The sequence below is a fragment of the Metopolophium dirhodum genome, chromosome 2 (assembly GCF_019925205.1).
Source record: "Metopolophium dirhodum isolate CAU chromosome 2, ASM1992520v1, whole genome shotgun sequence".
Taxonomy (NCBI): domain Eukaryota; kingdom Metazoa; phylum Arthropoda; class Insecta; order Hemiptera; family Aphididae; genus Metopolophium; species Metopolophium dirhodum.
The window spans coordinates 32,147,515-32,257,845 of record NC_083561.1 but is presented as its reverse complement, the minus strand read 5'-3'; the positions used below and the strand labels follow the sequence as shown (position 1 = coordinate 32,257,845).

The following is a 110,331-nucleotide window of genomic DNA, read 5'->3' as shown; positions in this document are numbered from 1 at the left end:
TGCTCAGAATCAACAAGTCATGATTTCACTATCTACGATGAGAATTTTGTTTATTACGTAAATGTCCAAACGTTTTAAGACAAGTTAACCTAACAGTACCACTTGAAACTTGATGGTTAATATATTAATATCAGATGAATTAAACTATTGCATAGTATTTAAACAATTGTTTAACAATAAAAGAATAATATAAATAAAATACAAACTATAAGTTTAGCACTAATCACTTTTGGACAACGGTTCTATGCTGTGGCACATAAAGTTTTATCAAGTGGGTAATAAACTTATAAAAACGTCAACACATTTCAAAATCAATCAAGAATACTTCAATATTTAGCAATACGATTTATCGTTTATACAAGTTTTAAATAACTGGGGAAATCGGTTTGCTGAATAGTTTGTTTTCGAGTGTACCTCTTCATTGAATATGTTACTATAATGGATGTGCTAGATTTGAATCCAATGATAAATAATACTACACACGAACAACTATTCAGAGCAAAGATAGTGTAAGATATTGTAAATATATTGCATTTTATTTCTATTTCTATTAGATTAGAGTTATATATTTTGAACCATTTTTGCCAAAAACATTGCATATAATACATTAAATTAAAATATTATATAATATTATTTTACTTATTACTCAGTCAGTACTATACTACCGCTTACCGTAGAATAGTGTGAAAAGGTGCATGGTATAAATAGGTAGCTTAAAATTAAATATGTTATATATAGAAAATAATTATATAATATCCGTAAAAGAAAAAAATTACCTACGACTGCTAATTTTTGAACCTTAACAAAATAAGTAAAATTGTTCATGGAAAGGGACTCGTTGTTTTGTTAAAATATTTAATTTCGTCAAAATTAGAAGTTCAAATGCAATTTCACTACTCCAAAAGCTGACGGCAAGTATAAAAAAAAACAAAGTACATTTTTGTAAAATCTGTAATACTTACATTTTGCGCTTTGCTGAGAATCGAATCACCAATAAAATAGCAATTAAAACAATAAAACATGTCTGTAGCCGATATTACTTAAGTAATAAGGTTTATAAGTAAGCTAATTTTATAAGTCACGACTTGGCATTTTTAATGTATTATTGAATAAATATATTAATATAAAAAAAAAATGTAAACCAATATTGTAACAATAATGTCCAGCCAATGTTTTCGAATCAATAAAAATAGTTTTTGTGAAAAATAATTTAATTTAATTGTTTAAACATTTTTACGGTAAACAATTGACAAAACTAATTTGAATAAACTCTATTTGTAGAAATGCCAACACTAATTAATATTTAAAAATAATAGCATACTTGAATAAAGCAGAAAAACAGTAAAAAAAAAATACAAAAGACAAACGTATGGCTTTACAATTTTAAATTACTTCATTATTGCAATACAATTATTTAAATCACAATAAAATTGAATTTTTTTTTGTGTATTGTAGTTATTCATTTTTGAAAAATCAATAAACGTCGTAAGCAATTTATTTTGTTTGATTTTTGTTAATAATTAAAACATTTTAGATTGTTATCATTTTAATAAAGTAATGGTTAAACTCTATCCAATTTTCAACACATTAAAATATTAAAATATACACATTTGATTCATAAAACTGTTATGACATTTTTATTTTCCATACACTTCTAGGTATAAAATTAAATCTACATACACTTACCAAGGATTCAAGGTCAAAAAATTAGTTATAAATTAAAACGTATTATTTATTATTAAGGTTAGTTAACCTATTTTTGGAATTAATATATTAAATGGTTTTAAATTTTACTTCACTTAATCTTTTCAATATTATAATATAAACTTCACGAATTAGAAAAATAATATTAATTAGCCTTGCTTTGCACATACACACATTAAACACATACATACAAACAAATTTTAAACGTTTAAATCAGTTGAATGTTTACTCCGTTTATATTTACGCTTGAAGCAATGTATTAATTTATAAATCTATAAAAATAACAATGCAAATATGTACATTAAATGATATTATCCTTATAATCTAGAATTGTGTAATTATTATTGACATATATGTAAAGAACACGTATTCGTATGTTCTTATAAGTAGGAAATAATATCAACTTGCACTCTTACAACCTGGCGGACTACGAAACGTGATGTTGTCATGTCAAGCGTGTGAAATACTGAAACACAAACATCTATAATATTTTTAGCAAACATTGGCGTCTATCAATGTCTAAATAAATTATCAATCGAATACTTATACGAAATAATATGTATTATACATGGTACATTGGTACCTAAATATTAAAAATTATTATCTATTAAATATAAGCGTATATTAAAATTCCAATTTTTTTTTTTTGTGTAGATATAGTTTACCGATTGTTATATGGATAGTTAATTAAATCACCATATTATAATCCTAAAAACAATGTATTATATACAGCTTGGTGATTCAATTCTTTTATAAGGTACACATACATCATAATGGTACAATATAATATCTGTTATCCAATTCCATTGTATACATAATAGTACATTATATTATTGTATCAGTTATAATACTGTTCTTATGTCCACAACATCTACCGAATAAATAAATTAGTTGATTGGTGTTGTATAGGTACTTTGAAATGTACATCTGATTTGATTAATTAATTATTTAATTTAATGGGATTTGTGTTTTGTTCATAATGATAATTTTATTTACTATTGACTTAGTAACGAAAATAACTTATATTGTATTGAAATAATTTTGTGAATTTAGGTAGGTAGGTACAACCACTGTTACTTTATATTACAGGGTTTGAAACGGAAAATATTTTTTTCTATTTCGATTTCGGTTTCGGTTACCGATATCTATTTTTTCCGATTTCAATTTCGGTTTTGATTACCGGTATTAATTTTTTTTTAATTTCGTTTTGGATTTTAGTTTTTAACGGTTTTAACTGGTTTTTAAAATTGGTATCCAATATCGGTTTCAAGCCCTGCTTTATAATACGATAACACTTGACATTCTCTAGAATTATACGAAATGTATTAAATAATATATTTAATTATACCATATGGTGGCAATAATGAACTTAAATCTTTCGTTTATTTTAGTTAAAATATATTATTCTATTTCAGTATATTATATCACACTAAGAAGTTATAATTATTATTAATGATTAACAGTCTCATTAATTTTGGTACGATAATATAATTTTCGATAAAAAATTAAACACTCAAATTTACTTTGTTCTTGCGTTTTGAGTTTTACGCTCTTCGGGTAATTTTTCCATCGTTTAAATGTACACAACAACTCACCAATATATCTTGTGTCTTCGGACACCTATACCAAATAATCGATCACTAAATGCTTGACTAAAACGTAAATGAAGTATTGATTTACGTTTTATGTAAATAATTAAAAATTATAGTGACCTAGCTTTTGACGAACCATTATTATTTCACCGTGCTAGACGCTGAAAGTCCATAATATAAAGCCTATTATATTTTGCCTCTGCCAAATGTGAACTTGAAATAGTAATGTCATCAATCAAATAACGTAAATCAAAAATAACTGAATACGTTTACTTGCAAAATCTATTGCTTTTTGATTTTATTTATTGTAAAATAATATTATGTTGTTAAATAATATAATTATAATTTAACGATTTCTCTTTAATATTCGTAGGTAAGGGAGAGTTGGGCAGATTTAAATGAAATTTACATTTTATTTTTTTATTTTTTATTTTTTGACAAATTTTATATTTGATAATTACAATCTGTAGTCTAGATGGTTGTGAATTATATTTGACTCATAACAACCTTATATATTAAATAACCATTTTAATTTTTAACTATAAAGTTAGGTATATTTTTATTCAAATGTACATAGGGTACATTCGAACGTGCAGGGGGTAGATTTGAATATGTGTCTTATATAATTAAAGGGCCACATTTGAATGTTGAACATAAATAAATATTAAATTAAATTAAACTTTTTATTTATTTTAATAACAAAAATAGCTCAATATAATATAATAACAATTGTTTACAATTATGTTTAGATGTTTTCTTGTCAACTTTTTTTTTATTGTGAAAATTTAGTTATTTTGGTTTTCTTATAGATAAATTCACATCTTATGACATAAACCCAGTAAACTAGTCTACTCCAACCATAAGATAGGTATTTCAAGAAGAAGAAACCTATATTACAACCTATTATCTACCCTATTAATGAAGATTCAAATCTACCTCATGTCAAAATAGTCAATAATAATCGTATTATAAATTTTAATAATTATAAATAATGTATGTACATTAAATATATTACTAGGCAAAAATATTTTGAATAGGTATATTTAATTTTAAACTAATGATTTGGAATTTTAGTTTCCAAAATATTCTTATGGAAACAACTGTTTTTTTTTTTTTTTTTAATAAGCTGGAAAATCACATTATCATTTTTGTTTATTACAAAATTGTTCAAAAATGCCTGATAATCACATATGGTATACAAAACATTGTCACCAACTTAGATTATTATTTTTATTAATGTAAATAATCTTTAACAAATTATATTAGACAAATTCAAATGTACCCCTCATTCAAATCTGCTCCACTCACCCCTACTCACTATAGTTATTCCACAAGAAGTTTTGTTTTTTAAATAAAATTACATTGATATTTTAAAAAAGGCAGATTATTTTTGAATGTTTCATATCAGTTGAAAAACACAATATTATATAGTCAACCCATATTAAATATTATTTTAGTTTCTGAGTGGAGTGATGAATGTATTGATTTTACAATTAAGTGATTATTTTTTATTGTCTATTATGTATACATGTTAAGTAGTAGAGGTAATGATTCCATTTTCAAGAATGAGAGTTATTTCTGATGGAAAATATTATCTAGTTGGTACTTTAACTAAGAGGTCAAAATTGAAAATTCCCAGTAAAAGAGAAGGGAAAAACAAGAAAAAATTTTAAGAAAAATGGGAATATTGTGTTTCTTTAATGTTGATAAAAAATTTTTCTCTTGGTCAAACACGTTAAAAATGTTATACAAGATTTGTCATATGTTAAGCATATGCCAATTAAAATATATCTAAAAAAATAGACACAATATTTTTTTTAAGAGTTAAACTTAGAATTTTGATTATAATCGTCAACATTGCGATTATTTGCTAATTATTTTTTAGTTGAAATTTAAAAAAAGTTCATTCTATATATAAGATTTTAAAATGTAATACAATATACCTTAAACAAAAAAAAAGTTTAGCGTTAAGACAAATAATTTTTTATAATCCTTTGAAGTTAAGATTTTTACGTAATTGGATATCCACCAATCAGCAATCATCCACTGAATCGTATATCAACGATTTCCTCATTTTGTTGTAATTCAAAAACAAATAACTCTATATACTTGATATTTTTACGACATTTTTATTTTATCATTTGCTATACATGATAACGTTTTCAAAATATTTTAACTCTTTTTTGAGTTAGTTATAGACTTTTTAAATTTTAAATTTGTTTCAGTTTTTTTTTTTAACTATTGTTACAATTCTTTCGTTGGATCGTAAAACTTGAAAATGTTGAAAGGTTCCTCATAAGTTGTTCTAAAATTAATCCTAAAATATTCAGTATACATAAGCAAGTTTTTTTTAACCATTTAAAATTAAAATTAAGATTAAACATAAAATAACGATTTTAGTTATTTGTTTTTAATTAAAAAATATGTATTAATAAAATATAGGGGTGACAGACCATTTTTGCTCGAAATCGGTTTTCAAATACAATAATTTAAAATCATTGAATTCTGCAAATTTTACACATAAATTACAGTGATCCAAAATTACCACAGTACAGCGGAGCGGTACCCACTTGCCAATTTTTTTCCCCCTCGTATTATTGATATTTTAATCTTCACATTATCTCACTAAATATAAATTTATCGTCTGTTGTTTTTGACATGACCATGATAATATCACCCTTTCAACTGGGAAGTCTATCGTCAATTTACGCCCAATAGTTCAGAAATTGTAATTATTAGCTATCAAGATACCAAGTACACAAGTGATTATAGCCTTATAATGACCTTGTAGTAATATTATTGAATTTCTACTTAGAAATGCTTTATTTAAAATATTTGTAAAAACTAAAGTACGTGTAAATTGACGACATTTGTAATTAATAAATGCGTCAAAACTATCATTGGGCTTAAAAAAATAACTTGAACTCAAATATTTAAAAACAATCACATTAATACATTTGCGTGTTTTTTATTATCCTATATTCATAAATACGTCACAGGCGTGACACGTACAAGTCCTTAATTGACACGCAATACACACTTCAACGAATTAAGTTTTTGATTAATTATAGATTAATTATGCACCTATATACTTACGACATAGACAATGTTGTGTTAGTTTGGTTCCTCCTTATAAACTACATACCATTACGATACAACGTTTACCTATCATAGTACTTATACCTTATAATATTATAAATTACACGAGTGAAATAATATTATGTATTATACATAATAGGTAGGTAGGTAGATTGTGTTATTCTTGTTTATAGTTTTACCTCTTGCCTATGAATAACACAAGATAATAAATAAATAAATATAATGTACGCACACGTATTACATAATCATTGCGTAACAGAGTAAATAATGAGTCCCAGAAAAATGACCAAGGAAAATAGAAGTAAATACTTGGAAAAAATGTCAGGAAAAGAAAAATCACATTGCTTAACTATATAGATACTAATTAGTTGAATCGATTTTTGGTAGTTTTACGAGTGGTGATAATATAATATAATATTTTAGAATCTATATTGATGGATGTACCTACGATTATTCAGCTTAGAAACACTGATATACCATTCGTTTCTATCGGAATTTTATTGTTGGTGGTTTTGACAACTGTATAAAGGCCGTTCTTACAATGTCCGGTAAAGTGTCGGTTAACGCTAATCGACTGATAACAGATTTTATCACTGGCAGAATTCGGCCGGTTAAATGTCGGTAGTCGTTTAACTTTAACCGGACTTTGTAAGAACGGCCCTAAGTTTTTTAAATTTGGTACGAGCTATCATAGTCTACGGACGAATATTTTCTACTATTATTGGATTACTTATGAAGGTGTAGTACTGAAGGTTTCCCATTCTACATTTTCAATAATATTTCTAAGTAAAATACTGTACACGTCAAATCTACAAAAGATATTTTATTTTTCAGTTTTAATTTCAATACGTCTTAAAGTCTTAAATGCATTTTTGTTTTTGTATTACAATAATTAATTTAAAGAGCAATAAAAAAAAAAAAAATCAATATAAATGTTTACTTTTATATCGTTAATCATAACAATTTTAAATAACATTTTATAGAAGAAGTCGAATAATACGAAACATAAAATACACCTAACCAATTTATATAACTTAAAGTAGGAACTATGTGAGCGTAGAACGAGAGATTTGAAAATAAATGTGTCTATAGTGTAATTATTTAGATCTCAATAGAGGACCCTCTCCCTTCTTACACCATAGGTAATGACATAGTTTTGCTACAACTGCAACTCTATCAGTACCTGCTATATATATGTTTTCTAAACTTTAGCTTAGTAATTAATTTAGATTGAATAAGTTATATTAAATTAAAAATACGTCTCATATATAACCTAACCATCTCAATATTTACTCAAGCGTGCCCTCGGGATAAAATCCCACCTGGGGCAAGATAAAAATTACTTATAGTCTAATATTACCTATAGTTATAGCAACATTGATATTAAAGTACATGCAGTTAAAAATTCTCAGGAGCGGCATGGCCTCCTTGCCCCCCCCCTGGGGGTGCCATTGCATTCACTCTATATAATTATCTTCACGTCTTTTATTATCCTCTACCACTTTTTCATTGGCTTACCTCTCCCGACATCCTACTACACATGATTATTATATATTATATTCTAACTGTTTCATTATATCATTTCTTCATTAACACACCAAAGACATAATTTCTATTCCCTCGTAGTAAATCCGTACTCAATAGAATTTAAGTACAATACCTATATTTTTAAGACATTTATTTGCATTTACTATTGAATTTGATAATAACAAAACTGTTAAAGATAATAATATGATTCACTGTTATGTAAAATTGTTAATTCGTTATTTTTCCTTATTATAATATTATCTATATAACGTATCACATAATATTATGTTGTTATTGTATATATACAAATACTACAATAGTATTTTAAATCGCCAACTAGTTTCTTTGCATTTATTGACTTGAATTATGCAATAAAAAACTTAAAGTAACTCGATAACAATATATTTTTTTTTGCCGTAACTCTTGATGGACATAAGTTATGCCATATGGTCAAATATGTGAAGTACCTAGGTGTCTAATTTATTTAGTGATGAGATTAAGTTAGCAATAATTATTGTTCTGTTATTGTTATTTAGCGTCATCTGATAATATTACTAGACAAGTCTTGTTTACCGTAGATTAGAATATTACTGAATTATAATAGAACAATTAACCGTAATCAATGATCATACAATTTGAAATTTTATATAGATAATAATTACTATAATTCTATAAACAATGTGTGCAGTGCACAATCAATGTATTATACACGTATTTTTCAACCCTTATCTTAAGTATATGCGTAACATTTTAGTCCAAATTATTTATAAAAAGGTGGGCAAGTGAGTACCGCTCTGCTATACAGTTAGTGTCGAGTGGGTGACGGATGTAATGAATGTATTAAATTTGAGTTCAATGATAAATCATTGCATACAGTCCTGAGCAATAACGGTCTGTTAGCCTACATTATTAAATATAGTTTATGATATTAATTTTATAAATGTAATTTATTTTACCGTTAGAATACTGTGGTTCAATACATTTTTGGAGAAACATTGAATTTAAAAATATAGTTGTGCATATTAAATATAACAATAATAATTATACTTTAAAGTGTCAAGTGCACATGAAGAGTATTTTTAAATTACAACAAAATAACTGAAAATGTTATTCTTAATTCAAATATCTAATCTCGTCCAAATTTTTGTTTTTTGCATATTACTCCATATTTAATGGTTATTACATATGTGTGCATATTTTTACAAAATTCAAATTGTATGGCATATTGACGCGAACATTTTCAAAAAAAAGTATAGAATAATACTTAATCAAGTAAAAAATTCAAAAATAACTCTTTTAAGCACTAAATAGTCATTTAAATAAAGATAAATTCACTAAATCGATACTAATTATTTTAATTTCATATAAACTAACAAACTAATAATAGATAATTATCAAATAAAAATTGTGAATTTTTTACAGTAATATAGAGTTTAAAATTCTTGTTTTCTTTCATATTTGTTGCACATTTTTACGATTTTGACTGCATAATTTATGGAGTATTTCGATACTTTTTAGCACATACAGATCCGCGTTCTACTTATAAGAAAACTTGTGTTCAATTTTCAAATGTTAGACATAAAGAAACATTTTTATAAATTTCTAACTCACAATAGTTTTTATGTATTTCTTGAATTTTGTCGAAATTCTAACTTTAATAGTGTATTGTATTGTATTGTATTGTATATTGTTGTTTATTTCTTCGAAAAGATAACTGAACAGGTTCGTGAGGGGTTCCATAAATTCATAATTTACAATTATATGTTAAATAAATTGAAAAAAAAACTAAAAAATCGAAAATTCCTCATGCTTATAATTTGCTCAAAAAAATCAAAATGTTTTAAAAATATTATAATGTTTGGAAAATGATCATACTAACATTTTGTGAAAATTCAAAGTATTTACACGATGGTTCATTTTTGAGTTTTACCGAAAAAACAAAATCAAAAAGTATTTTCTTCATTTTTATTTAATTTTTCCTTATTCTTTTGAAAACTTCTAAGAATTGTTGTGCACTGCATTCAGCATCTTTCTTCTATTCAAACTATTATTCTTGAAATTCGTTTTGAAGTGTATTTAAATATATTATATGGATTTGCATCAAATAAGAGAAATTAATATAATTAATTTTGAAAAAAATTATTTCTTCACCAATAAAATATTATAAATAATATAAGAAATGATATGGCGTTAAATAAACATTTAATACATGCTATAAAAAGATGAACAATCAAAAAAAAAATGTGCTTAGAGCTTATCACTTAAGTATACTAATTAATCGATAACATACATTTCAGGTTTGAGTTTAAAGGTTAACAAACAACTATATTTGCTAATTAAAATCAAAAATATATTATTAATAATCTTATGGTAAAAAATTAACATACATATTATGCTTATGCCCTAGATTGTATATACATCTACATTTAAGTACAATCAACAATTAAAGTTATTGCATATAAGTTATAATATTATTACTAAAATAAATTCATCATTTGCAAATGATCATCAGTATTAACTGATACTGCAAATTGCAATATAACAATCATCACCACAACACGTGATAGTTATAAATTAGCTTATAATATGAAACACTGCATAAGTATTATAGGTATAAGTTACCTGTAAAAATTAACTAATTTAATGGCAATAAAACAATATTTCTCAATTATAGATAATTATAATTGATAACATTATAGTATAATGTTAAAAACATACACTAAACGCCAAAAAATAAAGTAAAATAACAGTTTTTTCAGTAAATCAACAATGATAATAATAATATCATAATACTAGCTGAATATCCCGGCTTCGCCCGTGTACAATATTTGTTATGCCAAATCCTGTACGGTATATACTCTATATATGTGTATCTCAGTTTTAGTAATCTAGCTTTGTGAAATAATTTTACCTAGATGAGTTGTGGTTGAGGATTGCACTTAGCACTTGATATATATTTTTAAAGTGATTTTTACTACTTACTATATACATTTTTCCGACATCTTTAAAAACAATCTCTGACATTTTTGCCAAATTCAATTGAGTAGTTTTTGAGTATATAAGGTAAACACATGGATATTTATGAACAGTCATCTTAGTTTCTGTCATTTCAGTATATTTATTAAGATGCTCACAATATGCATAGCTTTTTCCACACTAAGTTTTACACACTGTAATTTCCCTTGACCACCATATTATTATAAAAAAGATTTAAGGGTTTTATTTGCATAATATTGCATGATTCTAGCTACTAAAAGGGTGGTCAAATTGAAGGACTCACTGCAACAATAAGGCAAGACCACTTTTACCAATCGTTCAGAAGAAAATCCCTTATCTCATTTACCCCTAATGGCGGGAAATAATTCAGTTTGAGAAATCTTTGGAAATAATAAAGCGATTTTTCTGATTTTTCCACAGATATATAAACATACAAATGTATATATCTGTGGATTTTTCTATGAAAAGTATTTCTTCCATGGAAAAACTAATTTTTGATAAAAATAGACTTGCCTTGTTGTTGCAGTGAGTCCTTTAATTATTAATTAGACAAATAAAAAATAAAAAAAGTATACTATTTTCGGAAACAGTGGTAACTCCCACACAATACAAGCAATTGTTTTGTAACTATCTTATGAATTTCACGGACCCCTAAATGTGTATTACAATATTATATATTTTATATTTATCTATTTATTTAGAATTAAAACAATAATCTATTTATACATAATAATTCTTATATGATAAGTATTTTAAACTACTGTTGATACCTGATATCTTTAAGCAACGCTGGTGGAAGCAGGGAGTAAGTAATAACTAAATACATTGTAAACACTTACAAAATATAAAGAGATATTTTTTTATATTTATACATTGCTATTATTATTTTATTTTTCAATTAGTAATAAAGCATATTAAATAGTTATTTTTGTTAGAATATTCAATTTTGTTAACATTTGAACTTGAGATACCTATAAATAGTTGGTTTTTTTTATTTTTGATGAGTTGATATGTATAAGGGATAAAAGGAAAACCTATGAAGAAAACCTATATCCCAGCGTTATATTTTAAAGTTTTTCTTACTCACAAAAAAAATTGTATCATATTATAACATAAATCAAAAATATTCTAAAAAAGTTGAAAATTTCAAAATGCTAGTGAGTACTTTCTGTATATTTCTTTGTCATAAACTAGTGTTACGTACATATTTCGGTTTTTCCTTTTAGATTCTGAGTGAACGGTGAATGTATTGATTTTACAATGATGTGTGTTTTGTGTCTGTTATCACGGTTTGCTTTGGGGGATTAAACTGCTTCGATTTTCTTCAACAGTATCTTGTTCGATGGGAAAGTGAATCTAGTTGGTGCATTTGGGAGGTCAAAATTAAAATTAAAATTCCCAAAAGTTTTCAAAAGCGACGGGAAAAACATCATAAAACTAAAGAAAAATGGGAATTTTTACGCAAAATAGTTTTTCCACAAAATTAGTCTTTATTTCAATGAATGTCAATAAAACTTTATTTGTTGGCGAAAAAAGCTTGAAAATTTAATACAAGACTCCTGTTACAATGACATTTGAAAAATATTAAAAATCCTTAGTCACAGTTTTTTTTTATAAGCATTTCAAGTTCAAATATTGACAAAATACGGAAAATCACGAAAATTAGCAAATTATTTTGAATTGGGAATTCATAAAATTTTTTCTTTTTAAATTTCAGATTTAATCCAATATCTACAAGCAAATCAAATTAAATTTTTATGAACGTTTGATTTTGCGTTTGAATTTTTTGATAGTTATTTTGTAGTTAAAAATGTATAAAATGTTCAACTTTTATAGCTAAGGATTGAAAATTTAAAACAAGGTTCCACGTAAATAGTTTATATATAAATTACTTTATTCACAATAATATCATCAAATATCCACTTATGGTTCAAAATAGTACCTAGACCAGCGTCCCCAACCTTTTTCCCTCACGGCACATTAGTCATAATCATTTTTAGCCATGACACTACACTCGCACACTTGACACTGGCTTATACTGTATGTGTTTCATATATATATAATATATATTTTTAATATTTGGATATTAGGCTTTATAATATTAATACCAAAAAAGTAGCATATCAATAAATTACTAGCAAATAATTTAAAATGGTATGTTTATTTAGGCTAAGAAAACTCATGTAAAATAATATTTTAATTTATTACAAATATTAAATTAAATATAAATATTAAATAGATTGATATGGAAAAATAGAGATATTACATTACGATTATGTTACAATTATATTATAAAAATCCAGTCATAGTGAGAAATTTAGGTCTCGTTTTACTTCAATATATTTAAACTTACTATTGAAATTTTACGTAAGCGTTTATTAATAATCATAACATTTCACGGCACATATGTGGATGCCTCACGGCACACCAATGTGGCACGGCATGCCAGTTGGGAAACGTTGACCTAGACTGTTGTTTTTGTAGATGATCAACATCATTTTTAAAGTGTTTAAACTAAATAATAATCATTAATGACATTTTGATATTATATAATATTATAATACATCATAAATGCAGTATTATTTAATATTATTATGTATCTAAGCTGTATTCCACACAAGCCTCAGCATATTAAAGTCACGGGACTTAATAAAAAAAAAAATGGGCATTCAAGATTATAATTAATATTGACAATGTATAGAGAAAATGAAATATTCATTACTGCCTTAACACAAACACAATGTGTTTACCAGTTGGATTCAAAATACTAATTTATGATTATTGGAAATTGATAAATCATATCAATACACAACGTCTTCGTTCATTAACCAAGTGGCTGTTGATATTTATACTTAATACTATTCAGTTAAGGAGTAGTTGGTTAGCTATTCTCAGTACATGGACCGGTCTTGACTGGTATAAATAACTGAATTAAGTGTTCCAAGTTGTATTTTGCAGGTCCAAGAAACTTAAAACTGCGTTCATAAAATAATAATTATATTATGATATCATAATAGAGGTGCATTGGGACAGTTATCATGATACAACGTTTCAAGGTAATGAAATGGAGCCATGGAAGACCCAATATTTACTAATGATGTGGGAAGCGTGTGCTTTGAGTAAATTAAGTTATCTACTTCTGAAATCCTAGGCGTGAACTACAGATTAATAAATTGTATGCTATAATATTATTATGATAGGTGACGTCAGAAATATATCGAAATATCAAAATAGGTATCATATAGCTTAATAAACGAGGAATTATCGTATATTCTTATTAAATTTATTTTTTTTAAATAATAACATAATTTTGGTTGTATTTTAACATAATAATATACTTAATAATAAACTAGAAAATTTAGTACGTTTTATTAATAGCAAAAAAAAAATGTACAAGATTAGATCACAAGAATGGTTATTTAAAAAAAATTAATTATAATATTAGTACTGTTAATTGTAGGTAAGTTAACTTTTGTATGAAACACTACCATAAGTCCGATTGATTTTTATAATACATAATATAGTTACAGAATATATGCCACAGTTATAATATTATATTTCAAAATGTATTAGTTATTATTATAGAATAGATTACCCTTTCCGACCGATCATTTGGAAGGTATAATATGAGACTATAAAAAGGTCATACACTTGTACTGGTCTCCTTTCAGCCTTTGGATTCATTTAACCTACCTCAAATGACTTACACACTAGCTGTGTGTTACTACGTAATTTTGGGTATAATATACGCACATTCACGAATATATATTTGTTTTATACTTTTATAGATGTGTTTCTATTTTATTTTATAAAATGTTTACTATAGATTAAAAAGATTTTTCCCTTTTCACTAACTATTCAAGTTATAATGTTCATTTTAAAATTTTCTAAATGTATATTAACTCTGTTAACAATCAAAAGTATATCGAAAACAACACAAAATCCATAATTTTTCGAACTTTGTATCATTTTATATTGCTAATAAAGATTAATGATATGTCTATGGGGCATGATGTATATAAAATGATTATGTTATAATCAGTGTTTAAGAGTTAAAGCTTTTTTTGGCTTGACTTGAAATCCAAAAAAGTGCTAAGGACGTTTATATACGATATAAGGACGCTCCTATACCATGTTGTTACGATTACTATGAAAATTTAAAATTCTTTTTTTCTGCTTTCTTTTGTTTGATTTTGAGATGACACAGAAATAAGCTAGTATGTATTTACATTAAAAATAAGTTGACTATATATTCTATTAAATAATACTAAATAGTAATGCTGTAGGTACCGTCTTTGCTTATTTTTTCTATTCTATTTCTTTGGTCATGACTGGACATGGATCAACACAATATTATTCTAATAACAATGCTGCAGGAAAAACAATAACTATTATAAACTATTCTAGCCATGCTGATGGTTTTGAGCAATATCGTCGATGGTGATCAACGCGAGATAACGTATAATTGTCGATTTTTGGTCACACTGTTCTTCGTGTTTGTGTTTGTGTACCTATTAATTTAATTTAGAAATTAATAATGGGAGACGATAAGTTATTCACTAGTTTTAAAAAGTTACAAAATCAAGAATATTTAGGGGAAGAACAAATTTTTTTTATTAGTTTGATATGGGAAAATGAAGTAAAATGTTTGAAATTGTTTTTAAGTGCTTTTTAGCGCTTATATATTGATGATTTTAGGTACGTTAATTTCCAAAACGCTGGTCATATAAATGTTATTATATTATACATTAGTACAATAAATAAATATACTATGCATGCAATTACAAAAAATAATGCATCTAAATAATAGAGTTTATCTCCAATTAAGAAATTACAATATAGGTGTATAAATGTATAATTCTTGTTCGTATAGGAACTTGCGTACGGGTGATTTTTTCCCCCATAAGAACTCATGAAATATATTTTCCCGCTAAGCTGTTATGTTTCGTATGAGAATTTACCAAACTCCGGAACCCGACTACAGTGTAATCTACCCAGCAGACTTACATAGTTAAATTAAGGTACAACACGAGTCACGAGGTCGGAACTTAGACGTCACAATCGTGGAAGATGATAGATTGTTACGGTAAGATGCCTTTACCAAAATAGTAAGTTATATTATCTTTATTCTCGTGGGATTAAAGGTTTTGTGCATAATATTATTTATTATTATTCATTAATCTTTATTAAACATTGTAAATTGTACGTCTAGTTGCGTATTAGTCGTTGTGCGGGGTGACTTTTTTATAAAATTCATTTTTATGTACTGAATACTTAGTTGCATATTAAATGCCTTGTGGGATGTCATTTTTATACTAACTTTTGATAGTCAAGAAATTAAATTAGTATTATTATTGCTGTAAGTATTATGTGGATCCCACGGGGATTTTACACAACTGTAATAAGCTTTCCCTTCTCATCTGGCGGTGCCTTATGTACTAGCAGAGTGAAAAGAGCAAGAAACATATGGAGAAGAAAGAAAACATATTCTACTATTCGTGTATAAGTAATATACAGAATAAACCGTCATTCTTACTCCTCAGAGTCTTTCGACAAACCAAAGGACGGTCAGTGGTAGCCCTTATACACCGCAGTCATCACTCATCAGAGTCAACAGTAGACAGTATTCCTAAGCACATCAAGTGCTAGCCGCTAAACGCCCAAACCACTGGGACAAGACGCTGCCAGCAAGTGCGTGAGCATGTAACCAAAGGAGAACGAGGACATGATTTCGGGATTCTGAGCCCTCCCGTCCCAATAAAATCATTTCTTGTACTGGGCTTCAGCGATGGTGGTTACTGGTTAGGTTAAACTTTGACTGGCTTCGTGATGACGACTTTGTCATCAGGCGATTATAGTCGTGTGAACGGTGGACTTCAAACCACGACCACAGACCTATGTCGTGAGAATCCAGACATAAGCGCTTCATAAACGCCATCGTCCTAATAAGAAAGGGGGCCGAACAAAATATAACACCTAGTTTCGTGCCTTAAACCCTCCCAGTTATTTATTTATAATAATAGTAAAAATAATAAATTATTTAACGCTGCGAAGATAAATAATACAGACTACAGTGAATACAGAATATTAAAATTTTTAAAATTTTTTTATTTTTTTCAAGATATTTACAATCTGTTCAAAGGACAATAATAAAATTTGATAAAAAAATAAATAACATGAGTAGTATGACGGAAGAAGCCACCCAATGATGGCACTACCTATTTTGAGTATTTAGTTAAGAGGATTTATGCGGCGGTCACCATAAACAGCTGGCTACGGATGCACCGTTGGAATGAAATTTTTGAGGTTAATCGCCATGAGCACCGTAGAAGATGGGTATGGGCACACTGTAACGTCGTTTGCGCGTGATAATTTTATTTTGCATTATAAGCGCTCAAATGGTTAGATTTGAGTATACCTATAAAGTATAAATTATAATAATAATGTAATGATACATGTGTACCTGTTTTGCCTATCTACTACGCCGTGTCACCAAAATATTACAATATTATTATTGAAACAAAACTGAAAAAAACGTAAGTCATTAGATGATGCCGCAACTACCGGGGGTGCTGGGGGTACAGGGAACTCCTGGACCCCCATTGAATCATAACAACATACCGGGTGCCTCACCATTTGGTTATAAGTTATAACTTAATATACATTTTTTTCCGAATTATTATGTTTACTGCAATCTAATATAAAATATTGAATACAACATCTCGTTTGAATGAAAAATAAATATAACCGTTATTTTTAGGCCATAGAAGCATTAACTATTATTCAGTTAAGCTGTAAGTAATAAATAGCTATAATAAATTTAAAAAATTAGAAATTATAACTTGTTTATTTTTATTTAAAAATAGGTTTTTGTTAATATTAAGACAGATTTTATTCTGTGATATCCTGTATTATAACCTTGTATGCTTATCGTGACCTGCAAGCCAAAATCAACATGACAACCTAGTAATAAGTTGTCTAATAAAATTAGATACATTTCTTGCATATAGTAATATGCTTAAGTACAACGCTATTAATATTTTACTACATATGCTAATTTTTTGTAAAAAAATATGAAAACAAATTGAACGGGTAGTGCCAGGTAAGCCGTACGTGGAAAAGATACCTTTAAATTTTAATATATTTCTTAAAAAGATAAAAAAAACATCATAATATAATAAACAAGGGAATAAAATAGGTTTATAGTATTGTACGTAAAGTTATATCGCGAATGATTGTTGAAAAAATTTAGCATGCTACTATTGCTACTAGATATTTTCTTCTGCAAAGAAAATTGAGAAACCATAGATAAGTTATTGAAGGTTGTAAAGCCAAAAAGGTGGGCTTTTATTTAAAAGTTAATAATAACAATAATTGTAAAATTCTTATTAAAATACTTCATAATCAAACAACAATATAAAAAAGCCGGATAATATCGGATAATATATAACATTTCAACGAATCAGAAACAAATGGGCTCTCAGTCTTTTAAAACTAAAATACACCAACGAAACAATAAAAGATCAACTTTATGAAATAATAATTGAGTAAGTATAGACGTATAGTATAAACTAATAAATTAATATTAGTAATATATTAATCGACTATATTTTGTATTATTACAGAAAATAACCATTCATTTACAAGAAGTCAGTCATCCAATCATTCGGATTTATTATCAATATACCTAAACCATTTCATACATTTGTAGACGTATCATAATTTAGAATTCATTATCCACAGGACAATATAAATGACATTATAACTTTATAACTTTTAAGTAACAATTGTGGAATTTTAAACTAAAGTAAATATGAATATTATACAAAATATATAATTACAAAATACAAATACGTTAAGTTTAATGATCACTAATTAGTAAATACTCGTGTATTTATATGCATAATTTTAAGGTTTAGTTCATATCATTAAAATTAATACCTAGTTAACAAAACTATATTTACAACAATACAAGTTAAATAAGTTCGTAGTACAGTTTATAATTATATAACATTCAAGAAACTAAAATCAATTTTATATCCATCTCTAATCACTGAAATAAATATCGATTATTTCTTATATTGTGTCATAAATTGTATTGCTACCTTTATCGTTTTTCCACGTGTTAATTCAAGCGAACATAATATGGTAATAATCAATTTTACACATTGTAACTTATAGATTGTTAAAATTATAAATAAAATATTATGCACCAACAGTTATAATTTTAACATGCATAATATAAATATAATATATATTATGTACTATGGAAAAATAAACAGTATTTACAATGGCCATAAAAAGTTGATTGGCTAAAATTAAAGCAAAGTCAGAAAACCTATTGATAGAAAATCGAATGATCCATTATATTAATTGATCGGAATAAAATTGGTTTAAAAGCTAGGCTATTTAGTATAAAATTAAAAATACTATGTTGTACATTTAATTATTATTTTAGACATAATTATAGTTAAGTTTTAAGGTAGTAACTAATACTATTGTGAATATGGGAGTTATTTTGAAATTCTATTATTTTTTATGATACCTACTATTATCGTTAGGTATTGTTATTTATTATTATAATAGTTGGTGAAACTATTTATATAGTAGCTAGCCAAATAAGTTGAAAATTCTATTTATTACCAAAATGTATTATTCTTGATAATCATTATTAGTTATTACCTACAAAGTCCGATGAAAATTAATTCATAGACTTGCTAAAATAATATTCTTTTATTTGATATCAATAGTCAATACATAATAAATATATAACCATAGATATAGTTTGCCTACTTGAGTCGCTTAAACTTTGAAGTAGGTAGGTAAATATTTTAGTATTAGTGATATTTTTATTTTTTAACTTGGAAGTTTTAATTGTTATATTAATAAACTTTATTTTTACCCAAAACTCCGTCTTAAACAAATCTATAATGGATATTTTCCCATTGCCATTCACTGGTAGATTTTGGGTTGGTTGTAACTATTTAGATAGTTTAAATACGATTTTTGCAAAATGCCTGTCGGTAAACTGTTTTGTAAAGAATGAATAATTACATGTAATATTACGAGGTTTACTGTGTACTAGTGTTTTGTACTTTTGTGTAATTTGAAGCGTTCGACATTTGCACAGGATATGTAATTTTGGGTGTCTATTGATATTCTATCGGTGTAAAAATGACGATAAGAAAACATTTATATTCTGACTCTCGAAAGAAAAATAATATGTGTCATTTTTGTCTTGGAATTAACATAAATAATTCATATTATTGTTAGGTATCGCGAATCATAATGTCTAGTTGTTGTCGTCGTTGCGAACATTGAGCGTCACCTAAACTATTGGTAAAAATATTCCGTTCATTTTTTTTTTAACATGAAATTATGTGCGCTAATTTTGCACCCATCGTCACATTGACGGAACCGAATAATCTAATATTTTGTTCACATCTAGCGTTAATAATATTGTATATTAAGTAGCATCAGCGGTATTTTCAGGGGAGCCCGCTTGAAAGACGAAAATCAATGTTAACTAACTATATTGTCCGTGGCAATTTTTCCCGAATACCTATACAATGCAATTTCATTTTACTTGAAACAACTTTAGGTTGTTTTTATGATAAACATTATTGACAGAACGGACATTCAAAAATAAATAATACTTTAAGTTTTCACTAAATATTTTTTATTTGCATTTTAAAGCATTGATTTAATATTCAAAATATTTTGACTAGTATTGTGGTATTTAATTTTTTGACTTTTTACGATTTATGTTTAAAAAAATATTTATTTTAAATAAAAAAGCTTGATGGTATAATACAAGGTTCTTCATAAATCACAAATTTATCAATTTATCACATTCCAGTACAAAAATATCAAAAATACAGTAACATATATATTTTTTTTATAAGTGTTTTAAGTTCAAATTTCAAATTTCTATGAAATTCAATAAAATCACTCAAATTCCCAAATTAATTTTTAGTTTAGAATACCTACAATTTTAACACTTAATGGAAGGTTTATTTACTTTTTTTTAGTGGAAATAAAAAAATAATAATTATAAGTGACTGAAGTACAAATGTTGACAACATTGGGTATTCAAAATATGTATAAAACGATTTATCCAATAACCAACGGTATTTATTAGTGTTCTAAAAATATTTACCATAGAAAAGTTAAACAATCTTATAAAATTTGAATTGTCATTTTATATGCACAAAAAAATTTCTAAAATATTTAGACTAATTTTAGTTATTTATAGACTTGGGAAATTTTATGAAAAAATGTATGCTCTGTGAAAAAAGTCTGTTAATTAAAACATTATTTTTTATAAGTTTTTTTAACAGAAATTTAAAAATATTCAAAATACATTATATTAGAGGTACATAATTTTTTTTAAAAGTGTTATAAGTTTAAATTTGTCAAAATCATAATAGTTTGTAAACTTTGTAAGTTCATAATATGAATATTTACAATATTCATAATAGTCCATATTATGTTGACAAAATTGGACTTATTAGCAAAACGTAATGATTTTAGTTATTTTGTTGTAAGTCATAAAACATTATTCGCAGTCCGTACATTTTCACCATTATGTAGGTTAATTGATATTTACAAATTTACAATAGGTACATAGAGCAATTTTAAAAATGTTGAGATTAATTTTAAGCTATTTATAAGACGAATCTATTCACACCATTCTACGGTATATTGAGTCATTTGTTAATAATGCCTATTATTATTATATTAAATAATATTATACTTTATAATACTATTATTAATTATTAATTATTATATAATATTATACACGATTTGTGTTTGGAAAAGATCCCTTAATGATTCATAACGAATACAGTCTGTCAGCCTATATATTACTATGATTATATGTTATATTATTACAACCTAACCGTCCAGCGTTTCCTGTGTGAATAGGGGGCCCGTTTAACTAACAGCTGACCATGAGTACCGGTAGTGACAATGGCGTTTGAATTATATTTGACCTGCCTGCTTTATTGTATGTCAAGAAAGTGTAAAGTCAAAAGCCATTTAATATAGTGTCTAACTTGATAGTCATTAGTTCATTACCTATGTAAATGGATACCTGAACAAGCTGGATACTGTACCCCAGCGCTTGTCCGGTGTTTAGTTGAAAGTCGAAAAGGGTCGAAAGATGTACCGTCGTTTGTACGGTGCATTTTAGTTTGTAATTAAGTACCTATAGGGCGATAGTCCTATTCGATGTCAGTCAACACTGATTAACTTTGTTTTGAGCGCATTTCCCTTGGCGATTTTACTGTGTCGGATGATATCAATCAAATGATCAATGTCACATACAATGCCCCTGGGGATGTTGACCGTGGGCAATACACCTGAGCAGCCAATCCGTGAAGTCCTTGTCGTTACCTGCACGTGCATGTTTCACGTCAGTTCAAACTTCTCCGTGTTCCTCCACAGAAAGTTTTGTTTGATTAACGCCATGACAATGTCGTTTCTTGCCCGACCTTTCGGACAAAAAGCAATATTTGCCTAAAGTCACTGGGGAAGAATACTGGTTTGTAAATAAACGGCGATTGCGAACCCATGACGTCCTTGAGATAACACCGGGAGCTGTGGTCTCGGCGTGCCATAGGTGATTCGTCCCTATACAGTGTATAAAATGTTCTTTGTCACAAAACGACCATTGCCATCTGCGGGCATGCTGACTGCAAAAGGATTTAGAGCATTTCTTGCTTAGTTGAGTGCCAGAACGCAACGTAGCTCTACTAGTGTACGACAACAGATGTAAACCAACCCGGTCGAACGCTTTACCCTGGGATTTGTTGATGGTCATCACGAACGATAACCGTGCCGGAAATTGAAGCCCCCACTTCATTTCGAAAGGCAGATCGTCCTCATTGCCAAAAGTGACCGGGATCGCAGGTATGACGATGTCGTTAGCGTGCATCGTCACTACCTAACAATATCTTCACTGCAGTTGCACGACCACCAGCCTCCTGCCGTTAGGAATCTAGATTCCTTAGCAACATGACCATCATGGTGCCCACCTGTATTGAAAATGCATACACATGAAGTCCATTGTCAGATGGTTAGCACTTCGTTTAGGTCGACGACCGTCAATGTGTCTAAGGCGTAGTCGTAGTGGTCCTTTTTACATACATAAAGCGTTGGAGCACTTGGCGATTGACAAATTTGGGACAGTGAATTTTTTTTCATTTGAAAGGTGGCTGTGGAAATCAATTTTTTTTTTGTAAATACACTTTAATATTCATACGATATAAAAGAGTAATTATTATATTATTAATAGGACAAATAGGAATTATTAAAATACTTTTAAAATACCTGTGGTCAAATTTAATATTCTATCACGATACAAAAAATGTATTATAATATTATTGTAACGATTTATGTTTCGTATTTTACAAGTATACAACTATTCTAAAAAACAATAACATTTATCGTTAGGTACATGTTAACAAAAAATCTAGAAAATACCTATGTTTCTGCGTTTTATCTTAACGTGGTGATTAGAGGTTATTAAAAGTGTGGAATTGCACCAGCAGATATGTATTACTATTACTCGATATTAGAGATGCGAGTTCAGTAAATTATATAAATACTACTAAGTACATTTTTTTTACCGTTCTTAAAACCCAGTATCCTCTCATTTTAAATGTTTCTACTAGCGTGATAACTAATAACTTTTACTTAATATGTACTATTTAGTCTAGGAGACTATATAGTATATTTACACATTCGTTAAAGGTTACCAATAAAACATTTTAAGCATAGATAAAGGAAAAAAAGGAAAAAAAACATTCATAATAATATGTTTCTACTAACACTAGATTAAATACAAGATTTTAAAAGATAAGAAATTTAACGTATTATAATACATAGTACTTACCTACTTTAATCGAAAATTTGAGGAAAAAATATACTTAAATTATTTTTACAAATTTATAAAAAAAACTACGGATACATTTTACATTTCTAATCACTAATCATCACCACATTACATAGAGATTAGAGGTCCTATTATTATAGTAGTCATGTAATTATTGAACTAGATATAAATGAATATACGGTCACTTTGAACTCTCCCAAATTTTATTTCCGTACAGTGCATCAGTGTCAGTAGTGCCAGCAGTGATTTAATAAATCTAACACTTATATAATATACCTAGTTATATTCATACAAACGCGATGTTCACACATTACAACGTGACATACACAATCTTTGTTTATTGAAGAATATAATACGAATTAATAGTTGTATATAGACGTTGTAATAGTGGAAAGAAGACTTTCCTCAAATTAGATTGTATCAACCGGCGGTATTTTACGTGCGTTGCTAACAATTGTTCAAAAGAAAATAATATATAATTTCAATCTGCAATGCGATCGACATGACAACAGCAATTTTCTGTGAAATCCATATCTTATAGCGTACATAGTACCTAGTAGTTATAATTAAAAATTATTCCAAATGAAATGAATACAATTATGTTAATTTGTTAACGCTTGCTTCGTATCTCGGGTGTGTTTGTTATATAGTTATACAGTGTACAACTGTATTGTTTCGTTGATAAAACTAAAAATTATAATAACAATACAACTATTGACACTTTCGAATTTCGACAACAATACAATGCAATATGATAATATATTATTGTACTGTTGTCTGTTATAAATTCACTAATAATACAAGTAGGTACGTCATAAAAATAAATGTTTCTGGCAAAATACCTGCGGCAGACCATCCGCAACTAATAGTGCTAAAATAAACTCTCATAAATCCCATTACACCCCTCGCCATCGCCACCTCCATCATTACTAACTCTCACTGTATACAATTATACTAAGGATTAATTCTGACAGCCTCGTATATGTTATAGATATAATATTATATTATAGTGCAGCACGCAACGGTTTATAATATATTTTCTGAAAACCTTCTTTGGGTCCCGCCACATCATGCGTTTTAGCAGGTCCGGGTAAACCGGATGCGTTTAGACCGGATGATTTTGCCTATGTCACATCTATGCGTTTTTGTTCTTAAAAACGTTCCCGCCACTGCATTCCAAGTTCCAAACGCCACCACTAGTCCCCAAATTCGTCAAAAACCTACGACCAATAATTTCATTACATTCAACATCCCTACGCTCTCTGAGTTAGACCTAGATTACTTACGTAATTTATGCAGAATTATTTTATTATATTACTTTATCAGTTATAACGTTATAGGTACGAGTATAATTTTTTAATAGGTACCTAATTAAAGTGTGTCAAAATAATTACATTTTTTTATTTATTTTTTGAACATTACATAAGTAAGTATACTTGTATTTTATAAATGTATTAAATCGTAGTTATATAATATTTTATTATTAATTAGTTCATATTAAATACATTTAAATATAGATTAAATGAATCGTCAAAATACTAAAGTTGTTGCTGTAGCTGAAGCATTAGGCTTATTAGATCCACCAAAAGCAAAACGAAGGTATTGGGTACACCCACTAAATGCGGATCGTGAGAAAATAGGCCAGTTTACGACATTTTTTGAAAATATTAGACAATATCCTGATAAATTCTTCGAGTATTACCGTATGTCGATTTCAAGTTTTGATGAGTTGCTAAAAACTCTACGGCCACATATAACGAAAAATACCACAGAATTTCGTAATCCGATATCTGCTGAGGAACGTCTATCAATTACTTTAAGGTAAGTTTATTTTTTTATATTACGTATAAAAGTTAAGATCTTCAACGTGATATATATTATATATGACTATTAATAATTAATAAGTTATCACTAATCACCTATAAGTAGTTATCAAAAATTAAAAATAATTATTTTTATTTTTTAACATAATTTCCGTATTAGGTTATGAAAATACAAAGACAAACAGTATATTAGGTATAAGAAAAAAAATGTAATACTTTATTTTTATTCAAAGATCAAATAATATTTAACAGTATGGTATAAATAACATTAAAACATAACAATCTTCGTTATTTAATTAAAAAATATAAAAAAAATGAAACAATTTCATGTTCTTACAAAATTAAAAATTACATACTTTTTAATGTCATTAATACATTATAAACACCATATAATATTTTACTGTAAGTATAACAAACCTTGTTACTTTAATATTTATAAAAAAAATTAAAAAAGGTCATGTTTGAATTTAAAATTTAAATGACGCACCTTATTGCAATAAGTATAATTTAAACTTTAATTATGTATCATACTATTAAAATTTTTCAAACAAATCTCCACTAGTAGTAGGTTGTTGGGACTGATCAGATATATAAGTATATGAGCTTTTAGGATATGGTGTGGGATGTTGAGCATTTGGATTGAAATCAGATGAATATATTGGCAAGGGTTGTGGTATAAGATTATGATTTTGATTGTTCCCCAGGCCGGGATTGAACGAAGGACATACATTTGAATATTGAGTTGGGATAGGGACATTCTGACTAGTGTTTTGATTAATGTTAAAATATGGCGGAGTTGATTGTAGTTGATTAGATCCTAATGATACGTTCCTAAAATATTGTAGAGTCATAAGACGAAAATCTGTTTTTTGATTATAGTTTAGTCTTTTATAATCGGGTAATAAGGAATATAAAAATGCCTTATCAGGATCAGAGGTTACATCATCTTCAGAAGTAGCTAAATTGCTTAGTAACTCTTTTTGAAATGGTGTCATCTTTTGTACCTTGGAATTATTTTGTTTTTTACTTTTTGGAGTTGAATATGTGTCGAATTGAGGTGGCATAATTTCATTATCTAAAACCAGCTCGTAGGATGAATCTTCTCCACCGGTATTTTCTCCTTCTTCTTGTACACTTTCATTGAAATTACCTGTCGTCCTATGAGCAAATAAATAATAATTCATCTAGTTGCCATTACTAGTGATGTACATTTTCATGAATATTTTTTGTTATGAACTAGATTTTATAATTTCTGATATTAATTTCATATCAGATAAAACTAACTACTCTGCAGAGGCGTAACCGGAAATATTTATAAAAAAAATAGTATGTACAAAATGTATCACAGTGCAGTGGTCTGGTCTTGGGGAATACATTTTTTAGTAATTTTTAACAAAAACTGTGATTTTTTGGACTCAAATTCAAAAAATTATTTTTGGATTTCAGCGTATTTTTAAAAATCTAAAATTGTCGAGTTTAGATTGCATTATGAATATGTTTGTAATAAATATCTTTATTAATATAATTACCTTCTTTTTTTAATTATGTGCTGCAAGAACGTCAGTGATTCTGCGTATACATAATTTTTTCTTTTAGCACTATCACCACTTTTACCCTGATTCATAAATTTTGAATAGTGGTCTCTAATATGTCTCCATTTAGCTTTCAGATCGGTCACTATAATAATATTAATTTATAATATTATAAAATATAAATAATTAATCAAATCAGTATAAAACTGGATATTTCCGTGAAACCTTGTTTAAAATTTACAATCCTTCGAAAAAATGTTGAACATTTTATAAATTTTTAACTACAAAATAATTATTAAATTTTAAATTTGATTAATTTTGTCAAAATTCTAAGTCTAAATGCTTATAAAAAAAATTGTGCCTATGTATTTTAATATTTTTCAATTGCTATTGTAAAAATATATCAGGAGTGTTGTATTACATTTGCACGCTTGTTGACCCAACAAAAAAAATTTTATTGATATTAATTATAGAATAAAAAACTAAAAATGACCGTCAATAGCTCAAAATAAGTCAAAATATTTTTAAAAATGTTATGTTGTATAGAATATGCTAATAAAAACACTCAATAAAAATGCCATGTATCAACAGAGTAAAACCAAAAACCAAAATTAATTTTTTTGAAAACCGTTTTTTCTAATTTTTTTTCTCCTCATGCTTTTGAAAACTACTGGGAATTTTTAATTTCGACTGTATGTACCAACAAGATTCACTATCCCATCGGAAAAGATACTAAAGTTGAAAATATCGAATCATTATTTCGACATCTTATCGTGTACAAAGACACAAAAAATAAAATTAAAAAAACAAACACATTGTAAAATCAATACGTTCATTGTTACGCTCAGGATGTAAAAACTAAAAAAAAATTATTCATCAAAATGTATTTATTAATTATGTATTTTTTGTTTATTAGATATTTATCAACTGGTACGTGCTTCGCTGCATTAAAATTTGATTTTTGTGTGGGAAGAAGTACGATTGGAGTGATCGTAAAAGACACTTGTAAAGTGATATGGTCAACTTTAAATTCAAAAGAGATGCCTAAACCGACTAAAGAAGATTGGGTGGAAATATCAAATATATTTTATACTAAAACAAATTTTCCAAATTGTCTAGGAGCAATAGACGGAAAACATATAAGGTGTAGAAATCCTAACAACTCCGGTTCGTTCTACTTTAATTATAAGAAGTATTTCTCTATCGTTTTGATGGCAATAGTTGATGCAAATTTGAATTTCGTTGTAATCGATGTGGGTTCATATGGTCGTGAAGGGGACTCCAATGTGTTCAAGGAGTGTGCATTTGGTAAACAATTATATGAAGGTAAATTGAACATACCAGAACCAGTTACTTTACCAAATACAAGTACCAATCCACAACCGTATGTGTTTATTGGAGATGAAGCGTTTGCTTTACATTCAAATTTACTTAGACCGTACCCTGGACGTAACCTTACTGATTCTCGAAGAGTGTTCAACTACCGATTATCCAGAGCAAGGCGCACAGTCGAATGTGCCTTTGGAGTCCTCGCGAATAAATGGCGTGTTTTACATACGGCTATCCAGGTGGAGCCAGATTTTACGGACGACATTATAAAAGCATGTTGCATACTGCACAACTTCGTTCGTAAAAGAGATGGTATAAATTATGAAGATTCTGAAACGCACAACTTAGAAGATATTGAAGCTCGTGGAACAGGGACTCGTTCGCATGGAATTGAAGTGAGGGATTACTTTGCCAACTACTTTATGGGCCCAGGAGCAGTAGATTTTCAATACGACATGATTTGATTTTTAAATAAAAATATAAGTTCTAGAATAAAATTATTTTTAAATTTAAAAATGTATTCAATAATTTAATTTATATCTACATGATATAATAATATAATAATTGTAAACAGTATAATAAATATAAAATATAACTTAGAATACTTACCTTTACTTTCTTTTGCATGTTCTTCAAGCTCACTCCAATCTTCAAACATGTACTCACCAATCGTGTTCCAACTTTTTTGTCTTATATGCTTATCCATATAATCTTTGGATCCAATTTTCCATATGGAAGGGTTATTTTGTACACATGATATAAATTTATCGGTATCAAAAACCATTTTTCAAAATATAAATATTTAAAAAATATGTCTAGGTAAAATATTCAAAAAACGCAGCGGCCAAAACGCACAGTGTGGCATACACGATTTAAAATAATGTGTTTTGATGACTTGTCCTGTCGATTCGTTTCCCGCCCGACCGCAACATGATGCGGTCGGTCAGCGGCAGGAATCGACCGGTCCCGACAAAACGCTCTAATATAGCACCTATGATTAGAAACTATGCAAGTTGTTGTTCCGGTCGACCGGATGCGTTTTACCCGGACCCGCCAAAACGCATGGTGTGGCGGGACCCTTTGTAACCATTCGTCTATGTTTGATGAAATACTATATCATATAATCTATAAATATTGTATCACAAACATCAAACACTTACAGGCTACACTGCTACAGCCTTACTCTTTTCATTAAATTGCCACAAAATCCTCTTCCATTCGAAATAAACTCAACTAAGACAAATACTGAAGTACTAGACTTCTTTCAAACTGTAGAATTGAATAAAATATGTTCAGATCCATTCTTTACAAATGCAAACATAATTGCAAAGCCTAACATAAATTTATATTTACAATATCTTAATTAACTATTTTTATTTATGATTCATATTCATTGATTAATCAGAATATTATGCTTGAACACGAAAGTTATACAACTCATTACATAATAACTAAGGCCTAGATGTGGAAGACTTTCGCATCTTATTTTGTAACATCCTAGACTATACTTTCCTAGCTTAAAATGTGTGTTCAATAACATAAAAATTTATATTTTTCAAGTTTTTGAGTTTTTTTGAGTTTCAGGTCATTTTTGAGACTTTTAAGATAATTTTTTTAAGTTTAAAAGCATTTTTTTTTATTTACATTATAAAGAGTTATTTTTTTTGTCATTATTATAGTATGTTTAAATTTTCCACAAAAGGCTCCTAGGTTATTGTTTCAATAGTCGATGAAAAAAATTAAAAATCCAGTCACAATTTTTTTTATAAACATTTAAAGTTCAAATATTGATAAAATACGTAAAAATTATGTAAATTTACAAATTATTTTGAGTTAGAAATTCATAAAAAATTTTCTTTTTAAATCTAAGATTTGAAAATGTAATAAATTTGTCTACCTTAATCAAAAAAAAAATGTCTACAAGAAAGTCAAATTAAATTTTTTTGAGCGTTTGAAATTCATATTTTTACAACATTTGATATTCACTCGATTTCTCATGTAACGATTTTCTTATTTTGTTGTAATTCAAAAACTAATGTCTGTAGATACTTGAAAATTTCACTGAATGTTTATATTAGCATTTTCTATACACCATAAAATTTTGACTCTTTTTGAGCTGTTTACGGACATTGTCAGTTTTCAATTTATTTAGTTTTTTTTTTCTATAAATATTAATTAAATTTTATTTGTTGGGTAAAAAGTGTGAAAGTGTAATGAAAGGCCCCTTATATATTGTTACAATAGGAGCGGAAAAATATTAAAAATACATAGTGTTAATTTTTTTTACAAGCAATTATAGTTCAAATGTTCACAAAATGCATCAAATTCAAAATTTAATAATTATTTTGTAGTTAAAAATTCATAAAATGTTCAACTTTTATAGCTAAAGATTGAAAATTTAAAACAAGACTCCACGTAAATAGGTTATATATAAATTACTTTATTCACAATAATATCATCAAATATACTTGGTAATATCATAGGCTGATTGACCGTTTTCGCTCAGAATCGTTTTTCTTATACAATGATATTATATCATTGAATTCAAATTTAACACTATCCATTACAGTGACCCACTTGTCACCTACTATACAGCAGAGCGACATCCACTTTCCTATCTTTTTAATAAATGTTTTCTAGATTAAAACAACATTTTGAAATTAATAATATAATTGTTGAAACCAATTTCCTTGTTTTTTCTTTGAGGCCTCAATCTGGGTAAAAAACGCGAGATCTAGTGCCCGGGCATTGCTGCCTCTCTAAAGTTGGCCCTGAATATGTTTTACTATCATTATTGTTTTTTTTTTATTTGCTTCTAGGTTGGGTCCTCGAGTGTACCTTTTATTATATTTGTTGAAATCTTAGTATTAAATAATACTTTATGATAATTTAGATTAAGAATTTTTTTTATAGTTAATGCCCATTTTACATTTTGTACGTGTAACATAGGTAATAATAATATAATGATATATAAATATAATTTACAAATTACAAACCCGCAATATTTAAACAAAATCAAACCTCTGCATAATACGTAAATTAATACCTACCTTTAAAATATATAGGTGCAACAAACCTTTACGTTGTAGGAAATAAGGAGTATCGATAAATCGATTGTCTTGGAATGTAATTCGCTGATCGTTTGAAAACATAATTTATCTAATTATCTTTGGCCATAATATCGACGGGTACTCAACACGAATGTTATAACACCCGAATGATCTAAAAATTCGTAGAATAAATGTGTATACAGTGTACATTCATACAAGCAAATGACTAACAACTAGGAAGAAATAACGCGTACTCAACATAATAATAATATAATATATTCTGGCAAGTCACAAGACTACAGCTATCCATATTATTTTGATATTTCATTTGCCTTCGCCCTTCACATATAATAATATTATAGTCAATATCATTGTCGATGAAAAATAAAAAAATGTCTGATATATGATTGAATGTAACGACGGTAAAAATTCGATAACAATAGTAAATTGTTAAAAAACTATAAATAAGTTATTTTTTCAAATAAGAAATGTGTAAGACTGTAAGAGAATACTTTTTAACCTTATACATTTTTATAAAAAGGGTCTCTACCACAAAGAGTATTCTAGTATTCATAATTCAACTATTTTGTACATGATGTGTATTGTACATGTACCAACATTTGCCATATTTTGTATAATAAGTTTAATAAAAATATGTAGATATTATAAATTATCAATAATTTATTGAAAAGGAGAAGAAATAAAAAGTTATAGGATAAGAATTAATGATTATTCAATTTACTATGTTCAATTTACTGTGTTCTATAGTCATATATATTATAATATTGTAATTAAATCGTTATTTTTACCTGTTCTTTTTTAGTTTTAGTATTTTTCTAAGTATTTATATTATAATATTAATCGTTTTTAGTAAATAGTAATTACTAATTATTATATAACTATTTCAAGAACTCATAATCATCTCCAATACAAGCATTAGCTTAATGAAGGTGTACAGACAATTATTTATTGATGTATATAATTATTATAATCTTGTATTAACTGTTTGTTTTCAAAATAAATATCAATCAGTCTATATATCTATCATATATTTTATCATAAGGGTTTGTAATGTTTGCCACTTAGTCCCCCCCCCCCCCCCCAACACGATAATAGACAATAATTAATAAACACCTAATAATATATTATAGTAGATTTGATTATTTTTACGTGAAGTAGTAAATGTTTAAAAGCTAAATAGCTATATCAATACTTAAATTATACTCGTATAATGGCTTATAACATTTTTGTTAGTTTACAATTGTATGTATAGATTAAAATATTTTATAATTATACATGTTAAAAATAATTATGTAGTTCGCAGTAACGCTATTCAGTATAGGTATTTTTTTTAAATGTAGTTGTTGTCGTACAATTAAAAACTGTAAGAATAATACTTTATTGAAAATTGTGTTTGGTTTGTGTTATTAAACGTAAATGTAATTTATGCAATTGTCATGTGGCATAATGATGCTTCGTACAGCACATTTTATAATAACGGTAAACAATACAGATGTCTTAGTTCGTTAAATTTGTATTTTAATTTTTAATCTCGCCGAAAACTACTAAGGACCTTTAACATCACGTACCTCACACAACGGAACTGGATTTATAATACCATTAACAACTTAACAGATTAAATACGATATCAAAATGTAAACAATAATAATTATTGTATTATTGAAAATGCGTGTTTAATTGTAATGAAATGTCGTTAACGACACGTTAACAGCTTGCTATCACTACAGCGGTCGTAATGGAACACAACAATTTTATTACAATTTACAGTTTATGTGTTTATTTATTTTTCACCTATGCCTAGGTTATACCATTGATTATAAATACTGAGTATTTAAAATCAATAGTTATACCTATCTATTTATTAATATAGTTATTTTTAGTAAAATTTTATAATATAATATGATACAGCTAAAGCTAAAATTACTAATTGTAATTTGAAATGCTTTCTTCGTGTTTATGTTTTACAAATCTGATGTCATTTTTATAAACTACTTAGGTATGATATTATGATGTAATTAGTTATACATAATAATATTATTATTAAAACGTCGTATTATTATTACAACGTCATTATCTATATTATGCTCACAGAATATATGCAAATAATTAATGAAATCTCTCAAAATGATAAAGATGATAATATTATATTTTGCATTATGGACTTTGCACCCTGCAATGGTAAAGCATTAAACAGCATAATGAAGTTAAATTACTCATGTTCGTTGATATTTAGCAGTTTTTGGCAAACAGGATTGAAAATATTTTAATAAAACGTTAATGCACTACGCGCGGTCTACGCCATACCCACACTACTCTTGTAAGACCCATCAATAATATTATCAGAGACTCTTCTGATTAAACCATCCAAACATATAAATGGTAAAAAAATGTTTATTGGTTCATTATTATAATGGCTCGACATAATAGTGTTGTACAATTATAATTTATAATTTTCAACGTCAATCAGCAAAGTACCTTAAAATATAGCTTGAAAAGCGTTTTCCAGGGTGCATTGCCTCGGCTACTCGGGTGGTTGTTACGTACTGCGTTTACATAATATACTACCTACCAATGCAAAATAATAAAAAGGTAAAATTATGTGTGTTGTTTTAACTTATATACACGCATAACTCTGCATTATATATTATTAGGTCATAAATGCGCAATAATCATAATCCTATTATTTATTTATAAATACAAAATAAATTGCTCGGCCGTTCGTTATAATATTAGTAAATAAATTACAGTCTTTGAAATGTAATACTTTTTTCTTAAAAATATTATTTTTTGATATTAAACTACTGACGATTGAAATATTGCTCTTTAATACAATACGATTATACAATTTCGTGTGTTTTGCTATGTGAAGTTAAGAAACGTTTCTCTTACGAAATATATTCATAGTTCAGTTTAATTTTAAATGTACAATTGAAATGCTATTACAATCAGTATACTATATTGGGTGGGAGGTAAATATAAGAAGATAAGTATAGTAAATAGATAACATAACGTAACTACGTGATGTAACTTTTAATTTCGGTTGTTTCTTTATGGTAGAGTAGGTATCTGGTATATACCATACTTATTCAGAAAACGTAGAAACAAAACGGAAATAATAAAACCGCACATAGATAACCGTGATTAAAACTCTTCTAAAAGTATATTTAGTTACGTAGAATATTATAGAATTATATTATGACGTATATACCTAGCTTATATTCTGCTGTATGAACTAGGATTAATATTAATACAGAGAAGAACAAGTGGTTCATTGTGAAAATAAATTAAATAAAACAAATTATAAGAAATTAAATCCTTAGCATGTCACATGTGTGATATACGATAGCAATACAATATTTAGGTATAGCTTATTACAATGAACGAGTAAATATTTTTTAGCTGTGATACTTTTGAAACATTTTTATATATAAATTAAAAATATATTTGTGTCGATTGATAAATCTTTCTCTGGAAAAAATATTTTTGATGAAGATAAAATGTAATTAACTTAAATAAAAACTAAACATTAAATATGTACTTAAGTAACGCATAAAGACCGAATACAGTATACTGTACACAATACACCATTTTTAGCTAATGGCGTTTATCAGGTATCTGACATTATATAATATTATAAAGTAATTATTGCAATTGCAAATAATCGTAAGTAACATAATTATATAGTAGATACTAACCTATTGAATTCACGTCGTAAATCACGAGTAACGCGTTCGATCATTGAAAGCTACAAAAAGCATTTCATAATGAAACGTCGAAAATATGGCTTTTACGTTATTATAAAGATTGTATGAGATCGAAATGAATCATTATATAATATATATTATATATTTATAATAGTTGATAAATGAACTATTAAATCAGCAATAGGGGACTTACCTACAATAATAAATTAATGACAAACGCGTGCAAGCCCAAACTCTTAATTCATTGCTTAATTCATTGCTTAGAACATTGCTACCTATACATAAAAAATACCTTCGACAAAATGTCAAATATAAAACTATTTATTGACTTAATGATGATAATTCATTGGTAATGCATATTGCAGTTACAGCTGTAATGTCATTAATCAAGCGGACACTTATAAATAAAATGCTCATACTTCAGACAGTGAAGTGTCGACATTTAATCAGAGATAATATAATAATAGTGAACTAGCCGGTATCTATTAGCATTATAAGTTATAACATTAGTCAGAGTTCATAATCACATAATATAATGATTCTAGAATTCTACACGTATAAATTGAATCAATTACTTTAACATTATATTGGCGATGTTTGTGATATTATATAAGTAGTCATCAAATATAATTAATCAACAATTTTATTTCCCGGTTAATTGAAAAGTATTAAAATAATTTTATGCCGACTTTATAATAATAGGTACCTATGTCGTTTGATATTATTGATTATAATTTAATTTTAATGCTCCTACCTACCTGATATATTATATATTTTGATAACTATAGCCACATAGGTATCATTAAATTTTGATTACGTATTAGAATTTCGAATGTATAATTTACAAAATAGAAAAATGTGTTAACTTCATAGACTACGTCCTATATTATAATCTAGGTATATTATTTTTATGAAATGTAAAGGTTTTTTTTGCATTAGGTAATCCTGCAAATTTAGTAGGTAATCTCTAACAATATTTAATATTTTAATAATATATAATAAATATAAATCATTTTTAATAACAACTTTTATAAATAACTTACAATTTCAAAATCTGTCTAAACAACTATTGATATTTGAGCTTTTTTCACAGAATAATAAACAGTGTATATTGAGCGTGACGTGATAGTGAAATCTAAATCCAAGTCCGTCTGTCTTCTGTCTAAGATTATAAGCTTCTTTTTAACTTTATATTTTTTTGTTTAAATATATGATCTAAGTGCCAAGCTATGTACCTAGTATTTAGTTATCCCATACATCTCTATAACAGGGCTTAAGTAATTTTTAAATGCAATTTCTAATTCAAAATAGGTTCGAACAAAACCGTCTCTGTAATTATGTTTGATAGTTATTATTGTATTATAAGTTTTTATAACTTATAACACTACAGATATATTTTGCTTACAATTTAAATCGTTTGTAGCCTTGTAAGTAATATTATATATACGTATTTTGTACTTATATAATGAAAACAGTTTCAATTTTCCGAAAGTTTAATTATTTTTTGAACACCATATTTCATGTCAAGTCACTTGATCCATGTCACACATAGATATCTTATCAAATATATGTTTATAATTAATATAATTTTCTGTTTAATAAGTCCCTTGTTCTACGGAGGGAAAGAAGAGACCAAGAGTTTCCATTATTAAACTAGTTAGCAAACAAGGGGTTTACTTATACTTCATTAAAGCTGATATCACTTCGGGACAACCTTGACGGAATACGAAGAGCTTTGCTAGATGCTCTATAAAACAATGACTTACTTATACTTTAAACTATTATAATGATTATTTATTTAATAACTATTGACCACGACTCGAGAGAACATGCATTAATAAAACAAATCTATTTTGTAGATACGAGAGTACCACTTGAAACAATATAGTTTGTATTTCTGGATGATAGTTTTACACTTTATATAGGTAGTATAAAACAGGTGCAATTGCCAGTATGAATTTATTATTTGAATAATTAAACAATGACAAATAAACATTAAAAATTAAAAATTAAAAGAATTCATTAGGCTCCTCTCTTTTTGGGTGTATATTAACAATTCAAGCAATTATTTCTGTAACCTTAAGTAGATTTTAATGTTTCCTGAAATTATGCGCAATTGTAATTTATAATAATCCGAATAATTCAGGAACGTTTATTGTAATTGGTCGGTTGTCTGTTGAATACTTAAATCTTGATATGATATTTTGATTGTATCGTATAAACATAAATTTTATCGATAATCAAACAAGAAGAAAATCATTACATCTGTTAGTATAATTTAGTTTTATTTATTACTCCCGACAAATAAATATGTTCAGTTTCTTCCAGACGTCCAAACATTTTGCTTTTAAATGCCTATAATATTGATAAGTAACAACGAAATGTTTACGTTTCAGCCATGTTAGTGTATATAATGCACTTTTGAGTATGTCTAAATTTAACATATTGTTTTAATTTATTTGTTTAATTTTTCATTATTTTATTATCCTACCGTGCAAGAATAATGACGATTTTGTTTTTGGATATTTTGCTACAGTAGACAAATAAAAGTAAATATTTGCAATTGTCCTTATTCATTTTATCACATTTAATTGTATTTATTTAGTTCATACCGATTATCAACATAAAAGTGAAGGGAACATTTTATATTTGCAAATACGTGATAAACGTAAATATATATTTTTATACTAAAACACGAACACACACACACATAATCGTATAATATTAAAAGACATACTGTAAATATTTTAACGATTGAAAGTAAAAGGAACAAAAATACTCATACTTCGATGCAATATTGTTGATATCAATAAGACAAATACCAAATATTCATTTACGAATGTAGAAGACTATATTTTTATATCATTCACTACGATTATTATTTATGTCCAATATTATAGGTCAGACTATAGATTGAGAAAACAGACAATAATATATTATGATTAACATGATTATACTTGGTCACTACCCCGTAATGAATTCATTGACAATGGATTGCATGGTGTAATTTGTTGTTGTTTTTGTTTTGTTGTCATTGAAACAAAATAATAGAATTCAACTTTTTACTGTTCATAAAAGAAAGGAATATAAGATTATTTTATTGTATTCTTGTGACAAATGACATTAATGACACACATTTAGCTGCTTCTGAAATTCCAGTTGACTTTAACAAATAACAAAATAAAACAAATAAAACATAGTCTGTCAACAGCACAAATAAATAAATATATTATATCATGTTGTGCTAATTATTCAAGAATAAATACACGAAATTCAAAAAAAAAGAAACTTAAATTTAAAAACCACCATCTACATTTTAGGCAAAATAGGTGAACATTGTTTAAATAAGTAATTTCCTACCGATATAAAATACAAAGATAAATAATAGGTGAAATTTAAAGTAGACGCGTATGGTAATATTTTCTGAACTGCAATAAAATAAAATAACAAACGATTTGATAAAGGACATTTAGTTTTAAGAGATAAATAAAAATAATTTAAACAAATTAGAGAAGTCGCTTAGCTCTGGTAGGTGATGAGTGTACCTCGTCATTTAGTATAGGTATTAAGTAGTCCACTGAAATGGATGTGTTAAATTAAAATTAATAATGTTAAAACATTACATACGAAATACAATTTTGAGCGGAGACGCTCTATCAGCTTATAATACTACCTTGAAGTATATTTTAATATAATAATATGTTTCCATTGCTCTTAGCAATTTATTTTACCATACAGTAGCTGGTTGAGTTATTTATTTTTGCCGAATAAATCGCATTTATTGTGTTATTAATTATTTAAAATAGTATATAACTATATAATAATATCTTATTGTTATTAACTTTTGAGTATATTGACTTATCATAGAACGGTGTGGACAGGTTTATGGTATAAAATATATATTTAGCTTAAAATTAATCTAAATATTTTATATAGGTACTTAGTATAATGTTCGTAAAAGTTGTAAGTCTCCGCGAATATTAATTCAAATTTAATAATAATTAAATATGCCCACCGATAATATTATACTGTTCGCATAGCCATAAGCGAAACTCACGGGCAACGCCACGCGGGATGGCTAAAAATTAAAATATAATATGATTTTGCATTCATACCTATGCACAGAAAATTACACCCAAAAGGAGTTAATTAATCACAATTTTTTTTCCGGAAAATTCGGCTAGTTATTAAATATAATTACAACAAGATAATTAATAACGTTATTTTTCGTTTAAATATACAATTTTGTCTAATTTTGTACTTCTTATTATAGATAAATTTAAGTACCTATGGACTAGGTAGTATGAAATCAAGTTACTTGTTGTTGTAGCCTTTTAAAATATTCATATAATCTCACACAACGTCAAAAATAAATGAACCCTATACATTTTTCTTTTATAATACAATTTAATTTTACTGACCATAAACGGATCTTTGTACTTCAAACTACGCATTTACTACTTACACAATTTTATTTGATCAGGTTGTAAATTAAATTTGTTGATAATAATATTATTAAGTAAAAACTTTTATTGTTTTTAAGTTGTTTATAATATGCAACATCATAAAACATTTTCCTTATACTTAATCGTTTAATAGGTTGTATTCTTTTTATAGCTCCCATTACGTATTATGAATATTTTCATAAAACGTAAAGGTGTTTGTTATAGTGTTTGACTGTCCATATTACAAAATCTTGTCTTAAAGTTTTATTAAACAATACATTCATTTTGAGAATATATTCTTATAATAGTGATTTGCAACTTTGACCCTTAAAATTATAATATAATTTATAGAACTTGGTGGTCTAATGATATAAAGGGTCAAAGTCAACACTTCTGTGGGATGCAGTACTAAGCATCACTTGGTAAAACTTCACATCATATAACGAACTATTCACAAGATAATGCGAGTTGGGTGTATCTAACTGTATTAATTAGAAAAAATATATTAAAAAAATTATAATGTGCATTAAAAAATAGAACAGTTCGATTTTAAAATATTCTAATGATTCTGAGTGAAGTGATATATTATGTATCGGTTTAACCATTATGTGTGATTTGTTAGATTCTGAGCCGAGCGATGAACGTATTGGTTATACTATGAAATGAGTTTACTTTTTATAGAAGAAAAAATTCTTCAAACCGTCAATTTCATAAGAGGTTTTTTTATTTTTCTGTTCTTTAAATGTTGATAAGAAAAATTATAAGATTTGCGATCTTTACAGCAGCTTCAAGGCTTGACAATTTCACATCAAATTCATCATAAGTTTTTTTTATAGCAACCTTAAAATATTGAAAAAAAATAAATTATTAGGTAATCTTAAAGCGATTTTACCACGAACCTATATATTATATTCACACCATTTTATGGTACGGTTGACTTATAAGTTAATACGATTTGATTCAGAATAGTTATTATATTTATTATAATAAAATTTGTTTCTAAATTTACGTAAGTATAATCATTAAAATACCTATATATTCTGCAGTACTATAAATACGTTTAAATTGTGGACGAGCGTTACAAGGGATTGACGATTGTTTAAGTAATTATTTAAGTAGTGACATTATTATAATGCAGTAAATATAGTTTTGTTATGACTTATAAACGGATGATTGTAGAATGGTTTAATATACAATATTTTATTAGAGCGTTTAGCTTCATCAGCGGTTTTATTCACATTAACAAACTAGTAATTTTAAAATTATTATTTTTATAATTATATATAAAATAATACTTTGTTAGGGCACAATATAGCAGAGAACCTCTACAAAAAGTTATAAGCTATAAGCTTCTTTTTTTATTATTACACCTAATTGATTACCAAACTATATAAATAATAGCATATGAAAAGCTTGACCCCTGATGTCGAAGCTTATGTTTAATAATATTAATAATAACACTGTTAAAGCTAAGGATTTCCGTCATATTTATTACTATTATTACTATCATTATTATTATATGACTAACAGATTGTTTCATACAATTTTGATGTTTCAAAAATTATAGAAAATATTAACGTTGCATCACGTTTACATCAAGTGCGTCCCAATTCCCAATTGGTTGGGAAGAGGTTACTCCCTGGCTAGTCAATTTTCAAAATTAGTAAATTTTTTCTATGAAGTATAAAATAATAATGATTAAAATTTGATTAAATTCGATTGAGTTTAAAACCCTCCCTCAAACTATCAGTCTATAGGGACGTCCCTGCGTTACATATGTAATCAATAATCATTATCGAACTAACGCGATATGTGCATAATATATAAGACAGCGTACAATGTAGGTCCCTATAGGTTCCTATAATTATTGTTTAAAAAAAATTAATTTAATAATTTTAGTTTTAAGTTATTGATTTTAACGTACTAACATAATAATAATATGTAATAAACTGTATAATAGGTATTATAAAATCGACGTTTTTTCCTAAACATACGGTTTTACGAATAGTATACCTAATAATGATTCCAGCGCTCGTATTTTAGACACACGAAATATCCAGAACCTATACTGACAATAATAAATTTAAATACCTACACCATATTACATTGAATACATTTTTCCCTAGTCATTATTCGTTTTATTTTTAAATTTATTTTTTTTATAATTTCGTGAAAAATAGTCATAATTTTAAGTGTACCTACATAAAACTTTATTTTATTATTTCACTTATATAGTTAGGTATACCTACTAAATGTTTTATTTTTAATGTCAAATTGACGGAATGTAATTCCTTAAAACGTCTTAATAGTATAGAAAAGTTAGGTATATTGTATGTACGTAAGACAATAATGAACATTTAAAATTGTCAAACAATTATTAATGTTATTTAAGTGCAATAATGACTATTTAAAACAAAATAATATTACATAGGTATTCTTACAAGTGTTATTTAAATAAAAATTTAATATTTTTTGTATGTATTACTATTACGAATCGTAATACTAAGAATAATAGTAGGTAATCAATATAGACAAAAGCTACAAAAGCTATAAAAAAATGTATTAAGAGTAGAATGTATTTTAAATAATTTTTGTTGCTTTCAGTATAAATAATACTATATATATTAGGTATTATACATAAGATAATAGGTAATAGGTAGGTACTTATATCAATAAATTGAATATAAAAATCATAAAAAGACGAACTTTCACAACAATAATAATTAACTAATAAATATAACAAGGGGATGTGTGCCGTCGAATAAAGAACCTGTACAACGGTGGCGTGTACCTGTAGCTAACTTACCTGTACGCGCGAGGTGGCTGCAGTTGCTTCGCGTCGTCGCCGTAACGCAGTTGGTACACACTGCGCGGTCGCACTATCGCTGCACAGTTGGTAATTGGTTGTCCGGTGAAAAGCCGCCGTGCCAGCCGCGCGACTTCGTCGAAACCACCACAGAGTCAGTGCACCAATGGCTAACGGATAGACGTCGTTGTTTGTTGCCGATCGTTCTGAAAAATAATTCGAACAATAATAATTATTATCGCCGGTACGTCGTTTTTGTGATTATTGCTCATTAAAAATACACTTTGTTATTGTGACAATATTTTTAACACTCGGTGCGCGTTTTGTGGATTTCAAACGATATTGGTATTGTTATAATTTTTTCTCGGTCTCGTCAATTTGCTTAAGACAAAACGTCATGTAATCGAATACGGATTCCACGATAATAGTGATATCTTGCGGGTCTAGTGCCGTTCGGACAACCTTACTGTATCTATATAGGTATCGAAGATACGACGTCCTATAAAGGAATAATTCACTGACGTGATATTTTGGTGAGTACCCAACGGTCAATTTCCTTGCAGAATTATACGGTTTTCAAATTTTTTTTATTCCATCGCTAACTGTTCGCTTACTTATTTACATCAAAAACGCGATATGGATGAACCAAATCACCCGATGGTGAATTATTTCCACGTACCTAACACAATCGGCGTAGTTATGAATGCATGTTTAGGTAGGTATACATAATATTGTTAAAATATTATGCCGTTTCGGATGTGCTACGGGACGACTAAATAATAATAATATGATACTACCGCACCTCATGTGTATAAAAAATATTTTTAAAAAAACAGGTTCGTCTGGTGTTGTGTGTGTGTGGGGAAGAAGGGGGGGGGGAGCGTAACCACCGCTAGTCCACCCTACACCCGGTCAGGTGAATACAATGGGTTAGGTACATTCCGTTCGGGTTTTGGGGTTGTCTGTCTTGTGTGGATACTACTGACTCCTGCTTCTCTTCGCTACACCCTACCATGACTCAATAGAAACGTGTCTATGTTATTAAACTATTATAATAATATGTGGTTGTGTGTGTGTATTTGTATACCTAAGTGTAGGCATAACATTTGGTAGTGAGATTTTGATTTATTCCTTTTGCCGTATTGGATGTGCTGTTTCATATTATACAATATAGTGTAGGTTATCTTTCGTCGATTCTTTTAACATAGGTAATGCATGACTGACTGTCCAAACTACTGTTTTAAATGTATGTCTTTAAATGTCTGTAATATTAAGTATTATCGAGGTGGCGTAGCCAAGATTTTGTTGATAATTTGTTATATTATAGCCATATAGAGGGGAAGCTTAACTAGGATCCCTTATAAGTTTGGTGTGCTGATGCCGTTCAGTAGGAATTTTAGACTTTTGTAGCATTTTTAGACATAACAATTTTAAGACACACCATTGGTAATACGTTCATAAAACACTAAAAGTATTTTACATTTTACTGAAATTTTAGGGGAGGTTTGCAGTGCTCGGCCCTTCTGGCTACCCCGCCAGTATTGACATACATATTGTTATAATGTTATTATAATATTTTATTAGTATATGTAAAAGGTTGCCAATTTTTTTAAATGTATTCATTCAGTTGATATCATTCATTTCATTTTAGTTTAGTTTCAAGTTAAATCTTACATTTATTATCATTTTTATTTTTAATTTCCCAGTAGGTATAAATAACGTTTAATGAAACAATTATTATTGTTGTTTATATTTTTTTTTTTGTGACTAGATCTCTTATTTCTTTAAGTCAAGATGGATTTAACATGGATTTAATTAATCCTACGTCTACGTGTTTGGCAATAATGATACCCATAGCGGTACTTGACACATAGATCTTCTCCCGTGCACTTACATTTGAGGATTATACAAGTATCGTGTACTATGATAGATTAAAATACAACCAGCTATATTTTATTTTTTTGTTTCGGAAAGGGGTCACATAATTGTTTAACAAAACTACGAAAAATATCATATTAAACGAGTTTTTTTTTCACAATCGTATAAAATATTATTTTTTTTTCGAACAAAATAATGGTGAACATTATCCCATATTCGCAATCCGGTTAGTCAACTATGTTTTTTTTACGTTTCATTTATTTGCATTTTCACATTCTTTAAGTAAGTAAATAAATTATACAGTGAAATTATACAGTGAAATCAAAAGTCACCTACAAGGCTGAATTGTATACGTGTATAAGGTAAATGATGGTGGTTGCGGCTGCTTTTCGTTGAGAAATCTTACTCATCTCGTCTATCGTGTTAAAGATGTGTTATAATTGTATACATATAATAACATATATTGTCTATTGACTATGTAAACTGCATGTTTCCCGACGGTCCCTTAAAATGTTAAGCCATAACGCGTCTTCATATATAAAAATGTTAAATTAGCGGTAATCGTTGTTTCATAAAAGATGAATATTTTCATGAATATAATATGTCGCGTAGCCGGTACTTAAAATAATATACAGAACCGTCACGAAACGGCTCTAGTGTAATCAACGTTAAGAATTGGGTGTATTATTGGGTACTATTCGTATTATTTTTAGATCTTATCTATAGGATTTATCAATTAATATAAATTATATTATAAACATTTTTATTATATAATAATCGGAAGATTCAAAGACCATATCAATCGTAAGAAGAACCTCGTAGGTATTCGTTAATTTGTATTTACTCAAAAACATATTTTAAACATTAAACAATATTATACCTTGATAATAGTTACGACACATTAGAGTACGGTTCTATAAACTTAAAAAACGGGTTTTCGTGCACATTAAACACTCGACCTGTGTGGCTGTATTCGATAGAGCTTGTACTGTACCAGTGATCAGTGGGTCGAGTTGGTTTCTCGTAAGATTATATTATGTTTACATTTGCAGACAATCCAGTGAGTATGTATGACTGTAATAATTCAGTTGTTAATATTGTTATTACTTATTACGTAATGGCGTTCTATGATTACATCGTTTCTTTTTAAAGAAGACGAAGATGCAAACAAAACAATAATAATCCAGTAAAAATGCAAGTAAATGTTTGATCTATGGTTTCTTGAAGTAATAACCAGACCTTTTTTCAAGGTATAAAATATACTCTTAAGGCTAAAACTCAAATAATTAATTTTAAATTAAAAAAAAACGATGTTTATTCATAATAGGTAATACCTAATATGATTAAAGTATAATTTCAAGATAATTGGACATTTAAAAGTCAGTAAAATCTATCTTATTTTCAATGTCAAAAGTATTTTTTGTATTAAAGTGACTAAGGAATATTTGAAAATTATCTTTACAGTTTATATAGTATAAAACATTAGTTAATAACCATTAATATATTTTGTTTTATTAGGTATTAAAAATAACTCGTTCAATGTTATAAATACACGAATACCTCATACTGAGTAATATATGCAATGCATAAATATAATGTATATTTTTTTAAATTAAAACAGGTGCCTACTAGGTTGACATATCCCAAAAACTAAATATTTGGTACTTGCCGCAGTACTTCCCTACTTATTACAGTTAGGACGTCACACCCGCATATTATGTTGTCTTACAAAATTAAAAGATGATAATATTTTGGAGGGAAAGATGTTGAGTTTTTTTTTTAAAAAATTAAAATTTTGAAAAGTTAAAGATATTCTAAAAATGTTGAAATTTTTACTATTTCTAAACAATATAATGAACGTTATATTATGTATAATGGGAAAAACGCAACGACTTGCCATCAGACATATTATCACAATTCAATTTTAAAGTAGGTATTTTTACTCTAGAACCAAAATTGAGCGATTTATACTCAGACTGCGTAAACGCGTTTTGTTTATATCGTACGTGTGTAAGACGGAGACAACACATGCGGGTGGTACGTCCTCTTAGTATACAATTATTATTATTATAAAAAAAGTTAATTTAATGTCAAACATAGGTAAACAATGAAAGTTTTTAATAATGTTTTTACTCGTGTTTTTATCATTATTATAAGCTTTATTAGATAAAACATTGGTTATTTGATTAAAACATCTATTCTATAAAATTAACATAAAATCATAAAACTATTGGGTAAAATGCTTCCAAAATTTCGCAAATATTTACCTGAACAAAATGTATTATCTGACGAAAGTTCACAACTAATTTTCGCCTTATGTACAAGTGTCACAGTTTACCAATTCGCCAATTTATATTATTATATTTTCCATTATATTTGACGTAAGTAGTGGAGTGGTGGTCGAACAAATATCCATTACTATTAAAATTGACTTTATACCTAATATATACATAAAAAAATGGCCTTTAAAAGTTTAAAAAAGCTTTATCAATCAAAATCACTATCAAAACAGCTCAAAAAATGAAAGTATAATTTAAAGTTTAAAGTTTCTTTGATATATGTAAAACGAATTTTGTGCTGGGGAAGCAATTGCATGACATCGCATACACTAACTTCATAATACTGGGCATTAAGCGTCACGGTAATGTCTCAGAGAAGTTTCTGAGTCAAAATTATAAACTTCACATGTCTGAATGTGACTACTATGTAATATCTATGAAAACATATTTTGCACACAGGGAATGTTTTAAAGAACTCAGAATAAAATCTTTTTTGGCTTTACATTCACGTCTTAGTTATAACTTACTAATCTAACTGCTTGTGTTTAATGATTGGCGTTGGTTAAAGAAATAATTTTCTGAACTTACATAATTATATTATATCAGCGAGCAAAGATTAGTCAAACGGGATATTTTCACTACCTACGTTGCCTATTTAGTAAATATGATTGCAATTTTTGATTACTTGTCAGTATATAATATTATTTGTAATCGCTGATGATATATTCGGATCGCAAATCGCAATACGTATCGACACACTTGTTACACGTAATTTGAAACATGCAAAAAGGAATAAATACCTACGTATGCACGCGTATGGGTGTACGAAAAAAAAATATATATACTTGGCATACAATACCCAGTTGCACCATTCATGTACCCGGCGGGTTCGTACATTAATTAAATATAATAATAATTAACACAAAGTCGACGTATGCGACCTTGTTCTGATGATACAATTGCGTCGTGAGTATATTATAATATTGAGAGTAATAAAACCAGGAACTGATCTGGTAACTAAAGACCTGACGTCAATATTGTTTTCGAGTGTTCTAAGTCACATGCAAAATATAATCCAAGAACTGATTTTTGATTTTCATTTAGTTTTCTTGTATTGTTTGGTGGCAGGTAAATAAAAAAATAGTGAAGTCTATTTTGTGATTATAGGCATTATGAATTTAAAGTACTCACACAGGTGTTGGAAAATTATATCTTTGTTTATTTGTTTATAACCCTTATCAACAACAAAATACTATGTCGGGTATCAAGATTTAAGATTATATAACTGTTTTCGCACCTGTAATTTTAATAGTCTTTTTTATCTCGGTATGGTATACATTTATAGTAGATAATACTTGAGTATGACGTCACATTTTATTGAAGAAAACGACAACAAAGAGGCGACGTACAGCGGGGGCGGTGATTACCTATTATTACATCCATTTGAGAACACGGATGTTAACATTGCTGATCGTCTGATCATCTGACTTGTATGCAACATATAATGACAAGAAATTAAATTACAGTTTGCACTTAATGGTCTTATCATCATTCTATCAATCACGACCAGCTATTTCTTATTTTATTACACTTACATATTATATATTAAGTTACTGCAGAATTTAACCAACGTGTCCCTACAACTCTGCAGTATTAATTGTGAATTTGAAAATTTAAAGTTACATACGTTTTTTTTCAAAGTAATCATCTATACATTAATACAGGTTTCTCGTCATGTCGAACATATCATATCTGCTATTAATTCAAATTCACTGCGTATTTTATGAATATATACAGTTAAACTCTTATTGTTAAAACTGCTGGTTATAATAATAATATGTCAATGATTTTTTTGTAATTTTTTTTTTTAAATGAATCTAATGAAAATAATTAAACCTTTAATTAAGGACGTTTATTAACTTTGATCTTTATATGTTTTGTATAACAGCCAAATAGTAATGAAAAAATAGTGTTACGTATTATTTCTGCGTGTGTCTTCATTACTTTCATAATCAACTCATATAGTTAAGTTAATACAATAATGCGGTTTCATTGGACGTATAATATAATAAAATATGTAGGAAATACTACGCGGAGAAAGTTTTTCTTTTAGATTTTATCATGTTGATTTAATCGAATACAAAATAATGCATTCAAGGACTAGTGTCGAAAATTAACCGATGAAAAATAAATGTTTTAGTCTCTTACCATAATTTGGAAAACTTCCGTCAACATTGTACAACACTCAAAATAACAAAACATATTGCAAAAGAGAAAAATATCGTAATCATAACAATAAGACCAAAATATAATAAAATAGTTACAATAACCGATGACAAAAATATTTTAATGGAACGTGTCTACACTTATCTTTGGCTATGCTCCAATTTGACAACGATATCGTTTTTCGTCCGGTCACGATATCCATCTTCTACGATTCGCCTCGGGGTGCATTGACCATACGATCAAATGTATACATTATTTTAGGTGTATTTTTAAAAAAAAGATGTAAGGTCAAAATAAAATTTAAGATAAAAGTATTTCCGCCGCAGGGTGATTACTTTTAACTTATCATTTATCTACTATTATTAATACTTATTATTATTACATTTACATATTATTTTAATATGCTTACCTTTGTAAATTAAATTACAGATAAGTGGTACAATTTAAAATAAACGTTTAAAAACTATACATTTTTGTATATCCTACATTTTACACTCGTGTATTTATATAAGCGTTAATTATAAATCTAGCTAACATATTATATCATACAGATTTGTGAGATTGTTGTGGAAGGGGGGGGGGGTGGTAAAAATATTAATCAGTACCTAAATTTATTTTTTTGTCGAATGTTTTTTTGAATTTTTTTAGCATACATTTCGGAAAAACCATTCAAGTTTAAATGACTTAACATCATTTAAGATTTTTTTAATTACCATTACAAATATATATATTTTAATAAATAGTTCAACAAATATATATATATATCAATTATCTAATTTTAAAATGGTAAAAAATATTTTTTAATAACCAATTTTATTTCAACAAACAAAATTAATCAATGTTTTAATTTGAAAAATAATTAGTTATGAATGAAACAAAAACGGGAAATCTCCGTGAAAATCTTCGTTCACAATAATATCTAGTAATAATACTTGCATGTATTATATTATTTATGTAGGTAGTGTATAATATATTAATATACTATATAATATAGAATATGTACCTACAATACTAGAAAATATTATTTAAATACCTTTCACATTCTAAAAGAGCTCAAGGACCGTAATCACAATTCTATCGAAGATTCTATGATTGCTAATTTTGTTTGATGGAGATTGCTTGGAGCAAGTTCAATGTGTCTAAACGATTTATCACAATAATATATTAGATACATAAACATTAACAATTGAATTATTTCTAATATGTATTATAGGTATACGATAGTAGTATTATATATTATTATAGAAAAAAAGTTGTTATCCAACTATCAAATAATATTTTAAATATATTTTGTTGATACTCACAAATCCTAAATTTTTTTCAATAGATAGCCAAAAGTTTCTGTATTAAAATGTGTTATTTTAATTATTAAAAAAAAAAAATTAATGCAACAAATCACATCAACTTGGTGAATTTTCCTAAAATCAGAATAAAATGAAATCAAAACAAATTTCTTTTTTGTTATTATAAATATTAATGTAGCTATTAATAAATATAAACTAAGTAATTAATATTTATATAGCAAACTAAAAAATCACATCAACTTGGTGGAGGTATCCTGATAGTTGCTGTTCAGTGCAGCCATAAACAAAACTTTTATACGTAGGTACTTATAATGCATATTTTAAACTTAACTGTATTATAAGTTCCTATACCTTGTGTTATATGTAATACCATTGATTATAAATACTATAATAACTTATATATTATAACTTTATAATCAATGGTATTACTAATACAAATATAAATTATTAGGAAATAATATAGCGGTATCTATACCTTATTATTTTAAATAATGGGATAATATTATGTAGTAGAATTTTCAATAATTAAAACTTCTTTGACATTCAATTCATTGTAAATTCACAACTCTCGATGTATTTTGCTTCGACACCGTTTATAAAAGTATTTAACAATTATTTTTAATGTTATAATATATTATTATATTTAAATGATACCGGGACGAAATAGGTTTACTATAGTTTTTTGTGCATGCTATAATATTAAGCAATAATTATTACTAATTAGTAACCTACGCAATTAATTTATTATTTTTATTTTCAAAACTGCTCCATTACCGTGTATTTTATATGTGTATAGCAATAGTTTGAAAATGTCTTGGTGGATGAATAATATATACAAGATTACACTTATATGTTTTTATTTTTAATAATTTGTCAAGTGAAAGACCCATACGGCAATACGTTGGTCAACAATTTAATTTATAAAAAACCAATAATAATGTGAACCATGTAAACTTATATTATTATCACAAACATTCGGAAGATAATTGAAGTAATATAAATATTATATATGCAACATACATAATATACCTATACCACGCATAATATAATATTTGCAGACGAACCACGGTCACTGACCGACGTAAATACACTCCTAACCTAACCTGTACCGACTCGGGCATTTGGGTTAGAGTTTCGATAACAGTTGGGGCCATGTCGCAGCAGTGACAACCGGTTCCTTGCATAATATTATTATTCACGTCTTTCCTTAATGAGTAAATCGTTTATGTTTCTGAGCGCGTTCTTCCCACTTGTTGCGTATGTACTCTCTGTTTAACAGGGTACGCGAACATAATAATAAAATAATATAAGTATCGACATTTATTGGCGTTAAACCTACAGAAAATGAAATTATATTCCACCGGTCGACCGATATATTTTCCCATAAAACACTATCGGTAAAACGACGAGCGTGTGATATTAAAGATTGGCTGTGGCAGTGGCAGTGACAGTACGCATTCTAACTTATTACTCGAAATATTATACGTTTTTTCTATAATCGTGAATTCCGCGTCCGAAATCGTTGATAGCGTGATGCTTTGGCTTCGCACATGGAATAATTCTTAAACTGTTTTGAAGTCAGCAGATGGGTGAAATCGTTTTAACGGTACTTCGATTTCGTAATACTGCAAAAAAAAACTGTTAAATGTTTCTCTATAATAATCACAAACCTACATCAGAAAATATATCAGGTACCATCATCGATAGTGTCCTCGGCATAGGCGTTATGAAATTATATAGCCTATTATGTTTCTAGTAAACACAACGTATATTCAATAAATGTAACTAAAAATGTTTAAGTGGGGGGGGAGGTAAACAAAATCCAGGGAGCTATGGCCCCCTTAGACCCCCCCCCCCCCAATCTACGCCAATGGTCTTCGGTGAGACTTTTTATGATATTCTGATCAGGTGTCCAGGATATGTTAGAAATGAAACGGTCTGTGAGTGCTTAACACCACCCCATTCAAATGGCGGTGGTGGTATACCACCTGCACGAAAACGACGGTGGCGGTCGGATCGAGGACAATAATTATCGTACAGATGTGGCTATTGGCGCCCCCTAACTGTAATTAGGATGATATTGTCCGTGGATGTGTTTCAGTGTGAAATTCAATACGACGGCAAAATACGTATTATATACATGTATACTATATTATGTTTTAGGCGCTATGCGTTTTTTTCTTTATAAATATAAAAATGGAGGTCATGGCTATACGGCTCTTGCCGTGAGAAGAAGGCATACAGTAATATAAATTCATATAATAATAATGAAAATTAAATTCTGGCCGGCCGGCAGACACTGATCATAGGATCTCATAGCACGTCAAAACATTATTTGGTATCGGTGTAAACCTGCGGCTTGAATTCAATCATTTTAACATTTAAACTGTTGGCGGGCGAAACTACTTTTATCTGTTTGTGTGTGTGTGAATGTTTGCGCTTTTTTTTAAGCGATATCGTACACGCATTTCTGGTACCTACAGTTAACCGGGTCGACGCCAGTGAGTCTGACACATTTATTTGTATGTTTTACGATTATTATTATACGAACCGCGGCCGAAAATTATAAAGTAAAAGGATCTAATATACGCACCGGTTAAAGTAAGACATGTTCCGTATGTCACGGTGTGTACTTCAATTAAAAATTAACGCTTTCAAAACATTTCTGAACGACCGGTATAGCCGTATTCAGCTTAAGGTACCTAATATATAATGTTATATATTACACCGGTGCGTGTGTAATAACCGTGAATCCACCACTGCTGCTGCGTATAGGTATACTAGATGCGGTAGGTACAGCATTCGTACGAATACTGCAAAACGTTTACAAACTGTAAAGATTATGTCACGTGATGGTTCGCATATTTCTTCAAATTTTCACAAAAATCCTGTTGACTACGAGAAAATAAACAAATTGTAAATTATATAGTTCGTCAACCTCAAACGTGTTCGCTTTTAATAAAATTAAGTGTATATCCATAGTATTTTGTCTGGTATATGTTATATACCTAGATATTGCAACTTGGGTGTGTTATATGTCTTGTTTAGCTGAGTAGGTACTTAAATTGTTTGTGTTGGAAATAGAGGTATTGCTTATGAAAAATACACAAAATAATTGATAAACACACCCCGAGGGGTCGTAAAGGTAAAGTAATTTAACATTTCCGGCCTAAATGATGGCCTAAGTAATTAATTATTTTCAATATTGCGCCAGTTATCTTTGAAGTGTGTCTTGGTGTAATTTGTCGACTTACGTTGCATCTGATGTGCATATGTGTTGAATTAACGCGATTGAATCATGGATATTATACAAATTGGTTTCAAACAACCCATCGCATCGATGTTGCACTAGTGCAATAAGATATGTATTATTATTTATTAATACTGTCGTCGCAACGTGTTTTGTTTGTTGCACGATTTCGTTAGGCGGCGTGGTATCATCTATCGGGTTGCCACACACACTTTTGGTTAGAGTTCATGGTTGTTGATATACATTTTAAAACTACTGTTAATTTTTCACCCATTTTAATCATGCAAGGTCAAAATATTATGTAGGTATAGGTACAAAACGATTTCCAATTTTATCAATAAGAAACCCGTATTATGTAACGTTTTGGGTGACCCGCGACGGACCAGTTAAGAGATCTGCGAATAAAATATGATACGCACTAGGTGACCAGAATGTTTGTATAGTGTATGACGTGTGTGCTGCTCCCTATGACTTGTGTACTGTTAGTTGTTACAGCCTACAAGCTGCGTGTACCTTTAAACACGAGTATTTTTGCTTGTAATTTATTTTTGTCGTTATAAACACAGTCCTTGACACCATTCGTGTGTTTCGTTTCTTTGACTGAACCGGCCTGTAAACGTCCCAAGTACGAGTCCCTGATGCACCACTGCACTTTATTTAAATGAATACGACAAAAAAAAATGTATATAGTTTTAAAAAAAATAAAACAATCAAATACTTATCGATATTTTTAGATTTTAGTCTGACGTAAATTATAACGTCATATAAATCTGGAAAAATTGTTTTTTCTTTTTAAATTATTCCATTTTGTTTCACCTCGTGATGCTCTTACAAATAGACACACTTGATGGTTTTCAATATACACAAATACACAATATAATTTAGCCTTATTTATACATGGTTGGTTTTGTATGAATTAAAAAAATAAGAATTTAAAGTAACGATGTTCTATAATGGTATAATGGGGCTGCACGGTCTGCAAAGTAAATCAAATTGAAGATGCTCATATGAGTGTAACGGATTATTTTTCACTATTATGTACATCGTCTTACTGTCAGTTTTATTCCTGCCTTATCAGTTATCACTTTCATACATCATTTTTTTGTTCGTAATTTTTCTCATACTTAAAACTATTCATATATGCTTAAGCTAACATTCAGTAGGTAAATACATTTTACAAATTCTATGCGTATTTGCTTAGTTTGTAAAAAGAGTTGTAAGTAACAGTGTAATCCAAATACAGATATGTACATACTATACAGTATACACACAAATGTTTAACAAGAGATCCCTCCTCTCTATGTAATATTGTATATTAATTGCCTGCAGATACTCAATTTGTAGTGTATCTTATTGATAATTAAACAACCTTCATATTGCCTGATGTATACATTGTAATTTATTTTCGATTTGCGAGTCATTATAATAAATTATAGATATATTATTGTTATTAAAAATGTCATCATGTCTATATATTATATAGTTCATAATAGTCAACAAAAATCTCAAATTGCTTAAATCAAAATTTAAAAAAAAGTATTTTACAGTAAAATAAATGTAGGAAAAAGTTATATCTGAGCTTTCAAACCACTTAGGTATATAATCATTACGTAAGTTTTCCGAAATATAATTATATTTGATATCAAATATTGACAACTGCAACATTAAATTGTATTATATTAATAATGTAATTGTATATTTTACATGTATTGCATTGCAGTAAGTTGTAACTTGTCGTACATTTAATCTTTTAATAATTTGAACAAAGAATCGTTTCACCTAAACAATTTTACCTACCTATATTAAATGTTAATCATACGAAAATAAACTACAATGATAATCATTTTATAAATAAATAAATAAAAATAGGTATCTATACGACTCAATTTAATAACTTATTAGGTTTAGACTTTTAGAGTACAAAAAACATAACGTAATCGTTGCATTTATCAATATTCAGTGGATTTTGTGTGTGTCAATATTCTCGTTAATATTGATATAAGATAATATGCTGTTATATTATTTTATTGTATACAAGTGGCTATTTGTTGAATAATTTGTTCATAAATCATAAATAACATGTATACATCGTTTTTTTTTTAAAAGTAAAATATTTTTGAACATAATATAAAATTGTTTTTATATACTTATTTTGCTCAATTTCCATATTGGTATTAGTGGTTAATGACTGAATTATAGTTTTAGTTCTTAACGACCTTAATAACGATGTAACTATACCTATATAACAAAACTAATCTTGATATGTATTTGGTTTTGCGTTACAGGTCTGTAGATCTAATGCTTGTGCCACAATGAAGCACGAAAGTCAGCACCCTGAGCTCATTTCAAATGGAAAAGGAAAGCCTTTCAAAAAAAGCATCAGTTTAGGTGCCTTGGGTCTGGGAAAGCTGTGGCGAAGACGATCTGTGACCATAACCGAGTACGATCCATGTTACAAGGTCGTCTATCTGGGCAACGTCCTCACTGGCATAGCCAAAGGTATGTACCATATTATAATTATTATTATTATTTAAAAATGATTTGGGCTATACAATTTTGCCTTAACTGGATACCTACGTCATTTGACTATGCTGTAGGTATAAATTATGACTCCCACGTCCCATGTTTGTAAAGCAACTAGAACGTGTTCGACTATAGGTTGGATCGTAAACTCGTATCGAAAGCCCGAGGCGCACCAGTTAAATACGTCATATTTTGATTCTGAACCAAATATAAAAACCTTAATCATATAGGCTTACTCACATAATTTATTTTAATTAATAATATCAATTTTTTTCTTATTATTATTGTTATTATTTAATATTAAATTAAACAAACCAACCTTTTATATCAAAAATATCAAAAGTTGGATTTCAAATTTAAATCAATGAAGGTACACCGTAATTGTATATTTAATTGCATACCTACGTATTTTTTTTCCACTAACAATTCATCAGGTATATATATTTACTCATGTAGGTATGTTAAAAAAATATTTAGAAGTATTAATTAGTGGTGAAACAATTCCTAAAAATATACATTTATAATATGCACGTAAACAGCTATTACTGTCAAATTACTGATATTTTTCAATAATTGGAATTATAATGAATAAATAATTTTATATCATATTATCCTAACATAATATATTATAATAATTTATTATCTGACACTGAAGTTAAACATTACAAACTGTACATAATTACATTGGTATCTATACTGTGTTGATCGTTACGTTATGAAAACATATTCTTATAAATAATTCAGAAACGTATATTACCTACCAGAGTTAAAACACAATCATTTTGAAATTATTTATATAAAATAAAAACTATTAAAATATTTACATAATTTCATTTAACTCATTAATAAAAAGTATAAAGTAAAAACTATTCTTATTTGATTTAAATATAATTTGATTAACGTATCAACTTGTTAATGATTTTCTATAGGCAATAATAATGTACCTATATATCAAATTTAAATTCCAATAGAATTTCAATCTTAAAACTTAATTCTTGATTCCTTACGATAAATTTATTATAATTATTATATTTTAACGCATTGGCACATAACCACTTTGAAGTTGAACGTAAAATATTTTTTTTTATATAGGTACGAAATGAACTGTGCAAAATTTTATTATTTTTAAACCATAGAAAGATATACATTTATATAATAGAATTTTAAGACTTTCATTGTGGTAGAATTTTTGTCACTAGATACATAGATCTAAGTTTAAATCGTTGGTTTTTATTTTCATTTTATTAGGCAGGTACGTCGTACGTATTATGATTCTTTTCCATGTATACTGTATATTTACACCATTTTAAAAGTGTTATTCATTCCCATCACCTTCTCGTTGAGAAAAGATAAATATATAGGTAGGTACATACACATAACACATGGACGGACGCATACACGTAGTTTTGCCACAGTGACAGACACACCTTTGAAACCCTATCTGTATCTCACTCACTCCCAGGCCGAAGCTACGCCTATCAACCGTTTAGAAATATCTTCTAATGCATTCCATTGTGGAAATTTGCCACATTGTTCAGAACGACATTATAATATTATATGTATGTGATTATATTATAGTATTATGTATATGTAATAATATAATATAATATTGTATTGAATATTTCCGCGTGGACGTCACCGTTGATTCTTAATTGAAGCTTCACCCATCTCATGTGGCCGTGTAAAATAATAATAATTATTATATAATAGTAATAACAATAATAAATGTTTACCGTGTCTAATCTCGTAGTCTAGTCTCTGTGTAGTTGCTTCTTTTTATGTCGTGCTGTGGCGTTTCTCGTAATCTACTAATTTGTTCTGACCATCTGACATCTCCACGGCTATGTCACTGATGCTCTAGTGTACTTGTACTAACCACGAGTTTAAAAATAATCGTGTAGTTACGTAGAGTGCCTTGCCTACCGTCAAACACTGATCATATTATATATTATTTAAATTGGATAATATTATACACATATACCTACGTAATATATTATTATCACTATGCGGTATCAGTATAAATACAACGACAACGTTTTATTCATTATTTCACCGTAATAGTATTTTAATAATATTATTTCTGGTGAGTGGATGTACTATAATATAATGTACTACTGCAGAAATTTGTTTATCTTTTATTTAGAAAGACGGGAAAAATGGTTTTACATAGTAACATTATAGGTACATATAATATTTACCGATCAAAATTTATTTTCTCCTTTATTTTTGTCGCAATATAACTAATATACCTAATGCTGGATATTATTTTATGTTTATCGAAATCTTGTCGTTTTTATTTCTCCGATTGCAAATTTTACAATTTTCTACTCGACTACATTTATTATCAACTGTAATTCTTGGTATAAATATGTGTAAAAAACAAAAATTACTTACTATATCGATTATCGCTTATCATGTTTATTATATTAATATTTACTTAGTGTTTTTATCATTGCATGTTCATTAATGAATAACGATTCCACTTTTTTACTAACATTTGTTAAGTACCTACCTACCTAACACAAACTATACAATTAGTGCATATATAAATATATAAAATGATTATAATACATAGGTACATTTCATACAGTTAATAGCATTTTTAACGAATATTTTTGTTGTATTGCCTATATTGATATTACCTAGATATTTTTATAAGTAAATTTTAGTATTGAACAGTATGTATGTGCTTAATATATCCGCTTTATAATCATAAGTTATATTATAACAATATATTAACATGTAAACGTATGTTTGCTACAAAATTATACGAAAAATTAATTTTTACTTAATATAGATTTTGTCAATGTTTTTCCTAAATATTTCGTAGATTATATAATAAAAAGTTCCATGTACGTGTCATCAACTAAATCAAATGTAATATCGTAATAACATTCCGTGTACCTACTATTATAATATATATTATATCTTCATGTTTTTACGAGTCTCCTTGGTGCTTAGTCGTAGTTTATTGCATTGCAATATCGCTGAAGAGTGTTTGGTCGATAATAATAAAAACTATGTGAACTGGCGTGTATAAAGGTTGTTGATAAAAATATCATTCTCGTTTATGCTGTGGTCCGTGTCAACCATGTCAGAAGTTTGTTTGGATAAATTCACGGGGTTAAAATGCAATCATGCCATACTAAACATTATTTTGATGGTATTGGTATATTATGAAATACATTTTGGTATACAAATGTGTTATATAGTTACAATAATAATTGTAGGAAGTTGTGAAGATTAAATTAGTATTATAATCATAAAATATAGTTAAAGGTATAGAGAAAAAGTTTTTAAGAAAAACAAAAAATCATCTTTATTGCTTCTCTGTTCATCATATAGGTATACATGTATCATTTATAATCCATATACCTACAACCCTTACAATCCGTTTAACTATTTTTTAAACCTTATTTTATGTAAATAATAAATAAATACTTTATTTAATATGTGACATTCATTTGCTTTTATGGATTTTGAAAAAATCATGAAAAATAATGTTAAATATTATAATTTAATATTTATAAGATATTTATAAAAAAATAACATCGATAAGAGATAATCTATAAAATAATATCTCTTATTTATCCTTTGGCACCGCTATTGCCACCTATTGGAATGCATGTTATACCAACCACTTATTGAACAGATGCCGGATGGAGTATAGGATAGTATAATTATAAGACTATAATATACATAATGATATATTATATATATTATATTAGGACTATTTGCCAACTGGTTCGACGAGATATCCATGATGACAATCGTCGGACGTTATCTCTGTGTATAGTGAATAGTGACGGTATACATAATATATAGGTATATATATGGACGTTTAGTATATAAATGCTTTCAAAGTTGTGAATCACATCCCCGTTATGGATTTTTGCCACGAAAATTAATAAGATTTATAATAGTTAAGATTTTATAATAGAGATTTAATAAAATATATAAACAGCGGTAAACATGTACCATCTAATGTCTTGACACTTGATTTAGTAATAATCATGGCAAGAAAACATTTATTTTTAAGGACCTTGTGTGGATGGAGTGGAATGAAATTGTATCGCAGCAATAGAAACATAACCACTGATTTTACGGCATATTTAAATTTTAATTAAATCATTTTAAAAGTTTGTTACATTTGCAAAAGTCCATCACGGTTGTATTAAGACTATATTAACGTACGCTATAGGGGTTTTCTTATTTTCGTCGGTTGGGTAAATATAAAAATATTTAAGGATGTAAAATATATGCTCTTCTTATACTTCGAATTTATTATTTAATACTTATTTCTAAGTCATAATATATGCCCTATTATGTGCGGCTACTATAGAATTTGTTTTGTAAAAGGATTTAATATTTATATTTTATTATGTAGACGTATGAATTAGGTAAAGTACTGATAAAATATAGTAGCAGTCGTCTCGTCCAGGCGTACGCTGTTTAATATTGTTCAACATCTAAAATATAATTCAATAATACATCTCAAAATATATTATGAACAAATATAAAGTTGTACAAAAACCTATTTTAAGACTTTTTTAAGAATAAAAGTTCAATGTGTGGTTTAGATTCAATCTTGACAGATTTTTATTACAACGGTGCATGGTAGACTGCTTGTTTCGTGCACATTAAAATTTAATTTTTTTTTTTATTTTTTTTTGAAGTAATCTACAATCTATACATGTTCTTAGTATAATAAATAGGTTTGATGAGTGACGAGTAAGAATGATATGATAATAAGATAAGGGAATGTACCCTGCAGTGGTAACACCCTATTAAAATTTAATTTTGAAATATTATAATATACTATAAATAATATTATCTCTTAGTTTAAAATTAGATATTAATACTTTTGTTTTCTTTGATCAAAAAGTATTGTGAAAAACTGAAGTATTTATTAATTTATTTTCGTAGTTGTTAACATTACAATTTTTATAATAGAATTACGTATATTATTTTATTCCGAAAAAAATAGACGCAGACACGCTAACGACTTTAGATTGGCACTGTTTGCACACGTGATATGTTTAATTCTAAAGGGTTCTAAAGTAATTATTAATGAGTGTGACACTCGTCGTGGTTAACGCCTGTTGCGCTATAAAAGTGTTTCTCTGGCGGTAAAACAGAACAAAAAAAATCGACCTCGACGGCTCGACATCATTCGTTTGTGAAAAGACGTTGTCTGGACAATTTTAATAATTACAATTAATTTTTTGTTCTTCATTCCTTTGTGTTTATTTTTACATCCATACGGCTCGATTGTTTGTAGAAATGTTACACCATTTTTTTTAAAACTATTTGGTTGCAATTTAGTATATTTTCTGTATTAAATTATCAAATAGTTACCGTGTTATACTTCAGTGAATAGTATAAACTGAATTTATTAGTTAAATTTAAAGATTCATAAACGCGCTTTGAGAATGACTTTCAAATAAAAACTGATGGTTACTAGTGTTAGTACTCAATATAGTTGTTATTTTACTGTTTATTTTGTATTGCTATATTCCTGAGGATTTTAATTTTAATTTAACGTTTATTTAAACAACGTTTACATAGTACCTATGTTATTTTTGAGCAAAACGCACTACAATATTTGACATAAATGAAAATTATGTTAAAAAGTAAAAACATATATAACTACAAATTTATCTGAATGATCTATGCTTTCTTCCAAATGTTTGTTATCTATATCCTACCAATATGTTTTATGCCACCATTATAATATTTTTTAAATGTCAACATTGCCTTAGTTTGTGGACTTTTTAATTTCATGAATTATGATCAATATATTTGATTTTATATTTTAAAATATATTAATGTAATTACTACACTTTATAAATCGGTTCCTATTTATACATTATCTCAGGGTAACAGATGCGATTACTACTTATATGTTGCAGTGGTTAGCAGCGCCATTCGTCACTAACCACACCCTTCACTCTGATCTTAAAATACCATTTGTCTCTGAACTAGCCAAAACTCACTATAAACGTTTAAATAGCCGCCTAGCCCACCATAAGAATCCCTTAATCTCCGATCTATCATCTGCTTCTATCCCAGGTAACCCAATAAAAGACTTGATGACAGTGATGTCGTGACCTGCTAGCCTAACTATAAAGTCCTACTCATGTCGTAGTACCTCCGCTGGGAGGCATCTACTGTCTGTCTAATCTGCCTTTTTATTTGTATTTATTTTAACCTATAAACGATCAATTGCTCTTATTGTTCTTCTTTTTTGTAACAGATTGAATAAAAAACATATGAACCAAAAAAAAAATACTGTAATCAATAGCTATTATTAGAAATTTAAGGCTGATATTTTCGGGATCTAAGGCTGTACATTTTCATCGCATATAGACGCTCTTTATATTTTACAGATTTTTATTGAAATGCATTAATGCTTTTTTCACATGTTATTCCTTTTTATTTTTGATTGTTTTAGACATTTTTAATGATAAACATAAAATTGATCATTTTTTTAATTTTAATTCTGCTTTGCTGTGGATATATTTAATTAAGTACTTACTTTATAATTAACTATCATTTTTCTAATTTTCTTTTGCTAATCCTTATTAATTCCAATAAATATTAACAATCTTTCTAAATTATGTATGCACGGTGTACCAACTCATTTTTATTGTGTATGATTATATATTGTTATTACATAAAATAAAAAACTATCAATTATTAAACTTATTGATTTCCTTTATTAAAAGATTTGATAGATAGTTAGTTGAGAACACTTCTCAATTTTAAAACTCCTGTCTCATAGTATAATTAATGATTATCGCACCTATTATTTTGAATAAAAACGTATTGATAAAATATAAATTTAAAAACATTTTCTAAATAAAATAGAGTAATATGTCTTATACTGTAATGTATGATACTTTTTTTACTGTTGAATGAATACCAGTTCAATGTTAACTTCAATACTTTGACAGTTAAACCAAACCACAGATATTCCGTTATATTAACATTTTCAGTTTGGTTTTTTTCATTAGATTGATATTATTGTTGTAAATAATTGGTCGAGTAAGTTAAACTCTCAGAACAATTCGTTATTACTTATTATATTAAAATATTATTTTATAAACAAATATTACTGTAACATAATTTTATAAAAAAATGTTGTATATATTTTTATAAACTTTTAGCTTCTGTCGTTAGTAAACTATTATAACAATACAATTAGGTATCTATATGCATATAATATATATAGATATATATTTTCTATTGAACTTAAGCCCGGAAACTATGGCCATTAGCTAGATAATATTGATATAATATTAATATATATATATTATATATATTATTCTATTATATATAGTGTTTGCTAAATACATGCAAGTAGACAATTATTTTAAACCAATTCCTACGCAATAGTATTTTTATGAACGGTTTTATATTTGATTTTATTATAAATTAAATGAATTAATTCCTAATTTATATTATAATGTTACTATGATGGTGTGTGCTAAAAAATAAGTTTTTTATGTTTTATAAATATATTATAGCTACTATTTACTTACTGCATTATAATACGACTTCTAAATCCTTGATTTTTATTTCAGTCATAATCGACATTCTCTTAAAGTTTAGGTCATTTGCAGTGATTTTTATAGGTAAAGTAGGTACACTAGTATACAAGTACCGCCACGTATATCAGTAGGTACTCCTCACCCGTCCGGGCCATGAATGCGTCAACTACAACTGTGAACCTATATTTCGGGCTATTAATATCTTATTATTTTTTACCTTATATTAAATCTCTTCTCTTGTCCTTAGTGCATGATCATCAGTGATAAAATAATGAATATCATATTGTCCCTCTTTCTCATCTGCGATAATCAACACTGTTGTAGTATTTTAGTTGGTAATCGGGGAACTGTGCTGTTGCCTGGTGTTAGCGCAGTTTTTTTATTATATTATTATTATTATAGTTGTCGAAGGTCAGTCGGTCGGTGTGTCTCTCCCGCAAGAATGTTTACGATACAAATAATAATAAAAACACCGCGAACGTATATCCGTTGCTGGCGGGTGGCGGTGTGCAGTATACATGCACCTTCATCACTATAAAGGGGTTTCGTACTTTCGTGTATAGTAATATGTATGTTATGGGTAGTTATTGTTGATAGTAGTTGTTTGAGTGGCAGAAAATAGGAGACATACCTACTACAAATTACAATTGCACCGTCACCAAGGTGGTGTACTGCGCGACCGCTTCATGCTCGAGAAACACGTGCGCGCGCCCTGACGGACGGCCGACGACGACAACAATGCGATCGTTGATTAATATAAATAATAATAATAAAAAAAAACATAATAAAAATAATAATGTCGGGTCGTATAGTCGTTGATGATGCCGCCAATATTGCTTTTGTTATCACTCCCGAGGCCCTCATTGTTCCGGACACTGCACGGCACTCTTCCCAGTTTTCGATTTCTAATAAAGGACAGATTCTACTACTTAATAAATTACTATTACTTCCACTACCACTACTAATACTACTGCTAAGAAAAATAGGTAGTTATAGTACTAGCATGACTTTACTACGCTAGGTTCTTCGTTTTGTGTTGTGTCGTAAAATAAAAACGAGCGTGCGTGAGCGAACACCGACCGTAGCTCTTCAGGAATGTACGACGAGTAGAGCAATTGGTTCCCAAAAACATTTTTTTTTAACCCAGAAAAATAAGAAAATAAACTGCTCGTGTAGTATACATACAACAAGATACAGTGATTCATGAGTGCAACAACGACGGTGAGCACAAGACATTGACGACTATATTATAGTATATTTGCATATATTTTAAAATAGCGGTGGTGCGGTAAAGAAGGAGCCAAAAAAAATAAAATAAACCGTGTACGTTTTTCATTTTACAGAGAAAAAATAATGAACCGTTGCATTTCGCATGACCAATAGGTTCTTATATTTTCAGAAAAACACTGAACGCTGTAGGTACCGTAGTAAACATTGCTTGTTGTTGAGATTGGCTGTAGTATATCTAAGCTTTTGTGAGAACGCATCATTATTATTGCCTGCACTCCTCGAACGTTATTATCATCAGAGATGAATTTAATCCAGAAAGAAATGTTATGTTTTTCGTTTTGTTTAAATTAAAACTTGTAGTTTTGCATAACTCAGGACAATATTGGCTTATTTAAAGTTTGCCAAACTCAGTGACAGTTCTAAAAATGTTTCAAGAAATACTCAATATCACAACAAAAATATAAATTAGCAATAAAATACATAAAATGATGTTTAACTGGTTATGTTATTCGGAACAATAATGTTGAAACAGCAGTATTCTAGGTATACTACGAGCTATTGTTTTTGTTTTTATTTAAATAATTATTTTGTATATGTAATTAAACGTTTATATTTGTGCGTTTTAGTTGTTTTCATTAATTTGTATTATATATAATTTTCTAAAAAACTTATATATGATTAGTACTTCTGAAAAGAAATTATTGTTTTAATAATTAAGAAAAACAATTTATTGAACTCATTAAAATAATTACGAAACTTGATAAAACCTTGAGATCAAAAATTTTTACTCAAAGTCAATGTCAATAGTTAAAAAGAGTTGTTAAAGAACCTATTATAGTTGGATAATAATATAATGTGTATAATTATTTATTCTAATATTGTTTTTCATTGCTACGTGAAGACGTTTTTTATATGAAATTTAATCATCTTTAGATTTAATTAAAAAGTAATTTTTAATCTTTTTATATTTTAATATTATTACCTACCATAAAATAAATATTTAACCATTTACCATAATATTTTGTAAGCTTTGTTATATTGAATTGAACTATTTTCTATGGTTAACTATTATGTAGCCAATATCCATGGAACTAACGTACTTTTTATTATATTTGTATGTTTTAATATATTATATACTACCATGTCCCTCAAATTCTGTATGAAAAACAAAATTTATAAAATTATCAATTATATATCTAAATTTAGTATTTGCCATGATCAAATTTGATGTGGTTTTTCCTAGACCAAATATTGACGCGACCTTCTACATATAATTTACAAAACAGTTATTAAACCATCATTAAATTGAACATGTTATTACTGACTTACATATTTTCAAGTTCGAAAAGTTCTATACGTACAATAACATATTATACATTAGTATTACGTTCATAAAATACTACATAGTACATCATGGATACATAACCGAACAGTATATTTTAACGTACCTAGTACAGTCGAGATCTTAGTTAACATAATACTAAATATGTTAAAACCTGTTTTGTCTATTTACTCGGATTCACCATTAAAACACTCGAAAGATAAGAATGTATTTTAAACTACAATTGAGTTAATCGAGTATAAAGCTATAAAATAATTAAGATAAAATAGTTAGTTGAAGACCTACTCCAACTGTTATTGTGTTACAATATCTCCTCCGAAACTACAGTACATTGATACCATTTATAGTTGTGACTTATGAGTGATGGACATTGTAAAATTTGACTACCTAACAAAAGTACCTACCGAGACAAAGCTTCATTTCTGGTTACGCTTAAGTTGTCTTGCAGAAACTCAAATATTAAGATTGCATAAAGTAATCTGACGCATTATTTTTTGGTATGAAAACAAAAACATCGTATAGTATGTATACGTCATTCAATCGTTCCATGGCAGATTTGTAAATATTTTGAGTAATATTGTTATTACGTATTCAGAAGTCTTATATTACGTGATATTGATATTATATATACGTATACTTAAATAGGATAGTCTAATGGACTTGGTTTGTTTTAATCACGTGATGTATTCTTGCCACCTTATTTAATCTATAGGCGCTCATATTTAACCGTATATCATAATCGTTAAATAATAATTTTATCAAACAATATCTAAATGGCTAAATGGTCCGAAATATTAAATTGTCTTATGAATATTTTTGATTATTAGTGTCTAGTAGTAGCAATTATTATTGTTACCTCTTATTGTGCGTATGTTTTATATTATATTATATCTCGGTTACAATAGTTGATCCTAGTTGGTTTAAGTAGTTGCATAAATAAAAACGTGGGTGAATATTTGAAGATGTGATATATATACTATACAGTATATATTTAAATTATAGCTACTCAAATTATTTGTCATAAATAGGGGCACGACCTCTCGCGGAATTGAATTTTAGTTAGTTCCAGTTCTAACGCTACGTTTTATTCGTCATTAGTTAATATTATACCTCTGTAATGTAATTGTTTACATCGCATATATAGAGCGACGATGATTTTTTTAACGTACCGGATGTAGTTATTAATGAGTATAGTTAAAACTTGTACTCAGGCTCGTACTGTTATACGAGCTGTTATAGTATTATGTAGCAATGCAGAGAATTATTTAGATCCTATATGTGCGGGAATTGGGAAATAGACTTGACGAATGTACAGTGTATATATCTCACGGAAAACTACGTTTGATATTTAAACAGTGGTCTGTTGGATGTAGTTGCAAGTAATATATATAGTTTTGTCTTCGTATTTGTAACGTTCGAGTGGTGATCAATATGCAGGTATCAAGTAAACTCTTTTCGAAAGGCTTAGTCATTAGATCATAGGTTTAATGTTTCTCCACTTCAGAGTAGATATATGGTACCTACGTCGATGTAGACAACTCGACCTTCGATTACTCCAACACCGGATTCACACTTTTCTCTGTAATTCCTTTCTCTTGATTGAACGTAATATCTACAGGCGACAACCACGCATCAAAGTGCGCATTTGTTTTTTTTATTAATGATGATCAACTCAACGATCGTTTTACGTCACGACACTTGACATAGTAGAGGATTATTTTTGATTCTTTAAATCAGTGTTGACGTACAAACTAACGTCATTGTTTTGTTGTATAACGTATTTAGAGCGGTGTATTGAAGATTAACCGTTCGTTCTATATCTATATAATTGTGTGATACTCGTGAATTTATTTTGTCGTTGTCCTTTCTCGTAATGCAATATTTCTGTGCAAAACTGATTAATAATAATATGTAACTAGTATTAAAATTTACAGGTATTGATAATGACGAATTACTGTGAAGTATATAATATAATATAATATGTTGTGTTCCGAAAACATTTGCATACCCGTTCACCTAAAACGATATTTATCGTACACACTGTCGGCGCTAACTTTTTATAGGTACATAATATAATTCTATAAAAGTGGGATCAGCATTTGCCTAATATAGGCCACGAGTCTGTTACACTTTATCTGTCACAGAGACCACCACCACCAATATACGAAATTGGTAAACACTTAATTGGTCGTTCGGTGATTTAGGTCAATATACTCGAGTGCACCTTGATCCCAGTCTTCCGACGACGATTATCTCTATAGCCTATATATACTATTATAATAATATAACTATGCGACTGCCGATTGTGCTTTTCTTATAGACGGCAAACTACATGCTATAATAAATACCTAGCATGATATTCTTCCCGCAGGATTTATTATAATGATGACTTGCAGCTTGTACGCATTCTCCTTGTCATAATATTATCTTTTGTATTCCACCATATTTTCACTAATTTTCCCTTAACTGGCAATAATATCATTACGAAAGTCTAATAGATAAGTATAGGTAGGTACGTGTTTTCTGCGGTGTTTAACCAAAGGTATGTGCGTATATACAACAACACAATTATATACCTACCTATACCTGTCTATATCTATATAGTGCAGAGCTTAAATTTACACTTCATTAAATGTATTCAACGTAGGTATTATTATAATACGATGTTTTCAATCGTATGTAAATAGTTATTTTTGTTCTTCATCATACTTAGCGATACGTACCTATATACTAACTGTTCAGCAATGACTTGCGTTTAGACAAAATTGTACTATCGTAATAATATTCGAAAGTATTGAACATTTAAAGTTGGCGATTCGCAGATTTTAAGTTACAGCCAAACCTGTAATCATTATTACACGTATGTTGTGTAATGTACGAAGCGAATAGATAAATATCTATAATTTAAAATAAAATTAATATATGTTTTACGATAAGTATACAATTAACTCTTAAAATATGTATAAATAGTCCGTTATAGAATCGATGATATAAACTTATAATGTTACCTTAAATTCTGGCTATTAGATTTATAATTATACTATTGGCATATATGTAAATGGTCTTAACGGTAATTTATTACGAAATACCAATCGGGTATTTTATTATTAAGTTTAGTTAAATTGGCTGTGGTATAATTATTATATCAATCAATAAAAACAATAATAAAATGTATCACTTGATAACATTCATTTCTGTAGACGACTACATAACTTAAAATATTACTATATAAGCTTTTTATTCGTAGTTGGTTGGTTTAGAAACAAAAATTTAAAAACTGGTACATAAATTTTTTTTTTTTAATGAATGTGTCTTCCCAGCCCTCTCTTTGATGACAGGTATGCGGTGTTACTATATATGTGTATAAAAATTGTTTTAAAACTCAATGTTCAGGCAGCTATCTTCTATTGGGTGTCGAAAAAAGAAATAACCAATGGTTATGCTCGTACCGAAAATACTTTAGTGTTACAAAAGTAAAAAAAAAAATTCAAATATATTTACCGTATAATAGGACTAGCGCGTGATGTCGTGCGTTAGTGCGGTGTGTTTACAAATAATACATAGGTAATAATTATAAAATTATAACGCAACTTGTAAAACCTTTTTAAATGTTTGCGTTCGGTTAAAGCCGGATAAAATTCGTATAGTCATGCGTTTTTAAACTAATTCTCTATACCATTGAATATATTATACAGTTTAATATGGCGCATTCTTCTATATTCTAATAGCATGTATAGTGTATACATGGTCATCATAGCTGACGTTTTAACGGTCTAAATATTAATTAGGCACCGCCATTAAAACACACATATATTATATAGTACGCACAACGCGCTCCATATGCTCATTGGTACGGAACGGCTGGGCTATCCTGATAAACGTTATCCTACTATAGTATTCACATATATTATTATTAAAAACTATTTGTTTCTCTGTAGTAGGTACAGACAAAATATAATATAACATTATGATAATATGATAAATATGTATAATATGCAATATGGCTGGATTCGATTTGTAGGAATGTATTTGATAAAAGTATAAAGCAGCTCTAAAGTTTTGTATGATCATTACGATTATCCACAATGACATCGGTGTGCGAAAGTATACATTATTATAGTCAAACGACGAGATCAAGGTCGTCCACTTTAATGGTTCAGACTGCACGGGGGCCGTATAACCGTGTAAGGTAACTTGAATGTCGTGCGAAACCGGTTCACTTGAAAACCTGCAGCAAAGATAAAAAGACCTCTGTATGTAAACACTGTTGTTTAGGGGTGAAAAATAGTGGATATTTCAATTTTTCACGTGGCACATAGATACTCGCGCCAATACATGCAATATTCTAATATGCCATTAACGTAATGAAAGTAAATTGTATTCGCGAGGGGGTCCCGTAGCACGCAATTTTCACGTCCATAAATAAAATTATAAGTATTGCGTAAACAAAAACATTTTAATTATATAATATATAACCCATAACAATGAGAATTGAGAAAACGATATCGACTCATTGCAAGTGTAAAGAAAACAAATTGAAAGAGTTCATAGAATTTATTTTGAATCGTATATACAATGTGTGTATATAGGTAGGTAGCATGTATTCACAATATGACATTATATTTAACTATTATTGAATTATATTATATACTTTCAATATTTATGTTACAGTAGGTATTTAAGTTTTTGTTACTTATATTTTCGTAGAACATAATACAGACACAATTAATACAAAATGTATTCACAGCTAGCTCATCAGGATTTAGGTCACACAGTGACGATTTACGATTGAGTTCTTCAATAAGTGGCTTTAAAGCCGGGTCAATGGGTATAATATTATAATAAGCTACATCTGCACCTAACTATATATTCGGATAATATAGGTAAAAATTGTGTTTTTCCTACTTACAATTATTATTCAAAACGTCATAAAGCCTACCACATAATACATTACACCGGAAAACCACTGTTCCGTATATCCTCGTTTAACATACACGTTCATCTATCGTTAGGCCTGCAGTGTTCTGATACACTCAACTGGAACAGTTTTACTATTGCGTTTTTTATATGCATACGAGTTCATGCGTACATTTCTCATTTACTATTGCTTAATGATTTCAGGCCAACTTGATTGAGTATATTTTTGTTTCGTTACCTCCTCCCTTCCCAGCGAATAAGTATATTTAGTTTTTTCGTAATCTTGGTCTTATACCTACGATTCAAAATCGTTTGCTTGTTGTTACTGCAGTACGCCAGTACATGTTGTTATACAAGGCATTTCACAAAGAATGAATCGGATCACTTACATTTTCAAATCGAAAAAGCACGGAAGTTTTTCAGATTTATTCGTGTCTCAGATGTTCATACAAATGTCAACATAAAAGCAACTGATAAGTTCAAATCTACTTTATCAGTTATGTCTTTGTTTTGTGGTGACTCCAGCTGCTGTATCTACTGTTACACTAAATAATATATAGGCACTAGAGGAAGTTTGGTTGGAATTCTAATAGCGTATCGATATCGTTCGTATGGTGGGGGTATTAGCCATCCAAAAATATCCGAAGCCTTCTTAAAATTAAAATAATAATATTTTATTTTTTTGTTATTAGTTTGCTTATTTTATGTAAGAAGATTTTAGTCCCCCCCCCCCACAAAAAAATCAATCAAATCTCCGCCTATAAGTGGACACATATAGTATATTTTGTGAGAATATCGTATATCATAATGTGCTATATTTGTTTTATAGTATATTTTCGTATTTTACCAATAAAAATGTATAAATATAATCAAAATCAGTTCATTTATTGAAGAACGTTCTATAAATTATATTATAATAAGTTTTCATCGGCGGTAAAGATACGAAATATGAATAACAACAATGTTGATCGGACAAAGTTATTCAAATATATATCTTAGTGTGCTGTCTAAACTTGCACGTGGACTGTCTAGCCTTGAGAGCCCCCCGCCGCCGCAACGTGTACCATTATATCGACTTAAACGCTAAAACCACCCACTAGAAACTGGTTCTTTGACACGTTTGTAAAACGTTAATCATCTCCGCACCGATCCAAATCGTAATGTATAATAATGATGTGCACTGGCGACAGTGGTGTAGGATCGAACCGCAGTAGCACATGGATCGGTTTAATATATTATAATGGGTAGATAATATACAAGACCAGGTATGGTTTATTTTTCTCGTAAAACAAAAAAAATTAATCGCCCGCGCCGCATCGCAGTCCGTTTTCCTTCGTCGGCACCCAATGGCCAGCTGTGACTTTTTTTCGTATTCTACGCATTAAATTGTTTTTCGTGTGTTGTTCCTTCTTCGCCGCACGTCATTATAATATTGTGTTGCTGCAGTCACGAACCGGTTTTGGAAATGATGCTGCCGTACAAAGTTCCGGGTCTCCCGCGACCAGAGAAGAGCACCATGGATAACATACGATAACATACGCTAGTTCGGTGTGAACGATGCCGGAGCAGATCCTGCTTCGGACGGACGAGAAATGGCGTTCGTTATGTTACGTAACGATCTCTTATAATATCGGTATCGTACCTATAATAATATATTATAGTAGACGACGAGTGGGATTTAAAAAAATACATTTACTGAGTTTTTGTCGTAAGACCGAGTTCAATGACGCGTCGTTATTATTGTGAATCCCAAATAACACGCCGCTATTAAATAATATCCACTACCGATTCTTTATAATATTGTTAATAGCGTGATGTGTGTGCCTACATATCGTGAGAGATATTATATTTACATTGCACATTCTAATTCCTATTTTAGGCAAGTACCATTTTCAGTATAAAATACTAACCGATAGGTATACAGCTAACAATTATCATACATAGGTACATGTCATCATAAATATTATCAAATTTATTGCGCTAATACAAGTTCTGTAATTTTTTTTCGTCGATTTGTTATTTTATAATTAGATTTTTGACCTGGCGTACGTCGGACAAGGTTTTTTTTATTTTAAATAATTCTTATAATATCAGTTTTAATATTATATTTATGTGCTGACCTGAAATGGCGTCGGAGATCGTTGCTTTAGATGTTCCAATGCGGTTGACCCACTTATATATATATTATAGTCGTTCCTAATGTATAGGTATATAATATTGTAGTGTATATTGCTATCACCCAAGAGGAAACCGTTCTGCTCGTATCATACCTGCGACTTTGTCTCATTAACTAGATAAAGCGTAACCCCGAGGGACCTAATTTATTGTTTCTTATAGTTATTTTTCCCTCATACGTTGTTGTAGTCATTTGTTATATGGTAAACTATAATAACATTACATTAATCGAGTTCATACTAGAATATTGGCTGATGCATTATTTCTCAGGGCACTCGTGCGCACAAACTACAATATTATTGCTTTCGGTTTTATTTTCATATACGATACACCGATGCGATTTTTAAGACCAACAGCGCGGTGCCTTTTAATTTCGCCTATGGTGTATAGTGCGTAGGTATGTTATAATATATTATGTACGATAGTAACAATAGGTACTATCAAACAGATATTTATGCGACATTAATAACAGAAATGTTCTAATGGTTGAATAAACGAAATCGGAGTTTTGATATTCACGGAGATTATCTGATCATGTACTCTTCGGTTCCGGAACCAATGGCATATATACCGTACCTATCCATCTCATTCATCCTTTTCCCCGCGACGGATGGTCAACGTTTAAAATTAGTGCCGTAATAATACGCGTGTTGTATCGAACGTCAGTGTTTTCCCTCGTGTGTGTCCTGACTCTCCTCGAACCCAACGTCCTATGTGGCCGGGATCGCTTATTTTTTTTTATTTAAACATCAACTCGGTTTTCCTTGAGCGACTTCACACGCAGTGTCGGCATGCGCGTACGGTTACTTTCACATCGCATTCCAATTGATTTTCGCACGACTCGAATACCAATGCACGCACACATTATATGTATTATTATATATACACGCCAAGAAATTCACGGTGCCGAATATAATAATATGTAAAGGAAAATAAAAAAAATCCATTTATCTTCACGATTGTTTGTGCGGAATAATGTTCGCATCGTGTCGTCGACAGATCGATGTATAATATAATTAATAATAATTACTATAAAGTATGTACCTAACACTGTACACAGTAATATACGACGATGGTGCAATGTGCATATATGCTTTAGTAACTGAGCTACAATTAATCCAACGGTTATAATATAATATGTTATATACGTATGCAGTACTGTCGATGATCAAAATATAGTATGCCTCGCTCAAAGTGATAGGTATAGGTAGGTAAGGTATACATTTAATGATATTTCAAAACCTATTCGTATACCTACGCGTATCGCATAAGTATTATATATCATATTGTATACATGTATATAGTACATCATAATCACATTATCGCTCGTTAATTTATATACACCACCACCGTCGGTATAATATTCTGATTGCATGTTTGACCTTCACCTCTAGTTCTCGGATATATAATTTAATGTAATCGATTTGTGGACCGTGATGGAAACTATCGGCGCGAAAACTTTTACGAGTAATTATAACAAGAGTGCTGAGCTCAATGCTTATAATAATATATAATGTCATATCCAGACGTTTGATAGGTATATCGTATATCGTATAATATTTATAATAATATAGTTCTCACCCATTATAGGCATCCTAAGGATTTAACACGTAATTTTCTATGCTACACGTCTTTGGGGGGGTGTGGCGTATATGGCCGTTTATTATTGTATAACGTTTTGCGGGCGCTCGTATTCACGTCAAAACAGGCGGTATATTAACAACAGTGTCCGATACGTGGGTTGGGTCATGAGACTCTCGCACCGGTGTCGCGTCGTGGTATAAATCATTGTTAAATGAAAATAATAAAGAAAAAAGGATTGTCATCCGTACACGCCGCGGCCGTCGGTTCGTGTTGAAAATATTGTGTCATGTACCTGGTATACAGTGTACGCTAAAGAAATGGAAAACTTTGTTCCGATCCGATCGTCGTCGTCGTCGATACGCTGCACCGTGTTGAGTGTCACGGAAAGAACTCACCGGAACGTGTGTACGCGCGATAGTTGTGTTTCTCGATCGGGGCGACAGTCTATATAATATACATTTGACGCGAAACCTTGAAATTCGTCTATTTTCTCTGAAATATATTGTCCGTGAACCGTGACTACATTGATTTGTGTGTCCGAACACGTTGTTTTATAGGTGAATATGTTGCCGGCTGCATTGTACTTGTCATCTCAAGGCGGTGTCCTGTGTCGCTTTAACCTTCTTTTTATCGAAAAATACAACGCACAATATTATTAGGTCATAGGACTCCGATATAAAAATACCTATTAATTGTTTTTAATTACTGTGCAGAATGTATGGTACTTACTACTTACCCAACTCTTTTTTAATTTTCGTCGAACAAAAATGTCCCAACGGCCTTGTTATGAGAAACGATTGGCCCCGCCGTCTTAATCGGTTGTAGAGTAAGGGTATAAGTAATAGGTATAAGGCGTAATACGAGAACATAGATGAACTTGATACACATATGCGTTGAAATATATTAGAATATTGTCTCACTAAACATTGTTATGAAATTACGCGTTATACTATACAACGGTGCACATGTACATGCAAAATGATATTCAGGTGTGTGTGGATGGGTGTGTGCGTCTTTATTCGAATAATAATAATATAATATTATGCTCTGGAAAATCTTCTCGAGTTTCTGCATTCCGGGTAGGTAATTAGAAAGGCGTCGTTGATTATTTTTATATACGAATCCAGCACGGACGTTTAATCGAAATATTGTTGTAGTGTTGTCATTCGCATACACTACCTCCACCACCACCACATCCATATACACCTCACCCACGCTGTGTACGCGACGTTCTGATCGCGGAACCGGTATTGGCACGCGTGCGCAATAACAAGTTACTTAGTAGGGACCAAGCACAGGGGGGGCGCTGAAACTGGGAATCGTGATGTGAGTGCGATATGACGTATTATTGTCTGTTTGCACGACAATGGACGCGCCAGCTAGGAAAAGCCAGCGCATAATAATACTATCATAATATATAATAAGTTGCAGTTGCCAAATTGAGAGTGCTTCGCTCAGACAAACCGTCCTTAACTCGTGATAGGAATATTCTAACAAACTAATGATGTTATACACACACGTGTACGTGTTCGGCAAAGGGTGGTTATAATTGTGTTATGAGTGTTGGAAATAATAACTACTTAGTTTTACAGTCTTCGTATATGTGCCTATTATCTGTCCACCGGTAGCGTATACAGCGTGAGTTGATCTGTAAAAATGCAAATAATACGATATATCTATCTATACTTACAAACTTTTCAAGTGATTTTATTCGACCGCATATTGTAGTTCGCGTACGTCAATGACGATAACCGGTCAATCGTTTGAAGTTTATTATACCCTCCGTATTATTATTATAACATACCAACCATACCAGCTGTATTAATTTATGTTGTCATTATTGTTCGGCCAAACCTCTGACCTTCACCTATCTAACGTTTTACTATTTTGCGGTTTCAGGTGAAATGTGCGTGGAGAAACCGCTGTGCAGCCTGTGGAAGAACTACACGTGTAACCAGAAACCGGACGTGCACATGAAGCTGACCATCACGCAGTCGGGACTGAAGGCGTTTACCAAGGAGCACGGGCTCACCGAGTACTGGAGTCACCGGGTCACCTATTGCCTGGCGTCGCCACAGTTCCCTCGTATTTTCTGCTGGGTGTACCGGCACGAGGGCCGCAAGCTCAAGCAGGAGCTCCGGTGCCACGCGGTCGTGTGTACCAAGGAGTCAGTGGCCAGGCAGATCGCTGGCCAGCTGCGCGGCCGCCTGGCGCAGGCGCTCAGCGAGTTCAAGCGGGACAAGATCAGCCGGCAGAACGCCCGGCTGTCATTGGCCAACAGCGTGTACGAGAATCCGTCGCTGCCCCGACGCAAGATCTTGTTGTCAACTGGGTCGCATAACTATAGGCCACCGCTGGAGCGGTCGAAGTCCGCGCCGCGGCTCGTGTCCATCGAAGAGAGCCTGGAAGAGGACGAAGAACCGGCTGATTCTTGCGCGGCGTTCAGGAGGTGCCGAGCCGAGAACCGGTTGCGAACCGGCACGCTTCGAAACCGGTTGGGTGGACTCCACGGTTACAGGGAGACGGCTGCCGCCACTGCCGCCGCCATAACCGCTGCTACCGCCGCCGCCGCCGCCGCCGCTGCTGCCACCACTGCTACCAATGCATCCGGCGACGTCACTACCGACACCACTGAAATGGTGAACGAGATCGAAAACCGACTAGCCAAAAGCCTGCAGCTCAGGGACGACGGTTCAACCGACGACAGCGCTCAATCGTACCAAAACGTAGATTGCGATTCAGTTGAATCGCTGCCGTCTTACCGAGACGTCATAGCCGAAGATCAAGAGTCGACTTCGTCCTCTTCGTCAACGATTTGCGTGGAGCAACAGCAGCATGAACTGCTTCCCAAATACAACGAGGTGATCGTCGACTGCCCACAAGGTCCAGAAGATGTGTGCTACAAATACAACAGCCTGGTCCGGGACAGGAAGAGACTATTCGAGAGCATAGGTGGTAGTGTGGGTGGACGTCGCGATCAGTTCAAACGAATAAGCTCAGACTCAGAGTTACTTGGTGCCTATAACAACCTGGTGAAAAACAGGAAGCTCCTGTTCGAAGGCTGCCGGGATGACGATGATTTGGACGTGGACGAGGAAGACTTGGACGAGGACAAAGACTGTGGATATCCGGACGATGAATCTACGCCCAGCTTACAGAGCATATCCAGTGGTGGATCAGACGCGTGCAAGAAGATCGCCATGGACCTTGACTCTCTATCGGAGGAGGAGGACAGCGATGAGAGTGGTTTTGTGGAGGCACCGCCGTCTCGTTGTCCTGCCGACGCGGCTGCCCATGTCGACAAGGAAAAGGAGCTGCACAAACGCAACAATCACGCTGTGGCCTCCAGGAATGCTTCTGCCCGCCGGGTCGGCGCGTAATAACCGTCCGCTCGATATCATGTGAAAAAGACTTTTTTTTAGAATTATTATTGATTTTATCATTTTGAACGCGTAGGTGGTGTAACGCCACCGTGTGTCTGGTGTACACCGAGACGACACGATAGATGATGACATGATATATGTTGTTATTATATTTTTATAGTATATACCAACTATTATTGTTATTATTATTATTGTTGTTATTCCAACTGCGTGTGACCCCAGCGTGGGCGTGTGTTAACCGAACAAGAAACAAGGACGTTGAGTACGGACGAGCGCAAAGCGGCGAGTAACAAAAAAATATATTGAAAATACCAACCACGAGAACAAGCTCCTCCGCGGTCGTCGTCATAGCAGTTGTTTTCGCGTGGAAGAAATAATCGCTACAATACTGTAGATAACTCATCGGGAGTAGCATTGGTTAGCCTGCGGACAAAAACTAGTTTTTTTCCATCATTATAATTACTATTATTCTTTACGTTGTAAAAAAAAAACCAACCAGTTTCTACGTATTAATTTCATCTTTTTTGTACAAAATTAATCGATCGCCACTGCTTTTCGTCGACGCTTTACAAATCGCGCTCGCACGTCACGCTATTATTATTATATAACAATATTATAATAATAACAACAACAACAATAATAGTATCATAGATAATTAATACTTTATGTGTACGTTATACGTACGTTCATGTTTTATTATGTGTAAATATCACAAATCGACCTAGTCAAGCAATCGTATTATTAGGGATTAGCGTCTATAATAGGTAGTAAATCACATTTTTCATAGTTTATGTTGTGTATAAATATATATGTGTGTGTTTGTATGTGTTACGAGGAGGAATGAAAGAATAGAGCAAAATGGACTGCAAGAGCTGGAGATTGTTCTGTTTGGCCTTTGCAGACCGGGCTCGAGTCCACGACATTACCATAATGTTGTTGTGTCTTGGACGAAAAAGTAAAACATACGATTAATACCAAATAAGGTGCTAGCTATAATTTATCGAATTAGACTTTTGATTATATTATATTCAGTAGTAGGTTCTGTTTAAGTAGAGGTGTGGGACCACCCCATACCTATTTACGTATATGATGTTATATTATATTACCCTCACATTATTTCATGTACTTTTTGTATTTTACCCTTTCGAACAAAACACGTGACTTTACAAATTTAAAAAAAAATATAACATTAATCATAGTTTGTCGTCTAACAAACGATGCATTTGTAATTTTTTTTTTTTTTTGCCAAAATTCTCTATTATAAAATGTCAACCGACGTTCCTATGGCCTTTTTTTTAATGGTAGATTTTTATTGTAATGGAAATCAGAGTCGAACAAAAATTGCTTAAAACTCCGTTCATATAATATTCGCGTAGGTATGATATTTTATATAGGATGGTTTTATTTCTATGTGTGAACTCTACCTGTACCAACCTGATTGCCGCGATTAGATAATAATATTATGTTCATTAAACTGAAAATAAAATAAAACCGTTTATTACGCGTGCATCACAGATAATAGTATAATAATTATTACAAATTCTTTGAACCCAATTTAATATGATGTGTGATGTACTGATGCGTCTAGATTAGATGATAGAATAAATACTTAAATAGAAATGTTAAACTATTAGATAACGTAGGTATCACATAAATATATATAAATATATATATATATATATATGTTACGTAAGTATGTTATTAAATTGCCGTGCAATGTTAATTAAGAAAATTATCTGATTATTTAGACTTGTTTGAAATTATATTATTATCGCGTTCGTTAATGAACTTGAAAAATAATAATTTATGTTTTTATTTTATTATAATATTATACCAAAATGCAATTTGTACGTTAGATTATTATATTATATACCTAATACGTATATGTGTGTGTGTGTGTACCTATAGCGTAACAGTGTAATATTTATAACGATATTATTATTTTGTAAAACTGATCATTATTATTTATATTTGTATTTTATTTTACTTTTTTTTTTTTTTGATAGTTGAATTAAAAATTGTTATTAAAAAAAAACAACAAGTTGTTTGTAATTTATTATTCCGTTTGGCGCTGCTGTTGGTAGCCCATATCGCGTCAATCGTTATATAAATATTATTATCATCGTCTCGTCGCCTTTTTTTTTCATCGTTGCGGGTACTAATCAAATACTACGCAAATTCATAATATTATTATTATTATTATTATTATTATGCATAATATTGTGAAAAAAATATATTCTCGGGAACCGCAACGATTCGACGACACAGCGGATCGATATCGAATAACCGCGATGACCGCGACGGGGGCGTGGATTTCGGACGCTACAATAATATTCATTTCCGAACGAAATATTATTATTACGATATTTTTTTCTGACGAGAAACATAGTAGGTACGTAGTAGTGCCGATAATACAGAATAATAATTATGCATCGTAATGAACTACCTTTGTGGGCGCGCTCGTTCGTCGTATACCTCCGGATATTGTTTTACCCACCATGCGGCGCCGTCCGGATGGAATGACACATCCTCATATCCCCCCCCCCCCACCCACTCGCCGCCCATGAAGCCTCGTACAATGATATTATATTATTATTTATTACATTATTTTCTCCGATACGTACCAAATACGATCGATTTTATAAATCGTTGTTTGGGTGGCTTTTGTCCGTGGACATTTTACCACAGGTTCCTCACTGTGTAAAATGGAGATATCCCTGAAAAACCTGTACGGGATAAACTTACTATTTTACAAAAGTTACTTCCATTTCGTACAATTATGATAAATATATATAAAATATATTACCTATATTATATTCGAGCGATGATCGAACGGAGAAAGTCTCAGAGGCGTTCGTCTTTCCATTGTCATCGTTTTTCGCCGCTGCAGAGACCCCACAGTCATATAATAATAAGCATAATAATATCATGAGCACAGAAATATACAATATATAACCCTCGTCGATATAATTCGCCGACGGATGATAAGTACGTCTCTATAGCGTCACGCGAGTGTCTGAAAATATACGACATCATATTTTCAGGTTTTTAAAATTTTAATCCGATCTAGAGCAAATCGTGAAAATGTATACGACACGTGTCGTACGCTTTAAATATTATTATTATTATTACTGTACGTGTGTGTCGGTCATTGTTCACGAAATTCGAATCGAAACTGAAAAAAAATCCAGCAATAACTTCAGCGTGTATGAGTGAGTATAATATTATACAGGTGGTGGGTCCGGTGCGGTGACGGTTGGGGAGGGTTTCGTGGAAACTATAATGCGTTTACTGCCAATGTATAACATTATATTATGAGATGAAAAGTATTTTTCGACACGTGCAGCAGTATGTAAATGCCCTCATTTTTTGTAATGCAGGGTGAACATGGTTTAGGCCAACCCCTAATACCTGAACATATTTTCCACCCCTCAATGTGTAAAAAAAATGACTAATGAGCACTTTGGCGCCACCGCAGTAAACACGAGGTACCTATACACGGTGCCTCGCCGAGGTAATGTTTTTTTAAAAATTATGACCGAGACGACGTGTGACGTCGATAATAAGTATCGTAGTTGGACTTACAGGATTTTCGTCAAAATTCGACTTGAACACAAAGTTCTCGGCTCGTCCGTTACGGCCAGGTTGGTAAAAATCATATTATGTAAAAGAATTTTTTAGTTGTAATATTTTACATACTCATATACAAATTGAATCATCATATATCATTAAATTGCATGTACAAATTGAAATATCGCAAAAAAATCCAACGTACGAGTATACAATATAGCATATGATTAATGTTTAATAATAGGTAAATTCACTTTAATATATTATTATTATAATATTGAAGCTAACAACACATTATTGGTTTTGCTGTACGCAAATTCGCCATGTTCCGCGTGGTTTATATAGAGAGAACACAAATATAGCACTCACATAGGTACTCTTAATCAATCTTAATCTTATAAATTTTAATGACAATTATAAATAGTTAACGCAGATAACCACACTGTGTTTGGTTTACCTATTATTACAGTTGTTTAGGTTTTAGTGAAGTTGATAAAAAATAATGTTTATCAATATATGTTAAGCCCTCCCCCAAATGGTACTTATGCTCCGCCGTATAGCAAGTTTCGAGTGTCCCAACATCGTCAATGAGTATAATATTATGTTACTGCAATAGACGAGTTAAATTTGAATTCGATGTCCAATCATTGAATACGAGAAACAATCCTGAGCGGATACGGTCTGATAGCCTCAATTTCTAACGATATTTTATAATTTATTTGTATATTAGATAGGTACGTATAGTTACTATAACTAATTCATTTTTGTTTTATTAATACAGCAGGAGTAGGTTTAACATGTGCCAAAAACATCGCATACATTTATACCTATCATAAATTAATATATTCATTTTTTTTCAACCCGAAGGTTGTTTTTTACAAATGTATTACAATAAATTATACGGTTCTCCATTCTAGTCGATTTGCTCGCCATTTAATTTAATTCCTTAAAAGTTTTGACTATTGCATAATTGTTTATGGATAATTTGACCTATATACGACTTATACGAGGACGCCCTGCAGTTATCTCTCCTCCAATCAAACCTTCGCTACAGTTATATTATAATTTATCAATATTATGTAGCTCTTCTGGTATCTCAGGACAACAAGTCCTGTCATTTTCCGACGTATTGCTCTAATCGAAATTCGTGAATGTTAGTTTTTTCTTTGACAATTCCAAATACTTCTTCGTTAGGCTTTCCTATCTATACCCAGATTATCCTTTCATACGCCTTCAGCACTATACATTTCAAAGGCTTCTGTAGTCCTTTATTTTTGTATAATTTATGACCCGTGTTTCACATCTACGATCAAGACTTATGCATTATGTTTTAGTAAGTCTCTTTTTAGTATCGAGATGAATCTTTTTTGAATTGAAAAGTTTATTTTTTTTTACTATAAAAGCTGCTTTCGTCATTCTATGCGTTGTTTTATTTCTCAGACAATCTTACCATCACATGTTATTTTCTTCCCTAAACAATAACTATACCATTTCTTCTTCTTACTTGATCTATAATATGGTCATTGATTACATATGTACCAATAAATCCGCTTTTATTTGAAGGATTCTGACACATACTAAAGATCTTCGTATTTACACTATTTTAAAAATAATTATTATAATACTGTATCATTATATATTATTGTTATTATTAATTATTAACTAATATGTCAATACTGACATATCTACATAGTAGAGTGGTATAAAAAGGTTCCTGCTATAAAATACATTCATCGCGGCATCGCGCATAGAAAATGAACGATAATAATAATATATATCTTCGTATTGACGAAGCAAGCCCTCACGATTAGTTTTTTTTTTTTAATTACAACAAAATAACTAAAATCGTTAGAGAATTAATCGTAATGTTTCATTTAAATACCTATACAATTTCGTAAAGATTTTTAATATGTATGTTTTTTAAAAAATTGTACTGGTTTGATATTTTTCACCCAAATGATTAACTCACTGTTATTGAGGATTGAAGCATTTTTTTTTTTTAAATAAGTGTACACAGTCACTCATAAAACAAAATAAAATCACACATATTGTAAAACCAATACATTCATCGTTGCACGCTCAAAATGTCAGATGACAACTCAGATGTTATAATTAATACATCTTCTAGTAAAAGACGATGACATCCATTCGTCGATACGCGGATTGCGTTTAAACACTAAAACTAGTCACTATACCTATCATGGTGTATAGTAATATGCGATTTCGATCGCGCACGCCTTCATTGCGAATTTACAATTTATTATTTTATTACATGTCGCGAATAGTGCACGTGTGATGCGTTTATTGATAATATTAATATATAATTACACAGTGTTAACGTTAAAGTTATCGCCGTTGGATGTGTCACCATAAGCACACGTCTTAACGCATTATGCATATAGTTTAATGTAATTGAGATAACCATAATATTGTAATATAATAATATGTTATTGTTGAATGTTAGATTATAATATTCTATACAGGTACACGACGTTCGAGTGTTTGCTATGCCAGACAATATAATATTATATCATTATTATTATATATTGGTGGATGGATGGATGCTCGACGAGTTATATCATTAATACCCACCTGTAACGCGGTGCAGTGTATAGATAAACAAATATTTGTACTAATAATAACGTTAGATAACTGTCGTGACCCGGCGATGAGTACCGAAAGCGAGGCACTATAAATATTATCAAACCTATATTGACAATAATAATTCGTCGGTGCCTAAAATTTCTCAAATTTCATGTCTCCCTGTACATAACTACTGTAACGGTGTTTTATGTATTTTCTTATGGTGGGTTTGTGTGTGTGTGTAAGTGTGTGCTTATTTAACAGTTGTGGTGATTATACAACCAATGATGGCGTAGGAATTTAAGAAGCAGTTTGGACTTTCAACGACAGCAACGTGAAATCGGGAGGGTTGAGTGCTGGGAAAACGTAGAATCGGACACTCGCGACGAAGGAGTGGCAGCTAGGCTTAGGATTAAGTTTTCGCAGAGTCCTGCAGGACTACAATAGTAATGTAGTTTCTATCAAGTTAAGTAAAACATAAAAATAAAGAATAAGTCCCCATTATATTATCCTAGGTCTAGTTCATAAAGGAAACTTTTTAACCCGAGTATTAACCTATCAAAATAATAGCGACGTAGGTACAGTAGGTTAGGCATAACCAGTGGCGTGCCCAAGGGGGGGGGGGTCGGATCTGGAACCACCCATTTACAGACAGAATTTAAAATTCTTAAGGTGCAAACCACTGATTGTATACTTTTTACATGTTAAAAAATTTGGATCCCCCCTTTGAAAAATTCCTGGGTACGTCTCTGGGCATAACAATACTGTAATAATACTTATGAGTTAGTATATTATAATATTATATATATGGAAACGACAAGTCATCGGCGATTGGTTTTGAAAACGGTCTCCTGATAAAATCGAATAAAACAATAAATAAAGCAGGTGCTTATCGCCTTAACACAACGATGATGATAATAATAATATGTCATACCTACGCTTACGCGTGTTTAGCAGATATGTTACTATTTTATGTGGACAACCCACACCGTGTAAAGGTTTAAGGATTAAGGCAGGGGTGGCCAAACCGGGGCTCCGGAGCCGCATGCAGCTCGCATCTTATCGTAAAACGCAAAACATTTTTAATAACATAATAATAATTATAATAGGTATTATATGAAGACAAAACTATCCCATAAAACATATTTTAATCTGACATTATTGTACGTTATTATATTGTTTCACGTCCCGCACATTTTATTACATTTGATATAATATCATCGTATTTATTGTTTTCGATAAAATTGAGAACCATTTTCTTCCTGTTCTCTTTACATTTTTCACTTTATTGTTTGGCTCGTGAATCTGTTATCTCTTGCCACCCGTATAGCGTTCTATTAATGATTCCAGAAATATTATTAAAAGTCAATTACAGAGTCTGGTTGTGTTTAGTACAACTACTTAAAGTATAGGTTCGTGAAAATGATTTTGAAAAAATGTATTTTAAATAATGTTGTGCTTTAATTTGTGCGTTTCCAAATTTTCATTTCGAGAACATAAGCTTGAGTATGGGTAGGTACGCCGCTGCAACACGATTGCGCACTTTTTTTACCCAACTAATTACAACATTATTGCACGCCAAATGATATGTGAATAATATACTATGTATAATAATTTATGTACTTACAACATAAAAATATAAAATAATAATATAAAGGCACAAAATATGCACAATATTTATACACAGAAAATGCTCCTGCGTCTAATATTTTGGACAACTATTAAGTGCGCAATCGTGTTGTAGCCGGTAGGTACACTGTATATTATATTATAGTGTGATTCCTCCCCAAAACCGAAAATGAAGCTCGGGTGAGTCCGATGAGCTGCACCCGTGAGAAGTGAGCACGCCTATAACATGTAAAACATACGTCATGCTCGGGCAAACCGATAGTATTTTCCCTAGTCATATTATACAATATAATACAATAATATAAAATTGTTTTTGCGGTCTGTAGGTATACGTACATTTAGTATCACGATAATGCGTACCTCTACCATTGATCGCACGTGTATAATTGTATACGCACACGGTCTTCCGCCATTATTGTGTAACAACAATAATAATATCAATGTATGTCGGTATAGGTCCATATATAGGAAGGAGGGTTCAGATGCTTAGACAGAGCTTGGACGCTGAATATGCGGAAATCATCGAAGCCGACGATTACATACCCATATTATATCACACACCTATAATAATAATGATGATATTATATATTTTTAATATGAATTTTTGTTATGATATCGATATTATGATGTACAGGAAAGCACGCCTCTTCGTTGAGTGAAAGTCGATGGGTGTTAAAAAAAATACTAAACATAATAATATTATGTAGATATATCGTATATAATATAATAATATTCTCATATAGGGACATTCCAAAGTGATATTATATTATAATATTTAATTCGAATTGTGTATTATAATAAATGTTGTACTGGAGAACGGACACGGAGAGAACAACCTGCTGGCATAGTGACACATATATATAAAAGATTAGAGGATAAACGCGTCCGGTATTATAATACTATTAAATATCTATAACGTTTACTGATAATACTTCATGTACCTATATAAACATAATATTATAATCAAGCGTGTCATACCATAATGTACCATACCTGTACAACTCTGCTATATGAGTAAATTTCTACCCGCGATTAACTCGCAATATAAATTATAATATAATATTATGATATTTATATTAACATCCGAAAATTTTCGGCGGATGGCGGCTGATTTATGTGGACAAAAAAAAGAACGTTTAATAATATTATTTTGTATCATGATTTTGATATAATTTCTGTTGGACAAAATGTCGATCCGTCTACGCCGTAACCGTTTTGAAAAGCCCGGAGTATACAGGATGACTTTTAGTATCCTCGCCCCCATTTTTCCCTTTAATAGTACATTTATTCAAATTGTGATTTTTAGAAATCTCAAGTATACATATATACATAAAGACCGTATTTTCCAATTTCTGACATTTTTTTTGTGTCCTGTAGCAATACAAACGTCTTTTTTTCAAATTAACTCTCTCCCCCCCCCCTTTTTGCTGCAAATTATTTAGCAGATGATTTTCTAGTAAACTATAATGTATATAAAACAAAATTCTAATAAGTAGTTTTTGAGTTTTTAAAATGTATATAATAAGGATAATAATCCTTAAAAATGGTTTAACAAAAATATAAGCTATGTAGGTATATGTAATAACTAATATTAGATGTAGAATTAATTTTACTTGGATCATTTTTACAAATTATTTATATTGATAAATAAATAGTAATTACTAACATTTTCAAGTCGCCTGAGCCCCCATTCCTATTTAACCCATTACCATAGACATATTATTATCCTTAGTAGTTAGTACACAAAGTAATCTTCTTCTTCTCCTCAGGCTCAGGACAGACCGTTGAGGTCTTTCGCCGCTTCTAAAATTATTCCCCTCCACTGATTCCTATCCGATGCCAAACTAATGCTATACGTGGCATAGCACAATAGTAATACAACTCAAAAACTACCTACTCGCTCGAATTTTGATTTGGATACATCAAAATTCTCAAAAAAAAAACATCTGTTTAATAATTAAAAAAGGGAGTTCCCATTTGAAAAACAAAAGTGTGTATTGTCACAGGATCATTCTTAAGTGGAACAAAAAATCTCAAAGATTCAAAAATATGATGGTCTTCAAGTGTATTAGAAAATGTCAAAAACCAGAATTTGAATATATGCATAATTTAAGCACACAAATAGGATGAGCATGCTTAAAAAAAATCACCCAGCATACGCTACTGCACCGTTCGTGTTATATTAATATTCTTATACCTCCGAGTACCTATTCCATATAAATATATCGGTAGGTACGAAGACTTATGGTTATTGAAACACTCGTCGAGCAGCTAGCTATGATTTCATGACCTATGTATCGCGTGTAGGTATATATTATTTTATTACACTGGTATTGAGAACGGCAGTGAATTAACACGTGGCCGACGCCTACAAGTGTGTTTCTGTGTGTGTTGTGGGTGAGAGGGACCCGATGAGCAATATGACCGTTTATACATATATCGTGAATGGGAGGATTTACGTACCTATATATTATTATTATTATTATAACGATAATAATATTATGATATTGTACGCATAATGTAGGTAAATAGGAGTGTCCCGCGGCCGCTGCCAAGTCGCATATACTCGCGCCCAGCGAATATATCGTAACGCGGAGCGCATAAAATAATTATAATTAATACGGTAAAAAAAAACGAGCGTGAGCATGCGTAAATATATAGCTGATAAATAATATACAGGTATACCTAGGTACACATTTGGTATACTGCAGGGTCATCGAAATTATTCGTTACAAAACTCGGTGGGAATTTCATTGACATCTTATTACGATCCGAATAATAATATTATAGGTACCTACACGTTTTGTAACGCATACAATTTTGACGACCCTCCTACCCACCCTAAACCGTGAGTATATTACATATTATTTGGTATAGTTATAAAATTCGGTCGACCGTGTAACGCGACGACCTTATGTTCGATATAATATATATTATATTGGGCGATTGTAAACTCCGCCCGAACACCAGTCAGATAAAAAAGTAATGAAAAGGTTTCACGTTAAATCAGACAGCTTTATTTTTCATAACATATTATTATGGGTATATGGAAACTCCGCCAGTTGTTAAAGTGTTAAAGTGTTGCTTACGTAAAACCAGATAATATATCTCAACCAAATAAACTCAAAAATTCAAAATGAAGATAAAAATTATGGTGTTATATTATTATGTCATAACATAACATACCTAAATATTTTATAATTATTACAATTACCCAGGGGCGTACCCAAGGGGGGGGGTCTGGACTCCCCTCCATTGATTAACAAAATTTAAAATTCTTAAGGTGCAAATCACTACATAATTGTATACTTTTTACATGTCAAAAAAATTTGCACCCCCTCCCCCTTTAAAAATTTTTGGGTACGCCCCTGCAATTACTTATCATGATTTTTTGACGAAATATACGTTACAATTTTGTATGATTTGTTCGTACAATTAGTATTTTTATTTTTAAGTTTTATATATTGTTTGGCATATACCTACACATCGTACCTAACTATTATTTAATAAGAACAATTATTATTATAAAAAATTAAGATTTTTTTTTTAGTAGTAAAATATTTATTTTATTTTATACTGTTACTTGATTTTATTCATTGAAGACGGAAGAGTTTACATGAACTCAATTTTACCTGATTTTTCTCACTGGCAGAGTTTACATGAAACGAATTTTACCTGTTTTTTTCCTGGCAGAGTTAACATGTGTCGATACATACTATATTTAACCCGTCGTCAGTCACATGTTGAGAATTTCTCTTAATCGTTTTAATATGTTTTAAATCACCAAAACACATATTTTATTATGCAATTACAAGATTAGTTACGATCACTTTTAAAATTCATGCATTTGAATATTATGTATCTCCTCGTTTACATATTATTATAGCTACAACATTGAATTATTGAGCATTATAATATTATTATTATTATTATTTGTCACGTACCTTACTCGGGGATATTTTCTCTCACCATAATTATATGACACTACGACAAATACTCAATTCTGACAACCGCGATGGTCGATTAAGATTTTAGACGATGTACAATATTATTTTTAGAGAGAAAATATCTCACCACACGACCAACACTTAACCGTGAAATCTATTTGGTGGTTATATATTATGTGTTGTCCTATAATATTATATGTACGCCGTGTGACAGGTCCGGATTTAGGCGTAGACCTAACAGTGCAAGAGTGCGACATCCGCCGTGGCATTTTACGTTGACGAAAACGAAGTGGACTTAATATATCAACCCATGTCGGATAAGTATTTTACTATTCCGCACTAGCATGGTGAAAGTTCTTTTTCCAAACATAAAAAAACTGCAAACATCTGCGATGACGCTGCGTACTTCATTCCGACTGGAACATATAGTATGAAAAAGTGTATATTATTATTTTAAAAATGATTACTTTTTTTTTTGTTGTTGTTGTTTTATTGAAACTTTTGCACAATACCTACACATAATAATGATACAATTAGCCATACATTATTTACAGTTTACCATTAAACATATATTATAATTTATAATTGTTATAATTTATCGGTCATAAGAAGTATTAAATGGCACTTACACTAATGATAATTTAGATAATGGGTACTGTTGTATATACCGAAAATGATTTATAACTGCATCTTCGTTGATGTAGAAAATACTATTATACTATTATAAATGCTTAATGGATGATACAATTAATGGAATTTGGATTACTTTAAAAATATTGGAAATAGGATTTTAGCGATTGGGTCTATCACGGTAGACTAACCTATAATACTAGTAGTTTACATAGTTTATGTAGTACCACAGGCGTGCGTACGAGTGCATCAAAAGGTTCATAACGTGGTGCATCTGCATCTATCTATGGGGAAATTGATTGGGAAAGGTTATTTAAAACTGATAGTGTTGCATATTACGATTTTATTGGATAATAATTATTCATCATAATATTGTCGAAATCTAAGCGACGTAGCAGATATTTGGTGTTTTAGAAGGAGAAGGTGCCTCCTAAATGTTTTTATGTATACGGTTAGGTCTATCTACATTTGACAATTATATACACACGTATGCCGTATATTATAATAAGTATATTTTATATTATAGTTTTTACTATTATTATATAGTCACCGCTGTAACAATAACAGCCCACCTGTGTATTATAAAGATTAATAAGTGTGGCTGTTCAAAATGTTTTCGGCTGGTTGTAAAAAAATATTGGCCACTTTATTTTGCATGATGCAGTATCTGCGATCATTTTCTGAGTCAGTCTGGGCACACCTATGTAAGATAGTACGTATAATAAATGATAAGTAAATCTACGACTAATGTGTTGAATACAATATTATATGTATAGGTACGATTTACGCATAATGAGAAAATATAGGTACTCTACTTATCTATTTTCAAAGTATTTTGATAGTAAACAATTCACGAAACAATAATCATTACTATAATAGACGATAAAATATTAACTAATATAAAAACTTAACAGTAAAAACTAAAACAATTTTTACATAAATTATCAAAACTGTTTATAAAACAATACAACAATATTACCTATCGTGAATAAATTACGGCTATCGATTGGAACCTAGTGTACATTTATTTTTTATTTTTTATTTTTTTGCCATTCGCAGTTGTAGAGAACCGTTGCAGTGTGGCGATATATTATGTAAGGTGATCCAAAGCGTTTTCATGTTTTTTCATTTAATTTAAACCAGAAACCACGGCCGGCTGGCCGACCCTATGTTTGTATATAATATCACATTAAGAAACACGGGCGCCCGTCTCCACTCCATTAAAAACGCATCTTATTTATTATATTATAATATTGTTTTATACTACCTACATAAGTGGATTCATACGTTTAACGATCGACCGTCACTCGAAAAAAGAACACTCGGACTATCGACCCGCACCTCTGTATTACGAGTCCTGCTGCAGTAGCGACGAACACGCGCGTCTCAAGTGGGGTAAGTAGCTGTGATAGTAATGGTTTTTTTCGGGTCACACAAAACATTTTATTATGATATATTGTATACATATAGCAAACTCGTGTATACAAATAATATCAACGTTTTTTTTTTTTTTTTATTGATCCTTAAGCCCGGCATCTATGACCATTAGTTGTTAGTAGGGTTGTATTGTGGTGGTGGGGGCGAGACCGTTTTCGACCAAAAACGTACCCTTCCCTTTTCGGCCGATTCACTTTTCGACCAAAACAAAAAGTTTTGTAATATGATAATATGTAGAATAAATAATTTATATATAGTTTTTGTAAAATAGAATACCCATATATTAACATTTTTTTTTTTTATTACGATTATTACGATTTATTATATACGATCGGTGATCGTCGACTGTGATGGTTACTACCATAATATATAGTTATATCAGTATAATATGTAGTATGTACCTGCAAGACTGATCGTTATACGTATTGTAGAGAGTCACTATATCTTACTTAATAATATTATATTATACACATTACTATTAGACTTAATAATTATTGACAACAATTGTATATTATTATGTTATTCTTTTTAACACTTTTCTTAAGTTTGGTTTCACGTCTGTCTGTGATCAAATCTTGCGCGCTCGATTTGAGGCACTTTTTGAAGATGAAAAATTCTGAAAATTGGTATAGACCTTGGTCTTGGATGACAATACAATAATCCGTTGTCATTTTGGGACATGGACCAAAAAAAAAAAAAAGGATTGTCCCCACGACGTCGCCGTAATATCTCTCGCAGATATTGAACTTTCTCTCTTCCCCAAAAAAAAACCGCAACCTCTTACGAAGCAAGTATAGGCGTGTCCTATCCATTATTATAATATCTATGGTAACAACGGTAATTATTACCAAATAACATTATACCGGTATTCTGATATAGGTACCGAAAACACCGGATACCGATATTCTTTAAACACTACAGTCAGCAGTGAAAATAAGAGCAACAGACTGTTCGTAACTTCATGTTCTTAATTATTTACTTTCAACTAAAAAGTAGAAAATAAAAAATAAAAAAAAAAATTTTAAAAACACACTTTTCCATAAAAACATTTAAAAAAAAATTTTAAAAATTGCACTAAAAAGACAAAAATAATTCTCTGTACTTAAAAATAATGAAAAATTTATTGATGAAAAATTTAAAAGTGTGTGGTGCATCATACAAAACATTAAAAGCCGAGCTAAGTCTCACATACACTTCTTTGTTCAATCCTGTTTATAAGATAGTGACTGGCAGACGGCAGTATATGTCAAGTATAAGAGCAAAATAATGAAAAATTTACTGATGAAAAATTTAAAAGCCAAGGAAAGTCTCACATACACTTCTTTGTTCAATCATGTTTATAAGATAGTGACTGGGAATATATGTCAAGTGTATGAGCACCACACACTTTTAAATTTTTCATCAATAAATTTTTCATTATTTTTAAGTACAGAGAATTATTTTTGTCTTTTTAGTGCAATTTTTAAAATTTTTTTTTAAATGTTTTTATGGAAAAGTGTGTTTTTAAAATTTTTTTTTTTATTTTTTATTATAAAATATTATGCACAGTGTGACATATTAACACAAAACTAATGTTAATAATATTATAGGTGTTTTTATATTTAATTTTTTTTTAATATTTTATTTTACAATACTTTATTTTACAACATTTTATGTTACTTGTACTTGAAATAATTTTTAAAATTATAATTTCCACAATTTTACAAAAATTATATACCAATTATTTTATTTTACATATCATATAACAAAACGTATTGTTTTGGTCGAAAAGTGAATCGGTCGAAAAGGGAAGGGTACAATTTTGGTCGAAAAGGGAATGGACCTTTTTTAAATTTGGTCGAAAAGTGAATCGGCCGAAAAGGGAAGGGTACGTTTTTGGTCGAAAACAACTCGGTGAAACACGATTGAGCACGGTCCCTATTTTGAAACAACCCGATTGAGCACGATCCATATTTTTTAACAACCCGATTGAGCACAGTCAAATGAATGCAACGTTGCCAATTTTTCTGTCCGACTACAACCAGCTAGGCTACACTCGTATTTTGAAATACTACTACCTATATATAAAGCCAGTGGGAATATTTGTCAATCTTTGTGCTTTACTAGTCGTATGGGAGGTATTTAACATAGAATGGTGATTATTTTCAATCGTGGTTTCCCATCTTTTGAAAGCGGCACGAGTATAATCGATAAACAATATACGAGTCGTGTAGGAAATTAGGATCGACATAATCGTCGAAATAGGTACACTCATGCATTGTCGATTACGCCAATTAAGATTATCTGTACGACTGTAAGATTGGATATTATTTGTTATCTATATAATATATAGTCATATAGAAGTGGGCTTTTGTATTGCCAAAATATAAGTAACTTAGACTCAATACTATCAGGCGTTAGTGGTTAGTGGTCGTTCGTCGTTAAGCGTTAGTACGTTACACAGTTTTATTTTAGATAACTTTTTTTATATACGTAGATCGCGATGGACAATAGTGAAATAAAAGTTATTTTATCCGAGAGAGGAAAAGAATTAGCCAATGTTGGTACTTTTAAGTACAGATTTATTGGATCGATTAAAAAAGGCGAGTTATTAAAATGGCGATGCACAAAAAATAATTGTACAGCTATGATTTATTCTGGACCAGATAAAAATATCGTTATTAAATCAAGTGGACAACATAAACATAAAGGAAATTCACCTAATAAATTAGAAAGGCAAGTAGGTATTACGTGAAAATTGTAAAAGACGTGCTGAAGAGTCACTATCAACTCAACCTTTAAAGTTGATTAGAAGTGAACTTTTAAATAAACAATCTTCAATTGTTCATAAATATTTAAAAACGGTTCGTAAAGCTATGTACGATAGACGACGAAAAGTACTTCCCAAATTGCCTAAGTCACCGGAAGACGTTTTTTTACAGTTGAATTTAATGAAAACTCAAGATGATTTTAAGTTTCGTGGACAACCATTCATACATATTCCCGAAGACAATAGTTTTGTATGCATTACTTCTGATTTCAACCTACTATTTATGATTAAGCATGATTGTATTGATTTTTTCGCCGATAGTACATTTAATTACGCACCCAAATATTTTGAACAACTATATACTATTCATGGATATAAAAATGGCTATTATTTGCCGTTGGTTTATTTGTTTTTATTTAAAAAATCAAAAGATACATATAAAAAAATGTGGATATTCCTACAAAACTTATGTGTTGAATATACAGGAAGTCAGTTCATATTAAAAAAATTACACGTTGACTTTGAAAAGGCAGCCCACCAAGCCGCGTATGAAGTTTTTGAAAATGTACAATTAATAGCTTGTCGATTTCATTTAGGACAGTCATGGTGGCGAAAATTAAGTTCAAAATAATTTCAAATCAAAGAATTATACATTCTTAATTATTATTGTAGATAAACAGCGATTCTATTCTCAGAATAGCCTATAAAAAAGAAAACAACGAACTAGGAAATTGGCTTAAGAGTTTTTTTGGGTTAGCTTTTTTACCTAATCATGAAGTAGCCGATGCATTCGTCGAACTCATGAGTGTCTGCCCAAATGATAAAGTCTGCTCAGAATTTAGCGATTATGTTTTCAATAATTATATAGATGATGAATCTCCATTTCCCCCAAATATATGGGCTAAAGAACCTATGTTTGATCCAAGGTAGATCATCCAAAATCTAATTATATTAAATATAAAAAAAATGTTAATTTAATTTCTATGAAATGTTTTTTTTAGGACAACCAACGCTGTTGAAAGTTTTCATAGAACTTACAATTCACAATTTTATAAGTCTCACCCACACATACACTTGGTAATTATGGTTTTACAAGAAACGCAAGCTGAAACGATGACAAAAATTCGGTCAATTGAAACCGACAGTTATAAAAGTATGAGTTTTATTGAAATGCAAAAAATTAATGCAACTATAATGGCTTACGATGAATATTTAAGAAATAAATGTTCTAAAGATTTACTAAAATATTTATTAAAAGTGGGAAACAAGTATTTAGGGATACCACTTTAAAACGTTGACACATAATACAAATATTCAAATCAAATATATAAATTAACTTTAAGACTAATCTGTATAGGATATGAATTATATTATATATTTATAAAACAAATGAACTTTAATGGAACGGCAACATTGTACTTATTTCTATGCTCAATCGTGTTATATTTTGGATTTCTATTGTTTAATTGTATCTATGCTCAATTGGGTAATGAAAAAGGTAAACTGTGCTCAATCGGGTTCCAGCCAAAACAACTATGCCCGGTGGTGGTAGGGTTTGAAGTGGGGGGTTCTTACACGTGAGTGTTTGTGTTTGGCAAAATTTTTGATTGGGCACTCGTAGGTATCTGCCATGCCTGGGTGAGGGATGGCGGCACTTGTTCTCCGGACACCGTGACTTTCCCGAAGAAAAATGCCGCCCGTGACCAAGGAATCGAACCGACGCCTTAGACCGTCCCCCATATATCAACGTTTATCATAATCTATAGGTATGAATAAAATAAAATGTCGCATTTTTTCATAATAATATATAATATTATATTTAAATAATTGTTGAACATAATAATAACTATAATAATCAATATTGTATAATCGAACGTGTTTTGATAGACTGATCAACGTAGAGCCTAAACTATATGATATAACTATGGACTTTGACATTTTCATAATAAAAAAATTTGCACTTTAAAGAGGTGTGAGCACAAGGATTTTGAGATTCACGATGGAAATTGAAAATTCTTTTTTTGTTTATAAATGGTTGCCACTGGTCACATAAAATAAAATGCGTATTTATATCTATCTATTTATCTATATAAAACATTTATCTGTCTGTTAGCAATAGACTTAAAAACTTTACTGGACCGTTTTAAATATAATTTATATCAATAGATTCCTTGAGACTTGAATGATGTTTATTGCTTATTTTTTGAAACCCTATATAGGTAGCTAAAGGGTAGCTCATACATAAATTTAGTTTTCAGCTCACGATTTTATTTTATTTATATTTTTTAGGGTTACATTAAATTATAATATTATAAGTAGAAGAAAATATTTTTCACAAAAGAATTTTTTTAAAAAATATACATCGGGACACCTGGTAATAATAACATATTAATATAATCTCCAAATCACAAGCAAGTAAATTCATCACACTCAAGCGCCACCGCACGCTGAGAAATTATTCGCGGGATGCCCGTCCGATTTTGTCTGCACTGTTTGCTATATAGGTGCCCATACAGTATAAGTACCTATGAGTTGTTCATCTAGGCTACGGCGAAACGCTCAGCCGATTGACCGACCTGTGGATCTCCCTCGTTCACGGAGTAGCAGCTGACCGTGACTGAGACTATACATCATATTATATTATACCTAAACGGCATCGCATTATTATATTCAGTAAGATACCACTCGTAACTGTACCGATTTGGGCGGCGTATATTATTTTAACGTTTCGATCGTGCGTACAGACCGGTTAGGCGAATCGACCCAAAATGTGGTGTATGTTAGCGTGGATAGTTAGGTTAGGTTATACGCACTGTTTGGGGAAATGTTTAGTCCACAAAAAAAAAAAAAAAAATGTTTGGCGTATAAGTACGAATGATAGGTAAATAAGCACTTATGATTTATATTATATATAGTAGGTACCTACTACCTACTATTATACATTATCAATTAATAAACTAAACTAAAAAAAAAAATAAAACAAAATAAGTATAATTTATTAAGATACATAGGTAATATTAATGGTTAATAATGAGTTCAAACTTTAAAAACATATTGGTATAGTAGGTAATGTCGTAATAAAGGAATTTCATGTGCATTAAAGTCCATATTATATCAACTGTAAAAATAATATCACTCTGCACTCACCCAAACGGTAAAAAAATATTTAAATGATGGCCGACAAACATCGATCGAACATAATATTATACGAAGGTCCGTGCACTGTCGTCATGTTTCTTAGTCGCTGTAGTTGCATCTTACCTTTATAATATATTTTGTTATTCTATGCGATTATAAAATATAATATTATACATTATAAGCATACCTCCCGCCTGTTCCGAGGTCAGGTAGGTCGATCATTTTTCTACGAATTTTATACCAGCTATAAAATACCGTTATATATTATAAATTATAATGTACACGGATAGGACATCCCTACACACATACGGTAAAATGTGATCGAACTATCGAAGACACTGCAGGTTGCTTGTGTTTACAGTACCTATAGTGGTTCACGGTAAATACTAAATTCATATTTCTTATCAATGTTGTCAATTGATAATTTTAATATGTTTAAAAAGTACAGGTTAGGTTTTTTTTTCATATATTCTTTTCTTACGACTTTGTTGTTTGATTTTGATGACCATGTAAAAGCGGTACATCATGGTTTATCAATGTTTACTTGTAAGTTGTCTTATAATAATTACTTTTAAATTTTAAATTTTAAATTTTACTTCAGTATCATTTATCAACGCTCATTGGTGAGGTTACCACAAACACAATCGTATCTATGTTGTAGTTGTAACCACTGCGGTAACATTAATTATTTTCAGGCACACTAATAATACCTATACTCATATCCATGTATATATTATTATTATATATGAATCATAATCGTTCAAGTTGATTCTATTAAACATATTTTATAATTATGTAGGACAATAATTTACTACCTACCATCTAGATCTGTTTGCTCACGATGAAATTCAGGGTTAATACCTATATAGACAACTCGTGTGATAATAACTATTATTATGGTTGGTATGAAATTCGTAGAAAAATGATCGTGAAAACTAGTAAGTAACGTGTCTGAAACTATATATTTTAAACGGGTTGGTTTAAATTATATTTTAGTGTACATGTGTTACCCGCCTACGATCGTCTGCGCACGCAGATAATAATATAATTATGGCGGACGCGCAAGGTTTTCTCGAACGAAATCAAAAGTCGATTTTCTCCTCCGTGACGACTGACGAATACTATATACATAGATACAACCTGCTCTGGTAGGTTTGAATCGCTAATTTTTTTCATTAGATGTATAGTAGATAATATAATTCATATTATAATAAATTACATATAAATCGTATTATATAATATTATTATGTATGTTATAAGCTATATTTTATCTGTAGATAATATTATGATAAGTACATGCAAAAACAAATATATTTATAATAGTGTTTATAACTTTAAATCACTTGCCAGAAATATAGCTAGAGCACTTAGCATGAAAAGACAATTTTGAATATTTGAATATATTTCAATAATTACTATACCTATTGGATATTCTATAAATTTCATAAAAACTATATGCATAATAAATAATATTTAGTATTTAAGAACCTAATGAGAATTTGTTATGTGGAAACTTGGTGGAGATGTTGGGGGTGGGGGTTAGATTTCACTACACACCCTCGTTATTTGCGCCAATAGATAGCGTCGAACGCGTAAACGAAATCAAGAGTGGTCCGATCGATCGATTTTAAAATAACAATTTTTTTCTTCCGCGGAATTATATACTTGTTATATTATACGTCGACCTTGCAGCGAAGATAAAAATTATAATTCACTTAGGCGTGCGCTTGTTCTTACAACGAGTTTCCCGTAAAAAAAATATAATCACCGGCGCGTAGATACCTGTTGCTTCGAGAGTGAGAGAGAAAAATACACGTGACGAAACCATCGCGCCGCGGACTATAACTAAATAGCGATCAGCAGCGTTCGGTGACCCAAATTTTTTTTTACTTTTTTCCCCAAATAATTTTCGTAATACCTTCCATGGCCAATTTGGCGACAAATCTCGTATACAGATCACAACACCAACACTCGTCTGTACGACACCTGGGTTCGTATTGTCGCGCATTCGGGCCCGAATTATACATCGCACTAGAGAGATTTACTGTGAGTCTAAAACGTAGCACGACAATTAATAATAATATTATACTACACACGAGCTCTAGACATAAATCAGATGTTTCTGTATAATAACGATATATTGTACACGGACGACAGCTGAGAAGCACCTATTTACATTGGTCGTCATTTTTAAACGTATATTATATAACAAACGTAAAGCATAATAATATGTGCTAATATTTTTTTAATTGCTTAGTCTTGGATTTTAAGCCGCGGGTGTGACTGATCGGTATAATGTTTCTTACGGTTTCATCATTCACATTATTTTTTAAACACCAATCATTATAATATTTATTCTCATTTTGATATTTATTTTTTTTTCAAGTCCATCACTCATCCAAGTCCATCGCCCAAGTCAACATTCAAATACAAAACTATGTGCCAATTTTCATAAAATAAATAAAAAACAAAAAAAAGTAAACAATATTAGCTGCAATATTATATTATTAATTATTATATTATAGTTCTTTCTTCGTATTAAAGTATTTCTTTTTTTTGATGTTATGAATATTATAATATGCAATAGAATGTAAAAAAATAATTATCGTCACAAAACAAAAACATCATTACCAATCATGAACAATAGCAAACACAAAACAACAACATGACTATAGTAATATATAAAATATTGTTAACTCATAATAATACGTATGTACCTAAATTATAAACACTGAATAAAATCAAAACAAATTTATCCTTATTAATTATCATTCTAGCACTTGAAATTAAATTACATTTAATGTTATATTTCAACAAATCACATTGTTCTACACGTTCTATTTTTTAGACATCAACTATCTAAAATTATTATTACCATCGAATCAAATTGTTTTATTTCACATTACATTAACAAATTCCACTACGCTCCGAAATTATTCTAAAAACCTCTGTAAAATATGTTGATCAGTTGAGCTTATGTACCTTATATCATTGATTGTAGAATAGTCTATTCCATAATCAATGCTTATAGGCAGGGCCTTAGACCTATATTAACTAGAAACCGTGACACCCTTAAAAATCATTAAAAGATCAAACACCCGAAACCCATATAACCCGAATGATTCTATTTTCAAAGCAATCGATTTAACCAAAATCCGAATAAAACATTCTGGTTTACCCGGAAGTCAAATAATTTTTTATTTTACAATCTTTATGATGTGGTATATGATTTATTGTATGTATTTTGAGTGGTTAGTTTGATAATTTAATTATTTGTTTAATAACAACAATATTATGCCATTGTATTACAATCAATAATGGAGGTACTTTTATTCTGTACAGAGCAATACAGTATCTATATAGACTAAAATATTTGATAATATTATATCTGTGCACAGATAGTATCTATTTATATAATGATTGTATCCTTATATAATATATATTAATATTTTAGTTAAATTTACTTCGAATCCACTCAATTAACGGATTCAATCAAAAATCGGTCTTTGTTTGAAAGTATAATAAACTGTATAAAAAAAAGTTAAATACTAATGATACCTGTATTAATTTCTTATTTCCTTGTACTTCTACCTAATGTTTATATTACATGTATTCTAATTTATTTAAGAATTCATTAAGTAAAAAAAAACCTAATTTATATTACAAATTATAATTATGCTCTTATAGTCTTATACATAATACATACATGATTAGGTGGATTTAGGCCTTGACAAATTAGTAGGCATATTATAGGCGTAGGTTTGAGGTAGTCTGCCTTGAGTGTTAAAAGTCTATTGACAACGAAAATAATATTTAAATCGACATGACTTTTTTTTTAGATTTATCGGCTTTTATGTTCACATGGACCGTCAACAAGTAGTCAATTCCATGTTATCAAATTTCATGGTTTTGGCTCAGCAGTGCCAAACCTTGCAGGTTATTTTATATCTTATATTGTATATATTAAAATGTTCACGATTAAAATTGGACTGCAGTGTATGACCAGTGGTCGGCTTTTAATCTTCCGCTCGGTGTTTTAGACGGTAACTATATAGATAAACTTTATCTACTATAATATGCAAAAATATAATAGTATGAAGGTGTGACGTTATTTGGGAGACATAATTTCATTATAAAGATCTGTCTAACCCCATATAGCTGTTCTAAAAAGATTTTCCAGTCGGACATATTTCACTGTCCCAGATCGATATCTAGTGCTTCATAACAGACGTGATGTGAGTCGACCGGTATACGAGAACATTAATTTGTTTTATTATAATATGGTACGCGCGTATTATAATATAGATTATATTATAAAAGGTCATTTTCCCGCTGACTTAAACCATTTTCAACCGCGATTAATGCGGTTTACTACAAGTCTATACAACCGCGTGACACGGATATTGGATGACCTGCAGCTATTATATTATTATAAATTTATAACATACAGGTTTACGAGAGTCTAGAAAAACGTCGTGCCTGCAGTATAATAATTTAATGTACGAAACTCGTACATAAACGTGAATTTATGCAAAAAAAAAAAATGCCAAAATGAATATTATCTTTTGATTATTATTGTTGTTATTTTGTTCGTCTACTATTTTTTTATCATTATACGAGAATAATAATAACGATACTGATGGGATACACGTGAACACACACACACACACACACACACACACACACACACATACACCGAAGTCTCAGGGTCAAAACCGTACGATAATCGTGGTCCCGGTGGTCTACGTTTGCATATATAATAATAATAATAATAATTTGTAATATTTATACCTATCGTATATTATATTATTATTATTATATGCGTATATTATAAACGCGAATTGTATATAGATATAGATATGAATCTAGTTTGCGTTTGTCTATTTTCCGTTGAAACAATAATAAACAAATACATATTATGCGTGACTCTCGCGTTTTTTACACTCGTGTGCGCGAAAACCACTCGGCGCGTATAATAGCTACCCGTCGCAGAATACACATAGACACACACATATAATATATATATAGGTAGGTAGCTAGTATAATGTTCGTCATACCTGTAAATTGTAATAATATTTCTATTTAATGGATAATGTAATTATTTTACGTATGCATGTAGGTGTAATAATCGACTTAATTATAATTAACACACAACGATAATAATATGTATACATTATACATATTATATTATTATATATATATATGACTAAGCTGACTTTGCTATGATCGCGAGTCATACGACTATAAAAAAAAAAAATAAATAACAACGAAACAATTGATATGAATAAATGTATACCTCTATACTAGAACTATAGGTAATGGTATACACAATGTACATATGCACTTTAATAATTGCGGAACAGTTAAAATTTAATATTTTTCCTAATATACAATTATAGAAAAGCATCTATAATATGCGTATTGTAAAAGCGAATAATGCATTATATTATGGTACCTACAATATCAACGTGTAAAGGTATCGGTAGTATACACGGATGTGCGTAATATTTTAAATACTTTTCAAAAATTATTATCTCGCATAGCATCATCACCATGTGAGTAATGTAATTAGTACCGTAATAGTATCTACCTAATAAGTAATAACTAGGTATATTGCTTATACAGGAGGATTCGTCAAACATACGTATCCTCGTGTCTTACAAAAAATTCACATTTGTATATATTCTAATTTTTAGAAATTTTAAGGACCATGTATGATTTCGTTTATTTATATTTTTATATAATTTATGGAGTTTTTTATGGCAATTAAAACTTACTTTTTCAAATGAGACCAAACAGTAAGACACTTTAAATTACTGCAGTTAATTATTAAACAAATGATTTTTTTGAATTTTTTGATTTTCCCAAATTAAAATTTGAACGAGTAGTTTCTGTATTATTGAAATGTATATAGATTATAGGTACTTGGTATAATAGTCCTTTAAATGGTTTTACAAAAATATAAAATCATTGTAACATTTTACATTAGCCATTAGGTCTAGTACAGAAGTACCTTTATTAATATACACAGACAATTTTTACTCGTTGACGGATTAAATATTAATATTACTTAAATTAATTTATTAAAACATTTTACCCTATCATAATCTCTATATCTTTCAAACTATTACCATGGACCTATTACCCTTAGGGTACAAGAATAAATAACTTAAAACATACTCTTGTGAATTTTGATTTGGATGTATACAAATTTTCAAAAAGTCAGCTGATTAAAAATGTACAGGAAAAATGATGATTCTCATTTCAAAAAATAGGTGGCGTGGAAACGTGAGGGGTTGGGGGGTTAAAAACGCCCCTCAAATTAAATTTTTTTATTGTATGTATAGATATATAAACATTAATTAAATATATATACATATAGTATATAGGTACACATAATTTTTTATATAACCCCTCCCATTGAAAATATCTGTGTACGCTACAGTTGGTTTCGCTACAGAACACTCATTAAATGGTACGGAATAAAAAGCCTAAGTATTTCAAAATATATTCCTTTATACTTTTATAGGCTTATAGCGCATATTTGAAATTTCTAAATAGGTATCAGAATTCGAAAAGTTCATAACTATAGAAAAAAATGGGAGTGAGTGTTCGCTTGTTGAATCACCCTGTACATGTATATCATAGTATTCTAGAGTTATCACGAAACTGATATATTAGGTGGGTATAGCCATATACACTAATCACGATATTATTATATATTTTTGTCTAACGCAAAAAACGTTAAAGCTTTCGTCGAAATGACGTTGATCAAACAGTTTTAGCATCATATCGCGTCGATATACTCATTACATTATATGATATGGATTTTCCTGAAAAAATATTGCGTTATTAGGCGGTAAACGAACGAAAATGCAATTTATGAATATATTGACGATGTGAAACGGTTGTAAACAATATTGCATATCATACAATGAATACATTTAATTTTCAAAAACAATCAACCATAGAAGCAGTGTGCAGTTTTCCTGTATAATTAAAAATAAATAATAATAATCGTGTTTACTAATACATAGTGCCGTATACGCGGTTATTATGATGTGAAGTGTTGTACATTTTCAGAAATTACATTTAATAATTTCATAATCAATCTTAAGCATTTACATTTTTATTTTCTCGTTAATGTACAGAGCTTTTTTTTACATGGTTTTTGCCCATTTGCCCCGAGCTTTTAGAACGTATTAATTTCAAAATAACCAATTCTAGAAATGAAACCCTTTTGATTTATCTATCATCAGCACTAACTACATGCCTTACTACCATTCTAATATATTAACGTCGTGTGGAAACTTTATAATAACTTGGAACTGTTTATTATGACCCTTGAATCTTGATACATTAAATGGGTTTTTTTTAATACCTAACTATCAAATTCAATTATATCAATTAGTTATTTAATTATCATTTATAAGTTTTTAGTATGACGTATAGTGTATATATATTTTTTATCTCTATTATTTTTATTAATATTTATTATAACTCAATACACAACATTCATCTACTGTCATTATTATATTATTGTAAATTGTAATATTATTCCGTGTGTAAAATATTATTATTATTATTATTATAGGTATAGGTAGGTACTAGGTACCTAAATTGTATGCATGGGTTTAGGTTGCGTATTTTTTCCTTTTTCGTTGCCCGCTGTCGATGTTGTTTGTGTAAGCGGCAAATCGTTAAAACAATAAAGAGCTAACAGAGCTGTTTCTGGCGGGCAGCCTAAAATTATAATATTATATAGACAGTGTGGTGTCGCAAATCCACGAGTTATATATTATTATATTATCATTTACTCTTATATAATATACATTATAATATTATAATGATACTATATTTACCGTGAAATTGGAAATCGTTGACGATATTATTACCATATTATTATAATCGTTTTTACTATATTTTATTGTTACGCGCAGACTGCGGTAGAATTAGCAGCATCAAGACGTATATGATTAGAAGAGTAGGAGACTATTATTGTACGGAAACCGATTATCTTAAAACAAATAATAGCGTTAAGAATACAGATCATGTTATCATAGTATTATGTAACGACGCAGCATTCAATTTTTATAACATTATTCGGAAAATAAAAGTATGCAACATTTTGAATTAAAAATATTCATAAGTATTATGTATACACCTACCTACGCTATCAGCTGCAAAGACGAAAAGACAATATTTTTTTGCGTTGATCGTTAGATTCGAAGTAAACAACTCCACAAAAACGTGATGATTTAGTAATATAATAAGTTTACATATAGGTCACACATTTTAGTGCATAATGCATATTCTGTTAAAATAATTGTACGTGTATCCCTGGTACAATGTACCTACATAATTGACGAGATAAAAATATTGTAAGTAATACCATATACTATGTAGTGATTTAGAAGCATTCAGTACTATATAGTGTCACTTACTCACATCATTAGTCAGTACTCAATATAAGGTATCATATTATGTACCTGCATCCTTAACCACGGTTTCTGTAGTTAAACTCAACGATTACGAAAGTTAATGACTACCAATTTAAACTATGGACTGGAACCTTGATCGTTTTTACGGTTCCAGTTCCTGTTCGGAAATAAACTATAAAAAAAAACAACTATAAAACTTAGGTTTTGGTTTCTTTTCGGTTCTTAAAAAATAAAAAATAACAAATTTGTTACCTATTTTGGTTTTATGCTTGTGTAAAAAAATTTGTAAAGTAAAAGTGTCGGATTCGGTAAGGTTCCGGTTTTTAAATTAATTTAAATAAGAGTTCCGGTGAGGTTCTGGTTTAAAATTATATTTAAATAAGGGTTTAGGTGAGGTTTCGGTTCCCAATGTTCAAAGGGTTCCGGTTCCAAAACCGGTTCTTTTCGGTAAGGTTCCAGTGCCTGATTTAAACACTATTATAGTTAGTGATGAACTTAATACTCAACTTTAAGAACGTTTAGTTATTCATTTATGTACCTAGTTAACATATTATATGTATAATTCAATAAAAGTTTTATGTTAAAATGGAAAAAATATAGAATTAAACCTGTTAAAAAAACTATAGCACGCTACTCAATATTTTTCCTAAAGGCTCGGTCAAACAGAGAGCGGGCTGTCATGGTCTACGGGTACGCTGACCGTGGCGGTCAGCGGTCGGTTGTATTATTTTACAGTGGCCGCGCGGGCAGACCGCTTTCTGTTTGACTGAGCCTTTATACCTAGAAGGAAAATCTACGAATCATAAATATAAAATATATTTTTAAGTAACCACGACAACGAAAATCCTTACGAAAAGTCAAAATATGTGTATCCAGCCCAAAAATATATTTATGTTGAAATAGTTAACACGTTATTTTTAGTTACCAGGTGATTCGTGCACAGTGATTGTGAAACAAGGTATTTTTTCAATCATAATTACCTAGCTATATTTTTTATTAATTTAACTTATTTTATGCACACTAGTTAAGAAGTGGTTACTGGTTAAGCCATTATACTTAATATCGTGTTTGTGCTCACTAAACTATTAGAACAAGAAATACGTATTAATCTTATTGGTTTATTATTATTTAAAATCCTACTATAATACAGGTTTGTGGGGAAAAAAATAGCATGCTAATCTAATATAATATAGTATGGATATTTTTCCTCTGCAAGGAAAATTAAGGAATCATAAATAATATTTTATTGGGTATAGGTAGTTATGTAGTGGAAAAATATCTTGTAACATGCTACATTTTGGTTAGCATTTAATGAATAAAGATTTAAGAATAATAATTATAGATTGATTTTTAATATTTTTATTGATTTGCGTTTCTATGGCGATACACAAAGCGTTAGGTACGAAAAATCGGTCGAACATACAACAAGTTGTATCTAGCCCAAAAACATATTTATGTTGAAAATATTTAATTGATTTTTAATATTAACTATGCTAATAGTATTCTTTTGTGGATATATCTATATACATTAAACATGATTTTAACTATAAACGTATTTTATTTTTAAAATTATAGGTAATGTTTAAAGTTTCAGAAAAATCAACTTTTTAATCCCCTTTTGGATAATATTAGTTATTAATATGTTACGAATATAATATTATGATGCGTCCTGCTGAGATAATGATATTTGGTTTAAACTGGTGACGTAATATTACATCACAAAAGTCCAACGACCAGACACGCTTCCATTTTATATTGGGACAATTTTTGTGCTTGAAACGGTATCCGTAAAGCCGGAACTAGATGTGATTCGAGATATTTACCAACTGTCGGTATATTATTACTCAGTAGTTACTAGTCAGTAAAAGCTATTACTTTGAATGGTCACTCGCGGTAAAATAATAGTATCCACGGTGTGCTCTTTATTATAAATTATAATTTATATTGTGCACGCCCACTAATTTACACCTATGCATTTAATGAGTTGAAAAATGTTGACTTTTTTAATACAAAAGACTTGCCCGTATGGATAGTCAAGTACGTGTCACATAAATTGACTATGCATATTATGGACATCATATTCCGAAATGCATTCTTTACCAGTCAATTAATGAACCTTTATTAAATTATATATGTATCTGTTCAATGGTCAATTTCTTAGTTACCAAGTTGTAATATCTTAAATTATTAATTAATAGATACTTTTATAGTAATTTTCCAACGTTATGTATCCTAATTACTAAGTATATTATGTTATATTATTCACCTCTGCTATTGTTAACAAGATTAATTATGCTATATACTAATTTTAAATTTGTAATATTTCCGTACACTGTATTTGAGCCTGTACGGGCGCTTATATATTATATTATAAATAAATAAATATACTCTTTTCCATCGTGAATTCAGTATCTTAGTCCAATCTGGACTGGTTGTAATATATTATAATATTATAGTCGTACAGATACACTATCGTAAAATACACTACCAAGCTTAAACCCAAAATCAAAACTAACCTGCAGAAGAAGCAGCTCAGATTATAAATATGCCTAATTATATGGTTATACTTTTTTGCTCACGACTAGTGTCCATATTAAACTATTATATTTATTTAGAGTGAAACCTCTCCTAATGGACAAATAGCGGACGTTTTACCAAACTTTCTACAATCTGAATCCTCTGAATAGCGGAAACCTCCGGATAACGGACATAATTTTAGTGACCGATAGTGTCCGGTATTTAGAGGTTTCACTGCGTATTATTTACTAACATCGAGCGTACTATATATTTTAACCACGTTGTGCGATTTCAATATATATAAAAAAAAATTAAAAAACGATACATATGTACGGTCTCGAGTATTTGTTCGCTAAATATTATCCGAAACACAGTGACGATCGAATGACGTACTTACGGCGCATGGTATGTACATATACATATAGGTAAAGTGTGTATATAATAATATACTTAGTGGACACACCTGCACGGTCGCCGCGTGCAAACTGTTGCTGGTAAATCGTCGAAATGGACGGGCGTAATGGAATATGATTATAAATTATGACGTATTATTTGTTCTCCGTGGCTACTACACATATAATAATATTACACAAATAGGTACGCGTAAACGTATATTATTATAATAATATATTCGTAGGCATCATCATATAATACCTTGTGACGGTTGTATAATACGGTCGTTAAACAATATATTGTATCGCTCAATATTATAATTGTAACATATTGTAACATGCAATAATATACGTCGCACTGGCGTATATATATTTAAATGCGTGTACCTATGCCCTATATATATATATATATATATACCCATGTATACATAATATATACTTGTACCCACCTATCTTTTATATACATAATATATAATATACTAGTGTACAGCGAGTCCCGCCGCGTTTGCAGTCATCACCCACCCACCTGTTTTATAATTTATTAGTTTCAACACTATATTCTCTTCTAATCACTCTATCAGCTTCCATCATAATGTTGTTGTCAACACCAATAACAGGTAGGTACATAATATTATTTACCAGTCCGACAAATTTTGATGGAAACTAAAATAATTGTTAGACTTTCAAAGTATTTACATATTATTACTGCTATATAGGTACGTATTACAGTTGTAACATTCAGAAATAAATAATTGAAAATATTTTTTTTCTGTCAAATAATCTCAACCGAACTTAAAACCGTAGTAAAAAAACCGTATATAGCTCGGTAATATTGGTAGAATATTAAGGATATCGACGGAAAACAAAACTCGCAGTGACATGTCATCCAGGATTACACCGTCATATATGTATAGGCAATAATCAGCGTGTTTATTAGATAAGGTTTTATTTTGAATTATTGAATTAATGACGTCAGTGTCGGTACAAGTACTGAAATACAAGATATTGTATCTATAATATATTATAGGTTTATGATATTATATGGTATTGTATTATATTATAATATGTACGTCGAAAACTTAAAAAATACGCTAAAATGTCTCGTTTTTCATAGGTAATAATATATA

The 110,331-nt window shown here is 29.7% G+C and overlaps 3 protein-coding genes across 4 annotated transcripts; 2 read left to right on the top strand and 1 right to left on the bottom strand.

Annotated features, from left to right (window-relative positions):
* The first annotated feature begins 24,910 nt into the window (after positions 1–24,910).
* Positions 24,911–29,228, top strand: LOC132938740 (uncharacterized). Of its 2 annotated transcripts, XM_061005755.1 has the most exons (3): positions 24,911–25,243; positions 25,335–25,638; positions 28,089–29,227. In XM_061005755.1, the coding sequence occupies exons 2-3, from the start codon at positions 25,340–25,342 to the stop codon at positions 28,963–28,965; spliced, it is 1,176 nt and encodes a 391-aa protein (XP_060861738.1). In that variant the 5' UTR covers positions 24,911–25,243; positions 25,335–25,339; the 3' UTR covers positions 28,966–29,227. The 2 variants fall into 2 exon arrangements, with proteins under 2 accessions (XP_060861738.1, XP_060861740.1); XM_061005757.1 differs by lacking the exon at positions 24,911–25,243 and having other exon boundaries at positions 25,252–25,638; positions 28,089–29,228.
* LOC132938741 (uncharacterized) lies at positions 25,666–29,545 on the bottom strand. The gene is made up of 3 exons (XM_061005758.1): positions 29,111–29,545; positions 27,170–27,317; positions 25,666–26,798 (listed from the first exon to the last, which is right to left on the bottom strand). The coding sequence occupies exons 1-3, from the start codon at positions 29,283–29,285 to the stop codon at positions 26,174–26,176; spliced, it is 948 nt and encodes a 315-aa protein (XP_060861741.1). The 5' UTR covers positions 29,286–29,545; the 3' UTR covers positions 25,666–26,173.
* A 13,095-nt stretch (positions 29,546–42,640) lies between these two features.
* Positions 42,641–78,865, top strand: LOC132938442 (uncharacterized). Its single transcript, XM_061005276.1, has 3 exons — positions 42,641–43,060; positions 55,750–55,963; positions 76,688–78,865. The coding sequence occupies exons 2-3, from the start codon at positions 55,777–55,779 to the stop codon at positions 78,166–78,168; spliced, it is 1,668 nt and encodes a 555-aa protein (XP_060861259.1). The 5' UTR covers positions 42,641–43,060; positions 55,750–55,776; the 3' UTR covers positions 78,169–78,865.
* Positions 78,866–110,331: the final 31,466 nt, after the last annotated feature.

Bases quoted from the DNA above. Each gene is read 5' to 3' on its own strand.
- LOC132938740 (XM_061005757.1), top strand. From the start codon at position 25,340: ATGAATCGTCAAAATACTAAAGTTGTTGCTGTAGCTGAAGCATTAGGC. The intron at 25,639-28,088 runs GTAAGTTTATTT...TTTGTTTATTAG, and splicing joins CGTCTATCAATTACTTTAAG to ATATTTATCAACTGGTACGT.
- LOC132938741 (XM_061005758.1), bottom strand. From the start codon at position 29,285: ATGGTTTTTGATACCGATAAATTTATATCATGTGTACAAAATAACCCT. The intron at 27,318-29,110 runs GTAAGTATTCTA...ATATTATTATAG, and splicing joins ACATGCAAAAGAAAGTAAAG to TGACCGATCTGAAAGCTAAA. The intron at 26,799-27,169 runs GTAATTATATTA...ATTTGCTCATAG, and splicing joins CACATAATTAAAAAAAGAAG to GACGACAGGTAATTTCAATG.
- LOC132938442 (XM_061005276.1), top strand. From the start codon at position 55,777: ATGAAGCACGAAAGTCAGCACCCTGAGCTCATTTCAAATGGAAAAGGA. The intron at 55,964-76,687 runs GTATGTACCATA...TTGCGGTTTCAG, and splicing joins CCTCACTGGCATAGCCAAAG to GTGAAATGTGCGTGGAGAAA.